General features: G+C 43.9%; 4 protein-coding genes across 6 annotated transcripts in view; all 4 read right to left on the bottom strand.

Moving 5' to 3' along the window:
- Positions 1 to 7,589: 7,589 nt before the first annotated feature.
- LOC129825913 (oligodendrocyte-myelin glycoprotein) lies at positions 7,590 to 9,026 on the bottom strand. Its single transcript, XM_055886022.1, has one exon. It carries the CDS (start codon positions 9,024 to 9,026, stop codon positions 7,590 to 7,592), a length of 1,437 nt encoding a protein of 478 aa, XP_055741997.1.
- A 4,715-nt stretch (positions 9,027 to 13,741) lies between these two features.
- tmem119a (transmembrane protein 119a) lies at positions 13,742 to 14,723 on the bottom strand. The gene has a single exon (XM_055887101.1). The coding sequence runs from the start codon at positions 14,713 to 14,715 to the stop codon at positions 13,942 to 13,944; it is 774 nt and encodes a 257-aa protein (XP_055743076.1). The 5' UTR covers positions 14,716 to 14,723; the 3' UTR covers positions 13,742 to 13,941.
- A 23,394-nt stretch (positions 14,724 to 38,117) lies between these two features.
- Positions 38,118 to 97,069, bottom strand: LOC129826405 (coronin-1C-A-like). Its single transcript, XM_055887102.1, has 11 exons — positions 96,909 to 97,069; positions 71,005 to 71,204; positions 48,101 to 48,223; positions 46,529 to 46,658; positions 44,517 to 44,698; positions 44,239 to 44,358; positions 44,014 to 44,118; positions 43,666 to 43,811; positions 43,124 to 43,181; positions 42,680 to 42,922; positions 38,118 to 41,342 (listed from the first exon to the last, which is right to left on the bottom strand). The coding sequence occupies exons 2-11, from the start codon at positions 71,200 to 71,202 to the stop codon at positions 41,223 to 41,225; spliced, it is 1,425 nt and encodes a 474-aa protein (XP_055743077.1). The 5' UTR covers positions 71,203 to 71,204; positions 96,909 to 97,069; the 3' UTR covers positions 38,118 to 41,222.
- A 21,469-nt stretch (positions 97,070 to 118,538) lies between these two features.
- The window catches only part of ssh1a (slingshot protein phosphatase 1a), a 62,063-nt gene continuing 36,422 nt past the window's right edge, over positions 118,539 to 144,179 (bottom strand). Inside the window, exons 1-14 of one of the 3 annotated variants that reach the window (XM_055887105.1) lie at positions 140,552 to 141,345; positions 132,339 to 132,439; positions 129,887 to 129,951; positions 129,274 to 129,395; positions 129,034 to 129,102; positions 128,674 to 128,739; positions 128,084 to 128,278; positions 126,672 to 126,765; positions 126,275 to 126,403; positions 125,852 to 125,898; positions 125,491 to 125,637; positions 124,856 to 125,056; positions 123,970 to 124,681; positions 118,539 to 123,813 (exon numbers count right to left, since the gene is read on the bottom strand). In XM_055887105.1, the coding sequence (XP_055743080.1) occupies positions 122,716 to 123,813; positions 123,970 to 124,681; positions 124,856 to 125,056; positions 125,491 to 125,637; positions 125,852 to 125,898; positions 126,275 to 126,403; positions 126,672 to 126,765; positions 128,084 to 128,278; positions 128,674 to 128,739; positions 129,034 to 129,102; positions 129,274 to 129,395; positions 129,887 to 129,951; positions 132,339 to 132,439; positions 140,552 to 140,649 (3,144 nt within the window). In that variant the 5' untranslated portion in view covers positions 140,650 to 141,345 and the 3' untranslated portion in view covers positions 118,539 to 122,715. Of the gene's footprint in view, positions 123,814 to 123,969; positions 124,682 to 124,855; positions 125,057 to 125,490; positions 125,638 to 125,851; positions 125,899 to 126,274; positions 126,404 to 126,671; positions 126,766 to 128,083; positions 128,279 to 128,673; positions 128,740 to 129,033; positions 129,103 to 129,273; positions 129,396 to 129,886; positions 129,952 to 132,338; positions 132,440 to 140,551; positions 141,346 to 144,179 lie in introns of those variants that run through there. The other 2 variants (XM_055887104.1, XM_055887103.1) reach the window with 2 other exon arrangements.

Here is a 144,179-nt window from a genome sequence, read left to right on the forward strand (position 1 = left end):
AGTGAAATATCTACTTATTTACTACTTTAAATAATACTTTTAAGATCAATTGGATAAAACAAATCCTAAGAAGACCCACTTCTATCTGGAATTTTATTCCTCATCGTGTCTTCTCTACCGTTGGTGGCCTTAACTTCATGTTGTTGTGCAATTATAATATTGACAAAATTCCAGTGAAACGTTCTGCTTTTCATCGGCAGGTTTTCTGTCATGGTCCTTAATTTATAAACACAATTTTTCTCCACACAGATATTATATATGGAATAATCGGGATATATTGTATAAAAATACTTCTTTGTTTTTAGAATATTGGTTCTGAAAAAATATCCTATTGGTGAGCCAACTGGTAAACTGGTAACTGGTCTTTTACTCAGTTATAAGGAATTCTTATCACTTTACAAGATCCCTGTAACACCTAAAGATTTTGCAATTGTTTTAGACACCATTCCCTCAGGTGTTGCTCTGTTATTCAGGAACCTGACCCTCAGAGCCTACCTTCTATTGACCCTGTTGACTCATCAGTAGGAAAGATTTGTTTCTCTTTTGGTCCATTCAACAACAGAGCGATACGAACCTTGTTTCAGCAGGATGTTGTATCTATCTATACCTTATGTCTGTCACGCCCTGGCCTTAGTATTCTTTGTTTTCTGTAATATTTTGGTTAGGTCAGGGTGTGACAGGGGGGATGTTTGTGTGTATTTGTCTCGTCTTGGGTGGTTGTATTGTATAGGGGGTTTTGTAGAGGTTATGGGGTTGTGTTTAGTGTAGGTGTCTAGGTAAGTCTATGGTTGCCTGAATGGTTCTCATTCAGAGACAGCTGTCTTTCATTGTCTCTGATTGGGAGCCATATTTAAGGCAGCCATAGGCATTAGGCTATGGTGGGTAATTTCTATGTGTAGTGTTTAGTGTCAGCACTATTTGTTTGAATAGCTTCACGGTCGTCTGTTTGCTGCTTTATATAAGTATTTCGTGTTCGTCTTCTTAATAATAAAGAAGGATGTATTGTTATCACGCTGCGCCTTGGTCCACTCTTCCTCAAAGTTACGACGATCGTGACAATGTCATGCCTTATTGGAATGGATTTATTGATAATATCTATTGGGAAAAAGTTTGGATGTTGCCACACACATACCTACTTGTTAACAAAATTAAGGAAGTTTCCTTTAAAATTATTCATAAATATTATCCTGCCAACCACTATATGAAGAAGTTTAAGGAAAACATCAACTCAAATTGTTCCTTTTGTAATGACCACCCAGAAACAGTGTTGCATCTTTTTTGGCATTGTATACATGTAAGAAAAATGTGGCAAGACATAAGTAGATTTATAATTTAACACATTTATGAAGATTTTACACTATTGTGGTGAGATGTACTGCTTGGACTCTTTACATATGATAAAAATAAGCTGAAACATTATTATGTAATTCATTTCATTATTCTTTTGGCCAAATTTCATATACACAAATGTAAATTTACTAACAAAAAAAACAAATTTTCTTACCCTACAAAAAGAAATTGAACTGTATTTTAAGACTGTTAAATACTCTACTAACAAAAAAGCTGTTAGAATTGTAAGTGTATGTATGTCCCTTAAAAACGTATTGTCAATAGGGGGGGCGCTATTTTCACTTTGGAAAAAATCGTGCCCAATTTAAACGGCCTCGTACTCTTTTCTAGATCATACAATATGCATATTATTATTACTATTGGATAGAAAACACTCAAGTTTCTAAAACTGTTTGAATTATATCTGAGTAAAACAGAACTCATTTTGCAGCAAACTTCCAGACAGGAAGTGAAAAATCTGAAAACGAAGCTCTGTTTCAGGGCCTGCCTATTCAATTGCCTTATATTTATCGATATGCATGCACTTCATACGCCTTCCACTAGATGTCAACAGGCAGTGGAAGGTGGAATGGGGTGTCGAACTTGATCTGAGGTTGAACAAGAGCTTTTGGAGTGGCAGGTCAGGAATTTCCTTTCTCTACCTAGGCGCGCAAAGCACCTCCATATTGTCTTCTGATAAGCGTTCGGTATACACGGCTAATATCTCCGGCTCTGATTTTATTTGATACATGTGATAATAACATTGTAAAGTATGTTTTTTCAACCGAGTTTTATCAGATTATTCAACGTTTATTGGGACTTCTGGAGTTTTCCGTTCTTTGCATCGAGAGAAGATGGGAACGTCATCAACATTGGCTAGCATTGTGGCGCGAATTCGACAGGAGAAAAGGACGTTCTAAAACCAAACAACAATTTATTCTGGACCAAGGACTCCTTGTACAAGATTCTGATGGAAGCGCAGCAAAAGTAAGAACAATTTATGATGTTATTTCTATTCTCCGCCGTTTTGGTGGGCGCTGTCTCGCAATAACGCAAGCTGTTGCTTGCGTTATTTTTAAAAATCTAACACGGCGGTTGCATTAAGAACCAGTGTATCTTTCATTTGCTGTACAACATGTATTTTTTAGTAAAGTTTATGATGAGTTCTTTAGTCAGATTAGGTGAGTGTCCAAAATAGCTCCTGACATTCTGGGGAAATGTTGCTACATTTTCACAATGTATAACCATGGTTTGCAGCTCTAAATATGCAAATTTTCGAACAAAACATAAGTGTATTGTATAACCTGATGTTATAAGACTGTCATCTGATGAAGTTGTTCAAGGTTAGTGATTAATTTTATATCTTTTGCTGGTTTTTGCGAATGCTATCTATGCGGTGAATAAATGCGTTTGTGTGTTTGGCTATTGTGGTAAGCTAATATAATGCTATATTGTGTTTTCGCTGTAAAACACTTAAAAAATCTGAAATATTGGCTGGATTCACAAGATGTTTATCTTTCATTTGCTGTAAACCATGTATTTTCGTAAATGTTTTATGATGAGTATTTAGGTATTTCACGTTGCTCTCTGTAATTATTCTGGCTGCTTTGGTGATATTTTTGATGGTAGCTGCAATGTAAAACTATGATTTATACCTCAAATATGCACATTTTTGAACAAAACATACATTTATTGTATAACATGTTATAAGACTGTCATCTGATGAAGTTGTTTCTTGGTTAGTGACAAATTATATCTCTATTTGGTCAGTTTTGTGATAGCTACCTATGCGGTAGAAACATCGTGAAAATATACGGTTGAGTCTTTGGCTATTGTGGTTAGCTAATAGAAATACATAGTGTTATTGCTGTAAAACATTTAAAAAATCGGAAATGATGGCTGGATTCACAAGATGTTTATCTTTCATTTGTTGTATTGGACTTGTGATTTCATGAAAATTATATTATATGATATCCCTGTCCCGTTAGGCTAGGCTATGCTAGTCAGCTTTTTTGATGAGGAGGATCCCGGATCCGGGAGAGAGAAGTGGTATTAAGGTCCTTGTGTAATTGTAATGGGATATTGTACCCCCTAGCTCGATTGTCCATTATATATAATCTATATATACTTGTGTTCCCTTATGTACTTTCTGTATTGATTTGTTGTTAATTTAAAAAAAAAAAAAAAAATTTAAATACAATTGTTCTATCTGTGCTTAAAACATGGCGCAGGTTATGAAAAGGTGTGCGTCCCTTTTTCTCAGAAGAACGTCGTTGACACTGGAGATTAAAACGTTATGCCCTTATCACAAAAGGGTAATGTACTTCACTACCTATAATTCACAGGTCTAATTTACCCGAAATGTACTGTAAATGTAGTATGAATGCTAAACCTAGCTAGCAAAAGTAGCTAGGGCACAGTTGTAGCTAAAGTTGTCCAGTGCTAGCTAACTATAGTACTGTTGACTAACACCATTCCGTACACATTTGCGCAACCGCAGCATTCAAACGAGGCTTCAGTGAAAACTAATGGAACTGTGTTGGCATCAAAATCCTGAGGTGTGGACTACGTTTCTATTCAAGCGTTGATTTATTTACATGGTAATGGCCGGATAGTATTGGAGAAAAGTTGAAACCGGACTCCTCTGTTTTACGTTAAATTGTGACGTGCCATGACGTAACGTACGGCACGCATATTGCAACTCGTTCTGTGTCGTACAGCCTCTCTCCACCAGGTGCAGCGCTTCTCTCGCAGATTAAAAACAATAAAGGGACATGGTAAGGGGGATACCTAGTCAATTGTACAACTGAATGCGTTAATCTTTTTTGCGTCATCACTGAAACCATCAGGATTCTCAAAAGCCACTGTTTACTTCTGAAGATAACTAGCGACGCCCTAAAAACCCGATTCAACTTTGACCCAAACCTTCGAATAGGTATGTACTGACACGTAAATAAAACTATTTTTAAAGAGATAAAATAATATTTTAGAGGTGATAAATTGGACAGATCGGGGGGGGGGGGGGGGAAGCCATTTCCCCACACGGCATATCTCCCCCGTTCCCTATCACGCAGTAGGTTTCGCTTCCCAATCCGCCATTTTTAAAAAGACCCGACAGAGCGTTAGTCATGCAGAGACGGTCAGCATGAAGGTCTCGTCAATGATTTTGCTGGAAAGGGGAGAAAATGTGCTTTAGAATGGTATTCATATTACAGTTGACCTGGAAGTATTACGTTTTTTGGGCGCTAAAATAAGGTAACTTGTACGTTACAGCGCGATGTACAAAAAGTGAGTTAGCTAACAAGAAGTTGCTTCATCTTCACTGGCTGCTATATATTTGATCCTTATGCCATACTGCTACGAATAGCTTTTGTACCAATATGTATGTTTTTTTCCCGTCTTGAATGTCCCTTTCCTTATATTGTGTATTTTCTGTGCCATTCGCAGGTAGTGGACCACTATGAGAACCCAAGATATGTGGGTTCCTAACATGCTGACCAGACCGGACACGTCGTGTGCGCGAGTGTCGCAAAATAAATTTTGAAATCCATGTTATTCAATTATTACACCCACACTGCTCGCGAGTGCCAAGGGCTAAAATAGAAGTCATTCGCTGAAAGTCCTGCCTCTCCCATCTCCTCATTGGTTTAAAGAAGCAGGTACCCACGTGCCATCTCCTCATTGGTTAAACCCACGTGGGTGATTGAAAGACGAACTTTGTTGCCGGTTGTCGTGGTAATACAATGAAAGTTTAGATGCGATCACCATATAAGCCTGGAAAGAGGAGAGATGACTAGAAACGATTCGGTTGGCCGTTTTATGTGTGGATTAATTGTCGGAGTAGAGGTCCTTGTGCATTTCAGGTAAAATAACAACTCAATGTTTATATTCCAGGACAAATTAGCTAGCAACAGCAAGCTAGCTAAATAGGACAAATTAAAGTTAGCTAGCAAGTGCAAGCTTGCAAGCAGAGTCTTTCTGGGTAAGTCTAAGAGCTTTGCACACCTGGATTGTACAATATTGGCACATTTTAAGAACTTTCAAGTTGGTTGATCATTGCTGGAGAGCCATTTTCAAGCCAATTTGAAGTGAAAACTACCTATGCAACTCGGGAATATTCAATGTCATCTTGGTAAGCCACTCCAGTGTACATTTGGCCTTGTGTTTTAGGTTGTCCTGCTGAAAGATGCATTTGACTCCCAATGTCTGTTGGAAAGGAAACTGAACCATATTTTGCCTGTGCTTAGCTCTATTCTTTTTGTCCTTGCTGATAACCATACCCATAACATGATGCAGGCACCACCATGCTTGAAATTATGAAGTGGTACTCCGTGATGTTGTATTCAGCACATAGTTAATTTCTTTGCAAACATGATGCATGTTTGGAATATTTTTTTATTTTGTACAGGCCTCCTTTTCACGCTGTCATTTAGGTTAGTGTTGCTGATCCATCCTCAGTGTTTCTCCTATCATAGCCTTTAAAGTCTCCATTGGTCTCATGGTGAAATCCCTGAGTGGTTTCCTTCCTCTCTGGCAACAGAGTTAGGAAGGACGCCTGTATCTTTGTACTGACTGGGTGTATTTTATACACCATCCAAAGTGTAATTGAATAACTAAACCATGCTCAAAGGGATATTCCATGTCTGTTTTATTTTGACCCATCTACCAATATGTACCCTTTAAGGCTCCCTGAAAAACCTCCCTGGTCTTTGTTGTTGAATCTGTGTTTGAAATTCACTGCTCAACTGAGGGACCTTACAATTCTGTGTGTGGGGTACAGAGATAAGGTAGTCATTCAAAAATCATGTTGCACACAGTGAGTCCATGCAACTTAACATTTTTACTTCTGAACCTTAGGCTTGAATACTTAGACTCAAGACATTTCAGCTTTTTATTTATTCATAAATGTTTAAAAACAATTCCACTTTGACCGTATGGGGTGACACCTCAATTTAATCCATTTGAAATACAGGCTGTAACAATGTGTAAATACTTTGTTTCTGAAGCCACTGTATTTCCCAGATGTTGGCAAATTATTTTAATTAAAAGTAAATATGTGCAGGATTTTATTTTACCTGGGGTGACTTTTTTTTATTTTTTATCCCCCTTTCTCCCCAATTTTTCGTGGTATCCAATCGCTAGTAATTACTATCTTGTCTCATCGCTACAACTCCCGTACGGGCTCGGGAGAGACGAAGGTCGAAAGCCACGCGTCCTCCGAAGCACAACCCAACCAAGCCGCACTGCTTCTTAACACAGCGCGCCTCCAACCCGGAAGCCAGCCGCACCAATGTGTCGGAGGAAACACCGTGCACCTGGCCCCCTTGGTTAGCGTGCACTGCGCCCGGCCCGCCACAGGAGTCGCTGGAGCGCGATGAGACAAGGATATCCCTACCGGCCAAACCCTCCCTAACCCGGACGACACTAGCCCAATTGTGCGTCGCCCCACGGACCTCACGGACCTCCCGGTCGCGGCCGGCTGCGACAGAGCCTGGGCTCGAACCCAGAGACTCTGGTGGCACAGCTAGCACTGCGATGCAGTGCACTAGACCACTGCGCCCTGGGGTGACATTTTATTGCTCCCTCTGTTATTCATCTCCATTTAGTGCTTGCAGAGGATGCTATAAAGGCAGCCTTGGCAGACTACAGGGTCAAACGGAAGGAAAACGAGGCGGCAGCAAAACTCATCCCTGTTCTTCCCAATCGCCTTGCGCTGACATCCTAACCACCTTTGAGGCCTGCATCACACAGGTGAACAGTCATGGCCAAGTTCGCCAATGTGTAATTGATTCTTTCAGTTAAAACCATATCAGAACTGCTGGAGAGTGAGTACTGTTAAGTTATGGCAGATGTTTAAGAATTGTTTGTTTGCCGTTATGTATGGCAATTCTCAAATGATAATCCTAAATGTTGAAATGGAATAAAACAATCCTATTTTGTATTTACAACTCCCAAGAAAGGCATTTTAAACTTAATTAAAGACTACAGTTTTGATGTACATTACCAAAAATCTCATCATGTTTTGTTTAGTTGGCTCTAAAGACAGCATCATGGTTCCTGGGGGAAGTTACAACTAGACAATTGAGGTAGTTTCATTTCAGTAATTGAACTGATAGTACCATTGCACAAAAATATAAATACTGATCTTTGTCACTTTGGGGTACACATTGTCCCTACTGTTGATCTCAAATCACAGCAAGTGTGATTCATCCATCTGTGTTGCAGTTAACATTTTAATACGATTATTTAATACATTTTACTCATGATTGCTGAAATGGAGCCACCCTCTGGTTATGCACAAGGATCTTTTTCAGGATCAGCAGCACTGCTAGCATGAGAAGACCCACCAGCACACACAACACAGCCAACAGGCCTATAACTGCTGATAAGCCCTGTTGAGTGAGGGTTCTTGGAGTGGGCGCAGGTAAGGAGCTAGCCTTGTTTGTGGAACTTGTTGCCTCTACAGCGCTTGAATTACCAGGAGGGTATCGGCCTGTAGAATTGTCTAAACACCTGGGCTCCTCAATTGGTAAAGAAGTGGTGGAAGGATCCTTGGGTGGGGCTACAGATGGTGTTGAATTCAGAAACAAGCAGTCTTCATAGCTTAGATCCTGTAAGGTGTAGTGGTCAGAAAGAAGCCGAGACAGAGCAGTATCTTGGTGATGATAAGGCGCTTGAGTGGGGCTCTCTGCATTGTGAAATGTTCCCTTCAACGCTTGCTTTGATGAACCAGAGATACTTCCAAAATCTCTGGTTTTGATGGGTGAGTATAGAAAACCAGGCACAAGGGTTTTCACTGTGAAGGTACCCAGCTGTCTCTCTGGCTTGGTGGTGAAACTAAGGTGAGAGACTTTCTCATTAGGCTTTAGGACCCGTGGACAGATAGCCATGACAGATAGTGTTAGGAGCATGTGATGTGCAAGGTGTGTTGGTTCGGCACACACCAGGTCAGTGGCCATCTTCAGCCTTCCACTCAGTAGCCACTGGTACAGGTACAGGATGTCACACTCACACACCCACAGGTTGTTGGCCAGCTCCACAGAACGGAGACTTGGCAGCCTGTCAAAGGCGCTCTCTGGCACTGAGCGCAGGCAGTTGCTGTTGATCTTAAGGACCTGCAAGTTGACCAGTGCATTCAGCGAGGGGAGGTCCAGGGCAGAAATGCAGTTAGCTGACAGGTCTAAGTGGGTGAGGGAGGCTGGCAGGTTCAGAGGCAGGCTGGTTAGTCGGTTCCCTTTCAGAGTCAGAACCTGCAGCCTCCCCAGGCCCAGCAGAGCCCCTGGCTGGATGGCACGGATGCGGTTGTCCTCCAGGTCTAAGCGGGTGAGGTTGCCCAACTGGCGCAGGGCCCCGGTGGTGATGTAGGTGATGCGGTTCTTCTGCAGCTGCAGGGTCTCCAGGCTGGGGGGCAGGCCCCGGGGGAAGTGAGCCAGTTGGTTGTGGCTGAGGCTGAGTTCCTGCAAGTTAGAGAAGGGCCGGAGTAGGTGGTCCACATTACAGAGCTGGTTCCGGGCCACAGAGAGGACAGATGTGTTGAGAGGGACGGAGACCGGCAAGGACCTCAGGCCCAGGGACTCACAGAGGACCAGCAGCCCAGGGTGAGGACAGCAGCAGCCTTCTGGACAGGGGGATGTCACAAGGCAGGCCAGTGGAGACACACAGAGAAACAGTAGGAGACCATAGAGGCACCACAGCATGGCTCACTTGGAGGAAGAGGAAGGAGAAAGGACAAGGCAACATTAGACATGGAGATAGGTAGATTGCAGCTTGTGCCTAGCTACTAATGACTAACTAATCAGGATAAAAACTACAGCAGCATGCAAGGCATTTAGTATCAGACAACTGTGTGTTTCTGATACCGAAGGCAGTTTGAGGCTGATGTCCATTTGGATGGATATAATAAGGAAGGGGAGTCACTCAGACTATTCAGAGCTGTTATTCCATTGATTGCATATGAAGCTTGGATGTTTTAAAAGATAAGACCGTGCTGATATAGTGAATCCAATGTGTTCATGAAAAAACAGCCATCATTATAAATCACAAAGTAATTGGCATACATTTTTATACACAACCTGCAACTACTACTGTACCATTCTGCCAAGGCTCTGTTTCATCCGCTTATCCCAAGAAGTTGACTATGATGCACTGTGTGACTGACTCTCCAGAAACCTGTCTGAGAATTCCAAGCAGCTGCCCATCAAAGTATAATGAACCCTTAAGGTGCTCTGTTACCTGTTTTGTATCCTCTTCATCTTCCAAATGAATTCAATGTTCCCATTCCTTTAAGGGCAGATAGACAACACTGAAGTCTCAAAATAGAAACACAGCAATAGTCTCTTTCAGGAGCAGACCTCCCTCTGGTAGCGTCTTCTCTACGGTTATCTTCCAGGTCATATGGCATCCTGTCACTGCGAAGTACGACTAAATGAAGCCAAGCCAGTGTTAATGACAGCCCGAGACACTTTGGGTGGTCCTGTCCTGTGGCTGTGTGCCTTCTGTTCTCCAGGTGGGAAGAGTTAGAGTGCAGGGGTAGTATTATTCCAGAATTATTTAGCACATTGTTGACAAAAGAGCAGGGAATCAGATCCTGGTGCGACGCTCCTTCAGGGCTCACCTTTCAGGCACGACAAGGCTTCACTTGCTTTTGGGCTGTTCTGCCTTCATCTTTGATGTTTGTTCTTAACGTGACTCTGAATAACTGGCCTTCTGCCATGGGATCAAACTTCGTTTTCACTTTGAAAATAAATTGGTATTTATGATATACATTCCTCCCCTTTCTGTGAAAAAGAGCAATATGATATTTTATAATTAATCAAACAAGATGGCAATCAATACTTAATTTTTTCTGTATCGGATATTGCAATTATTTCCGCACCGTTATTTATAGGCATTTTTTAGTAAGGCACCAACAGTTTTTTTAGGGTCTGGTTTTAATTGTTTCTGGCAACAAACATGCTGCATCCTCTCACAATACTTACAATGTTTGCAGGAGGGCAGCAGTTGCATGCCATTTAATCAATAGCTTACATTTTCTTTTCAGGAAATAGGCCAATCTTTACATATCCCTGATACAAAATCAGATAAGTGATTTATCTTCAAGTAACCTGACTTGATATGGGCATGTGGACAAATCAGTGTGTCTTGTTTTCAAATACACTCATGTCCAGTTTCAGAGCAAAGTACTTCATGTAGTTGGATTGACAGCTGTTGAAATATTGATCGCATCTTGTAAGGAAGCCAGGGGGCAAGACAAAGGAGCTCTCTCGTCATCTCAAGGCTCTGGTGCCTTTCACTGGCTTTGTGTTTGGGCATGACATTACATAGTGGTGCCAGCCTCCTGTCCCTGGCCAATCAGGTGACATTACAGCCATATTTCCCCCTGTAATGTGTGAGTGGGCAGAGTATTTCAAAGTTTGTCACAAAAAGATTTATTATAGCTTATATAATATGAACCTAAAAATACAACTGTAGCCACGTCTGTCAATGCAGACAAAGTACATGCAGTAGTATGCATGTCACTATAATTGTCCTTAGGCCTGTTCTCAAATGTAAAAAAAGAAAGAGAAAAAAAGAAAAAGAAGCCTAACAAACCAGACATCTTTTCTTCAAACATAGGCTACTGAAGTTATTCTTGGGTAGAAATAGATGAAAATGAGGGGCCTCAAAGTAGTATCAAAAGTTTTTACACACCCTGTGGCCCAATTGGCAGCACTACCATTCAGGCATGGTCAAACTCCACATTGAAATTTGTTGTGAAGTCTCTTCCTCATACTCAGACTTATGCACTTACAATTTCAATAAAAACAAATATATCAACAAAACCTCTTTATTGAAGCTGGACAAAAATAAAATAAGAAAACTACCACAATCTACAGCAGAACTGTAAAACAATCCATAAAGGGATTCAGGAGAATCTTTGGATTTTACTTGACTTTAGAATTAAATAAGTACCAGTATTAATAACAAGTTAGTATGCACTGATCTTAAACCACACTCAAACCTGCAAATCACCCACGTTTTGTTGTTTAAAAGAAATTGATTACAAAAAAGCTGCTCTACCCATATAGCATTTGCAAATTCTCTAAAATAATAATCCATAAATCACCCACTGTGACATGTATGAAAATGCATGTAATTTCAAAATATCTAAGTCCACTCAAAAAATTCTCATCAATTAATTGAGTAGAGTTAGAGAATTATGCTTGGCTTTCTCTTCACAGATGCCAACTTTCTTTTCTCTGTGTGATCTAAATGTAACACCATAAAATAAAGGAAACACAAACACAAGGCGTCTTAATAGTGCCACCAGAACAGCTTCAATGCACCTTGGCATAGATTCTACATGTGTCTGGAATGCGACACCATTTATCCACGAGACATTCCATAATTTGCTGTTTTGTTGATGGTGGTGGAAAACGCTGTCTCAGGCGACGCTCCAGAATCTCCCATAAGTGTAAAACTGGGTTGCGATCTGGTGACTGAGACGGCCATAGCACATGGTCTACAACGTTTTCATGCTCATCAAATCATTTAGTGACCACCTGTGGATGGGAGCATGGTCATCCTGGAAGAGACCACTCCCATCAGGATAGAACTGATTCACCATTGGTTGAAGGTGATCACTCAGAATGGCTGTGTATTTATTGCCCTTTACCTTGCCCTCTAAGGGGTTGAGTGGACCTAAACCATGCCAGGAAAATGCACCCCACACCATAACAGAGCCTTCATTTACTCAAGTGTTTCCTTTATTTTGGCATTTACCTCTACATCTCTTTAGTAAAGCTAAACTGAGCAGTACAATTTCACAACAGTAATAACATGCAAACATCCTATAAATACTGTCTTTGTATAATGTCTTTTTTTTTTTTTTACTATCAACAACTGATTAACCAATCTCATTTCACAATGACCCTTTTATACATCAAGAGAAGTATAGGAAGAATCATTTATACAGTACCAGTCAAAAGTTGACACCTACTCATTCCATTTTTTTTGTCATTTTTTTTTACTATTTTCTACAAAGATGAATAATAGTTTATACACAAACTATGAAATAACATATTAAATCATGTAGTAACCAAAAAAGTTTTTAAAAAATCAAAATATATTTTACATTTGAGATTCTTAAAAGTAGCCACTATTTGCCTTGATGACAGCTTTGCACACTCTTGGCATTCTCTCAACCAGCTTCATGAGGTAGACACCTGGAATGCATTTCAATTAAAAGGTGTGCCTTGTTAAAAGTTAATTTGTTGAATTTCATTCCTTCTTAATGTATTTGAGCCAATCAGTTGTGTTGTGACAAGGTAGGGCGGTATACAGAAGATAGCCCTATTTGGTAAAAGACCAAGTCCATATTATGGCAAGAACAGAGAAACGACAGTCCATCATTACTTTAAGACAAAGGTCAGTCAATCCTGGAAAATTTCAAGAACGTTGAAAGTTTCTTCAAGTGCAGTTGCAAAAACCAAGCGCTATGATGAAACTGGCTTTCATGAGGACCGCCACAGGAAAGTAAGACCCAGAGTTAACTCTAATGAACATATCCACTGCCTCAGAGTTACCATTCTCAGAAGTTGCAGCCCAAATAAATGCTTCACAGAGTTCAAGTAACAGACACATCTCAACATCAACTGTTCAGAGGAGACTGCGTGAAATCAGGCCTTCATGGTTGAATTGCTGTAAAGAAACCACTACTAAAGGACACCAATAAGAAAGAGAGACTTGCTTGGGCAAAGAAACACGAGCAATGGACATTAGATCTGTCCATTGGTCTGATGAGTACAAATTTGAGATTTTTGGTTCCAACCGTCGTGTCTTTGTGAGACGCAGAGTAGGTGAACGGATTATCTCCACATGTGTGGTTCCCACCGTGAAGCACGGGGGAGGTGTGATGGTGCTTTGCTGGTGATTCTGTCAGTGATTTATTTAGAATTCAAATATTGGTTTGCGCGTGGGACTATCATTTGTTTTTAAACATGACAATGACCCAACACACAGGCTGTGTAAGGGCTATTTGACCAAGAAGGAGAGTGATGGAGTGCTGCATCAGATGACATGGCCTCCACAATCACCCGACCTCCTCCCAATTGAGATGGTTTGGGATGAGAGTGAAGGAAAAGCAGCCAACAAGTGCTCAGCATGTGGGAACTCCTTCAAGACTGTTGGAAAAGTCATCCAGGTGAAACTGAAGAGAGAATGCCAAGCTGTCGTCAAATCATAAGGTGGCAACTTTGAAGAATCTAAAATATGTCTTAACTATAATTCTACAATGTAAAAAAAAGAGTAAAAATATAGAACAACCCTTGAATAAGTAGTTATGTCCAAACTTTTGACTGGTACTGTATATACATATGACATGATATGGCATATACTGTATATATATATATATATATATATATTGGCAGTCAGAGCTGAAATTCCTTCTGTTTTAAGGCCTTTGTATGCTAACTAGACCCATTTATATCTGTATGCTAAAGGTACCGACAGAGTCAAATTCCACAGACAAGTTTGGCGCACTGCAGCTGACGTACCCATGGAGTTCCCTCTGCACAAGAAAAGGCCTTAATCTCCTTTTTTGCTAGTTTGCATGGTTGGAGCCCCAACCTATACTTAGTGGTTGGCCTTCCGCAGGTGGCAGGTGCAGACCATGGGCTGGCTGGTGCTGGAGCTCTGCACCTCCTCAGCCTTCTGGCCTTTGTGCTTAGGCTCCACTCTGCGTGTTACCTCCTCTACCTCCCTCACTTTCTGGACCTCCTTCGGTTTGGGCTCCTTACCCACCTTTTCCCCCACCAGTGCGGTGGAAGGGGTGCGCAGATTCTTGGGGGTTCCCTGGATCTGGACCCTCCTGGCAGAATCAGGCCCGTCATAGACCCTACTCTGGACCTCACTGGAGGGTTCGACTCCACCAACTGTGTCTCCCATATATTTCCTGGGTGGATTGGCAGGGGGTTTGTAGGCCTCCATCTTGCGCTTTTGGCTCATGGTAGCGGCACAGCAGATGATGAAGATCATGACGATGAGGAGGGAGGTGACCACAATTATGATCAACATATTATCCTGGAGGAAGTCCACCACCCGGGTGAGCATAAAGTCCTTGAGGCGGATCATGGTGATGGTGATGGTGTTGGTGATGGTGCTGACCAGGGTGGGGGCTAGGGTAGTGGTGGGGGAAACATCGACGGGGGCGACATCGACAGGTGAGACATCGACGGGGGAGAGAGTGTGGTGGGGGCCATCGACGGGGATAATGAGATCTGGCTCCCCTCCGTCACCACTGCCATCCATGGAAATTCTATAGACCAGGGGCACATGCACTGCATACCCATGGCCCCAGAGCAGAACCATGCTCACACATGCCAAGTGAAGAATCAAGTGGTTACTCATCTTTCCTTCAGAATCCTGTAAAGACAAGAGCGAGACATTCAATACAACATTTCTCAAAATTGCAGATGGTTTAGAAAATGTTTTTATGTCAAATTCATGGCTATTTGGGCTGATTTCAAGAATATAGGCTTTCATTTTCTGCATTGTTATAACAGCAACAACAAAAAATAGCCTGGGCAGCACCTCCTACTAGAGAGTTGATACATCTACAGCTATCCCTTCTGTCTCCCATCCAGGACTACAACCTGGTCTCAGAGCATTTTGTATTATTTTGTATGTAAATGTGACACTCCATTTTGTATATGTTAGGTTTTGTATTGAGTTTCCCCCCCTTTTGCCCTCAGAACAGCCTCAATTCCTCGGGGCATGGACTCTACAAGTTGTCGAAAGCGTTCCACAGGGATGCTGGCCCATGTTGACTCCAATGCTTTCCACAGATGGGTGTCCTTTGGGTGGTGGTCCATTCTTGATACACAAAGGAAAATGTTGACCGTGAAAAACCCAGCAGCGTTGCAATTCTTGACAAATCGGTCGGCCTGGCACCTACTACCATACCATACTTCTCCAAGATGGCGTAGCAGCAAGACGTGTTTGTTTTTGTCCTGTGTTTTGTCCCGTGTAAATATTCAGCTTCGTTTTTCTGTATACATTTCAATCTCTTTTTCCATTTTCAAATTAAATATACCTTCCTGCAACCTGCCTCACCCAACGTGGTATGAATCTGCTATTTTTTTAGACCTTATAACTGGAACCTCCATCAGAAGCTAGCCTTCAGACGCTAGCCTTCAGACGCTAGCCTTCAGACGCTAGCCTTCAGACGCTAGCCTTCAGACGCTAGCCTTCAGACGCTAGCCTTCAGACGCTAGCCTTCAGACGCTAGCCTTCAGAAGCTAGCCTTCAGAAGCTAGCCAGCTAATTAGCTACTTGCTATTTAGTCATTGTTAGCCACTGCTAGCAGTCTTTACCTTTAGCACAGACACCAGCCGCTTTAGCCCGGATAGCCCAGATAATAACTACCAGTCTACACAGCGCGACATCAGCCCTGAGCATATCGGACTGCTTTTTTTTCTCCACTACATCACCAGATTCCTGCTGCAAGCTCTGGACCATTACACCGGATCATCGCAGCAAGCTAGCTGCTACCGAGTGGCTATCGTGGCTAACGCCCTTGTCCAGAAGCAAGCACGAGTTAGCCTGGAGCTAGGCCCATTCCCCCAGCTAGCAAACTAAGTACACCAACTACAATACCTCTCTTGCCAATTGGCATGGACACTTTGTCAACATGGAGCCCCGCCAATCCATCACGACTGGTCTGCTGACGTATTTCGGCCAATGTGCTCTCAACCAGCATCTGAGTTGTTGATGTCGGTGAGGACCCAGCTACTAGCCCCGGCCCGTTAACTCTCTGAGCGCCGTGTCTCCCGAGCAGCTCCCTGTTTCGTCCATTGCTGCTTATTGGACCCTATGATCACTCGGCTACACAGCTGAGGCCTACGGTACTTCATTTTGTTTATCTGTCGGCCCCAGCCTCGAACTAAGGCCCTGTGTGTAGCTAACTGACCCTCTCTGCCCATTCATCGCCATTTACCCGTTGTTGTCATCTTAGCCCTCCCAATCAACACCTGTGATTGCTTTATGCCTCCCTCCCCCCAAAAATGTGATCATATTACTCCAGTGCTAGCCTCCCTACACTGGCTTCCTGTTAAGGCAAGGGCTGATTTCAAGGTTTTAATGCTAACCTACAAAGCATTACATGGGCTTGCTCCTATCTTTCCGATTTGGTCCTGCCGTACATACCTACACTACGGTCACAAGACGCAGGCCTCCTAATTGTCCCTAGAATTTCTAAGCAAACAGCTGGAGGCAGGGCTTTCTCCTATAGAGCTCCATTTTTATGGAATGGTCTGCCTACCCATGTGAGAGACGCAGACTCGGTCTCAACTTTTAAATCTTTACTGAAGACTCATCTCTTCAGTGGGTCATTGATTGAGTGTAGTCTGGCCCAGGAGTGTGAAGGTGAACGGAAAGGCTCTGGAGCAACGAACCGCCCTTGCTGTCTCTGCCTGGCCGGTTCCCCTCTCTCCACTGGGATTCTCTGCCTCTAACCCTATTACAGGGGCTGAGTCACTGGCTTACTGGTGCTCTTTCATGCCTTCCCTAGGAGGGGTGCGTCACTTGAGTGGGTTGAGTCACTGACGTGGTCTTCCTGTCTGGGTTGGCGACCCCCCCTTGGGTTGTGCCGTGGCTGAGATCTTTGTGGGCTATACTCGGCCTTGTCTCAGGATGGTAAGTTGGTAGCTGAAGATATCCCTCTAGTGGTGTGGGGGCTGTGCTTTGGAAAAGTGGGTGGGGTTATATCCTTCCTGTTTGGCCCTGTCCGGGGGTATCATTGGATGGGGCCACAGTGTCTCTTGACCCCTCCTGTCTCAGCCTCCAGTATTTATGCTGCATTAGTCTATGTGTCAGGGGGCTAGGGTCAGTTTGTTATATCTGGAGTACTTCTCCTGTCTTATCCGGTGTCCTGTGTGAATTTAAGTATGTTCTCTCTAATACTCTCTTTCTCTCTCTCGGAGGACCTGAGCCCTAGGACCATGCCTCAGGACTACCTGGCATGATGACTCCTTGCTGTCCCCAGTCCACCTGGCCGTGCTGCTGCTCCAGTTTCAACTGTTTTGCCTGCGGCTATGGAACCCTGACCTGTTCACCGGACGTGCTACCTGTCCCAGACCTGCTGTTTTCAACTCTCTAGAGAGCAGGAGCGGTAGAGACACTCTTAATGATCGGCTATGAAAAGCCAACTGACATTTACTCCTGAGGTGCTGACTTGCTGCACCCTCGACAACTACTGTGATTATTATTATTTGACCATGCTGGTCATTTATGAACATTTGAACATCTTGGCCATGTTCTGTTATAATCTCCACCCGGCACAGCCAGAAGAGGACTGGACACCCCTCAGCCTGGTTCCTCTCTAGGTTTCTTCCTAGGTTCTGGCCTTTCTATGGAGTTTTTCCTAGCCACCGTGCTTCTACACCTGCATTGCTTGCTGTTTGGGGTTTTAGGCTGGGTTTCTGTACAGCACTTTGAGATATCAGCTGATGTAAGAAGGGCTATATAAATACATTTGATTTGAATATGCCTTGTATACTGTTGTTTAGGATAGCTCTCATTGTTTTGTTTTACTGTGGAGGCCTTAGTCCCGCTCTGCATGCCTTGGTTAGCTCCCTTGCCCACCCCCCACACATGCAGAGACCGCACCTAACTTAACTGGCGCCTCCAGAGATGCAGTCTCTCTCATCGTCACTCAATGCCTAGGTTTACCTCCACTGTACTCGCACCCTACCATACCCATGTCTGTGCATTATGCCCTGAATCTATCTTACCACGCCCAGAAGTCTGCTCCTTTTACTCTCTGTTCCGAACGCACTAGACGACCAGTTCTTATAGCCTTTAGTCGTACCCTTATCCTACTCCCCCTCTGGTGATGTAGAGGTTAACCCAGGCCCTATGTGTCACCAGGCACTCATTTGTTGACTGCTGTAACCAGAAAAGCCTTGGGTTCATGCATGTTGACATCAGAAGCCTCCTCCCTAAGTTTGCTTAATTCACTGCTTTAGCACACTCCGCCAACCCTGATGTCCTAGCCGTGTCTGAATCCTGGCTTAGGAAAGCCACCAAAAATTCTGAAATTTCCATCCCAATTACAACATTCTCCGTTGAGATCGAACTGCTAAAGGGGACGGAGCTGCAATCTACTGTAGAGACCCCTAAACCTGCAGAGTTCTGTCCTACTATCCAGGTATATGCCCAAACATAAAGAGCTACTACTTTTAAAAATCACTCTCTCCAGAAATAAGTCTCACTGTTGCCGCTTGTTATAGAGCCCCCTCAGCTCCCAGCTGGACACCATATGTGAATTGATTGCCCCTCATCTATCGTCAGAGTTCGTATTGTTAGGTTACCGAAACTGGGATATGCTTAACACCCCGGTCGTTTTACAATCTAAGCTAGATGCCCTCAATCTCACACAAATTATTAAGGAACCTACCAGGTACAACCCCAAATCCGTAAACATGGGCACACATAGATAACATCCTGACCAACTTGCCCTCCAAATACACCTCTGCTGTTTTCAACCAGGACCTCAGCGATCACTGCCTCATTGCCTGCATCCGTAATGGGTCTGCGGTCAAATGACCACCCCTCATCACTGTCAAACACTCTAAAACACCTGTAAGGATATTGACCTCATTCCGTCAGTAGAGGATGCCTGGTTATTCTTTAAAAGTGCCTTCCTCACCATCTTAAATAAGCATGCCCCTTTCAAGAAATGTAGAACTAAGAAGAGATATAGCCCTTGGTTCACTCCAGACTTGACTGCCCTTGACCAGCACAAAACATCCTGTGGCGCACTAGCTTTGAATAGTCCCCGCGATATTCAACTTTTCAGGCAAGTCAGGAACCAATATTAAGTCAGTTTGGAAAGCAAAGCCTAGCTTTTTCAAACAGACATTTTTATCCTGCAGTACTAATTCCAAAATGTTTTGGGACACTGTAAAGTCCATGGAGAATAAGAGCACCTCTCAGGTGCCCACTGCACGGAGGCTAGGAAACATTGTCACCACTGATAAACCCACGATAATCGAGAATTTCAATAAGCATTTCTCTACGGCTGGCCACGCTTTCCACCTGGCTACCCCAACCCCGGCCAAACGTTCTGCACCCCCCGCAGCAACCGACCCAATCCCCCCCCACTTCTCCTTCACCCAAATCCAGACAGTTAATATCCTGAAAGAGTTGCAGAATCTGGATCCCTACAAATCAGCTGGGCTAGACAATCTGGACCCTCTCTTCCTAAAATTATCTGCTGCCATTGTCGCAACCCCTATTACTAGTCTGTTCAACCTCTCGTATCGTCTGAGATACCTAAAGATTGGAAAGCAGCCGCGGTCATCCCCCTCTTCAAAGGGGGTGACACTCTAGACCCAAACTGTTAGACCTATATCCATCCTGCCCTGCCTTTTCTAAAGTCTTCGAAAGCCAAGTGAACAAACACATCACCGACCATTTTGAATGCAACCGTGCAATCTGGTTTCAGAGCTGGTCATGGATGCACCTCAAACACACTCAAGGTCCTAATCAATATCATAACCGCCATCGATAAGAGACAATACTGTGCAGCCGTATTCATCGACCTGGCCAAGGCTTTTCGACTGTCAATCATCATATTCTATTGGCAGACTAAACAGCCTTGGTTTCTCAAATGACTGCCTCGCCTTGTTCACCAACTACTTCTCAGACAGAGTTCAGTGTGTCAAATCTGAGGGCCTGTTGTCCAGACCTCTGGCAGTCTATGGGGGTTCCATAGGGTTCATTTCTCGGGCCGACTCTTTTCTCTGTATATATCAATGATGTCGCTCTTGCTGCTGGTGATTCTCTGATCCACCTCTATGCAGATGACACCATTCTGTACACATCTGACCCTTCTTTGGACACTGTTAACAAACCTCCAGACGAGCTTCAATGCCATACAACACTCCTTCCATGGCCTCCAACTGCTCTTAAACGCTAGTGAAACTAAATGCATGCTCTTCAACCGATCGCTGCCCGCAAGGGCCCGCCCACCTAGCATCAAAACTCTGGACGGTTCTGACTTAGAATATGTCGACAACTATAAATACCTAGGTGTCTGGCAAGACTGTAAACTATCCTTACAGACTCATATTAAGCATCTCCAATCCAAAATTAAATCTAGAATTAGCATCCTATTACTATCCTCATGCTGCCAAACATACCCTCGTAAAACTGACTATCCTACCGATCCTTGACTTCGGCGATGTAATTTACAAAATAGCCTCCAACACTCTACTCAGTAAATTGGATACAGTCTATCACAGTGCAATCCATTCTGTCACCAAAGCCCCATATACTAACCACCATTGCGACCTGTATGCTCGTTGGCTGGTCCTCGCTACATATTCGTCACCAAACCCACTGGCTCCAGGTCATCTATAAGTCTTTGCTAGGTTAAGCTCCGCCTTATCTCAGCTCACTGGTCACCATAGCAACACCCACCCGTAGCATGCACTCCAGCAGTTATATTTCACTGGTCATCCCCAAAGCCAACACCTACTTTGGCCACCTTTCCTTCCAGTTCTCTGCTGCCAATGACTGTAACGAATTGCAAAAATCACTGAAGTTATATCTCCCTCACTAACTTTCAAGCATCGGCTGCCAGAGCAGCTTACCGATCGCTGCAGCTGTACACAGCCCATCTATAACTAGCCCATCCAACCATCTACCTACCTCGTCCCCATATTTGTTTTTTGTTTTTCTCTGCTCTTGTGCACCAGTATTTCTACTTGCACATCCTCATCTGCACATCTATCACTCCAGTGTTAATTGCTAAATTGTAATTACTTCACCACTATGGCCTATTTATTGCCTTACCTCCTTACTTCATTTGCGCACACTGTATACAGATTTTCTATTGTGTTATTGACTGTACGTTTGTTTATCCCATGTTTAACTCTGTTGTTTTTGTCGCAATGCTTTGCTTTATCTTGGCCAGGTTGCAGTTGTAAATGACAACTTGTTCTCAACTGGCCTAGCTGTTTAAATATAGGTGGGGGAAAAAACTGTTCAAATGCACTTAACTTGCCCATTCACCCTCTGAATGGCACACATACACAATCCATGTCTCAATTGTCTCAAGGCTTAAAAATCCTTCTTTAACCTGTCTCCTCACAATTTACACTGATTTAAGTGGATTTAAAAAGTGACATCAATAAGGGATCATAGCTATCACCTGGATTCACCAGGTCAGTTTATATCATGGAAAGAGCAGGTGTTCTTATTGTTTTGTGCCAGTCAGTGTACTTAGCATGTTAGCTAACCCATCCCCTAACCTTAACCATTTAATCTAACTCCTAAACTCCTAGCCTAGCTAGAATTCGTAACATATATACGTTTTTGCAAATTTGTAGCATATTGTAGATTTTGCTCATTCGGAACATTTAATGCGAATTGTAATTCATAACATATCATACAAAATAAGTGATAGATATCCACAAATTAATACATACCATACAGTATCATACCAAAAGTAGTGTACTGGATTTATGTACAGAATAACAAAATGCTCTGAGACCAGAGTGAGGGTTTAAACCAACCCCAGCACTGCTTAGCTTTGATATTTGTCACTGACCATTATCAAAATTCTGTAGTGAGAATGATTAAGTAATTCCAACGACTAGGTTCAACAGAGCAAATTATTTAAATCATATATTATCAATGATGCTATTTAGACATAGTTGGCATGTGAGTTTCAAGTTTGGGGAAGCAAATTTTCACCATAAAAGCGCACCTTTAAAATAAAGCTAAATATGTTTTCAAGTGATTGTATTTTGAAATATTGCATTGTGACTGGCTGGGCCTCCACTTTTCACTGACAGTCGCATCTCAACAATCATGTATTTGGTATTTGCCATGTGCTTAGCCCAAATTGCACACGCTGCCTTTCCCTCCTGAATATAAGCAATGCGAATTAAAACAATCCATAACTGATTTTAAAAACCCAAAATTTAAATCATGCTTTCAGTGGTAGATTTGGTCATCTGGCAATTCTATCAAATTCCAGATGGGCTGGACCATTTTCTGTTGGGTGGGCTTGTCGAAATTGACAAAACCCCAAAATATTTTTTATATATATATATACACACACAAATAAAAAAATGTGACATGGCCGGTGGCACATAGCCTGCTAACATTTTTGTTTTAAATAATCTAGCGGGTGTCACGCATACTCAGATTCAAAGTCAATATGGCACTATGAATTACTTTATAAGAGGAAAGGAGGGTACTTGAGAGAGAGCGGTCATGAGCAGATGAGCTCCTACATTTTTCAGCATGTTTTTAAAAATAGATTTAGAGATTTTTTGGGATGTACAACTTCAACTAGCACTGACGTGTGAAGCGAGAGGTGTCGAAGCCACCCAGATCCAGAGGCCTTGAAGCCCCATCCTGCTGTTCAAAGACCATCCACTGGCATTTTCTACAAGAAATCTGCCTACAGAAATAAAAGCTTCTCTGAAGTGAGTGACACCTACTCCCATTGCCTGCTGCTTGGATTCCACCTGACGATCTGTCCCCATCTCTCCCAAGCTTTCACTCGTCTCCACAACACATGCACTGTTGGGGCGAGTAACTCTGAACTTACAACGGCTAGCCCCAAGTCATTATATATATTATTTTTTTCTTGTGTATTTTGCTATTTGTCTCATGACTCCTGCATGCTTTGTTGACTACTCGACAACTTCCTTTACCCAACCGTGGGACAGACTGTTTGTTCACACACTCGGTCCTCTCGCCGGCTTTGTATTCATGTTACCTGATGAAATTGCTGTACAATATGATCTTGTTGCCATCTGATGCACATTCAGATGTCATAAACCAGAGCTCTTCCTGTACTATGCCGTGCCTTGATTGTATTACTGTTGATGATATCTGGAAATGTGCATGTACACCCTTGGCCCATCTGTTACGAGCCCCAATTCTGGCCTGTGCTCTGATATCTGCTTCACTGATTTCTACTTCTGTAAAAACCTGGGTTTTCTGCACGTTAACACTAGAAGCTTATTACCTAAAATTGATCAATTGAAAGTGTGGGTTCAGAGCTCCAATCCAAATGTGTTGGTCATTACTGAGACGTGGTTAAATAAGAGTGTTTTGAATTCCGATGTTAACCCTTCTGGTTATAACCTTTTTCAGTAAGACAGATCTTCCAAAGGTGGGGGAGTGGCAATCTTTACCAAGGATCACCTTCAGTGCCTGGTTGTCTCCACCAAGTCTGTCCCAAAACAATTTGATTTGCTGGTTTTAAGCATTAAACTTTCAAATAGCTCTTTGTTGACTGTTGCTGGGTGCTATCGTCCTCCATCAGCACCGACCTGTACCCTACCTGCCCAAAGCTCTCTCCTGGCCCCTTACACCAAGTCTGAATTTTTCCTGCTAGGTGACCTAAACTGGGACATGCTTAAACCACCTGACCAAGTCCTAAAACAATGGGACTCCCTAAATCTTTCCCAGATTATTACTAATCCCACAAGGTATGACTCCAAACACCCAGAAAAGGCTACTCTTCTTGATGTTTTCCTCACAAATAATCCTGATAGGTATCAGTCTGATGTTTTCTGTAATGACCTTAGTGATCACTGTTTTACAGCCTGTGTTCGTAACGGCTGCTCAGTGAAACGACCTGTCCTGATTTGTCACAGGCGCTTGCTAAAAAACTTTAATGAGCAAGCCTTCCTTCATGAACTGGCCTCTGTAAAATGGTATAGAATCAGCTTGATCCCCTCTTTCGAAGATGCTTGAACCTTATTTTTTAAATATTTTCAGTGGTATTGTTAACAAACCCTTCCCCATAAAGAAAATGAGAATTAAAAACAGGTTCAGCCCCTGGTTCGACCGTGATCTTGCAGAGTTACTCCACCTCAAGAATTGCATTTGGCGAAAGGCTCGGCACACGCATACTCAGGCTGACTGGCTATCGTTCAGGCAAATGAGAAATAAGTGCACTCAGGCTATCCAGAAGGCCAAAGTTAGTTACTTTAATGAGCAGTTCTCTCTCTGTGGGTCTAACCCCAAGAAGTTCTGGAAAACAGTTAAAGACCTGGAGAATAAACCCTCCTCACAGCTACCCATGTCCCTTAATGTTGATGATGTGGATGTTACTGACAGAAGCACATGGCTGAGCTCTTTAATCACCACATCGTTAAGTCAGGATTCCTATTTGACTCAGCCACGCCTCCCTGCCCGTCCAACATTTCCTCATCTCCCACCCCTTCTAATGTGACTATCCCCGATGCTTTTCCCTCTCTTTCCACTGCCCCACTACAACGTTTCTCCCTGCAGGCAGTCACTGAGTACGAGGTGCTAGAAGAGCTCCTGAAACCTGACCTCAAAAAAACATCTGGGTCAGATGGTATAGACCCTTTCTTCTTTAAGGTTGCTGCCCCTATCATCGCCTAGCCTATCTCCAACCATTTTAACCCGTCTCTCCTTTCTGGGGAGGTTCCCATTGCTTGGAAGGCAGCCACGGTTCGTCCTATATTTAAAAAGGGGGAGATCAAGCTGATCCTGTTATAGGCCTATTTCTATTTTGCCCCGTTTACCAAAAGTGTTGGAAAAACTTGTCAATAATCAACTGTCTATAGTATTCTCTCTGGTATGCAATCTGGTTTCCGCTCAGGTTATGGATGTGTCACTGCAGCCTTAAAGGTCCTCAATGATGTCACCATTGCCATTGATTCTAAGCAATGTTGCGCTGCTATTTTTAATGACTTGACTTACCTCTCTCAAAGAGTGCAGTGTACAAAGTCAGAAAAGCTGCTGTCTCAGCCACTGCCTGTCACCAAGGGGGTACCCCAAGGCTCGATCCTAGGCCCCACGTTCTTCTCAATTTACATCAACATACCTCAGGCAGTAGGAAGCTCTCTCATCCATTAATATGCAGATGATACTGAGTCTTATACTCAGCTAGCCCCTCCCCGGATCTGGTGTTACATTCTCTACAACAAAGCTTTCTTAGTGTTCAACAAGCTTTCTCTACACTTAACCTTGTTCTGAACACCACAAAAACAAAGGTAATGTGGTTTGGTAAGAACGCCCCTCTCCCCACAGGTGTGATTACTACCTCTGAGGGTTTAGAGCTTGAGATAGTCACCCTATACAAGGCTAGACAGTAGACAGTACACTGGCTAGACAGTACACTGTCCTTCTCACAGCACATATCAAAGCTGCATGCTAAAGTTACATCTAGACTTGGTTTCCTCTATTGTAATCGCTCCTCTTTCACCCCAGCTGCCAAACTAACCCCGATTCAGATGACCATCCTACCCATGCTAGATTACGGAGACATAATTTATAGATCAGCAGGTAAGGGTGCTCTCGAGCGGCTAGATGTTCTTTAATATTCGGCCATCAGATTTGCCACCAATGCTCCTTATAGGGAACTTCACGGCACTCCATTCTCCTCTGTAAACTGGTCATCTCTGTATACCCGTCGCAAGACACACTGGTTGATGCTTATTTATAAAACCCTTTTAGGCCTCACTCCCCCCTATCTGAGATATCTCCAGCAGCCCTCATCCTCCATATACAGCACCCCTTCTGCCAGTCACATTCTGTTAAAGGTCCCCAAAGCACACACATCCCTGGGTCACTCATCTTCTCAGTTCGGTGCAGCTAGCGACTGGAACGAGCTGCAACAAACACTCAAACTGGACAGTTTTATCTCTTCATTCAAAGACTCAATCATGGAAACTCTTCCTGACAGTTGTGGCTGCTTTGTGTGATGCATTGTTCTCTCTACCTTATTGCCCTTTGTGCTGTTGTCTGTGCCCATTAATGTTTGTACCATGTTTTGTGTTGCCACCATGCTGTGTCGTCATGTGTTGCTGCCTTGCTATGTTGTTGTCTTAGGTCTCTTTATGTAGTGTTGTGTTCTCTCTTGTCGTGATGTGTGTTTTGTCCTATATTTATGTTTAAAAATGTTTTTATATTTATTTTTAATCCCAGCCCCCGTCCCCGCAGGTCTTTTGCCTTTTGGTAGGCCGTCATTGTAAATAAGATTTTGTTCTTAACTGACTTTAATAGTTAAATAAAGGTTAAATAAAATAAAAAAGATGATTACTCGTGATTTTGGTCCGACCAAATCATGGCCTCGTGCCACCAACTGCAAAAGTTAGAGGCACCAGTGACACCATTGGAAAATGTTAGTCTGGAATCCTGTAGTAATTAACACTTACAATAGGTGTTGATTCAGGAGAACACATATGACAGGAAAATTTTTGCTATGTTGGCTAAAGGCTGGTTTACAATCCGTCTATTGACATGTCTGTAGACAATGGTCATAGCGATATGCAACTTTTCAGGGAAGTTAGGAACCAATATACACGGGCAGTTAGGAAAGCAAAGGCTAGCTTTTTCAAAAAGAAATTTGCATCCTGTAGCACAAACTCCAAAAGGTTCTGGGACACTGTAAAGTTCATGGAGAATAAGAGCACCTCCTCTCAGCTGCCCACTGCACTGAGGCTAGGAAACATTGTCACCACTGATAAATCCATGATAGAGAATTTCAATAAGCATGTTTTTTACAGCTGGCCTTGCTTTCCACCTGGCTACACCTAACCCAGTCAACAGCCCTGCACCCCCCACAGCAACTTGCCCAAGCCTCCCCCATTTCTCCTTCACCCAAATCCAGATAGCTGATGTTCTGAAAGAGCTGCAAAATCTGGACCCCTACAAATCAGCCGGGCTAGACAATCTGGACCCTCTCGTTCTAAAATTACCGGCAAAAATTGTTGCAACCCCTATTACTAGCCTGTTCAACCTCTTTCGTATCGTCTGAGATCCCCAAAGATTGGAAAGCTGCCGCATCCATCCAGTGATAGGGGTTGCAACAATTTCGGCAGATCATTTTAGAAAGAGGGGGTCCAGATTGTCTAGCCCGGCTGATTTGTAGGGATGCAAAATGTGAAGGAGAAATGAGGGAGGATGGGCGAGTTGCTGTGGGGAGTGCATGGCTGTTGACCGGGGTAGGGGTAGCCAGGTGGAAAGCATTGCCAGCCGTAGAAAAATGCTGATTGAAATTCTCAATTATTGTGGATTTGTCGGTGGTGAGTGTTTCCTAGCCTCCTTTATATATGCTATTTGTTTTAAACACGAGCTGGTTAAAAAAATATGAGTGTGTTTGTCTTTTGTTTATGTATGGTTGATATTGCTTATGAAAAAATAAAATGTAAAAAAATAAAAAGGAAGATAATGTCTTGCCAGTCACTGGTACAGAAATGGCTGAGAAACAGTGTACTGTACTGCCAATGTTGTGTCAGCATTACTGCCTGCGTCCAGTGCTTGATTTGAGCTGGACACTGCCGGAACAGGATCCAGCACCTCTCAGTTATGAACTGTTTCATTCCGATACCATTTGCCAGGATCGGGTACCTCCCGTGGCATGAAAAATAATGTTCGCTAATTGTAATGTAAACATTTTAAAAAGCAAATCAGAGTTAATTCAAGTTGCCTCCTCTGTAATTCTCATGTCCCCTGTGAAAATGTGCCTGATATAAGAATAGATTTTTGTTGGGCCGGCCCAGGTTTATGGTTTGCTCAACATTGTAGACTATACTGTATAGACCAACACGTGGCCATTGCTGTGGTGAGAGAGAAGTGTGCACCTGTATCTCCCACAGAACTGGACTGAGATTTCCCTTTCTATGATCTCTCTCCCTCCTCTGATAGCGTTACACTTAATTTATGGATTGTCTGTAGCCCAATCACAACGCATGCCTAGTCGGGAACGCGCAGAAAATCGGTCAGTGAACAGAATGCAGCCAAAACAGGCCATTATCAATATTTCAAATACAATGGTGGGAAAACAGGTTGGAAAGCAAATGGCTCCTGCTGAAAACAGAAGATTAATCTGTCTGTAGGCTACCAAATATGTTACAACTTCCAAATAGGCCTATTGAGCGAAGAGCATTGTTTCAGAAAGTAAAACAAGCGAGAGACAGGATTTTGGCATGAGTGCATCGGCCATCGCCAGTTAGTGAGCTGCGCATCAATTTATGAGTCAGTGAAACTGGAAAGCTTTTTTAGGACTAATATTGAACAATGTGTGTATTCACACACCTAGCTCTAGGCTATTGACGGATTCAAGACAAGGTCGTTTTCATCGATCTCAGATTCTTAGTTTGTCAGTGTCAAAGTAGCTTGTCATTTCGATAATTTGTGAGGTATTAAAAAAATTATGCTGAAGTCTCCAGTTAGTCATTTAGAATTGCATGAAATGTGTTTATAAAAAGGCAACAAAAAAATACCCATGTGTACAACTTCTGCAAGCGCCTCTACCGCTCTATGCCAGCAAACAAGAGCAATGATATTGCATGCATTATTATTTAAAAAAATATTCCATGCGTTCCGGTACCCCCCCAGGCTCACTTTGTTCCGGCACCTCTCTATTGATGTGGGTTTGTGAGGATTAAATGCCAGGGCCAAATTCTTGTACCATTCCGCCCTGCTTGCTTTAGTAGCCTATTTTGAATTATTGTATATATTTCTGTATAGACAGGACTAGGCTAATTAGGCTATATCATTTTGGCAATTTAATAGAATGCACTTCAAGGAAATCTTAGCTTCCCCTCACCTTATGGATGTGGCACCTATGTATTTAGTCTAGATAGCATTTGAGAAGTAATCAACAGCTATTGTTTAAATTCAGCCCTAATTATAATCAATACATATAGGCCTAGGGTTTCAAGCTTCGTTTGATTTCAAATGGGATATACAAGTTTTTAATAAATATGTTGGAGTCGCCCTCTTAACCAAAAATAAAAGTTCAAGAATAGAATTAAGCCAAATCAAACTGTTTTTAAAGTGCATTTAAAGTTTGATTTGATTCTTTAAGATGTTTGATTGAAATGGAGATGATGAATCCAACATATCAATTTGTAGCCAAACAGGAATTAAACCAGACTCAGTGGCACAGCTGGAGCTATCGAAGCAGAAGATGCATCTCCTTCAAATGTGTATATTTGGTTGTGTTGACAAACAAACAATTCAATATCACTTTTGTAATACGGTAAATAGACTAATTTGTCGACACGTTAAGAAATTATGTTGGATTCACGTTTCCATCTCAACCAAAAATGAGTTAAAGAATAGGAGTACGCCAGTGGCTCAGATTAAACTATCCAAGAAGTAGATACATATCCTTTAAATGTTAATATTTTGGTTGCATTGTCAACCAAACACAATATCACTTTTGTACATTAGGCTATATACTATCTTACAAACTAATGTAACAGTATTTATTCAACCTTAAAAAGGGCAACTCCACCATTTTATTTTTTATTTTTTTATTTTAAATTTATCCCCTTTTCTCCCCAATTTTTCGTGGTATCCAATCGCTAGTAATTACTATCTTGTCTCATCGCTACAACTCCCGTACGGGCTCGGGAGAGACGAAGGTCGAAAGCCATGCGTCCTCCGAGGCACAACCCAACCAAGCCGCACTGCTTCTTTAACACAGCGCGCCTCCAACCCGGAAGCCAGCCGCACCAATGTGTCGGAGGAAACACCGTGCACCTGGCCCCCTTGGTTAGCATGCACTGCGCCAGGCCCGCCACAGGAGTCACTGGAGCGCGATGAGACAAGGAAATCCCTACCGGCCAAACCCTCCCTAACCCGGACAACGTTAGCCCAATTGTGCGTCACCCCACGGACCTCCCGGTCGCGGCCGGCTGCGATAGAGCCTGGGGGCGAACCCAGACACTCTGGTGGCGCAGTTAGCACTGCGATGCAGTGCCCTAGACCACTGCGCCACCCGGGAGGCCCAGCTCCACCATTTTCAACCTCATTTTCATTATCTCCAGCACAATACCAGTGTCAACATGTGAAAATGGTGCATTTCTATGTTTTGTAGAACAAAATATAAAGTTTAAAAAATGATACCCAATGACATCAAAAGTTTAAAAAATAAGAAAAAAAAGGTTAAGTGATTTTCAAACACACATTGGCTGTGACTTTGGGAGCAAGAAAATACGCTCCCTTGGGCTAGAAACTCGTTGCAAGTTTTGAAAATCTCCTTTTCATTTAATCCTTCCCTGTGACGTCACAGAAGCATTTTTATAGACCTTTTCAACCGCAGATCATAGAAACGCACTGTATTCACTTATGTACAGGAGATGAATATGGAGGTTAAAAATCAGGGTCGCAGGTCTGTGGAAATCTTCACATATGTTAAAAGAATCTGCACAGAATCTCAAAAAGGCATTGATTACTTGCACCATTTACTTTAATGTAATCTCAACTAACCGCAAGCCAGGTCATTTGGTTGTGCTTTTAGATCAAGCTCAGTGACAACACATTAAGTTATAAATAAGACAGATTGTTCATTCCAATTGGGTTGTGCAGTTAGCTGGTTGAAAACACAGTGATAACACATTGGGGGGAATTCAACAAACTTTTGGTTGTCTTTTTGAGTGGGTGAAAATAGGTTGGAAGCTCAATGTATCTACCAAATACTACCCAATTGTCCACGTTGAAATGAGGGTGTGCCGAGTGGGTCCCTTTCTCTCTACTAAGGATGGACGGGCAGTTGGGTTTCTAGTATTAGAATGAAGAAACATTCAATGGTTTGACAGTACAGAGGATGGATTTTGTGTTATTATAACTCAGAACAAAGTAAAAACCTCTCAGGTGTTGCTCATGTTCCCAATTACCAGATCCATCTAGTTATACAATCACTACAGAAAAGTACATCCACAATAGTTCTCCCATTTCGCATATTGTATTAAATCTATTTTAACTGTCTGTAGCTATTACTTATTTGGGGTGGAGGCCGGCAGTTTGGTCATGGTTTAAATGTGTATAGTGGAGGGAGGCCACCCATCCACCACACCAAAGAGAGGAGAAAGCTATATATGCCACAGGGAGCAGAGAGGCGTGGGAGACTTGTGGCTGTGGTCTCCATTTACACTGGGCTGCAGCAGGCTAACAGGCTACGGCAGGGATCGGATGGGTAATTTCTGCTCATAGGGAAAGCCTGCATTCAGCCTGCCTTAGGAACAGGTGCACTTACAGTATGCTCTACAGAGAAAGAGTCAGTCTCAAGAAGCAACTAATGCAGTTCAAACCGTCTCTCCTAACATAATATTACACACCAGTATCTCACAGCCCAAACCCTCTAAATCTGTAGCTTCACTCCATCTGGAAATACATGTAATTACACAGTGCTGCTTACTACTCTGGTGAGAATGGCTGGCTTCTAATCAGCCTTGTTACATTCAACCTCTTACTCCTTACTGTAAATGTGTCCATCATGTCTCTCTTGTGTGGTTATGCATACAGTATGTATGTACTTTATTCATACTAAAATGGATGGTTAGCTTGATCTCCCCACCCATGTATGTTCAGTCAGGAAAGCTACAGAGCCATGTGCGCTGTGACTGGACCTTGGTATTTACCAGACATAATTACATCTTCAGGAATAGTCTCCTGGTTGGTCATCATCTCTACAGTCCATCCACTGAAAAACACTAAAAGAATCATCCTGAATTCTTCCAGCCATCTTCACCTACAAGCTCCAATGACCACCATGTTAGTGACTTTTACCCTCTTAATATTAAGACTAATTTTCTAATATGACATTCACCATAATCATCTTTAAACATTCTATTAGCTGGAGGACTCACCCTCTCGAACTTTGGACACGTACTTCGATCATTCAAAACCAAAGATTGATGGATATGTTAATCTACACTTTGGAAACCTTTTCTTATGTCTTCACCAAAAATGTAAGACCACAACTGATCTTGTATGACAAATGAAACGTGACAGTAGTCATGTAACTTTAATTTCCTAAAAACAAAAACATTCCCCATTGTCCCCATTTCTTGTCCTTAAATTGACAGGTTTGTCATACCGTACAAAGTCTACAGCAATCAAAACTACCATTTATTCTTGTTACCCATACAGTACCAGTCAAAAGTTGGGAACACATCTACTCATTCAAGATTATTCTTTTTTTTCTTTTTTTACTATTTTGTACATTGTAGAATAATAGTCAAGACAACAAAACTATGAAATAACATGGAATAAATAGTAACCAAAAAAAGTGTTAAACAAATCAAAATATTTAGATTATTCTTCAAAGTAGCCACCCTTTGCCTTGATGACAGCTTTGCACACTCGTGGCATTCTCTCAACCAGCTTCATGAGATAGTCACCTGGAATGCATTTTAATTAAATGGTGTGCCTTGTTAAAAGTTAATTTATGGAATTTCTTTCCTCCTTAATGCGTTTGAGCCAATCAGTTGTGTTGTGACAAGGTAGGGGTGGTATACAGAAGACAGCCCTATTTGTTAAAAGACCAAGTCCATATTATGGCAAGAACAGCTCAAATAAGCAAACAGAAATGACAGTCCAACATTACTTTGAGACATGAAGGTCAGTCAATCAGGAAAATGTCAAGAACTTTGAAAGTTTCTTCAAGTACAGTCGCAAAAACCATCAAGCGCTATGACGAAACTGTCTTTTATGAGGACCGCCACAGGAAAGGAAGACCCAGAGTTACCTGCTGCAGAGGATAAGTTCATTAGAGTTACCAAACTCAGAAATCGCAGCCCAAACAAATTCTTCAGAGTTCAAGTAACATACATCAACTGCTCAGAGGAGACTGCGTGAATCAGCCCTTCATGGTCAAATTGCTGCAAAGAAACCACTACTAAAGGACACCAATAATAAGAAGAAACTTGTTTGGCCCAAGAAACACGAGCAATGGACATTAGACCGCTGGAAATCTGTCCTTTGGTCTGATGAGTCCATGTGAGATGTTTGGTTCCAACCGCTGTGTCTGTGAGACGCCGAGTAGGTGAACGGATGATGTGTGGTTCCCACCGTGAAGCATGGAGGTGGTGTGATAGTGCTTTGCTGGTGACACTGATTTATTTAGAATTCAAGGCACACTTAACCAGCATGACTACCACAGCATTGTGCAGCGATACGCCATCCCATCTGGTTTGCTCTTAGTGGGACTATGATTTTTTTTCAACAGGACAATGACCCAGCACACCTCCAGGCTGTGTAAGGGCTATTTGACCAAGGCAGCGAGTGATGGAGTGCCGCGTCAGATGACCTGGCCTCCACAATCACCCGACAACTCAATTGAGATGGTTTGAGATGAGTTGGACCGCAGTATGAAGGAAAAGCAGCCAACAAGTGCTCAGCATGTGGGAACTCCTTCAAGACTGTTGGAAAAGCCACCTACGTGAAGATGGTTGAGAGAATGCCACGGGTGTGCAAAGCTGTCTTCAATGCAAAGTGTGGCTATTTTAGAAGAAACTAAAATATATTTTGATTTGTTTAAACACTTTTTTGGTTAATACATTATTCCATGTGTGTTATATCATAGTTTTGATATCTTCACTATTACTCTACAATGTAGAAAATAGTTAAAATAAAGAAAAACCCTTGAATGAGGGTCCAAACTTTTGACTAGTACTGTGTCCTAACCGGGAACTAAACTGAAAAAGAAAAAGAAAAGTTTTGTACTTACAGATGGTGGCTGGCTGAAGTGTCTCCTCTGGACTGAATGATAGAGGGATTCTAACAGCATGGAGAGAGAGCAGAAGGAAATTGAGGGGGGAAAAAGAGGGAGCGTCCAAGTTGCCACCCTGTCCTGTAACTTCCAGTATACTGAAAGTTGTTTCTCCAGTTCTAAAAAAAGCCAGCTGATTGCAGAAAGACGTCCATCCCCTCCCCATACCGCTTCACATAACTCCCCCCCAAATCCTCCTCTCCCAGAAGTGGGATCATGGTGGATGCTTTGGCCAGTCTAGAAAGGAGGGACAGTTAGGGGCTGCCGTACTGCATGTATTTTCCTTCCTTTGCCTTGTTTGGTCCTAAACCTTAAATATGATGGAGATATTTATGAGGGGAACATCTTTGTCCACTACATATTTGTGGCAATTCTTTAAGTTGAGCGATTAGGTCAAATACAAAATTCAGCCAAAATGTGGTCAATGTTAGTGCAGGCTTAAAGCACTGGAGTAGCACAACATTCGCAGTACTTTCTTCAATATCAAAGACAAAGACCTCACTTCACCCTTGCCATTACACACAGTTGAATCAGTATTCTCTAAAATGGACAAGACCACTTTTTGTACAGTTAGTGGGTATTTATGTTCTCCACAGGGCGAGTCCCTATTTTCCCCCTGCTTCTCTCAGAGATCTCTAATTATGTGGTCCAGATTACAGCCCGTCTCCACACAGCCTACAAGACCAGGTCACAGAGAGGACCCGTCTTTCATAATATCACACATGTACAAACCTAACATATCATATTTACAGTCAGCTACAAACATGTGCCTCAGAACTTACATCCCTGCTGGCGCTGCAGGGCTTCTGTTTTGCCCATGGCTGTTTGGAGCACCTCTTGCTTCAGCATTGTTGTAATAAGGTTCGATAGAGGTTGAAGAATTCAGTAGGACAGAAACATTTTAAATGTTTTTATTCAGTATGTACAGGGAAGGTCAGGTATGCACATGCTTAGCAAAAGTGATAGATTTGTATTTCTCATTAGAATAACAGTGAGTTAAGCAATGCACTTATTTTTCTGTGTAAGTACAAAACCTTTGCTATGTAAGCGCAAGTGTGTTATTGTGAATTGCAAGTTTGACTGTGAAGTGTTACAAGCCTCTGTCAAGGTCTGGGATGAAGCTGTTGAGTGAGATTGTCCCCCTCGCTGTCCTCTGTGCTTGGCATTAGGGTGATGTTGCTTATAGGGCATCTGTATCTCCCCTGGCCTCCATAATTGGTTCTGATGGGGACCATTGCTGAGATGCGCACCATCTCTGTGCCCTGTCCCTGCAGCTGCTGGACCCGGTGTCTGTATCTGCTCCCCCTCAGCTTGGTCAGGAGGATGACGGTGCTGACAATGAACATTGTCATCACAGCAGCCAGCACAGCGATGATGATCAGGCACTGACCTACCAGCCCTCTCCCCTTAGGGGTCATGGTCGGGCATGTCACTCTGTTCGAGACACTGATGCTTCCTGGAATGGAAGATTTTGCTGTCCCTTCTGTGAAGGAGTTGATGGCAGTGGTAGGGTTGGATGGATGCAGGGCGGATGGGACAGGTGTTTGTTTAGCTCTCACAGTGGTGTGGGAGAGCTCAGTCTCATGGTCTGTCTCTGAGGTTTCAGTTCTCATTGTTTGCTGGGTAACGGAGACTTTTGTTGCGTTTTCGGTCAGGTCTTTGGTGAGGGCTACAGGGGGCGTTGTTTGAGGTGGTAGCTCAGACATGTTTGACTCCTGGGGTCCATGGGTTGCTACCTCCCTGTGGCTAGGTAGACATCTTGAGACCGCCTTGCTTGACAGAACCAGAAGTAACACAAGAGCTGGAAATCTCCCAGGCTTTGGGGTAAACATGGTGGCAAATCTGCAAAGGGAAATGATAACAGCAAAAATGTATTGACTATGTTCAAGGAAACAGTGGTAGAACTCAGACGTTCATCACAAAACTATGATGCATAGCTATGCCCAATTCAAGCCTCCCTGTTTTACACTACCTTAGCATGCGCTAAGGAAGAACCAATGTGATAAGTGCTATAAGACAAAAAAGTGTGAAAAGTAACTTTACCTTCTGTAACCTAGTGTGATACATTACAGGACACTGTACCGAAATACCAGCACTGTCATGCACAAATACCCAATGCTTGTAATACAGTATACATTTGCTTAATATTTAAGATGGTGTGGCTCATCAACATCACTTTGAGCCTGGGTAAAGGGATCAATTTCCTTTACAAAAAATGTTAGTGACAGTGACTGACTGATAATCATCTGCAATACAACCACATCTAAATCCACCCCATCAGTGATGTTGCAACATTTCCTCAGCATTTCAGAAAAAAAAACGAATCAATCTAATTACAGGTTGTTATTTTAAAAAGTGGAGACTTTGTTATAACTGTATACTAGCTTATGCAGCCCAACACTACTGATCATCCCACTGCTATGACACTTACCCAAATGCTGGGGGAGAAGTCTTGTTTTGTGGTATATTGGCCCCTCAACCAGCAGATTGTTCACCGTCAAGCAAGAAGCAAGACATTGGCTGATCTGTGAGGAATACAGGAAGCATGCTGCCTTTCACAGAAGTGAAGCTGTTTTTTTGGTCCATATGTTTTTTTTTTATATATGATTTGTATATGGGTTTTTTTGTCCATTTTTTGGACCATATGGGGTATGGTCGCATACATGGGTTTCAGACAAGGAAAGCTAGAATCTCTTGATAAAGAATAGCAAGTATGTGAGAGCAAAAGTATATGAGCGTACACTTAATACCTTGACATACAATGCATTAGTAAAGTATTCAGACACCTTCCCATTTATTACGTTACAGCCTTATTCTAAAATGAATTACATCAAAATTGTTTCTAAACACAATACCCCATAATTGACAAAGCGAAAAACAGGTTTAGAAATGTGTAAATGTAAAGAAAATTTTAAAAAGAAATACCTTACATAAGTATTCAGACCCTTTGCGATTAGATTCAAAATTAAGGTACATCATTTCCATTGATCATCCTTGAGATGTTTCTACAACTTGATTGGAGTCCACCTGTGGTAAATTCAATTGATTGGACCGGATTTGGAAAGGCACACCTGTCTATATAAAGGTCCCCCAGTTGACAGTATATGTCAGAGCAAAAACCAAGCCATGAGGTCGAAATAATTCCTCGTAAAGCTCAGAGACGGGATTGTGTCAAGGCCCAGATCTGGGGAAGGGTACCAAAACATTTCTGTAGCATTGAAGGTCCCCAAGAACACTGTGGCCTCCATCATTCTTAAATGGGAGAAGTTTGGAACCACCAAGACTCTTCCTAGAGCCTGTCACCCGGCCAACTGAGCTGGCCGCCCTGCCACTCCTCAGTAAAAGGCAAGACCGCCCGCTTGGAGTTTGCCGAAATGCACCTAAAGGACTCTGACCATGAGAAACATGATTCTCTGGTCTGATGAAATCAAGATTGAACTCTTTGGCCTGAATGCAAGCGTCACGTCTGGAGGAAACCTGCACCATCCCTAAGGTGAAGCATGGTGGTGGCAGCATCATGCTATGGGGATGTTTTTCAGCAGCAGGGACTGGGAGACTAGTCAGGATCGAGGGAAAGATGAACGGAGCAAAGTAGAGAGAGATCCTTGATGAAAACCTGCTCTAGAGCCCTCAGGACCTCAGACTGGGGCGAAGGTTCACCTTCCAAAACAGGACAAAGACCTTAAGCACACAGCCAAGAAAACGCAGAAGTGGCTTCAGGACAAGTCTCTGAATGTCATTGAGTTGCTCGGCCAGAGCCCAGACTTGAACCCGATCGAACATCTGGAGAGATTTGAAAATAGCTGTGCAGCATTGCTCCCCATCCAACCAGACAGGCCTTGAGGATTTGCAGAGAATGAGAGAAACTATAAATACAGGTTTGCTAAGCTTGGCGTCATATCCAAGACTCGAGGCTGTAATCGCCGTCATAGGTGCTTCAAAGTGCTGAGTAAAAGGTTTGAATACTTATGTAAATGTCATATTTTAGCAAATGTATTCAAAAAATAAAACTTTCTACAAACCTGTTTGGTGCATTTTCATAGGGTATTGTGTGTAGATTGAGGGGGGAAAAACGACTCAATCCATTTTAGAGTAAGGCTGTAATGTAACCAAATGTGGAAAAACTTGAGGGATCTGAATACTTTCCAAATGCACTGCATCTCATATATTGCTTGTTTGAAGATGGTCAAGTCATGTTTGCCCAGTCCTCTGCATCACTCATTAACTTGACAACAGAATACACTTTCATTTTTTTATTTCTTTATTAATTTCTGATAATCGATAAGTTTGATACTTGAAGCAGAAAAAAAAAAAAGAAAAATGCTCTACAGACCTCCACAAGAGGCTGAATTCTTGTTTTTTTTCTTCTGTTATTCATTTCTCTTTTGTATTTATAACACCTGTGATAGAATGGAGATTCTGTTCAGTCATGACGCATTATGGCAAGGAACGCAGACAAGAGGTAACGTTCAAAACCCACCAGAACCCAACTCCCAAACACACTGCAGCCCAAAACAATAAACAAAACAAATAAATGAAAACAAATATTTACAAAGCTTTAAATCATTTTCTATGCCTTTATTTCAAACATCACATACATCTCTCTACAGCATATTTCTCCAACCTACAGTGTCCCTTTGAATAGCTATTCACCAATAATCCAAACATCACAGCTCTCGCTGCCTTGAGTGGACCAAGGAGGCTGAGGAGAAGCACTTACAGGGCAGTACAGGACAAGGCCCAAGACACCCTCCCCTGACTGATTCATATCTCTACAGCACAGTAGAACACATTGAAGTAATTCTCAACCCCATTAAAATATTACAGAACACCAGACAATGCATATTTCGTGTAAAATTGCATCCTCGGATGTAATCTTAGATCCTGTGAGGCCAAGATGGAGTGATTGATAAGCATACATCTCAGTGCTTTCTATGCCCAACACACACTGTCAAAGTTCCTCTCAGGGTGCCCATCCACTCTCCTGCTAAATAACTCACACCATTCTCAAACCAGTCATCATTAAGCACTTCCTGTGCACAACTATGGCACTTTCTGATCTCTTCAATGGCAACAAACTTTAAAGGCTAACAAACTCAACCTTACACCTAACCCACCCTCCCGCTGAAAAAATATGCATAACAAAAATAGCATGACAACAGAACTATTATCGCAGTTGGCAACACCATCAAATATTCGGACGATCCAAACGACTCCGTGTTCCTCTGATTCTCTAGTGATGTGAGCGAGTATTTAAGGGGAAACTATTTAAAATCCTGATAAGTACATAGTGGGATATCTGCAACGGGAGAGCCGGAGAAGGAAGCACAGGATAAAAACACAGTATATTAACATCACCACACAATTCTGTTATCATTGGCCAGAACCTTGGTCACACCCTATGGTGAATCCATATAATAATCTAAAAATCCTCACATTCTCTATCTGAAAAAAATAAAACTACAACCAGGCCAAAGACATTCGAGACAAATTCACACATCCTGAAAGCCTTCCCTCTCCACGTTACATCTTGTCAAAATTGTTGTTTCAGATACACCCCTGTTACTCACCCTCTGGTTGGCTGTATGGATATGGGCCAATGAAGTGGTGAATAGTGAGCATCCTGACACACCCTGAACACAAGGGCATGGTTCAACATTGGGGTTTACACCTCAAATCAAATCAAAGGCAGAACAAGGCTGATCCACTACTAAACGTCTGGAAATGTTCACCAGCTACATAGACCACAATTCCATTGGTCCTTCTCTGGGCAGCACACAGGACATTGCCACAAGAACCCGTACAAGCCACCCAGGTGACTCCATGTCACGAGTCAGCAGAACTGTAACTTACAGTGCAGAACTTATTACAGTACATACCATCTGTGTCACAGGGCCAGAGGGGGACAATGACAAAAAAGGAACATAGTGGCAAACTATGGCACATTTGTTTCATAAGACTGGAATGCTAACAATGCTGATGGCAGAGGTCACCTAAATGACAGGAACGCTAACAATGCTGATGGCAGAGGTCACCTAAATGACAGGAACGCTAACAATGCTGATGGCAGAGGTCACCTAAATGACAGGAACGCTAACAATGCTGATGGCAGAGGTCACCTAAATGACAGGAACGCTAACAATGCTGATGGCAGAGGTCACCTAAATGACAGGAACGCTAACAATGCTGATGGCAGAGACAACCTAAATGATTGAAAAGGATTTTTGGATTGGGGCATGTGCATTGTAAACAACTCCAAAAAAGGAAAACAGTTCAAGTGAACATCTAAGGCTACGGGAAGTACAAGGTGCAGGGTGACATCTCACCTGTCGTTTTCATCTACAAAGCTAAGGGGAGTCCACTGATACCCCTTCTGTTCCACAAACTTGATGGAGATGATCAAAACGTTGTTCAAGTTGCAAACATAAGTTATACCTGGTATCAAATGATATGTAAGGACTGCATGTTTGCTGCTTGCTTAGTAAAACAAGCTAGAGTAAGAGAGATAAAATATGGAGAATAAACAGTGGAGATTCAAATCTCTTGAGTAGAATATATATGAATGTATTATCTCTGGTCAGAATCAGGAGATGTTAATTGTACAGACAGTGGTCCTGTTAAGATGGGAGGAGAGGGAAGAATTTAGAGGTTCAGAAAAGCCAGGCGGGAGAGCGAGAACACTTACAGCAAGAATCACACCACCACCTCAGAGCTTTTCAGCAAAGACAACAGAACTACTATGATACATCAGGATTGAGTGTTTGATAGTTTCTCATAATGAGTTGGTTCTCCTCCATTGTCTTTTACAGTAATTGTTTGATTATTGAAATCTGCCATCCCCCCTCGCATTACCAGCCTATTGCATTGTCCCTTATAGTTTGTATTTTTAATCTTCCTGGAAAACAAAGAAAATTGTTTTTGAAGAAAAATACTGTCAAGGAGGTGTGTAAACATAACTCCTTTAAAATTTGGCAAAATAAGTAGTTGGGGTAGACAAAATACTGATATCTACATATAAAACATTTGGGTTTACCCAAATAAAAATGGTTCACATTGGAATTTTTTTGGTCACAATCTTAAAAGCAAAAGGAATATGCAAGACTTTTTCATACAACAAACAAGACTAAACTGCCACGTATTAAAAGGAATGGAATAGTTTCCCATATTTCTCTTATTCCATCATGTTAACTGAGGGTTAGGGGCTGGCTAAGAAAAGTTCATCTCGGGAATGTTGCTTGGGATCGTTGCTAGGCAGGTTTCAGGCGGAACGCTGTCATTGAGATTGGCAGTGACGGGTCCTGCCCACCTCCTAGCCAATGGATCGTCCTGAATTTTGGTGGGAGGGTCCTTAAATGGCGATCTTGGACATCTGCTCCTCGAGTTGGATGATTCGCTTCTCCTGACTGCTGACCAGGTCCTTGAGGGATTTGATTTCTTTCAAGACCTCATCCAGCTTGGCTTCGTTTTTCTGAGGAATACAGAGACAGGAGCAAGACATGAGGCCCTTTCTGGAGGTGTTGGTACCAGTCCTAGTATAATTAAAGCTTTTGCACCAAGACAAAATGACAGTAAATGCAACAGATTTGGTATATTGTTATCTAAAACCAAATTTAGGGTCGACAGCAGGGTTCCATAACTAGTGATTTTATTTGGACCCCAAATTAGCAATTGAATATGTATTTTTTTTAAATTATAATAAAATATTTTTATTGTTGGACAAACTAAAAACACCAGCAAATCAGCTCCAAATTATTATTTTGGAATTCTGTTCCAAATGTTGTTTTCTTCAAATATTATATCAGTTTTGGGCTTCTTGTGGTCATTTTGCAGTCTACAAAATATTTGTAATTATGTACCAGCCCCTTGACCATCCGTTCAAGAAAAAGAAAAACATTGGCCCGTGACTGAATCTAGTTGATGATCCCTGGTCTACACACTGTATTTATCTAGTGAATTTCTCCAGATGCCTTTTTAATCCTGATATCCATTCTATCCCTGCAGGCATGCAGGGTTCCAGTATCCCGTAGCACCCTGAGGGTTAACATGGTGCGCCTGCAGAGCAGCAGCCCAGTCTGCCATGATTACAGGCCAGAGCTGCAGATCGAAGCGGAGGCCAGGGCTGGGCCCTGCGCGGGCAGCGGTGTTGTGGGCGAGGTGGGGCAGGAGCAGCAACCACCCCTCATTGAGTCAGAGAGTGAGGGGAGTGGAGACTTCTAGTAACCACCTTATGAAGTCAGGCAGCCACCCCCTTCTAAAACACACCCAGCCAACAAACTCTTCATGTTCCAAGGCCCAGCTGCAACATGTCAAGGCCAGGGCTGAACTAAAGGCCATTTGATGACTGTTTCAGTGGTGAAGGGTGTAGCAATCAGACTAGTCCTGTGAAAGCACTGTACATACCCAAGGAGATACACACTGAAATGTTGATATACTGATCCAGCCTGGTGTCAACTTTCACTCAAAACACTAGTGGTACATTTTACATACAGAATAATATCCTGGTGTCTGGTGAGTAGTACTTGTTTACATAAAATAGAGCAGTGTTACCCAACTCCTGTCCTCTAGTACCCCGAACAGTACATATTTTTATTGTAGTCCCGAACAAGCACACCTGATTCAACTTGTCAACTAATCAGCAGGCCCTCAGTTTACTCAGGTATGTTAGTCAGGACTACAACACAAATGTGTGCCGTTGAGGATACTCTAGAACTGGAGTAAGGACCACTGAAATAGAGTGGAGAGAGACTATGTCTCTCCCATACAACCCAGTCAGAGTCCTCCCCAGACAGAGACAGAAGTCCTCACTCTAGATGGAGTGGGCGAGGCAGACTTGTTGGCTGGGCCCCTTTTCTCCGTGTTCTTGCTCAGCTTGTTGTCCAGGATGTTTTTCTTGACCACCTTGAGGTCGCGGTTCTTGCCAGGGACGTAGCCATTCTTCAAGGATATGAGGATGGGCTCGCCATTCTTCCCCTCGAACCAATCCTCCGCCTCGATGGCACAGTCTGGTCCTGCCGTGTCTGGGTACAGGTCGTCCTGGAACAGGTCAGACTGCAGAGCGGCACAGAGACTGCTGTTAGAGAACGCTGTACCAAACACATAGGGCCCGTTACCTGGACACAGATTAAATGTGTCCAGTAAAACACCCTATAATAATCTATCCCTCAAAACAGACAGTTTCAGTTAAAATGTGGCATTGATTGTTGAAATCATTCATATATCGACCGTCTAGATCAGAATGAAGAAGCTCACCTTTCTGGGCACAGTCATGATGATAGGTTCACACTTCCTTTCGTGCAGTTTATAAAACCTGCCAACATAGAAGCAAAAAATAAGTATATTATTCAAAACATCACATAACATGCCCACTGTCTAACATCCTTTTAAGAACACTGCAGCCCAGCCCAATGCACTTCTACTTCCAGGACATTGGCAATACTCTCAGGCAGCCTCAGTAAACATGGAGTTGTATAACTGCATGGTACACAATTCTGGTTGACAGGGCCGGAGTTAATCTGTTTATATGGAGAGAGCTCTCCTCCAACATGTGGTTATGTGCTGCCTCCTGGTGGACATGGACAGGTAATAGCGCCACATTACAAGTCGTCTTCCGTTTAGGGCCACCTCATAGACCCTCATCATAGACCCAGCCAAGCACCATCCCACTTGGTTCTAGACCTTCCCACTAGACCTTGCTGAAATGAATCAGGGGTGTGCCCAACAAAACATGATATTCCGATATGATAGAGCAGTCCTAAAATGGCTGATCCATTTCCCTATTCAGCGAGCCCTACCTGGCGATCTCACACTTGTTGACATCCAGACCTCTCTTGGGCATGTATCCCATCCCCCTCTGGGGCTCCTTGGTGGTGAAGGTGCTGAGGTAGTGGACAAATGGGGCCTCGTCCGTGATCTCAAAGTAGCGGATGCTGCTGTCACCCTACAAACCACAGATGACGGCCTTTTAGTGTTTGTCTGAATTCCTTTTTTTTTATGACTCAATGAGCAGCAATAGAATCAAGTTTAAGATACAGTATAATGTTTTAGTAATGACTTCATGGATCAAAGTACGACTTGTATAAGTCACCTGCACAGCAGATCAAATGGATGTGTATGTAATCTTCCGGAAAAACTCCACTCACCTTACCACACAGGTAAACCACATTGGTGTCTGGGTCATAGAAGGGCAAGAGAACTCCATTGCTGGTGTCCATCTCATGCACTGAGATGGCCTCGTCCATGGCTTGCTGTAAATGAAACATTGACATAGTCAGTTACTGAACAGTCCAGTAACATCTTTAATATAGGGAATATAGGGTTCCGTTTGGGACTCGAGTTGTGATGGTGAGGAGGACTGGGTGACCCACCGGGTTCCACAGGGCTAGCTGTCTCTCACTCATACGGCTGAAGCCCGTGGTGAACACGTTTCCGTCCGACAGGAAGATGGCCCTCATGGGCCGTGCCCCCTCATGGGCCTTCTCTTTCTCCTGTGACAAAGAGGGTCAACATCAACATAATGTACGTACATCCTAAATCCTCACCTCAGAGATCCCTTCAAATTAGATTTTGCTTAGGGTAAGTTACCGGAATTTGACAACCCTATACAGCAGGTTTGTTAGTGAAAATTATTGTCAGTGGTGCTCACCCCTACGATCTCCTCCTTGCGGGGGTCGATGACACGGATGGTCTTGTCCTTGCAGGCAGTGCAGATGAGGCTGCCGTTGCGGTTCCAGCAGGCGCTGAAGATGACGTCAGGGTGCATATCCTCCAGCTGAATCATGGCTTCGCCCGTCCCCACATTCCAGATGATGATCAGGTTGTCACAGCCTGAGGATTAAACACATTTAACAAACACACAAGAGAAGCATGGACACAATCACTGATGTGGCAAGATAATATCTACAACTCTTAGCTCATTCTGGTTTGGTTCCGACATGGAGGGGGAAAACACGGTGAACATGGTCATTCTCAAAGGGATACTGCAAGATTCTGGCAATTAAGCAATGACGAAGTCTACAGGTAAAGTAGCATACGCTAGTGTACCTGTAGACCTTGTCATTTCTCTAACGCTAGTCAGCATTGGCTTGTGAAACTACCTCTTACTTCTGCATGTAAAGATAACAAATGACATCCACAAGTTCATTGGAGTCTTGGTAAGTAGAAAAACAGCACAATTGCCAAAATCTTGCAGTATCCCTTTAAGGCAATTGTCAGTGTGTCAATGAGGACAGATGTACGTTGATCAGACATCTGTGTTTGGGGAAAATTATGCCACAAGCTCACAGCAGGTTACCATTGTTCTCAGAGCGAGGAGGGGATGAGAGCGAGAGAGCTGATGGCGACTGAGAATACAACCACAAAAGCAGAGGCACACAGGCTGAACCAGAACTATAATGATAACAAGGACAGGAGGACACTAGTGTTGTCACGATACCAGAATTTTTACTTTTGATACCATCACAATACCACAGCAAAAAAAGGCATGGAGACAGAAACTTCACTACTGCTCTGTTCAATCGTTAGGCATCTTCTGAGTTCATCATTACATTGGAAATGTTTGACATCAGAGACAGACATGTACGCATTAATGAATCAATTATACAATCAATTGGACTTTATTGGTTAAAACAAGTACATAACAATGGTAATCATTTATTAGTACGAAAATGTATACACTCAGCAGTGAGTCACTTCGGATAAGAGTCTGCTAAATAACGAAAATGTAAATGTTTTAATTGGAATGGTAAATCTCTATTGATAAACCAAGATGTAATCTAGGCCTATTCGCAATACAGATGAACGCATATTCAATAGGAGTGTGTGCATGCATTGAGTAATTGAGCTTGTTTTGGCTAATTTCATCTGTTTCCCTTCCATTTGGGACTTATAAGCATTTCACTGTAAGGTTGATACCTGTTGTATTTGGCGCACGTGACAAATAAAATGATTTAATATTGTACCGTACTGATCAACAACATTTGCATAGAAGTAACTTGGTTTATAAAAGAGTGCGCCGTCTCTTTAACCTCTAATGACATCATTCACAAGAGGGGGGCGGTCCGTCAGCCTTATTCACACACAGTCAGTTCGCTAAGGCAATAGATCATCTTTGGGAGAGACATGAGAGAGACCGATTAAGTGAATGAATAAAGTTTGTGGCAATCAGCTTTGAAATCAGCATATTTTGCATTATGGTTCGCATATTATCACAAACAAAGTACTCGGGTAGTGAATTGATGTTAGCTTCAGCTGTAAGCTAGCACGGAAAGTTGGCCTACAAAGCAGGAAGCTGACGGAATCTTATTGCATTGTAAAGCGTTCTAGCCTGTATAGACATTGTTTTGCGAACAGTAATTAACAGGTTTAACATTTCTACATGCCGTGTCGCATTATTCAAGTGTGCAAACTTCTGTGCAGCATTAGTGGGGAGCAAACGTGATGCAGCCCAGACTCCCAGTGCAGACTAAGTGGAGCAGGCACAGTGCGCTCGCACTAAGGGGGACCTTCAGCAGCGCTGATACAGACTTGATCCGTGAGAAATTTGACAGAAGTAGCGAAATTAACAAAAATGATTGTACCGAACCATTTTTTATGTTCTAGTATCGAAAAAGTACAGACGTTTTGGTATACCATGCAACACTAGAGGATACCACTCACCAGCACTGAGCAGGACGTTGCGTGCCGTGGGGTGCCATGTGATGATGCCAACCCTTTTGGAGTGTCCCTCCAGGACCACCACAGGCTCAGACAGGCCAGTAACCAGTCCGTTCTCAGGGATCTGCCACACCTGCAGACAGAGACAAGGGTCAGAGGTCAGGGCATAGCTAGGGTCAATATAGCATACGGAATTTAAATCAAATTTGTCACGTGCGCCAAATACAACATTTCACCTTACAGTGAAATGCTTACTTAACTGCATTGTTGTTTTAAGGGCTTGTAAGAAAAATGTTAAGTAAAAAATTGAAAATAAAAGTAACAAATAATTAAACAGCAGCAGTAAAATAACAATAGCGAGGCTATATACAGGGGGTACCGGTACAGAGTCAATGTGCGTGGGCACCGGTTAGTCGAGGTAATATATACATGTAGGTAGAGTTAAAGCGTCAGAGAGTATGGCTGCAGTTCCCCTGCTGTTACGTGTCGTAAAGCACTAAACTAAAATCGACCGCAGAAAGCTGTACATTCACATGAACAAACTTGTCAAAAACTCTTCTACATTGACATTACTGTGACAGGAAGTTAGTAGATCACACAACCATGAGACTCAAGGGGGCAGCAGAGATCTAAAGTCACTCACCATACTGACGTACATCCTGAGTAGCTTAGTTCCCACTGACAATACAGCCAGTAGACTACACAAATACGGTAAACATTGCAGAATCAGAACATTGATCTATGGAAATAAAGACTAAAGTTGAAAGTCATTATCTCTATGATCTCCGACAGCAGAAGACTGACATTATGAAAGGCATGTGTTTCAGTAGTCAAACCACAGCATTACTACTGAACCTCTAGTCTAATCAGAGCTCCTACTCCAGCTGCAATAGGTCACTACGGATACAGCAGTCTCAACAGCAACAGCAGCTCATCAGGAAACGTCATCTAAAGTCAACATTACTTTTAGGGAACCAATTCAGTGTGTATTTCTAGCAGCAATATTAAATGTTCTAAAGAGAGAGGAACCTTTGGCCGTTCAACTTCTGTAAATGCACTCAGAACACTGCGTCCATTTCACAGACAGGTCTTCTGGTGTTGAGAGTTGCATGGGGAAGTCAACGCCTACAGGTGGGGAAGTGGTAGAAGCATACCGAAGTACACTGAGCACACTGATCACTGCCGTTCACAGCCCAAATAAGGACATATGGAGAAAAGTACAGTACCAGCCTCAAACAAGTTAGTGACCTCAGCCATATAAAAAAGGCTAAATCATTCCCCAGAGCTGATTCCTATATGACTTGTCTCTCTCTGTGTCTAATCTAATCCAGACTAGAGGGCGAGCCCTGCCTGCACCCATGCTTAGCTACCATATCACTATCTGAATCAGCACCCTTCCCTACGCTATCAGTGTCTGGCCTTTCACAACCAAAACTTGTCATCTCCTGTCGGTTGGCATTGGTGAGAGGGTGTGTGTAGATGGGACAGGTTAAGTATGAACAAACATTGCTGTGCGGCTCCACTGAGAGGCAGTCTCTGCTGAGGCGTGTGTCAGAGGGGTGATTGGAACCTTACCATAACTGTGCAGTCCTCCGAGCCGCTGGCGATGACCTGGTCATTGTGGGGGCACCAGTCGATGTCCAGCACAGGGCCTGTGTGACCACACACTGTGGGGTAGGCCTTGTCAATGCGGCCCGCCTGTGGAGAAACAAGCAGATACAGACATGAGATAAAGTCACGGATGTCTATGACGCCTGGTGATCTGAGGGAACAACTTGACCTGAGTTTAACTTAAACCATGAAATCACAGGGTTAGGCCGACCAACCAGAGACTATGTACAAAACAAGGAGTATGCAATTGAGATGTTCCCTGTGAGCCGAGGGCAACAGGCCGAGGAGCTCAGTCAAACATTAACCAGACACATTGACTACCTGTATTTAAATCTGTGTTTTCAACCAAATTACACAGTCCATTAATGCATTAAGAGCATAGAGGGGAACAGAGACACAGAGAGAGAGACTCACCAGCCTAGCACGGTCATAGCCTCTAAACACGATTTCTGTTTGCAATTCTGCTGCAGAGCTATATCCTAGGACTCATTTAGATTACAGCTTACCCTTGTTGAATATGTAAATGACGGCGTGTTGGTGGTGATGACGTCACACACACACCAGCAGAAGCTTATTTTTTGCTCTTTAAAGTGAAACCCTGAGCTAACCTCCAATCTGAGCCTCTTATATAATTCCCCTAAACAACACACAGGCCAGATGGCCAGGAATCACTTCCCCAGCCATCACACACACAAAACAAAGGAGCCAGACAAAGGGAAGGCTTTTCCACCCTATCAGCTGACTTCCTGATGACATCAGTCTGGTCTGAAGGCGGTTACTATCTTGACCTCTGGCCCTATCGTGACTGGAGGATCAGGTGCTCTCCACGGTGTGAAGAATGGGTAATGTGAGGTCTGAAGATGCTGAGTGGGATTAGGGTTGGATTCGGGAGACTGACGCACCCTTTTCCATGAACCCGTCAGTTGATTGCCCAACCAGACCACCACAGTGCCCGACAGTCAGATGATGTCACCGAGACAGAGAGCCCTGCTGGCTGCAGCCATATTTAAAGCATGATGGTCTGCCTCATGAAAATCACTCAATGCCCACAGCCATTCTAGCAGTAGACTGGGCACCATAACAACAATGGTTTCAGAGGGGCTAAATTTAAGTGCTGCATATTCAGTCACAGGGAGAGAAGAGCTTTTCCAGGTCTCTACTGTAGACATTAGAAAACATAATAACAGGGCCTGTAAGCATTAGGCACACCAGCCTTTAATGTTGACTTCGAAACTCAAGAGAAATGCTTAGAATGACCATTCTGATAACCTAAGAGCGTGAAGTCCAAGAGAACGAACATATTCAGGTATGAAGAAACTCTGTCCTCATGGACATGTAATCGAGGCGTATGTGGACAGAGGGAGGTAACAAACGATGTACCTGAGTGGGCGGTTTAGGCCCTATGTCTAAATGCTTGTGTAACAGCAGGCAGTGGACTGGCCACTAGGACCCAGACAGCCATTTCAGACCAGGATATGAGTCAGTATGTTGTCTGAAGTCTCCTCCATATTGCTCTATTACTTCCCTGCCTGCTGTGGCACTGGGCCAAAAAAGGACTGGCCAGTTCAACTCTGCTGCTCACATGTCACAATACACCACAGTGTTAGGTTAAAACCTGATTACAATAGTGGTCAGTGAGTCACAGTAGTTCAACACAAACTAAAATGAATCTTTCATGTTGGGAGTGCCAGACATGGCCATGGGGATAGTGGTCATAGAAGACTGTCAATTGGTTCACACCACAACACACTGCCCAGGACCCAATCACAGCCCTCCCTACAGCAGCGCTGGGCCGTGACACAAACTCCAATATCAGTGATCAAAGTCTGAGTGTACTATACCTGTGTGTATATGAATCTAAAAAAAATCACATGACCATGCTTCGCCCTGTCCAGAGAACACTCCCGGAAATCTAACAGAATAATCAGCAGCTGTTCTGGGCCTGGGAGGGAAGGATAGGCTTCTCTGAATACATAGCCAGAGAGGGAGGTGAGCAGTTTCTGGAATGAGAGAAAGGTTTACGTGGTTACAAACAGCGGCCCATATTGCAGCAGTGGCCTGAAAGTGATTCTCAATCTCCCGCTGTTGGGGGGGTGGCCTGTTAGCAGCAGGATGTGCAGCAGGAAAGACAAATCAGTGTAGAGGGGGTGTAGGCTAGCTAGGCTATATCAGCAGAGGACCAGGTGTGACAGAGGGATGTAGGCTAGGCCTATAATAGCACAGGATACTGCTCAGTACTAGCATTTCCTCGTAGCTGCTTCGGCCTTGCTCAGATCAACAACATACAGCTAGCTAGCAGCTGTGTTCGAGAGCATCAAACTGATGTATCATGGGGGAATTGACTGACTGATATTATTGAGTAGTTATTTATGATGCATGGTGATTTGTACAGTCAGTTTCGACTCGCCTTTAAAGTCGGCTGCAATGTGGAACACGCCCAATGTTTTTCATCAGGCTGGGTGGTTGGTTGTATAATGTCGTTAATGTCAGCAGAGGTGTGGTTTCCCTGGCTTCATGTGATTGTGACATGTTGAGCTGCAGGTTTTCAGCAGACTTTATTTTCTTCACAGGGACAACAAAAGGTGTGAAGATGGCAGACTAGGATCTGGGTATGTGTAGTACATAGGCAAATACACTGAGCACACAAAACTTGAGGTTCTTTCTATGACAGACTGACCAGTTGAAAGCTATGATCCCTTATTGATGTCATCTGTTAAATCCACAGACAGGTTAAAAGAAGGCCTGGAGACAATTGAGACATGGATTGTGTATGTGTGCCATTCAGAGGGTGACAAAAGATTTAAGTGCCTTTGAACGGGGTTTGGTAGTAGTTGCCAGGCACAACAGGTTGAGTGTGTGAAGAACTGCAACACTGCTGGGTTTTTCACACTCAAGTTTCATGTTTAACAAACAATGATCTTTCAACCAAAAGGACATCCAGCCAACTTGACAACTGTGGAAAGCATTGGAGTCAACATGAGCCAATATCCCTGTGGAAAGCCTTCGACACCTTGTAGAGTCCATGCCCCAACGTATTGAGGCTGTTCTGAGGGCAAAGGTGGGTGCAACTCAATATTAGAAAGGCGTTCCTAATGTTTTGTACACTCTGTGGTATTTGCCGCCGGCCCGTCTCTGTGGTATTTGCCGCCGGCCCGTCTCTGTGGTATTTGCCGCCGGCCCGTCTCTGTGGTATTTGCCGCCGGCCCGTCTCTGTGGTATTTGCCGCCGGCCCGTCTCTGTGGTATTTGCCGCCGGCCCGTCTCTGTGGTATTTGCCGCCGGCCCGTCTCTGTGGTATTTGCCGCTCCGCTGACATCAGCAGTGTCATGTTCTCTAACTGCTGCCTGGTTCACAGACCCCCAGAGAGATTAGAGACAGTGCCCCAAATGGCATCCTAATCCCTATATAGTGTACTTCTTTTTGCCAGAGCCCTATGGGTTCTGGTCAATAGGAGGGCGTTATATAGGGGACAGGGTTACATTTGGTACGCACTTGCAGACTAGGAACATGTGCACAGAGTCTAGGGAGGACCTCAGCACTCTACAGGAGACTCACATTTCACATGGAAACTAATACACACATCTCACACACCAGTTCAATTGATAAGCTTTGTTGTTCTTCAACAAAAAAAACTAGGAGTACAGTACAGACTGTCCCCCAACCAACAATCTACATGGTTGACTTGTGAAGAGGGGACAGAGACCAACAGCAGTGAGGGGCTACTGTAGGCCTGGCTGTTAACACACAGTTCACATGGCTGCTGTAGGCTTGTTTACACACAGCTCATAGGGCTGCTGACATGCCGTCCAGTGGGACAGAGCCTGTCATTCCAGTCATCCCACACCCCAGGCAGCTCTGATAGGGCTGTGACTAATTGAGGGAGCGGGGGTGTTGAACGCACCACTGAGGTGTTAATCGTGTTTGTCTTTGCTATACACAATATGGAATTCCACGGTACGAGAGAAGTACCTATCTCGCGTCAAGCCTGAATAAATATTATTTGATAGCGTTGTGATCAACTACAAAAGGCTGGAATGTTGTGTATGGTGAGGTCACTGATGGTTAGGAAAGGACTGCCAATAAACAGATCCTAGCCAAACTGTTAAAACATTTCCAAGGCAGGCACGGCACCACCATGCTGCTGTTGTTTATGAGGAGAACAGACAGTGTACACATCTCACTCTATTACACCACAACTTCTCAATGCATAACCATTTTAGTCATTTAGCAGACATTCTTATATAGAGACCAACTTCCTTGATTCAGGTGAACACAGGTAACTAAGCTAGATTCTCAGAGATAGTGAAGAGCAGTAGGATGACTGGCCTGTGGCAACCTGCCTCTGCTCTGACTGAATTGCTCCTCCCTGAGACGCAGCCTGAGGCAGGTATGTATAGCTGTGTTTACACAGGCAGCCTAATTCTGATAAAACATTGTGTTCTTTCCCCTCTTCACTAATTGGACTTTTGACCATTAAGATCAGCTCGGTAAAATGTGATTGGTCAAAAAAACTATTAGTAGGAAAAATATTGGAATTGGGCTGCCTGTGTAAATGTAGCCAAAAGATACGGCAAGCCTTGATTCTTATTACAGTGTCATAATATTTACCCCCATGTAATTCGGTAACCACAGAACTGTATTGAACTGGAACCATTCCGGAGGAGAAGGTGCCAGGTGAGTAATTGCTAAAGCTATAGATAAGAGGATAGGCGCTGATAAATGATGATTGTAAGTACAGAGAATAGTGCTCTAAGCTAAAGATCAGGCAGAGTACAACGGCCGGCGACAAGTATAAACACAGTGAAAAGACTGTTAGCTATTTGGCACAGCCCCTTTACATGCCTGCCTTGAGTGACATCACAGAACACTTTCACTGACAACAAAAAAAGAGCTGCTCCTGAAACAAATCAAACCAGCAAAGCACGGCATGGCAGACCAGACCAGAGGTCATAATCTCCACGGCAAACAGTCCAGTGGGAGAGACCGGAGACTGGGTAGGAGTGTGTTTCATGTAGACAAGGAGGTGGGAGTTGAGACGTGACAGCCTGTTGAGCAAACCACTGACTTGAGTAGAAAGGATGAATAGCACGGTCAAAATAAAACGCAACCCATCAAATAAATAGGCTAAAGCCTGAATTGAATAAAGCAATCCAAATGTAAGCAGACTCCGTCCCCAACATACATTTTTCATTGGATTGTTAAATATGATACTGTATTCTGTAAATGACCAGAACACCTAAGGACCTTGACAAGGCTATGTGCTGCATGATATCCTATGAGAGAATGCGTCAAGCAAGCAGACCTTCTGGATAGCAATAAGTGAAGCTACACAAAATTGTGTCTGAACCTCATAAGATAACAAAACAAAATGGACAATGGCAAAGTTAACACTTTGAATCCGTAAAACCCAAGAGAGGAGTCACGCACAAACACATCCTTACAGCAAAACATGTGATACACTATGGGAGGGCTCGTACACGCATGCTTCCCCTCTGCGCACCATGGAAATGTCCACCTTTCCGCTTCCCTTTGAGTGTACGGCCTTGAGAGCACAGCTGAGGCTGCAGACCGGTCAGACCCTGGGCTGGTCTCCATGAGAAATGCAGCACAATGAGAGGAGAGGTACAGTACAGGCAAACTGGACACCACTGTGAGGCGCTCTACTCTGACTGTACATGGCTGGAGATATGCTCCAGCTTTAACACGTGAATGGAGGGGTAGATCAGAGATTAGTGATGACAGGGCAGGAGCCAAGACCATCATGTGGCTGCCCAGGCCCACATCAGGAGATGTGGAAGAGGCCGTAGGAGGGCAACTACCCAGCAGCAGGACCGCTACCTCCGCCTTTGTGCAAGGAGGAGCACTGCCAGAGCCCTGCAAAATGACCTCCAGCAGGCCACAAATGTGCATGTGTCTGCTCAAACGGTCAGAAACAGACTCCATGAGGGTGGTATGAGGGCCCGACGTCCACAGGTGGGGTTTGTGCTTACAGCCCAACACCGTGCAGGACGTTTGGCATTTGCCAGAGAACACCAAGATTGGCAAATTCGCCACTGGCGCCCTGTGCTTTTCACGGATGGAAGCAGGTTCACACTGAGCACGTGACAGACGTGAGTCTGGAGACGCCGTGGAGAACGTTCTGCTGCCTGCAACATCCTCCAGCATGACCGGTTTGGTGGTGGGTCAGTCATGGTGTGGGGTGGCATTTGTGGGGCCGCGCAGCCCTCCACGTGCTCGCCAGAGGTAGCCTGACTGCCATTAGGTACCGAGATGAGATCCTCAGACCCCTTGTGAGACCATATGCTGGTGACGTTGGCACTGGGTTCCTCCCAATGCAAGACAATGCTAGACCTCATGTGGCTGGAGTGTGTCAGCAGTTCCTGCAAGAGGAAGGCATTGATGCTATGGACTGGCCCGCCCGTTCCCCAGACCTGAATCCAATTGAGCACATCATGTCTCGCTCCATCCACCAACGCCACGTTGCACCACAGACTGTCCAGGAGTTGGCGGATGCTTTAGTCCAGGTCTAGGAGGAGATGCCTCAGGAGACCATCCACCACCTCATCAGGAGCATGCACAGGCGTTGTAGGGAAGGCATACAGGCACGTGGAGGCCACACACACTACTGAGCCTCATTTTGACTTGTTTTAAGGACATTACATCAAAGTTGGATCAGCCTGTAGTGTGGTTTTCCACTTTAATTTTGATTGTGACTCCAAATCCAGACCTCCATGGGTTGATAAATTTGATTTCCATTGATAATTTGTGTGATTTTGTTGTCAGCACATTCAACTATGTAAAGAAAAAAGTATTTAATAAGAATATTTCATTCATTCAGATCTAGGATGTGTTATTTTAGTGTTCCCTTTATTTTTTTGAGCAGTGTACAATGAAAACCTGCACCAAGCAAGCATAGTAGAGGTCGACCGATTAATCGGAATGGCCGATTAATTAGGGCCGATTTCAAGTTTTCATAACAATCGGAAATCGGTATTTTTGGGCGCCGATTTGCATTTAAAAACTAAAAAATGAACACCTTTATTTAATCTTTATTTAACTATGCAAGTCAGTTAAGAACACATTCTTATTTTCAATGACGGCCTAGGAACGTTCTGCCTCGGGGGGGGGCAGAACGACAGATTTTTTTACCTTGTCAGCTCGGGGGATCCAATCTTGCACCCTTACAGTTAACTAGTCCAATGCTCTAACACCTGATTACATTGCACTCCACGAGGAGCCTGCCTGTTACGCAAATGCAGTAAGCCAAGGTAAGTTGCTAGCTAGCATTAAACTTATAAAAAACAATCAATGACTGTCATTGCTCCATGTGTACTTAACCATAAACATCAATGCCTTTCTTAAAATCAATACACAAGTATATATTTTTTAAACCTGCATATTTAGCTAAAAGAAATCCAGGTTAGCAGGCAATATTAACCAGGTGAAATTGTGTCATTTCTCTTGCGTTCATTGCACGCAGAGTCAGGGTATATGCAACAGTTTGGGCCGCCTGGCTCTTTGCGAACTAATTTGCCAGAATTGTACGTAATTATGACAACATTGAAGGTTGTGCAAAGTAACAGGAATATTTAGACTCATGGATGCCACATGTTAGATAAAATACGGAACGGAATAAACGTTTTGTTTTCGAGGTGATAGTTTCCGGATTAGTCAAAGGTATGTGGTTAGAGAGAAATAGTCGAGACGTTATAATTCCTGTAATAACTTGCGGCTGAATTTGAAAGGGGTTCCTTCGTTATTTTACCGTTCATGTCTTCCATAGAGAATGTCTTGATCTACTTCAAATAAGGTCTGTGTTTCGCGGAAGAGCAGACTAACAGGGGACCATGCAGACGAGCTCTGCTTTCTGCACTACAACCTAAGACCCATGAAAGCTGGTGGTTCGTTTTAACATATGTTCATGTTATTTGAGACTAAATTGATTTTATTTATGTATTATAATAAGTTAAAATAAGTGTTCATTCAGTATTGTTGCAATTGTCATAAAAATGTGTGTATGATATATATAAATACATGTTGTTTTTTTTAAGCGTTCGATTAATCGGTATCGGCTTTTTTTTGTCCTCCAATAATCGGTATCGGCATTGAAAAATCATAGTTGGTCGACCTCTAAAGCATAGTCCTAATCTTTAAATTAGAAAATCAATGGCACTAATAACAAACAGAACATGGCAATGAGATCCACAGAGAATCTGGCTGACAAACACTAGACATAAAAAAAATCTCTCCTCCAGGCCTCTCATCTCCAGCCTATCCCTGAAATCACCGGGAACTGGCAGTGCTGGCAGCCAATGACGAGGAAGGGAGGAAATGGTCCTGTAAGGCTGTCAGGCGGGGTGCAGTGAATGGCCATATATGGTAAAATCTGCAGTCAGCAGGACTCAGTGGCAGCAGTGGAGAAAGCAGTAGCAGAGGCAGTATAGGGCTCCTGGAATACAGATTGAGCAGAGTGGGTAAAGACCATTATAATACCCCCCTCTTGCATGTTTAAGAGTTAAGTAGGGAGTGTGTGTGTGTGTGTGTGTGTGTGTGTGTGTGTGTGTGTGTGTGTGTGTGTGTGTGAGGGATTCAGTCAGCCAGAAAGAGCCGGCTTTGGGCAAAATAAATTTAAAAAGCAGATAAATTCAAATTTGGCGCAGGCAACGTGTCAGTGAGAATAAATACAAATCCATTGAAAAAGACTGCTTTTTAGCCCTTTAATTGATATAAATACATTTGACCGGTCATGCTTATCGGTGTATAGGTCATTTTTCATAATTTAGTGGAATTAATTGCAGCGTGTGTATTTGTGTTGGTCATTATGTATTTCATTTAACATATACAGCGTACAGATACAGAGCCTAGTTTTAGTGGAAAATGTGTCAGACAGCGTGAGAGCTGCTGCTACAGTGCCTCAAAAAGCTTGTTCGTTACTGCTGGAGTGAAACATGCTTTTTTACTAGTCCAATCATTGTGCAATAATTCTAAATGCAATCGTGTGATAAAAAAAGTTGATGGCCACAACTAAAAATAGCCAGTATTTTTATTTCTCAGCTGGTAATTGAAGTACGCTTCCAATCCACCATCCAAGTGCACAGGCAACGGTAGGGAGGTTTAAGCGCCTCACACCGCTGGAGGGAGTATGTATTTTGAAAACATACTTAATGGTGTTGAAACCAGAACGTTTAACTTCATATTATAAACTCAGCAAAAAAAGAAAATGTCCTCTCAATGTCAACTGCGTTTATTTTCAGCAAACTTAACATGTGTAAATATTTGTATTAAACGTAACAAGATTCCACAACTGAGACAAACTGAACAAGTTCCACAGACCTGACTAACAGAAATGGAATAATATGTCCCTGAACAAAGGGGGGGGGGGGGGTGAAAATCCAAAGTAACAGTCAGTATCTGGTGTGGCCACCAGCTGCATTAAGTACTGCGCATCTCCTCCTCATGGACTGCACCAGATTTGCCAGTTCTTGCTGTGAGATGTTACCCCACTCTTTCACCAAGTTCCCAGACATTTCTGGGGTGGACGGCCCTTGCCCTCACCCTCCGATCCAACAGGTCCCAGACACGCTCAATGGGATTGAGATCCGGGGCTCTTAACTGGCCATGGTAGAACACGGACATTCCTGTCTTGCAGAAAATTACGCACAGAACGAGCAGTATGGCAGGTGGCATTGTCATGGAGGGTCGGCATTGTCATGCTGGAGGGTCATGTCAGGATGAGCCTGCAAGAAGGGTACCACATGAGGGAGGATGATGTCTTCCCTGTAACGCACAGCGTTGATTGCCTACAATGACAAAAAGCTCAGTCCGATGATGCTATTACACACCGCCCCAGACCATGACGGATCCTCCACCTCGATCCCGCTCCAGAGTACAGGCCTCGGTGTAACGCTCATTCCTTCGGCGATAAACGCGAATCCGACCATCACCCCTGGTGAGATAAAACCGCCCCTCGTCAGTGAAGAGCATTTCTTGCCAGTCCTGTCTGATCCAGCGACAGTGGGTTTGTGCCCATAGGCAACGTTGTTGCCGGTGATGTCTGTTGAGGACCTGCCTTACATCAGGCCTACAAGCCCTCAGTCCAGCCTCTCTCAGCCGATTGCGGACAGTCTGAGCACTGGAGGGATTGTGCATTTCTGGTGTAACTCGGGCAGTTGTTGCCATCCTGTACCTGCAGGTGTGATGTTCGGATGTAGCGATCCTGTGCAGGTGTTGTTACACATGGTCTGCCACTGCGAGGACGATCAGCTGTCCGTCCTGTCTCCCTGTAGCGCTGTGTTAGGCATCTCACAGTATGGACATTGCAATTTGTTGCCCTGGCCACATCTGCAGTCCTCATGCCTCCTTGCAGCATGCCTAAGACACGTTCACGCAGATGAGCAGGGACCCTAGACATCTTTCTTTTGGTGTTTTTCCAGAGTCAGTAGAAAGGCCTCTTTAGTGTCTTAAGTTTTCATAACTGTGACCTTAATTGCCTACCATCTGTAAGCGTCTTAACAACCGTTCCATAGGTGCATGTTCATTCATTGTTTATGGGTCATTGAACAAACATGGGAAACTGTGTTTAAACCCTTTACAATGAAGACCTGTGAAGTGATTTGGATTTTTACGAATTACCTATGAAAGACAGGGTCCTGAAAAAGGGAAGTTTTTTTTGTTACCGAGTTTATTATGAGGCATGTCTTTCCTTGCTTCGAAGTAGCCTAGTCAAAACCAGACCATAGAAACGTGGCGACAACGGCATCTCCAAGTGCCGGGTACTTTTTTCTCCTGCTAATTGCATTATGGAACGAACATTTGAGTATAACTTACTGCCATGTGCACATTACTGCGCTTATAGTTTATCAACATTTTAAGCTAAACGTTCTGATCGGTTGCATCAGCCTCGCTACTTATAACAATGTAGCCTAATGGTTCTATGAATTTGGGATCCATCGTTCCGCAACCCTCCCAGAGTCTGTTTGGAATTGGCCATTTCTTTCTTGCAGAGAACGACAAGCTGACCAATAGAATATGTAAACCTTCCTACTATAGGGGATAGTAGACTGACATAGTCTAGTGATTTTGCTGTTTGCTACTTGTCTTGTTGGCTGAGGAAAAGTAAAGGAACAGCTTAAATATCTTCAACGTGCACATCTAAATAAATAAGTATACCGGACAATTTTTTTCTTTTTTTTTCTTGGGTCACTATATCTATTTTACCAATTGGATCGATCCCCTCTACCACACGGAACCCCACTAATCTACCGACGGAAACGAACGAGGTGACAAAAAAATAAATAAATCCATCCTATGTTATCTTGCTACCGATAGCCAGCCACCCGGCCAGCTGTCTGGATCGCCGTGACCCCAACCAACCTCTACTCACTGGACCCTTATGATCACTCGATTAAGCATGCCTCTCCTTAATGTAAATATGCCTTGTCCATTGCTGTTCTGGTTTGTGTTTATTGGCTTATTTCACTGTAGAGCCTCTAGCCCTGCTCACTATACATCCAACCTTTCAGTTCCACCACCCACATATGCGATGACATCACCTGGTTTCAATGATGTTTCTAGAGACAATCTCTCTCATCATCACTCATTACCTAGGTTTACCTCCACTGTATTCACATCCTACCATACCTTTGTCTGTACATTATTCCTTGAAGCTATTTTATCGCCCCCAGAAACTTCCTTTTACTCTCTGTTCTAGACGACCAATTCTCATAGCTTTTAGCCGTACCCTTATCCTACTCCTCCTCTGTTCCTCTGGTGATGTAGAGGTGAATCCAGGCCCTGCAGTACCTAGCTCCACTCCTATTCCCCAGGCGCTCTCTTTTGATGACTTCTGTAACCGTAATAGCCTTGGTTTCATGCATGTTAACATTAGAAGCCTCCTCCCTAAGTTTGTTTTGTTCACTGCTTTAGCACACTCTGCCAACCCAGATGTTTTAGCCGTGTCTGAATCCTGGCTTAGGAAGACCACCAAAAATTCTGACATTTTCATCCCTAACTACAAGATTTTCAGACAAGATAGAACGGCCAAAGGGGGCGGTGTTGCAATCTACTGCAAGGATTGCCTGCAGAGTTCTGTTTTACTATCCAGGTCTGTTCCCAAACAATTTGAACTTCTACTTTTAAAAATCCACCTCTCTAAAAACAAGTCTATTTTTCGCCTGCCGCGCTGCCGTCCTCCTACCTAGCCAACACTGCTAGCTAGCCAACTTCTACCGAATAGCAGCACTGTAGAAACTTACATTACAACGGGACGACTTGATTAGCGTAGTGTTAGCTAGTTGTCTTTGCTGTCCTTGTATCCATGATAATTGTGTAGTTTAGAGAAATTTAGTGAAATTGTCGAGGTTACCTAGCCAGCTTCACTTTCAACAACGTAGCCACTGCTAGCCAGGCTACTTCACCAGCCAGCAGTACTATATCATTTTAGTCAATAAGATCTTGTATTTTATTTTTATTTTTTTGCAACGTAAGCTTAACTTTCTGAACATTCGAGACGTGTAGCCCACTTGTCATTCTAATCTCCATTGCATTAGCGTAGCCTCTTCTGTAGCCTATCAACCATGTGTCTGTCTATCCCTGTTCTCTCCTCTCTGCACAGACCATACAAACGCTTCACACCGCGTGGCCGCGCCCACCCTAACCTGGTGGTCCCAGCCCGCACGACCCACGTGGAGTTCCAGGTCTCCGGTGGCCTCTGGAACTGCCGATCTGCGGCCAACAAGGCAGAGCTCATCTCAGCCTATGCGTCCCTCCAGTCCCTCGACTTCCTGGCACTGACGGAAACATGGCTCACCACAGATAACACTGCTACTCCTACTGCTCTCTCTTCGTCTGCCCACGTGTTCTCGCACACCCCGAGACCTTCTGGTCAGCGGGGTGGTGGCACCGGGATCCTCATCTCTCCCAAGTGGTCATTCTCTCTTTCTCCCCTTACCCATCTGTCTATCGCCTCCTTTGAATTCCATGCTGTCACAGTTACCAGCCCTTTCAAGCTTAACATCCTTATCATTTATCGCCCTCCAGGTTCCCTTGGAGAGTTCATCAATGAGCTTGATGCCTTGATAAGCTCCTTTCCTGAGGACGGCTCACCTCTCACAGTTCTGGGTGACTTTAACCTCCCCATGTCTACCTTTGACTCATTCCTCTCTGCCTCCTTCTTCCCACTCCTCTCCTCTTTTGACCTCACCCTCTCACCTTCCCCCCCTACTCACAAGGCTGGCAATACGCTTGACCTCATCTTTACTAGATGCTGTTCTTCCACTAACCTCATTGCAACTCCCCTCCAAGTCTCCGACCACTACCTTGTATCCTTTTCCCTCTCGCTCTCATCCAACACTTCCCACACTGCCCCTACTCGGATGGTATCGCGCCGTCCCAACCTCCGCTCTCTCTCCCCCGCTACTCTCTCCTCTTCCATCCTATCATCTCTTCCCTCTGCCCAAACCTTCTCCAACCTATCTCCTGATTCTGCCTCCTCAACCCTCCTCTCCTCCCTTTCTGCATCCTTTGACTCTCTATGTCCCCTATCCTCCAGGCCGGCTCGGTCCTCCCCTCCCGCTCCGTGGCTCGACGACTCATTGCGAGCTCACAGAACAGGGCTCCGGGCAGCCGAGCGGAAATGGAGGAAAACTCGCCTCCCTGCGGACCTGGCATCCTTTCACTCCCTCCTCTCTACATTTTCCTCTTCTGTCTCTGCTGCTAAAGCCACTTTCTACCACTCTAAATTCCAAGCATCTGCCTCTAACCCTAGGAAGCTCTTTGCCACCTTCTCCTCCCTCCTGAATCCTCCGCCCCCTCCCCCCCCCCCCCCTCCTCCCTCTCTGCAGACGACTTCGTCAACCATTTTGAAAAGAAGGTCGACGACATCCGATCCTCGTTTGCTAAGTCAAACGACACCGCTGGTTCTGCTCACACTGCCCAACCCTGTGCTTTGACCTCTTTCTCCCCTCTCTCTCCAGATGAAATCTCGCGTCTTGTGACGGCCGGCCGCCCAACAACCTGCCCGCTTGACCCTATCCCCTCCTCTCTCCTCCAGACCATTTCCGGAGACCTTCTACCTTACCTCACCTCGCTCATCAACTCATCCTTGACCGCTGGCTACGTCCCTTCCGTCTTCAAGAGAGCGAGAGTTGCACCCCTTCTGAAAAAACCTACACTCGATCCCTCCGATGTCAACAACTACAGACCAGTATCCCTTCTTTCTTTTCTCTCCAAAACTCTTGAACGTGCCGTCCTTGGCCAGCTCTCCTGCTATCTCTCTCAGAATGACCTTCTTGATCCAAATCAGTCAGGTTTCAAGACTAGTCACTCAACTGAGACTGCTCTTCTCTGTATCACGGAGGCGCTCCGCACTGCTAAAGCTAACTCTCTCTCCTCTGCTCTCATCCTTCTAGACCTATCGGCTGCCTTCGATACTGTGAACCATCAGATCCTCCTCTCCACCCTCTCCGAGTTGGGCATCTCCGGCGCGGCCCACGCTTGGATTGCGTCCTACCTGACAGGTCGCTCCTACCAGGTGGCGTGGCGAGAATCTGTCTCCTCACCACGCGCTCTCACCACTGGTGTCCCCCAGGGCTCTGTTCTAGGCCCTCTCCTATTCTCGCTATACACCAAGTCACTTGGCTCTGTCATAACCTCACATGGTCTCTCCTATCATTGCTATGCAGACGACACACAATTAATCTTCTCCTTTCCCCCTTCTGATGACCAGGTGGCGAATCGCATCTCTGCATGTCTGGCAGACATATCAGTGTGGATGACGGATCACCACCTCAAGCTGAACCTCGGCAAGACGGAGCTGCTCTTCCTCCCGGGGAAGGACTGTCCGTTCCATGATCTCGCCATCACGGTTGACAACTCCATTGTGTCCTCCTCCCAGAGCGCTAAGAACCTTGGCGTGATCCTGGACAACACCCTGTCGTTCTCCACCAACATCAAGGCGGTGGCCCGTTCCTGTAGGTTCATGCTCTACAACATCCGCAGAGTACGACCCTGCCTCACACAGGAAGCGGCGCAGGTCCTAATCCAGGCACTTGTCATCTCCCGTCTGGATTACTGCAACTCGCTGCTGGCTGGGCTCCCTGCCTGTGCCATTAAACCCCTACAACTCATCCAGAACGCCGCAGCCCGTCTGGTGTTCAACCTTCCCAAGTTCTCTCACGTCACCCCGCTCCTCCGCTCTCTCCACTGGCTTCCAGTTGAAGCTCGCATCCGCTACAAGACCATGGTGCTTGCCTACGGAGCTGTGAGGGGAACGGCACCTCAGTACCTTCAGGCTCTGATCAGGCCCTACACCCAAACAAGGGCACTGCGTTCATCCACCTCTGGCCTGCTCGCCTCCCTACCACTGAGGAAGTACAGTTCCCGCTCAGCCCAGTCAAAACTGTTCGCTGCTCTGGCACCCCAATGGTGGAACAAACTCCCTCACGATGCCAGGACAGCGGAGTCAATCACCACCTTCCGGAGACACCTGAAACCCCACCTCTTCAAGGAATACCTAGGATAAAGCAATCCTTCTGCCCCCCCCCCCCCCCCTTAAAAGATCTAGATGCACTATTGTAAAGTGGCTGTTCCACTGGATGTCATAAGGTGAATGCACCAATTTGTAAGTCGCTCTGGATAAGAGCGTCTGCTAAATGACTTAAATGTAAATGTAAAATGTAAATGATGCCCCCTCGGACGGTTACGTCGGCACACCAGTCGTGATGGATCGGCAGGGAACTGTGTAGGCAGTAAAAAGGTCCAGGCCATTTGGCAAAATAGGTATTGTAGCCCAAGAAATTGGCTGACAGACCTCTTCAGCTAGCCAGGAGGTGGGCCTAGCTCGGGGCTAGCTCCAGGAGTAGCCACTCGGATAGCAGCTAGCTGCGGTGATCATGTGTAAAGGTTCACAGCTTGCGGTAGGAATCCGGAGATGAGGAGATGTGGTAGAGAAAAAGCAGTCCGATATGCTCTGGGTTGAATCGCGCTGTGCAGACTGGCAGGAGTTGACCGGGCTGAGGTTAGCTGATGACCGCTAGCAGTGGCTGACTACTAGCTAGTAGATAGTTAGCTGGCTAGCTTCTGTTGGGGATTCCAGTTCTAAAGTATTGAAAATAGCAGATCCATACCACATTGGGGAGGTGGGTTGCAGGAGAGTATGTTGAAATTGAGGTTAAAAATATATACGAATGTCTTGTCGTGTCCCGTGTATGTCTGACTGCTACGCCATCTTGGATAGACCACACCGGGAGTGCCTGTTTTGTTGAGGAAGAAATACTCAGCTAAGCCATGATCAGAATACCTAGAGCTCCATAGCCTCATTCAAATCAGAAAGGTCATCTGTAAAAATCAGGAAGTTGTCTCCAAATCTATGGCGCAAAGTCATTTTAAAAGGCTGCAGTTGCAGAAGACAACCCTGAAACCCTGATACTGCAGTGTTAATAAATGCAGTGTAACATTCCTGTTTGTAGAGTAGTATTCTCCACGCTGCCATAGAGATAGATGTGTGTTCTCTAAAGTTATATGGAGACAGCAGCCTGAACCTACCCTTTCTCTGAAATATTAAATTTTTGGTAACCTAAGCCACAAGCCAAATAATTCAAAACACTTAATGGCCATTTGAAACGATATTAACTTTTCTTAGTGTTTTAGAGCATAGCCTGTTGATGGAACATTAAAAAGGAGATTAGTCCATGCTGCCAGCCAGTATGTAATCAGATCTGAAAACATGGGAGCCTTTTTTAATCCTCAGCTTGCGGAAATTGCCCTTCGCTCTGCGCGTAAAAGCAATCACTCTGTCCACTTTTAATTCACCAGTCAAAGCAGACTTTGTCCTACGAACACACCCTGAAGCTCAAATTTAAATAAAGTATTTTTTTTACGCGCATGAACGAGCACGTACACGCTGGAATTAGAATGCACAGGAGTAAATGAGAGAACAGCGAGGGTCAATGGCGTCAAATTATAAAGCAAGTCTATTTTATCCTTGCTTCTACGCGGTTCAATGCTGGTAAAATAAGCAGATAAATTGCATGGTTCGTTTATAGAAAAGGGATTATGATCTTCCCTATGCTAAGTAGACTATAGTAGTTTAAATGTATTGGGCTGTAAGAAGGTTTATCAGTCAAATAGGCTACATATTTGAAAACAATTGCATCCTACCAGTGTGGGTTGGCGCTTCCCCTTGGTTTGTGCTGTGGTGGAGATCTTTGTGGGCTATACTCGGCCGTCTCAGGATTGTAAGTTGGTGGTTGAAGATATCCTTCTAGTGGTGCGGGGGCTGTGCTTTGGCAAAGTGGGTGGGGTTATATCCTTCCTGTTTGGCCCTGTCCGGGGGTATCATCGGATGGGGCCACAGTGTCTCCTGACCCCTCCTGTCTCAGCCTCCAGTATTTATGCTGCAGTAGTTTATGTGTCGGGGGGCTAGGGTCAGTTGGTTATACCTGGAGTACTTCTCCTGTCTTATCCAGTGTCCTGTGTGAATTTAATTATGTTCTCTCTTTCTTTCTATCTCTCTCTGAAAACCTGAGCCTAGGACCATACGTCACGGCAAACCGGGCATGATGACTCCTTGCTGTCCCCAGTCCGCCTGGCCTTGCTGCTATTCCAGTTTCAACTGTTCTGCCTGCGGTTACGGAACCCCTACCTGTCCCAGACCTGCTGTTTTCAACTCTTAATGATTGGCTATGAAAAGCCAACTGAAAATTATTCATGATTATTATTTGACCATGCTTGTCACTTATGAACATTTTGAACATCTTGGCATAGTTCTGTTATAATCTCCACCCGGCACAGCCAGAAGAGGACTGGCCACCCCTCATAGCCTGGTTCCTCTCTAGGTTTCTTCCTAGGTTTTGGCCTTTCTAGGGAGTTTTTCCTAGCCATCGTGCTTCTACACCTGCATTGCTTGCTGTTTGGGGTTTTAGGCTGGGTTTCTGTACAGCACTTCGAGATATTAGCTGATGTACGAAGGGCTATATAAAATAAACTTGATTTCGATCATAGTAGGCATATAGCCTAGGCAGGCTACAGCTGGGAAACTCAAGGAACTCTGATTAAGAGAGCATACTGTTATGTAGACGAACGAGACTAGGTGAATTCTATAAACTGCTCGGGTGTACTAGCTACAACTCTCCTCACGTTCGTGAGCTAACAACTGTTTAGCGCAGGCAGGTACAGTTGATCCCGTGGACATAAGGTGAGTCAAAAGAAACAAATCACAAGAGCTACATAGCAAACACAAATACAACTTAGTTGACATTCGCTACATAGTGTTTGAATTGACCCTCTACTCACGTGCAGATTTTGATGCCATTGACGGCTTTACTGTACAGAGTCAGGGTCAAACCCGCAGTAGAATGATCCCTCAGAAATCAGAGTATCAAAAGCCAGTCTAGACCAATTATGTATATAAACTATGAATTGCTGATGCTATGCATTGGCCAACAATAGCCTTTGAAGTCACTGGTCGGCCATATTGGCACTCCCCAGAAGAAGCAGTCATCCATAGGAATGACTGGAATTCTACAGCATTTCAATGACATGTTAAGGACAAAATTACATGCATTTAAGTTTGTGTTGTAGTGGGCACAGTAACAACTTTTAAATTATACTTTAAGGGAAAACAAATATTTTATGATGTTTAGCTCACATAATATAATTTAAACATATGCATTAATGTGTTTAATAGAAAGCAAAAACAAAATGTAGACGTTAAATACATTTTATAGCTTCCAAAATAATTTTTACAAAGGTGGTCGGAGTGCCAAATGGAGGCGCGGTGGCTTCAAAATCGCACCCCGTCAGTGTGTATAAATCATTGGTCTATCCCTGAGACACAGCCAGGGTCTGGGAGCGGGACAGGCAGACGGAGGCTGTATTGAGTAAGGTGCATGGCTGTGTGATGACAGGCCAGAGGATCGGCTTCCCAAGACCATAGCAGAGTCAAATAACACGGTCCACCAATGGCCTGCTCTGGTTACAGGCTGTCAAAACCACACAGACAGAACTTACTGTATATCAGGCCATGGCTGGCTGGCCCCACTGGACCAGACATACAGGAACACCACCAGGCTCTGTGTGTGCACGTGTCTGCTGCAGCCAGACATCTACTACTGACCACTAATGACACTAATAACAACTAATGCATTTACTGAGGGACATTACAGACCAGAGACCCCGTTGGCTTCAACGACTGTCTGACCTACACTTTAATTAAACTAATTATGAGGGGGGGGGGGGGGGGGGGGGGGGTTGGTCCGACATTAGCGATGTCCCGCTGGCCTAGGGCCAGTAAAAACATGTCATGCCAGTGGATCTCGTTAGTCACTGGACCGACATGTTTTTACTGGCTTTAACCATTGTAGACTAAAGACAGAAAAGTCATGCTATTTGTATGAGCAATATGATCAGCCGTTCATTCATGCTGCCGCAAGTCATAACTTCAAGAACTAGGCCTACATGAGTTGATGCCTTCACACAGCACATGTGAGCCGTCCAAAGCAAAAAACCCACTCAGTTTATTTTAGGGAAAGTGATTCACAAAAGTAAACTATCAATTTTCAACATATTAGCAATATGCTGGCTACTGTCGATAGTCTGCAAAAAGAAACTTAGCATTGGGGCTAGCCAGTCAATGTCTCGTTTGGAACGTTTGCCCCTTTAAGACAGTCGTATTTTGATGTAAAAAAACCTCAATGACATAATTAAATTTAAAAAATGAAATTCAATGCAAGAATAGGCTAATGACTTGCATTTAATTACATTACACCATTTTTTCATACATCATAACCTAATGTAGCCAATGAATTGGTGAACATAGAGAAAGCATGCCAACCTGCATGACCCCAGGAGTGGGTGTTCAGGCAACTGTTTACAACCAAACACTGTCCAAATGCTGTTCATCTCCAAGCTGAGGGTAGAGCAAAGTGGTCTGAGCGTTTTAAGGCCCTTATATGGAGCTGAGCAGCACAGAGAGGTCCTGTCCCCAGAGGCCTTTGGTTTAGTTTGTGTTGTACACAATGCAATAACTGAGAGCCAGCCAGCCTATAGAGAGGGTTGGGAAACCTCACTCAGGGAGAGCTGACACAATCATCCCAGTTGCTCAGACACTTAAACTGTTTGTCCTCCCTGTAGTGAAATCTGAAATGCATGTTTATTTACTGTATGCAAAACAGACATTAACTGGAAAAGAACCTTGCTGTTAAAAAGGGCAAAGCTGAAGAAAAAAAAAGGCTTGCCTGGCTGGCCTTTGCCATCCATCAGGAACAGCCTAGCTTCCAAGGGTATTGTAACACTCCTCACCCTATTCGGTCCTCCTAGGTCCCATGTCCTGCTTGTATCAAATATCTGAAACCAGTTTAGATGCTTTCCTCTAAAAATACACTTTAATACTCCAAAAGGGATACTTCGGGACTTTGGCAATGAAGCCCTTTTTCTACTTCCCACTAGTCAGATTAACTCGTGGAGACCATTTGTGTGTGTCTCAGTAACTTCCTTCAAACTGCATGCGAACTACACAAAGTTTGTGGCCACCTGCTCGTCAAACATCTCATTCCAAAATCATGGGCATTAATATGGAGTTGGTCCCCAGTTCGCTGCTATAAAAGCCTCCACTCTTCTGGGAAGGCTTTCCACTAGAAGTTAGAATATTGCTGCAGCCACAAGAGCATTAGAGGTCGAAGACTGATGTTGGGGGATTAGGCCTGGCTCACAGTCGGCGTTCCAATTCATCCCAAAGGCGTTCGATGGAGTTGAGGTCAGGGCTCTGTGCAGACCAGTCAAGTTCTTCCACACCAATCGACAAACCATTTCTGCATGGACTTCGCTTTGTGCATGGGGGCATTGTTATGATGAAACAGGAAAGGGCCTTCTGCAAACTGTTACCACAAATCTGGAAGCACAGAATCTAGAATGTCATTGTATGCTGTAGCGCTAAGATTTCCCTTCACTGGAACTAAGGGGCTTAGCCAGAAAGCCAGAAACATGAATAACAGCCCCAGACCATTGTTCCTCATCCACCAAACTTTACAGTTGGCACTATGCATTGGGGCAGGTAGCATTCTCCTGGCCAAACCCAGATTTGTCCTTCGTACTGCCAGATGGTCAAGCGTGATTCAGCACTCCAGAGAAGGCATTTCCACTGCTCCAGAGTCCAACAGCGGCAAGCTTTACAGCTGACACTTAGCATTGCACATGGTGAGCTTAGGCTTGTGTGCGGCTCCTCGGCCATGGAAACCCATTTCATGAAGCTCCCGACGAACAGTTCTTGTGCTGACGCTGCGTCCAGAGTCAGTTTGGAAATCAGTAGTGAGTGTTGCAACAGAGGACAGACAATTTATACGTGCTGCAGCACTCAGCTGTTGCATTCTGTGAGCTTGTGTGGCATACCACTTGTTGCTCCTAGACGTTGTCACTTCACAATAACAGCACTTACAGTTGACCGGGGAAGCTCTATCAGGACAGAAATTTGACAAACTGACTTCTTAGAAAGGTGGCATCCTATGACGATGCCATGTCACTAAGATCTTCAGAAGAAGTAAGGCCATTCTAGTGCAATGTTTGTCTATGGAGATTGCATGGGTGTCTGCTCAACTTCATACACCTGTCAGCAACGTTGTGGCTGAAATAGCCGAATCCACTAATTTGAAGGGGTGTCCACAGCCCAGTGGCTAACTAGCAAAACTAGAGCTATTATGATAGCTATTACCATAGATGTCCAGTCAATGCGCCAACACTAGTTAGTTTCGCGAGCCATTGCTACCTCTAACTTTCATACTGAATGCAGATGCATAAAAATGGTATCCACAAGTTCATCGTACTCTGAGTAAGTAGATAAATGGCTTCACTAGCAAAATCCCATAGTATCCCTTAAAGTAATATTATCCTCCTACATCAACCACGGTGAGTACACAATCACACACGTCACCCAGCTACTGAGGATATCGGAAAGAGCCAACAGGCACAAATAACAAAAAGGTGGATTTTAGCTGCTACAGTATTCTATGGTACTGTATTGTCCCTCACTAAAAGAAGATGAATGACAATAATGAACTGTAAATATTTGACAGCTGGTTAATTTAAGGTCATTAAAACAACTGCTCCTAAGCTGACGGGGCTTTTGCTTTCTTTCTGTTCAAAATATAGGAGAGGTGAACACAGACTTGAGTTACTAACAAACCCTTGAATTGATTAAAAAATGGCACTTATTATGATCTTCAGAATAGTGAATCTGTAGTATCGGTCACCCACATCTAGGCCAGTCAGACTGCAGTCTCTCACCACCACCAGTATGTACTGCTGCCTGCACTGCAACCCAGCTTGTCAGAATCCATCCAATCTCACACAGCAAAATATCCCCGTCTGTTCACAACCTGAAACATGTTTATGTGATGCTGCTACACAATATGCTGCTGCTTTCTCCTCATGAATGACTAAGGGAAATATGTAGGCTCTCAAACACACACAAAAATAAAAAAGAAATAACTGCAGGGTTGGGATTTGTAGGTGGCCAATGTGTGATTTCCCCTGGATGTGTGTGGGTCTGAGCAGTACATTTCGCTGTGTGTGACGTGCGTGGTTGTTCCCTGCAAACAGGGCGTGTTGAAACTGACTCTGGGAAGGAGGGGGGCTGGCCCAGGCCAAAGCCACGCAGACACACTCCGTCATGTCCCCAGGGGGAGGTGTGTGTGTGGGAAGTTTGTGTTAAAGCCACAGATATAAGGACAGGTCAAACTAGGCCAAAGCCCAAATCTGCTCAGGCAGCAATAGCACATGCCCATATTAATGTATAAACCTCTGCTTGACATAAGTTTCCTTGCGAAACCCTTTGAAAGATCTATGCAATGCAGTTTAATAGTCAATAATCTGACTCACCTTGTTAAGAGGGAGGACCAGGAAGGCCCCGCCCCCGCTGGCCTCTATGATGATGGCGACAAACTTGGGGTTGACGGCGCAGAACGAGCTGTCCCATGTGACCCGTGACACTCTGATGTCATCGTAGCACTGGTCATTCTTCAACGCCTGGCCAAAGACATGGCGGAATTTGCTCGCTCGCACAACTCGCCTGAACATATCTGGATAGAGGACGGGGGAGGGGAGAAAAGTTGGGGTTTAAGTTTGGAAACTGTCACACTCACAATCAAAGGGAAAAGAAAAAACCAAGCAGTCAGGGATTTTAGGCCTATAACATCTCAAATGACAATTCTTTAAAGAAAAGGTGCTACATGGCTGAGAAGTAGAAAGGCTGCAGCTCTCACATGTATACGTGTTTACTGCTTGTGAGACATGGGTGCCTTGAACGTCCTGTCCCCTAGCTGTGACTGCTACTCTGCAAGACAGATTGATTGCATGTGTGACTGAGCCCTTTACACATTCCCCTCCCAGATGTGAGGCTCAGCCTCAGTCAGACTAAGCATGCATCCCAAATGGCACCCTATTCCCTATGGGCCCTGGTCAAAAGTAGTGCACTATATAGGGAATATGGTGCCATTTGGGACGTCACTTAAGGTAATGTTCGACAGCAGCATAGTGCAGCCAGAGAGAGGAGGCATATGACAGATCAGACTAACCCTCCTTCCCCATCCCTCTGACACACAACCAGGCTGACATTCAGCATGGGTGCCAATTATCTAGAGTTGAGCAATGAGCATAGCTCTGCTGTATCATTCCTTTGTTCCACCACCAGAATTAGGCCTACACTGGCTATTGTGTACTTCCTCATACACAGGCAACGAGGAGCTAAATAATAAGAGTAGGCAGAAATTAGGCCGAGGGAGCAAGACAGAAAGAGATGATAGCAAAGCTGGGCAAGCAAAGCCTCCCTGAGTGAATTCCTGGACTGGAAAATAATGTTAGCGTAGGCTTTGCCATGAAGGTTAAAGTGTAATCACAGTCTAATAAAACCAAGAGATAAAATGCTTGGCAGGGAGAAATGGTAATCCTCAAATAACCTCAGATATCTAGGCATATACATGGATATTTCTTTAAGCCCCACCCTAGCACATGAACATGTTTGACATAACAAGGCTCACACCTCATCACATTTCATTTGTTTTTCTTTCATCTTGCATTATGCTAACTATCAAACAACTTAGAAATACAAGAACCATCTTTCATCCATTGAATAGCCCACCTACTTAAGTGCCATTTCCCAACAAAAATAAGACATTTCCAATTCAAATATAGTACAGTCAGGGACTTGGTAGGTTGTTCAGATTAAATACTCACCCAGGAATAAAATCTGAGGGCACTTTGGAAGACATGTATTTTTAACAGCTACAAGTGAAGTCACATCTGAGAGGCCAATAAGCAGTAACCTAGTTTTCAAAGATATCCTCCTGCTAAGGGCAATTCCTTGGTAACAGAATTACGCGGAGTCTCATCTCTCTTTGAAATGATTGTTTGGCATATATTTTAAAGTTAAAGCCATATAACTCCTGTAAATGCGTTTGCCAAATGTGGTGTAAATTCTTAAAAGTAGTCCTTCAGCATAATAGTTGTATGGTTGGTTAAACTATGGTTGTGCTACCAGGGCTGGTAAAACCTTGGATCATTGTTATACTAACTTCCGCGACGCATATAAGGCCCTCCCCCGCCCTCCTTTCGTAAAAGCTGACCACGACTCCATTTTGTTGCTTCCAGCCTACAAACAGAAACTAAAACAAGCTCCCTCGCTCAGGTCTGTTCAACGCTGGTCCGACCAATCTGATTCCACGCTTCAAGACTGCTTCGATCACGCGGATTGGAATATGTTCCGCATTGCGTCCAACAACAACAACATTGACGAATACGCTGATTCGGTGAGCGAGTTAATTAGAAAGTGCATTGACGATGTCGTACCAACAGCAATGATTAAAACATTCCCAAACCAGAAACCGTGGATTGACGGCAGCATTCGCGTGAAACTGAAAGCGCGAACCACTGCTTTTAACCAGAGCAAGGTGACCGGAAACATGACCGAATACAAACAGTGTAGCTATTCTCTCCGCAAGGCAATCAAACTAGCTAAGTCCCAATACAGAGACAAAATAGAGTCGCAATTCAACAGCTCAGACACAAGAGGTATGTGGAGGGTCTACAGTCAATCACGGATTACAAAAAGAAAACCAGCCCCGTCGCGGACCAGGATGTCTTGCTCCCAGACAGGCGTAATAACTTTTTTGCTCGCTTTGAGGACAAAACCAAAATTTGACACCAAAACCTGCGGGCTCTCCTTCACTGCAGCCGAGGTGAGTAAAACATTTAAACCTGTTAACCCTCGCAAGGCTGCAGGCCCAGACGGCATTCCCAGCCGCGTACTCAGAGCATGCGCAGACCAGCTGGCTGGTGTGTTTACGGACATATTCAATCAATCCTTATCCCAGTCTGCTGTTCCCACATGCTTCAAGAGGGCCACCATTGTTCCTGTTCCCAAGAAAGCTAAGGTAACTGAGCTAAACGACTACCGCCCCGTAGCACTCACTTCCGTCATCATGAAGTGCTTTGAGAGACTAGTCAAGGACCATATCACCTCCACCCTACCTGACACCCTAGACCCACTCCAATTTGCTTACGGACCCAATAGGTCCACAGACGACGCAATCGCAACCACACTGCACACTGCCCTAACCCATCTGGACAAGAGGAATACCTATGTGAGAATGCTGTTCATCGACCCACAGCTCAGCATTTAACACCATAGTACCCTCCAAACTCGTCATCAAGCTCGAGACCCTGGGTCTCGACCCCGCCCTGTGCAACTGGGTCCTGGACTTCCTGATGGGCCGCCCCCAGGTGGTGAGGGTAGGTAACAACATCTCCACCCCACTGATCCTCAACACTGGGGCCCCACAAGGGTGCGTTCTGAGCCCTCTCCTGTACTCCCTGTTCACCCACGACTGCGTGGCCATGCACACCTCCAACTCAATCATCAAGTTTGCGGACGACACTACAGTGGTAGGCTTGATTATCAACAACGACGAGACGGCCTACAGGGAGGAGGTGAGGGCCCTCGGAGTGTGGTGTCAGGAAAAGAACCTCACACTCAACGTCAACAAAATAAAGAAGATGATTGTGGACTTCAGGAAACAGCAGAGGGAGCACCCCCCTATCCACATCGACGGGTCAGTAGTGGAGAAGGTGGAAAGTTAAGTTCCTCGGTGTACACAGACAAACTGAATTGGTCCACCCACACAGACAGCGTTGTGAAGGGGCAGCAGCGCCTCTTCAACCTCAGGAGGCTGAAGAAATTCGTCGTCACCAAAAGCACTCAAACTTCTACAGATGCACAATCGAGAGCATCCTGTCGGGCTGTATCACCGCCTGGTACGGCAACTGCTCTGCCCACAACCGTAAGGCTCTCCAGAGGGTAGTGAGGTCTGCACAACGCATCACCGGGGGCAAACTACCTGCCCTCCAGGACACCTACACCACCCGATGTCACAGGAAGGCCATAAAGATCATCAAGGACAACAACCACCCGAGCCACTGCCTGTTTACCCCGCTATCATCCAGAAGGCGAGTTCAGTACAGGTGCATCAAAGCAGGGACCGAGAGACTGAAAAACAGCTTCTATCTCAAGGCCATCAGACTGTTAAACAGCCACCACTAACATTTAGTGGCTGCTGCCAACATACTGACTCAACTCCAGCCACTTTAATAATGGAAATTGATGGAAATTATGTAAAAATGTATCACTAGCCACTTTAAACAATGCCACTTAATATAATGTTTACATACCCTACATTACTCATCTCATATGTATATGTATATACTGTTCTCTATACCATCTACTGCATCTTGCCTATGCCGTTCTGTACCATCACTCATTCATATATCTTTATGTACATATTCTTTATCCCTTTATACACACAAGTGTAAGGTAGTAGTTGTGGAATTGTTAGGTTAGATTACTCGTTGGTTATTACTGCATTGTCAGAACTAGAAGCAGAAGCATTTCGCTACACTCGCATTAACATCTGCTAACCATGTGTATGTGACAAATAAAATTTGATTTTACTTTGGTTTTTCAATCGTTTTTGTTTGGTATACATTTTAAAGTGAACAATCCGAGTCTCAGGTGTATTTCTGTTACCATGGAATTGTTCATAACTTAATCACAAAACTGGGCCACTGTCTTAGTTTATTAACTAAGCCTATAGTACCTCTTACAACAGAAAAGTGAATGCTGCCATCATTATGTCATTGAATGCAAAGACAAAACAACCACATTGTGTGCAGACAGGTGGGAAATTGTCGTGTGGGCTCAAATTCATGTTTTTGCGCGATATTCCAAATGCCTGTATCGCAGAATCAAGGTTCTTCTTATTTTTCGTTTTGTTATGAATGTTTATGGCCGCTTGTTCTCATGTCTTTTTGGTCTGGTCTCGTTCACTCCGTCTGTGCACCTTCCCATTCACACCAGAGATCTGTATAATGACAATATGCTCCTGTCTCCGCCCAAACAATGGGAGTCGTTGTCCCAAACGCGGGAAGGCTTATGTTCAAAATAAGCAAAAAGCTCATAGAAATGCATTAAGCTTAATTTGGACAGATTTTAGCGAGAGTGAAACTTCCCGCTTCGCCTGTCTCCCAAGCCCCTCCCCACAACAAAGATGAGGGATCACATGTTCCGCTCTGACAAACGGTTTCAACACGCTCTTTGCATTTGAGGTTTGGTTAAACAGAAATCTGTCATATGGACAAACACATGGAGATATTATTTTACTGTAATATAGAAGTTAACATTTTGAACCATATCCTGTTTAAACTCAAATTTCGAGCAGACTAAAACGGATGTACCAATGAACATTCATTCTGGAAAATGAAATGCTCAATGTCACGTGCGCATTGCGGTACCACATATCGCTAGCACAAATCGTTGTCATTCTGAGAAGGTAGGCCACTTGATTTCAACATGTGAACAAAGTGGACAGGCTAGCATGCTGTTCAGACAGTTGGAGACGGACAGAAGGGAACAAAGTGGACAGGCTAGCACGCTGTTCAGACAGTTGGAGACGGACAGAAGGGAACAAAGTGGACAGGCTAGCACGCTGTTCAGACAGTTGGAGACGGACAGAAGGGAACAAAGTGGACAGGCTAGCACGCTGTTCAGACAGTTGGAGACGGACAGAAGGGAACAAAGTGGACAGGCTAGCACGCTGTTCAGACAGTTGGAGACGGACAGAAGGGAACAAAGTGGACAGGCTAGCACGCTGTTCAGACAGTTGGAGACGGACAGAAGGGAACAAAGTGGACAGGCTAGCACGCTGTTCAGACAGTTGGAGACGGACAGAAGGGAACAAAGTGGACAGGCTAGCACGCTGTTCAGACAGATGGAGACGGACAGAAGGGAACAAAGTGGACAGGCTAGCACGCTGTTCAGACAGTTGGAGACGGACAGAAGGGAACAAAGTGGACAGGCTAGCACGCTGTTCAGACAGTTGGAGACGGACAGAAGGGAACAAAGTGGACAGGCTAGCACGCTGTTCAGACAGTTGGAGACGGACAGAAGGGAACAAAGTGGACAGGCTAGCACGCTGTTCAGACAGTTGGAGACGGACAGAAGGGAACAAAGTGGACAGGCTAGCACGCTGTTCAGACAGTTGGAGACGGACAGAAGGGAACAAAGTGGACAGGCTAGCACGCTGTTCAGACAGTTGGAGACGGACAGAAGGGAACAAAGTGGACAGGCTAGCACGCTGTTCAGACAGTTGGAGACGGACAGAAGGGAACAAAGTGGACAGGCTAGCACGCTGTTCAGACAGTTGGAGACGGACAGAAGGGAACAAAGTGGACAGGCTAGCACGCTGTTCAGACAGTTGGAGACGGACAGAAGGGAACAAAGTGGACAGGCTAGCACGCTGTTCAGACAGTTGGAGACGGACAGAAGGGAACAAAGTGGACAGGCTAGCACGCTGTTCAGACAGTTGGAGACGGACAGAAGGGAACAAAGTGGACAGGCTAGCACGCTGTTCAGACAGTTGGAGACGGACAGAAGGGAACAAAGTGGACAGGCTAGCACGCTGTTCAGACAGTTGGAGACGGACAGAAGGGAACAAAGTGGACAGGCTAGCACGCTGTTCAGACAGTTGGAGACGGACAGAAGGGAACAAAGTGGACAGGCTAGCACGCTGTTCAGACAGTTGGAGACGAACAGAAGGGAACAAAGTGGACAGGCTAGCACGCTGTTCAGACAGTTGGAGACGAACAGAAGGGAACAAAGTGGACAGGCTAGCATGCTGTTCAGACAGATGGAGACAGACAGAAGGGAACAAAGTGGACAGGCTAGCATGCTGTTCAGACAGTTGGAGACGGACAGAAGGGAACAAAGTGGACAGGCTAGCATGCTGTTCAGACAGTTGGAGACGGACAGAAGGGAACAAAGTGGACAGGCTAGCATGCTGTTCAGACAGTTGGAGACGGACAGAAGGGAACAAAGTGGACAGGCTAGCATGCTGTTCAGACAGTTGGAGACGGACAGAAGGGAACAAAGTGGACAGGCTAGCATGCTGTTCAGACAGTTGGAGACGGACAGAAGGGAACAAAGTGGACAGGCTAGCATGCTGTTCAGACAGTTGGAGACGGACAGAAGGGAACAAAGTGGACAGGCTAGCATGCTGTTCAGACAGTTGGAGACGGACAGAAGGGAACAAAGTGGACAGGCTAGCATGCTGTTCAGACAGTTGGAGACGGACAGAAGGGAACAAAGTGGACAGGCTAGCATGCTGTTCAGACAGATGGAGACGGACAGAAGGGAACAAAGTGGACAGGCTAGCATGCTGTTCAGACAGATGGAGACGGACAGAAGGGAACAAAGTGGACAGGCTAGCATGCTGTTCAGACAGTTGGAGACAGACAGAAGGGAACAAAGTGGACAGGCTAGCATGCTGTTCAGACAGTTGGAGACAGACAGAAGGGAACAAAGTGGACAGGCTAGCATGCTGTTCAGACAGTTGGAGACAGACAGAAGGGAACAAAGTGGACAGGCTAGCATGCTGTTCAGACAGTTGGAGACGGACAGAAGGGAACAAAGTGGACAGGCTAGCATGCTGTTCAGACAGTTGGAGACGAACAGAAGGGAACAAAGTGGACAGGCTAGCATGCTGTTCAGACAGTTGGAGACGGACAGAAGGGAACAAAGTGGACAGGCTAGCATGCTGTTTAAACAGTTGGAGACAGAAGGGTGTATTCATAACTATTCAACTGTTCTACCCTGTTAGCTGAATTCACAGCTTGTGAAATTATTCCTAGATCCAAGTTGGATAAACATGAAATATAAATATTAGCTGGCTACTCACTAGCTTGTGCTTGAGAGATCGTTTATGAGACCGGTACTAATGCCTGCTACATTATTCGTGAATGTGCATTATTCATGGTTCTGTTTAAATTTGTTAGAAAAATTGCATTTTTATAGATGGATCTGAAAGCAAGATCAGTGATCAGGTACAACTAGATCAGGATCAGGTACAACTAGATCAGGATCAGGTACAACTAGATCAGGATCAGGTACAACTAGATCAGGATCAGGTACAACTAGATCAGGATCAGGTACAACTAGATCAGGATCAGGTACAACTAGATCAGGATCAGGTACAACTAGATCAGGTACAACTATTTTGATAAAATATTAAATTCGAAGTGGGTCTTATGGTTGTGGAAGGCTTATATTCCACCAATGTATAATTACACAAGCTCTGAATTCATTAGTTTATCGCTTACCGTTTTAAATGCAGTGTATTTGACCTTTAAATTGTACAACAAAGCTTAGAGAAAACATTTATCTAGATATATTTGAGAATCACCCATAAGTTTGAAAAACATTGAGATATGAGTTTTACGCCATATCACCCAGCCCTAACTCTCGGTTGACGAGATTAATACATCGTTATTCAACATCTCAAATCACCTCTCCTTTTACACCTGATTTGGCAACTAAACAGATTAACTTCAACAGATGAAATAGTGTTGCTGAGGCAACCAGACAAGGGAGAATGAACTAGGTCCTACATCATATAGCCACATCCCTTCTCTGGGACATAGTAGAGCATCTAGCCTACAACTGTTGAGTTTAGCCTGAGAAAGAAGTCTCTCCGGAGATCCTCAGAAGGTTCTACAGCTGCACCATCGAGAGCATCCTGACTGGTTGCATCACTGCCTGGTACAGCAATTGCTCGGCCTCTGACAGCAAGGCACTACAGAGGGTAGTGCGTACGGCCCAGTACATCACTGGGGCTAAACTGCCTGCCATCCAGGACCTCTATACCAGGCAGTGTCAGAGGAAGGCCCTAAACATTGTCAAAGACCCCAGCCACCCCAGTCATAGACTGTTCTCTCTGCTACCGCACGGCAAGTGGTACCAGAGTGCCAAGTCTAGGACAAAAAGGCATCTAAATAGTTTTTACCCCAAAGCCATAAGACTCCTGAACAGGTAACCAAAAGGTTACCCGGACTATTTGCATTGTTTCCCCCCCCCAACCCCTCTTTTTTACATTGCTGCTACTCTCTTTTACACTGCTGCTACTCTATTCATGAACATTCTACCTCAATTGGGCCGACCAACCAGTGCTCCCGCACATTGGCTAACTGGGCTATCTGCATTGTGTCCCACCCACCACCCCCTCTTTTACGCTACTGCTACTCTCTGTTCATCATATATGCATAGTCACTTTAACCATATCTACATGTACACACTACCTCATTCAGCCTGACTAACCGGTGTATGTAGCCTCGCTACTTTTATAGCCTCGCTACTGTATATAGCCTGTCTTACTGTTGTTTTATTTCTTTACTTACCTATTGTTCACCTAATACCTTTTTTGCACTATTGGTTAGAGCCTGTAAGTAAGCGCTTGACTAAGGTCTACACCTGTTGTATTGGGCACATGTGACAAATAAACTTTGATTTGATCTGACCTTCAGATCTGTGTAGTCTAGCCATGATCCACTGATATGATGCACGACCACCTACCAGAACAAGGCTATCTACTATTCACATCCTAATTCACTGACGAAGCAGGGCATGTGGTGGTGCCGGTGTGTCAGAGGCGAAGCGAGAGGATTTACCCAGGCCAAAATCTGTCCATGTGAGATTATCCCATTTTTGTATGGAGTTCTAAGAGTGTGTTGAATTACATGAGGCTTAGTTGATCAACTTACTGATACAAGTTGATGCATGTGGCTTTCTGGCCACTTTTAAAAAAAAAAAACTATTTAGGTATGCCTGTTCACATGCATATCTGCCATCTCATTGGCTAGAGGGCAGATACGCATGATCTCGCATTCATTCAATCATTGAGAACATATATTTCCATTGTTAGAGCGGTCACTCTTGTCAATATAGTAGATCATCTTTGGTGTCAGTCAGGCAGGAAGTCCTTCCTGTGGAGGGGTGTGGCACTGACACAGGCAGATAATATGCAACACTACTTCCACTGATAACCCTTGTGGAATAGAAGCCCAGATCCTCCCATCACCACCCTCCTCACCATGCTACAGGCAGTCGGGCACACAGCCCATATATCCCCCCATGCTGGAGCTAAAAGGAGGGAAGGACCTTGGCAGTAAAAGTTAAATGGGTAGGCTATACATTCAATGAATTGTTCTGGTATGCATTTGTCCTTATTTGTTACATCTATGTTAGCAAGGGGAATTAGCCACACTGTTGGAGCTAAAAACACAAGCATTTCGCTACACCCGCAATAACATCTGCTAAACACGCGTATGTGACAAATTTTTTTGATGATGACCCTCACCTAACTTATGATCTTCATTCTCCAATCTGCTTGTTTCTCAAACCAACACAAACAGAAGAAAACGGGAAATTGTTCTTCCTCAGTGTGAGGGCCTTTTCGTCAAAAATACTCAACAAGGATGACTTTGTTTTAGGAAATGAAAGCCCCCAAGACCTGGTCTGCCCCCCCTCCCACTGGGGATCTACCACAGTGCTTCTCTGTAATGGCAGGCAGCTCTGTAGTCACTTATAAATCAACCACCATTTCCTCTGGGAGGCCCAAAGCCTAGTACACTGGGTCCAAACCAACCCAAACAGACACCTTCTCCTGTTGACCTCATCATTACCTCTGTTGTCATGCTTCAGGCTCAGCCAAGGCCACCCTACTATGGAACAGGGGGTTAACAGAAAACAAACCCCTATTAGAAAATGTGTTCTGAGAGACTGAGCTAAGACATACATGCGATAAGAAAAAAGGTTTATCCTATATGAATAACATGAACCAGATTTTTCCACACAAAGCCCTGAAAATGTATGTCATAACAGCTGTATGGGCCAATATGGCCACTTAACAACACTTAAAGCTTCACAGGATGTCTTCCATGGTCCTCTATGGCTTTTCCGCATAATAGGATTGGGTGCTGCTGGTACATAAACTGATGTAGAGGGAGAGAGAAAAACCCACGTCATTTGAACAATCTAGCGTATTGTCCTGCCAAAAGTATAAACCCACTACAGTGAGTGACACAGGACAGACTAGGCCTTCAACCAGCTGGGAGCTGTGGGGAATTGCCATGGCATTTGGACATTTGTAAATAGAAAAATTGCATAAAATGTCCTTAATCATTTGATGTTTTGGCATGTCAGCCTGTGCAGTTTGAGCCCTCTTGGTCTAGATCTGTTTGTGTGGTCTGAAGGTTGGCTAATGCCAATCAGCTTTAGGGGCACAGTGGGCAGTGTTTCGCACCATCATGCCGACCTAAACCGCACTGTGCTAGCACAGTAGGCCTACCGCTCGTTTCACCTCAGCTGTGTGAAAAGGGCTAAATGTGACCCCAGTCTTGTATGTTTTCATTATGCCAAGGCTGAGGGAACATAGTGTAAACAGCTGGCTTTAGAGCAGCACAGTACAGAATATTGCTATAACCTGTATGAGTTTCCATCAAGCTGCCTGAACCTGCATATTCCATACTGAGAGCTTGTGATCCAACAGAGAACACGTGCCAACTCCAGAAATAACTTAAAAAGGCATGATACAGGAAGACATGTAGACGCCAGACATTTTAGTTCTCTATGGTGCCAAGATGTCAGTGGTAGCAAAGATGCATTAAACAGCTTACATCAGGAACAAAATCGTGTGCCCATGTTAAATGGGAAGGAACTGGTGTGTGTGTATTTAGACACTGGCTATCTGACAGTCCTCAAGTGGATGACAAGCTAATTGAGGACCACTCCAAATGTTCAATTAAAGCCAGTCTCTCCCTACTGGGTGTTTAATGGCACCATATGGTCTCTTGTCTGGAGGGAGCCAACTCTACAGAATGGGGGAGGCAATCATTGACTTGTGGTCTATTGTGAACAGCAGAGCTCACCAGGGTCCTAGCTCAGTCAGATCAATGGAGCCTGATTGGTCCCCTGAGTGTGTGCAGGACCATGGCTAATTATCACAGTAAACCAATCAGTCTCATTAATGCATAGATGCTGGGGGGGGGGGGGGGGGGGGGGGTACATGTGATACCTGTTCCATGTCGGCTGATGTACGGTTTAATAAATAACAAGGTCAACAGGGTTCCCCTCTGTCCGAGTGATCCATCTGCTGCAAACAGAAAACTTCCCAGGTCTACTACACATCGTACACAGATGGAGTAGAATGAAACTATGCATGGATAATGAGCCGTTTGTTCCTGTAGTGACAGGACCTTTGCCAGCAGAGCAGAGCCGCCCCAGCCAGACACTCATGGCTTGGCCTGCTCATCACAGGCCCTGCCTGTGTCTGTCCCACCCATTGGACCCTGGGCTTCCCTCAGTCAGACAAATATCCTGCTGCTCCAGTTTGGTCACCACGCCGGTCTGCCTGACCAGAATGCATAATGAGCATTCTCCATCCCTGGCGGCGAGCAATGCATGCTGGGACATTCTGCTACGGTCCTGCATCAGGGGTCAACGCAGGGTCACGGCTGCAGATCCTAGCAAATATGCTGCGAGTTAGGTGAGGCTGGGACATCTGACAGACAGCTGGACAGAGAGATGGTGGAAAAGCTGTGTTGCCAGATGCACCAGTGGTCTGCTGTTGCCTAATCCGTCAGTCAGCCATGCCTGAAGTTGAGACTTGGTTGAGACTGGATGGCTCTGCCAAGTCACAGTAAGGTCTCCAGGCCATGTTTGCAAACACAGACGCTGCTTAGCAACATCAGTAAAATACCAGCCATGGAATGTTTAAAAACGTCAAGCATTTATGAGAGGTGTTTGTCTATGACCACAGCACAGTTAATTAAGCCTCATGTCCATGAGCAGTATTTGAAGACAAGCTGCTCTCAGATCAATTGAACCGGTAGAGTGGAATGCCCAATTTCATGCCATGAATCACATACAGATATCACATTTCTATAAACAATAAGAGGTTACATGCCATTATCCAAAAAGTCTCCACACGTACAAAAAAATAAACATTGAAGGGGCTATATCAGGCTACTGCTCGAAGGACAGAGAACAGGACTGGCAGTCCAGTAGTGTGACATAGGGTAGCAGTCACTGTACCGTAGCTCTACAATGACTAATATGAAGAGATTAGTGGTGTGAAAAATGGCTCATAATGTGTGCTACATGTGACTGAAGAATTTGTAAGCATTACAGCGTCAGAGAGGGGCCATGCAGTGTTCAGAACTAAGCTAGTCTTTTGCTGCCAATCAAGAAGCAAAGCTCTGTGAGAACAGAAAAGATGTTAGGCTAGGCCAAATTAGGATACTCCGGTAAGTGTAAGAAGATCATGCAGTTCTGCTCGTTGTATCTGGTCCATACAACTTCAAACGTTTTTAAATGTTCAGCTAGTGCATAGAAAACCCACATACGAAACATACTGTACGATTCAAAGGCAATGAATATGAAAAAGTTGACAGGAAGCCAGACAGGTGGGGTTTGACAACTTTGGTATACAACAGTGATAGCTGGGTGAGGGAGTTGTGTAACAGAGCTCGGTCAGAGAGTCTTGCATGGCGGAGCACTGTAGCCTGGCTTTCCTATCCTCTACTTAAGCAATAATACGCCATTTTAAGCGCTTGCTGGTCATTAGTTCTATTCGTATTGACTGCAATGTAAAGCAAAACCACTACCCAAACACTGGTTGACAGTTCTAGAACAAGGCAGGTTGTTATGGCAAAGCATGAGACCTACTTATAAAAAAATGTAAACATCAAAACATGTTGTAACTCGTGAAATACTTCCACCTGATATGCCTACTTTGCAGTTAACATTTGAGAAAGTTTTGGGTAGCGTATTTCTGTCAACCCACAAGTTGATCACATCAAGTGGCTAGACACAGAGTGATAGACAAACACGTGCACCACACAGACAGACAGGGCCAAAATTGTGGGAGCTTACTTGCGAGATGTGTATGACAATTTGCAATGGAACACGTGGAAATTGCATGTACTTTCAGAATTGTTTGGCAAGCGACTCGCGACCGATCTCCTATTGAGGCTCTTCCCACCTTGCTAACTAGCCAACTACACAGCTAGCTTAATCACTTCAGACTGAAGTTGGAAAGACCAAAAACTAGCTGTATTTCGTTTCACATGTTTTCTATTGATATTTCTTTGTGTGTATCCATAAAAATGATGCCCCCTTTTGTATTTGTTATGGAGCAACTCTTACTGTGGTCCAGCAAAATTAAGGCAGTTATACAAAAAAACATTTTTTTTATACATTCAGATTTCACAACACATTATGACCAAGACCCTACTCCACCACATAGCTACAATACAAAATCCCTGTGTAAGTGTGACCTCAGAGCATGTGCAGACCAGCCGGCTAGAGTGTTTACGGACATATTTAATCTCTCCCTAACCCAGTCTACTGTCACCACATGCTTCAAGATGTAAGAATGCTGTTCATTGACTATAGCTCAGCATTCAAAACCATAGTACCCTCCAAACTCATCATTAAGCTTGAGAACCTGGGTCTTAACATTGTCCTGTGCAACACCGTCCTGTGCAACTGGATCCTGGACTTCCTGACGGGCCGCCCCAAGGCAGTGAAGGTAGGAAACACCACCTCGCAGATCCTCAACTGGGGCCCCACAAGTGTGTGCTCAGCCCCCTCCTGTACTCCCTGTTGACCCATGACTGCGTGGCCACGCACGCCCAAACTCAATCACCAAGTTTGCAGAAGACACAACAGTAGTAGGCTTGATTACCAACAATGACAAAACAGCCTACAGGGAGGAGGTGAGGGCTATGGGAGTATGGTGCCAGGAAAATAACCTCATATCCAACGTCAAGAAGACACAGTGGACTTACGGAAACGGCAGAGGGAGAATCCCCCTATCTACGGGACCGTATTGGAGAAGGTGTAAAGCTTCAAGTTCCTCAATGTACACATCAATGACAAACTAAAATGGTCCACCCACACAGTGTGGTGAAGGCGCAACAGCACCTCTTCAACCTCAGGAGGCTGAAGAAATTTGGCTTGTAACCCAAAACTTTTACAGATGCACAATTGAGAGCATCCTGTCGGTCTGCATCCCCGCCTGGTACGGCAACTGCACTGCCCAGAATCGCAGGGCTCTGCAGAGGGTGGTGCTGTCTGCACAACACATCACCGGGGGCAAACTACCTGCCCTCTAGGAGACCTACACCACCCGATGTCACAGGAAGACCAAAAAGATCATGAAGGACAACAACCACCAGAGCCACTGCCTGTTCACCCCGCTATCATCCAGAAGGCGAGGTCAGTAAATGTGCATCAAAGCTGGGACAGAGACTGAAAAACAGCTTCTCTCTCAAGGCAATCAGACTATTAAATAGCCATCACTAGCACACTAGAGCCTGCTGCCCTATATGCATAGACTTGGAATCACTGGCCACTTAAATAAAATGGAACAGTAGTCACTTTAATGTTTAAATATTTTTTATTACTCATTTCATATGTATATACCGTGTTCTATCCTATTCTACTATAATATACATTAGTCTATGCCTGACACTGCTCGTCCAAATATTTAGATATTCTTGATTCCATTCCTTTAGGTGTGTATCGTTGTAAAATTGTTAGATATTACTGTTAGAGCTAGAAACACTAGCATTTCGCGACACCCACAATAACACGTGTATGTGACAAAAACAATTTTATTTGTATAGTGCATATGTTATCATGTGTGTATGCATGTGTCTGTGCGCTGCTTCACAGTCCTTGCTGTTCCATAAAGTGTAGTTACAGTTGAAGTCGGAAGTTCACATACGTGTTTTAATGACTCCAACCTAAGTGTTTCTCAACCACTCCACAAATGTCTTGTTAACAAACTATAGTTTTGGCAAGTCGGTTAGGACATGTACTTTATGCATGACAAGTAATTTTTCCAACAATTGTTTACAGACAGATTATTTCACTGTATCACAATTCCAGTGGGTCAGAAGTTTACATACACTAAGTTCACTGTGCCTTTAAACAGCTTGGAAAATTCCAGAAAATGTCATGGCCTTAGAAGCTTCTGATAAATGATGTCAATTAGCCTGAGTCAATTGAAGGTGTACCTGTGGATGTATTTCAAAGCCTACCTTCAAACTCAGTGCCTTTTTGCTTGACATCATGGGAAAAATACTTCAGAAAAAAAAATTTGACCTCCACAAGTTTGGTTCATCCTTGGGAGCCATTTCCAAATGCCTGAAGGTACCACGTTCATCTGTACAAATAATAGTACGAAAGTATAAACACCATGGGACCACGCAGCCGTCATAGCGCTCAGGAAGGAGACGTGTTCTGTCTCCTAGAGATGAAGGTACATTGCTGCAAAAAGTGCAAATCAATACCAGAACAACAGCAAAGGACCTTGTGAAGATGCTGGAGGAAACAGGTACAAAAGTATCTATATCCAAAACGAGTCCTATATCGACAACCTGAAAGCCCGCTCAGCAAGGAAGAAGCCACTGCTCTAAAAAAAAAAAAAACGCCATAAAAAAGCCATACGGTTTTCAACTGCACATGGGGACAAAGATCGTACTTTTTGGCTTAATGTCCTCTGGTCTGATGAAACAAAAAAATAGAACTGTTTGGCCATAATGAGGAAAAAGGGGGAGGCTTACAAGCCTAAGAACACCATCCCAACCGTGAAGCACGGGGGTGGCAGCATCATGTTGTGGGGTTGCCCTGCTGCAGGAGGGACTGGTGCACTTCACAAAATAGATGGCATCAGGAGGAAGGGAAATTATGTGGCTATATTGAAGCAACATCTCAAGACATCAGTCAGGAAGTTAAAGCTTGGTCGCAAATGGGTCTTCCAAATGGACAATGACCCCAAACATACTTCCAAAGTTGTGGCAAAATGGATTAAGGACAACAAAGTCAAGGAATTGGAGTGGCCATCACGAAGCCCTGACCTCAATTCTATAGAAAGTTTGTGGGCAGAACTGAAAAAGGGTGTGCGAGCAAGGAGGCCTACAAACCTGACTCAGTTACACCAGCTTTGTCAGGAGGAATAGGCCAAAATCCACCCAACTTATTGTGGGAAGCTTGTGGAAGGCTACCTGAAACATTTGACCCAAGTTAAAGAATTTCAAGGCAATGCTACCAAATACTAATTGAGTGTATGTAAACTTCTGACCCACTGGGAATGTGATGAAATAAATAAATCATTCTCTCTACTATTATTCTGACATTTCACATTCTTAAAATAAAGTGGTGATCCCAACTGACCTAAGACAGGGAATTTTTTACTAGGATTAAATGTCAGGAATTGTGAAAAACTGAGTTTAAACGTATTTGGTTAAGGTGTATGTTAACTTCCGACTTACACTATCTTTAAAAAAAAAAATCTAATTTGAACTGCTTGCATCAGTTACTTGATGTGGAATAGAGTTCCATGAGATCATGGCTCTACGTAGTACTGTGCACCTCCCAGTCTGGACTTGGACTGTGAAGAGACCACAATGGCATGTCTTGTGGCGTATGCATGGGTGTCCAACCTGTGCGCCAGTAGTTCAAACAGATAGCTTGTGCATTCAATATGTCAATACCTCCCATAAATACAAGTAGTGATTTAGTAAATCTCTCCTCCACTTTGAGCCAGGAGAGATTGACATGGGGTCCTAAGCGAGATTTGGTTGGTGCCCCCCCCCCCCACCTTGTGGGCTAAACTTTTACATTTCCTACAATGACACATTTTGCCAGGGGAGAGAAAATGCTGCAGTTTTAAATTTCATGCAATTCTACGAATTTTGCCATTGAGCTGAGTTAAGAAAATTGCAGATTTAAAACAATTTCCAGCTATTCTACCCATTTTGCTATGGGGTGGAGAGAAATCTTTTCAGTTTTAAGCAAATTTCCTGCCATTCTACACATTTAGCCATGACCTACATCATGTTAATGTCTCTCGTTTCAGGAAACTACGCATCTGTCACATGTCCCTACTTGACAAGAGGCATTTAAAACATAAATGTTGGCCAAAAACGCCTTTAGGAACATGTGAACTTACATGTGCCTTAATAACAAACTAGTAAGCCATCTGTAAATACGAATAATTAAAAACAGAGCTCAGTTGGTTTAGTCACTGAAAAAGACAAGAACCTCCCCGCTAGCCATGATTAGCTGAGATAATGGATGGGCTGGACATGCTGAGAGGGGTTTGAATTGGTCTGCCATGTAGCGTGCTTCTGTCTAACACACGCTGCTCAGTATGTGTAGATAATCCTTTCTACCGCAGTTTTTTTTAAAGATATCTTAAAGAACTGCAAAAGTGTTGCTACTGCTCTCCACTTTATGGAGGACGATCGTGCCATGCTGCCTCTCAGACTCTGAAAATTAATCAGATGAGGAAATCCCTGATTTAGGTCAAATCACTTTCATTGAACAAGACATTGTAAAGTCTTCTGATGACAGTGGTGTGGAAGAAACGGCGATCAACAGTGTTGTTGTCAAGGAAGAAGTAGGCCAAGTTTTTAAAATCAATGGAATGCCCGGTGGAAGCAGAGTATGATAGCTAAGGAGACTGAGAAAATTCTGGCGTTTGTTTGCAAACATGCAGAGGGAGTTGAAAAGAGAACACAGAAGGCTGTTGTATAAAACACCTGTCTACAGAACACCTGTCTCCAGATTACATCTTCAAATTAAGGGCAACCATGACATCTGTGACAGAAGCGTTCATCCATGTATATGGGTAAGAGTCTAGCTTGCTACATTTTCAATGTTAAGTTTCAAATTTTTTCAGAAAGTCTTTCATTGCAGGTTAAAGCACAGTTAGCTAGCTAACGTTAGTTGGCTGATCTGTTTAGTAACAGTTTGTATCTAAGAAAACCATTTGCATTGCTAGTTATAGCCTAATGTTAGCTAGCTAGCTAATATTGAACCTAGTTGTTTAGCTAACTGCAGATTTATGCATGGTGGCTAGTTATGAAAATCTGTTTGAATTGCTAGTCGTAATGGTTGGGATTTTTGCCGCGCTCAACTGGGAAATATCGGACATCAGTACGTTCAAGACAACTGGGAACTCATAAAAAAAAAGGACTAGCTCTGACTGGGGGGGAAAAAAAATAATTTGAACTATCATCCAAATCGGAATTTCAAATCGGAAGCTCAGGCCTCTTTCTAGAGCAGGCCTGGGCAACTCCAGTTCTCGGGGGCCTGATTGGTGTCACACTTTTTCCCCAGCCCCAGCTAACACACCTTTCTCCAATAATCAACTAATGATGAGCTTCAGTTAAAATTTCAAATAGTTTACATTAGGGATGGGGTTAAAGTGAGACACCAATCAGGCCCCTGAGGACTGGAATTGTCCAGGCCTGTTCTAGAGCCTCGACTTTCTGACCTGAAGAACACCGACATGTTTTGACCTCGCATTTTTCCAAGTTCCCATTAGGTTCATTGTTTAGCTAGCTACAAGTCTAAACAAAAACACTCCACTTCGCCAGATGATTGCACGACCCATCAAGTTATCCAGGTGTGTCTGGGGGTGACTACGATCATCTATTGTATTTCATGAACATGTGTACATGTCTAGACAATAGTGACACATCCACTTAGCAAGATGTTGCTGTGGCGTGTTTATAGCATTTCACATGACACAATTTAGACAAGCGTGCCTGGGTAAGAATCATCTCATTCTAAAATATGTATGCAATTTTTATCTGAACAATTTCTATTTTTGAAATAGCTACTATGAAAATACGCAGGTAACCATTTCACTGTACCTTTTACACCTTCTGTATCCTGTCGTGTGACAAATAAAACTTTGATTTTATTATTTGATAGTGTGTGTTTAACAAGACGGTAATGTGAAGAACATGACCTGCACCAAAGTCAGATTAGAATATAGGTTTACTAGACTATACTTCCTCCTACTTTCAGCACTTTTAGTCTAGAAATCGTTGGTTGTTTACTATGCTACCTTACTCTGTTTATCACATGGCCTCACATGTAAATCCTATTTGTAAATACAATAATAATTCATGTAAATCTTAGTTGGGTTGTGTTTCGGAGGATGCACGGCTCTCAACCTTCGCCTCTCCAGAGTTCGTACGGAAGTTGTAGCAGTGAGACAAGACTAACCACCAATTGGATACCACGAAATTGTGGAGAAAAATATGTTTGATTAATTGCACGAGTATTTTACTAACATCCGTGATTGAATATTCTAATAACCGTGTATATCTCTAACTGTAAAGAGCTTAACACTTATCTATAAGCTGGCCCTGCAGGCCTCCTGTCCTGTGTCCGTGACGCACAAAGTGCATTATAGCACAACAGTGAAGAGAATGACGAGACAGAAAGAGAGCGCCAGACTGAGCACAGCATGTGAAGTAATCAGTGATAACAGAAGAATTCAGTCCATTCCCACTTTCCTTGAGAGCACAGAAGGTTAGAGGTCTCCTCTCCACCAAACAGTCAAAGCGGAGTGCTGGGGAGTAGGGACTGCTGCCTTTTCTTAAACCAAGGCACATTGTTATGCTCTGACATAAGGCTGGGAAGCAGTTAGTGAAAAGAGAGGGGAAGAGTGGAGAAAAAAAATCATAATGCCTTCTTTTATTTCCCTTTCAGCTGAAGACAATCTAACACTATACATGGTTATGTTCATGCATCACAATTAGGCCTACTACAGCATGGCCATCCAATACTGTCTACAACTATCAGTGCCAAAACTGGTTTGTCAATGAGAAGGCTGCCACACTATAATACTGCCCCGCCCTGACAATGCACCACAAGGATCACTGCAAAACAGTACACACAAGGAAATAGACAGTGTCATTCAGGGGGAAAGGTTAGTTCACTGATCAATCTGAAATCATCCTGAGTAAAAGGGAAATTGTACACAGACAGAGCCAGGAAAACGATGAGGAAGGGCTGTATCCTGTCTGATTCTATTCCCCCCACCCACCGACAGATCAGCATCTCCTCTGCTTTAAAGCACCATTGTGTATCTCCCTCCCCTGTCCCTGTGAAAGCCACTAATACTTTTTTAAGGATGGAGGGGCTAATCCTTGTACATGAAGAATGGGCAGGTGGTCAACCAAAACAAAGAATAACAATGTCAATCCAAATTGAATTGATTTATTTTTTTAACCATCCGCTCACTACAGAGTGGTTACTAGGGAACCAGACAGATGCGGATGTTATCAAGCACTGAAATTCATAGCTCACTGCAGGGAGCTCAATGACCAGGAAATCCCCAAAACACACGGTTTCCACTAGTCACCACAGCCACAAAGTCAAAATTGGCTATATTTGAACAATTCCTGAAAACAAATTTGCTTTTTGGTTTTAGGATTAAACATAATATTAGTAGTGTGGTTAAGGTTAGTTTTAAAAACTGATTTTAAGATAAAATGTAGAAATAAGCAGGGTTTATGACTGTGGCTGCGGTAACAACCAATACACTATGTGGAGAAGGGGAGGGGTAAAGTCAGCCAAGGAAAGAGAATTAGGAAATCTACTAAACTATATGGAATTGTTTTAAGAGAAAGTAATACCAAGGATTATTTACCTATTGGATTTTTAATATCCCTTGACGTTATTTTATTTTTAAGAATATGCTATTAGCCCATACAAACACATTGAATAACAGATTCTCTGCATGGAACAGATAGTGCCCCCCCCCGAAAAAAGACATCTAAAATAAGTTCTCTGAAGTGTCTGTACTATATCTGAGAAATACTGTACAAGATAGGAAAACATGTAATTCTTATAGTTTCATTTCACACCTTATTTTTGGCAATAAACAGTATAAGCCAGGGGGTTCTTCTACGCTATATGTAATTGTTTAAAGGTCATACTAACGATCATTTAACTATTTGATTTAATTTTAAGAAACCTTAATTAAGGTATTAAAAAAGTATAATAGAATAACAGATTCCCTACATGGAACAACAGTCCCCAAAAAATATCAAAAAGGAAGTTTGTTCTGAAGTGTCTGTTCTATATCGGAGAGATAAAAGATCAGGAACCCTTTTTTTTTTTTTTTTTTTTTTTTACATTTCATTATCCGCCTTAGTTTAGGCACTAAACTATCTCCATATATACACTTCCATAATTCTTTAAAACCAGTACCATGGACTTTCAGACAAGTCTTGAGGCTTGTGGGCGTCCTAGAGCATGGTTAAACCCCCCCCTGGGTATGCGTTTTGGTTTTTGTCCTAGCACTACACAGCTGATTCAAATAACCAACTCATCATCAAGCTTTTATTATTTTTTAAATCAGCCGTGTAGTGATAGGGCAAAAAACCAAAACGTGCACCCAGGGGGGGGGGGGGGGGGGGGGGGCAGGACAGAGTTTGAGATGCTCTGCCACCACGTAGAATACAGAAGAGGCTGTACCAACTTCAGACGAGTCTTGTGAGCATCCTAGATCCAAAACAGAACACCATCGTGTTCGTGAGTCATTTTTCATTGCAGTGGTCATACTATTTTTATTAGGCCAAACTGGTCGGTCGCTACACAATTGTTTTTGTGAGAAGACCGATTTTCAGGATGTCTCATGGTCTGACATACACCGTTCTAGCTCTGCCACCTTCCATCGCAGATGCAGAAGGGCGATATTGGCTATTGAGACACTGCTCATGCAAAAAAACAGATCTCTAGTTTAGTGAATGTCATCAGGCTCAGGTAGCATCAGCTTGAATTTCCATGCTGATCAAAGCGAGACATTTATATGCTTTATAATGACACTTGTTTTGGGAGGGAAATACCGGGTTGCTTAGGAGAAAAGTGATTTATTCTCAGGATGGACATTTGTAAAATATTCAACCCTAGTCGGTGTGTGCACATGAAGTAGCCCTACATAACTTGGCACTGATTAAACCAAATAGCCCATCAACACAAATGACCACTCTGGAGTGGAGCGGAGCCGCCCCCACCCCAGTGTCTGGCATTATGTTGTCCCAAGGCTTTTCTTTCTGTACTGTCGCCTCAATGCTCTGGCAGACTTTGCCTTTTGTCACTCAGAACGCATAGAGAGACGCCACCTAAATCCTCTTCCCGTAACCAAATCCACAGTGTACCATTGTAATCAAATTCCAGCTACATTCCAGGTGCTGTTTTTTCACCATTCTCCGTTCCTGGGTGACCATGTGGTCTGTGCTCTGCTCTTTGTAAAATACCACGAGGGTACAATGTCAGCAGCACAGTTCAATGGAATGTTGTATTGTTTTACAAACTTGGGACTATGCACTCAAGGGCCAAAAAGACTGTATCCTGCAAAATACAGACAGAGCCAGTGCAACAAGACAATCCACTGGAACTGATCCACTTATTTCCCCATCTAGAACATTCGGAAAGTATTCAGACACCTCAACTTTTTCCACATTTTGTTACGTTACAGCCTTATTCTAAAATGGATTAAGTTGTTTTCTCCCCTCGTCAATCTACACACAATACCCCATAATGACAAATCAAAAACGTTTTTTTTTTTGCACATTTCTTAAAAACACTGAAATATCACATTAACCTAAGTATTCAGACCCTTTACTCAGTACTTTGAAGCACCTTTGGCAGCGATTACAGCATCGAGTCCTCTTGAGGATGACGCTACAAGTTTGGCACACCTGTATTTGGGGAGTTTCTCCCATTCAACCTGTTTTCTCTCTGTCATTATTTGGGGATTGTGTGTAGATCGCTGAGGATTTTTTGTAATTTGATCAATTTTAGAATAAGGCTGTAACGTAACCTAAATGAGGAAAAAGTCAAGTAGTCTGAAAACTCTCCTAAGGCACCGTATCCATCTATGCTCAGACGAACAAGACCAGACATTTCAACTACGTGCAAACAGCACATTAAATGTCAAATGAGGATGAGGTACAGCAGCATTCACTATTTCACCTTGTTCTGGAAGGTCAGGATCTGGTACAGAACCTTACCAGGGACTAGCCTAAACTAGAAGAATAAAATGTCAACTGTTTCAAAGGAGGACAAAGGAAGACAGGCTTTAGGCAGACAACCTAGGCCACACAGCACAGGAGTTTAAGGTGAGAGGTTCTGTTGTTTTACATCCACCAAGACAATAAAATCCACTAAATGAGAAAGTCAAAACAAAAAGTGTGGGCAATAGTTGTGATGAAACAACCAGTTTTGACCAGATGGATCCACTGCCACATAAATCATGCTGAATGGTGTGCTCATCAGATCAGTGCATGCTCCTGGCCATTTCCCAAATGAGTCACATCTACAGACAGACAAACACACATCACATGACATCTTGCTCTCAAACCTCAACTAGACCTGTGCAGTCCTGTCTGTCACAAACAATCTCACCCTGGTTCAGACATGGTCAGTCAAGTCCTCCTCTCAAGCTGAGCCGTCATCCAGCCAGCCATGGCCCATTTCACCAGATGAGCCATGGGAGGGGAACAATGACAGGAAGAAATCACGATGTTTGTAACTGCTGGAACTTGAGCAGGTTTGGGAGCACACACACAGAACTGGGCAAAGGAAATGCGGCTGGCCAAAATACCATTACACTTGGCTTCCCAAAAATGAGGAGAGGTGGATACTGTTGGCAAGACATGAACACCTTTCCATGATGGGTCATGTTTACAGCACCAAAGGTACTTGTGCCTACTAGCCCTAATCAAACAGAGACTAATGGTGTTGGTGTAATAATACCAGCAAGAACTGGGTGTGATGCAAGAACTCAGAGCACATGTGCAGCTTTGTGTGATGGTTTCTTGATACCTCCACAGGGCAGAAAATAATTGGTTGAATAAACATTGCTTGTGTAGGCCTACTCCAAATCGTTATGAAAATCCTATTTAAAAAGTAGCAGAATTTTATTTCCCTGTAGAGGAGGAGTCTCAGAAGACGTAAACCCTTCACCTTGGTGATGTGGCCTCGGAGAGCACCACCTTGCACAGACAGGACCTGACACAAACTCAAGAATGTGAACCGAGGTATGCAATCAGAGTTACCACCAGGCAGAAATGCTACCTGAAAATGTGCATGTTCTTGTTGTGTTCTCCCAAATTTCTGAAGGACCTTCATCTTGGAATTCATTTATACAAACGTGGCTGGAGGGGGGGTGTTCGAGGACTTATTCGCCAACCCCCACTCCCTGCATCCTCTGTAGCCTAACACTTCGGTGCATCTCACGCTTAATTTCCCTCTGTATTCTGACCCACTTCCTCTCCCAGCCAAGCCATGGGAGGTGAGGGGTAACTTCAGAGTTAACAGTGGTCTGAGTGGCCAGCCAACCTGCCAGCCAGAGGTTGATGTGGCCTGACATCCAGACCAAACATGACCATGGTGTTAACATGTGCCCCTCAGGTCAGACTGACAGCTAGCTATGGCCAGTCCTGCACCCACAATGACTCACTCATTCTCCAATGGAAGGGAACTCCCAAGCTGCTTACGCAAACACACGTCTTTGCAAATAGTTCTGAGGGGGGAATCGAGGCTAATAATAGGCAAATCCTTCTGGTCTGAAAACCAAAATCCCTCAAGTAAAATCAATGTCAAAAATCAAAATGCTAATTTTTTTACAGCCTGAAAAGTCAAAGGCTGATCAAAGCTATGGCTGTTCAATCACAGTAACAGATATAAGTAGGTTGGCATTATGCAGGGCCATTCACGGTGACCCATCACCTCGGTTAGAGCAAAGCCATTGCTTAATGTTTATGGGCGATGTCAGATACAAAGAGGGACGCATAACGTCTTTATGGTCAGACTAAAATGTTTGTATACAATTAATTTTATCCAATCGATCCTCGAAACATACCTGTGCCAGTAGGAGCGCAGCTGTGCTGTGGTAACAATGTGCTTTAGTCTGGGAATTGAGTCATTCCTACATTAATTATAAATTCCTTTTTGCAAATGAGGTTATATCTGTGGACACAACTAATTTGATTGTGCTAAAAATTGTTGCAAACCTGCACTCATCAGCAACACCCAGCTACCATTGTAAAACTGAATGAAGCTCAGCTGTCTGAATCAATACTTTCCAGTTAACTAACGTTACTTCCTTAATATTATATAGTTTTGTTCAGTCTGAGGCTAAATTACATCACCCCATCCTCGTTTTAACTGGAACCACAAGTTAGTTCGGTTCATCAGAAACGATTACATTGTCGTGGAATAATACCCTGCCACAACTGGCTGCAAGACTGGTCATTCATTCCACATGGTGGATAGCTAAGTTAGTCAGTTAATGTCTATCATAAGTACTAAAAGCAAAACAATGTAGCTAGTTAGCTACCTAATTTAGCTAGGTAACTAACTCATTGGCGTTGAAAATGTGTCAATCCCAATTAGCTGTAGCTTTCCTCACTGAATTCAATTAAGTGATGCCTCGCTAACTAAAGCACAGACCGCACAGATTAATACAATAACCAAGTTGGAACTGTGTGTACAACATTATTAAAGATAAAGCAAAAGGACTTACCTTCCAGATCAAAGTACAAATATCCCTGACTGCTGAATTATCTAAAATAGGACTGTCGACGTCTACCCAATTGAATCCACCGGTAATGCCGCTGACAACTCGCTTGTGCTCTCTTTCTCTCTGTCACTGCTGCACCGGACGCAACGCCCTCTCCTATCTCCATTCCCTGCCTCAGTTATGGCTTGGCCAGGCATGTTTGGAAAAGATGAGCAGCAGCCAAGGCCACCAATCACAATCCCCGTTAGAGCTGTTCAGGAAGCAAGACACATGCCTCCAATATGTAATTGTTAATGTGATAAAGAGTGTGTTATAATTGAATAACATAAAAAGGAAACCCAATTGTTTTTTTCTACATAATAACACATCTACTGTATATTGTTACAATGTGATAAATATGAACGCCTTGAAAATCTGACACTTGAGCAATAAGCATTGATATAATCCCCCTCTCTTTCTTTTAATGACAGATGTGTACAACTTGAAGGCATGGGAGGGGTTGGTGCACTGTCCCTTATAAAAAGTAATGTCCCAGGGCCAGTAGAAGTAGGCTGAAAATCTATTCTGACTGTACCTATGCAAATGTCACCCAGACTCAGTAAAAGGGCAAGAGGGCAGTGTACTGTAGTGTGTTGCTTTAACAGGCTCCTCTAAAGCTGATGACAAATGTTGTTTAGAGGTATTTTAGCTCATAGATTAAATAGAACATGAATTGAGAACAAAATCTACCTCAGGAATTTGTTTATTCTGCTTGCCACAAGATGGCATCATTTTACAAATCCACATAAATAGCGGCTGTATCCGTCCTATCAGCCACCAAATGTTTCCCTGGGCCTTTTCGCGTAGCCCCACGAGAAGGTAGATTTGGAGGGGATTGGGATAAATCATATAACTAAATGAAAAACAATGTTTTGGACCTATGGATCAGAAAAGCCTGTGATTACCAAATACTTCAGCATACAAATTATTCAAATATACAAGTTTCTGATTCATGCACATGCTGCCCTGTATTATTTCATTCATCTTTTACAGTAGGCTATGTCACATAATGCACAATTCAGATGAAAACTTGTAAAGCTCCTACCTTTTCTCACAGATGGTTTCCTCTCCAGTGTCTTCTCTGGGGATTTCTTGGGGGTGTCAAAAGCCGCCAACATTTGAGCCACATTCACAGACTGGGGTTGCTCTGAAACTCCATCAGGTTTTGCTTCCAATGGCTTTGTCATATCCGGATGCTTCAGCTTTTCTTGTAGTAGAATGTTCTCCTTTAAGAGTTCAGAGACAGGCCTTGATTTAGGAGTATCCTGGTGTTTGCCACTCTCTGAGACAGTGTGGTCCTTGTCCTGGGTAGACTTTTCATCAGAGTGGACTGCAGTGGTGCTCTCTGTGACTTGCTCTGACACAAGCTCTGTTTTTAAAGTCACATCTTGAGACTGAAGCTTCTCATCTTTGTTCTGATTATCCATACTCTCTATCACTACAACTGGGATGTGTGTTATTTGAGGAGGGTCCTTCATTGTCTTAGCCTCCTCCATAGACTCAGCAAGCAAGGCCTCTGGGGTGCATAGCCTGGGTGTTGGTGGAGGAATCTCAGTGACAGTGATAGTGCTTGGTGATTCATCTATGTTGTGCAAAGGCAGGGGCTCTGTGGTTTGATCATCTTCTTTATTGCAGAATGGAGACTCAGTAGACTCAATGATGACCTTATCAGACACTGAGGAAGAGGCAGGTTTTTCTGTGATGACCTCACTCCTAGTGGAGGGCCTGCCTTTAACAGGCAGACTTGTCTGTGAAGTCTCTGGTGATGGGGTCTCAGCTGGGGGAGTATTTTTCATCGTCTTCCCCTCATTTTGGGGCGAGGCAGCTGCTGTTGCAGAGTCCTGCTCTGAAGCCTTACAGTCAGCCTTATCAATCAGTGAGGAAATTCCCGCTTCTCTATCAGTGACAGATCTAGTCTCCAGAGGTGGAGCTGGTGGACAGATGATATCTGTAGAGTCGTGAGCAGTTTTCCCTGCCTGGTCACTTTTTGTCAGGCTTTGTGGATGAATCTCCTCATGGCAGAGCTTAGTGTTAGCTTCTGCTCCAGGGGGTATCTCTGTTGTATATACAGAGGATGGTGACATTATGGTTTCCTCCTCAATATGGCATTGTAATCCAGGGTTATTTTGATCTGATGGAGCTGTCTTTGCAATATCAGCGGATGGCTTTGATGTTGTTTTCTTGGCAGCAGGTTTTGGTGTTGTTTCCTTGGCAGCAGGTTTTGGTGTTGTTTCCTTGGCAGCATGTTTTGGTGTTGTTTCCTTGGCAACACGTTTTGGTGTTGTTTCCTTGGCAGCAGGTTTTGGTGTTGTTTCCTTGGCAGCAGGTTTTGGTGTTGTTTCCTTGGCAGCAGGTTTTGGTGTTGTTTCCTTGGCAGCACGTTTTGGTGTTGCTTCCTTGGCAGCAGGTTTTGGTGTTGTTTCCTTGGCAGCACGTTTTGGTATTGTTTCCTTGGCAGCAGGTTTTGGTGTTGTTTCCTTGGCAGCACGTTTTGGTGTTGTTTCCTTTACTGCAGGTTTTGGTGTTGGCACAGCCCCTATCTCCACAGCCACTGGATGAAGCTTTGTCTCAGGTTGCAGCTGGTCATGGTCATCAGACTGGTCCCTTGACACAGAGACCACCTTTTTAACATTGGAGAGATCTGGAGACGGCTCATTTTTGTTTATTTTCAGAAGCTTCTCCAAAATGGAGCTGGGCTCCTCTGTATGCCCCATGGGTAAGGCTTCTTTGTCCCTTTGAGTGGGAGGGTCAGTTGTAGGGGATCCTGCCCCTTCCAGCTCACTTTGTTTGTGATTATCATTCAGGTCACGCTTAATGTCACACCTTGCTGCCTCTGACACGTTATTTTCTTTCTCAATGTCACCCTTGTTTTCATCTCCATGTGTTTTCATCTCCTGTCCAACTGTTGGAGGGTCATGATTCAAGGTACCACCCACGGCTAACAGAGACTTTTCCCCTTTTGTCTTTTTCAATGGTGATTGAAGTTCAGCCTTGTAGGGGTCTTTCAGCTCTCTCAAATGGCCTACAGCTCCATCAATGCACTTGGTGTCTCCATCCTCAACTGCCTTTGAGGGTTCATTTTTCATTTTCATTTTCATTTCCTGGTCTTTCTGAACAGGCAACTTCTTTCTTCCTCCCTCTTGAATGACGTCATCAGTAGTTTCCATATTAGTCCCACCCTTGCCGACTTTCACAGAACCTTCCTTCTTGTATTCCATGGTGCTCTCACCCATTGAAACAGTGCCATCAGTTTTCTCCACAGCTGGATTATACATCTCACCAGTAACTCCCTCTGAAGCAGAACAGCAATTTCCTTCCTGGTTTTTCTGGTGTGGAGCTGTTCTCTCATCTCGATGGTCCATCTTGGCAGTTTTACCCTCCTTCTTCTTCTTCTCGCTCACGTTTTGGGTGGATTGTCTGGGTGTTCTGGCCTTCTCCTCACACTGTGTGTTACTCTCTGGGCTATGGCTATTGTACTGATCCTGTTGAGTCAGTGGAGCAGTCCTGCCTCCCTCCTCTCTTCCCTCCTCTCCTCCAGCCCCTCCCTCTCTAACCTCCCCCTCCCTGGAAGGACTCACCCCATTCTGAGTGCTATGGTTTTTCTCTGCCGAAGGTGTTGTTGGCTCCATGCCTGGACCTTCATTCAGACTTTTAGCATCAGCTATCCCTGGGTCCTCCCCGGCGTTACCGGCCTCCTCACAGGGGCTTCCTCCCTCCATGGCACCACCTGTATCCCTGCCTGCTTCCCCTAGGTCGGGGCAGGGCCCCCTCTCCTCCGCTCCTCCACTGCTGGCATGTTCATCACCATCCACTTTGTCTTGATTCGGCCCAATGCTAGTCTGTGGAGAGAGACAAGCTGTTACCCTCCTCACTCTGAAGTAGCAGTCTACAATAATGACATAGCTTTGGCATGCCAGTCCAGCAGCATTTATTTAACCATAGACCCTGTGCTCTGCTCTCCCACATCCACTCTCTCTCTCCATCCATCTCCTTATTTTCTTTCATAGCAGGGTGTATGATTATACCTGTCCCACTGAGAACTGGCAGAGATAGAAATATGAGCTGGAAACATGAGAAGTAGAGACAGGAAAAGGAGCAATGTAATCAGATAACAGGAACAGAGCCAGGTTCATTTACTGAGAAATAGCACACATCTGATGTGTAGACACAGTGGATACATTATATACCACTAGTCCGTTATGGCACACAAAACAGGAGCCATGTACATGGTCTGGTCTGGCTAAGCATCTTATGACCACAACCGCTCTAAACCCCATTGATTGTTCATGCTTTTGCAGTCAACCCTTATAGGGTCAACTTAAGAAAAACACATTGGTGTCACAAGATTTCTCCTTCTGAGGATGATCATGTCAGCTTGTAGGACCTTAGCCAGGCATGACAATTTCTGATGTATGTAAAAGTAGAGGTATGACATTAGTGAAGGAAATTACGCTAATAAAAAGGGATAGGATAAATCATCCCAAATTAACATATTTAATAGTAAGTGGGTGACAGACATGGTCCTTTGATTCTAGTATTTGAGATGGTCAGAGTGAAGCCTGACTCCACAGCAGATGAAGCAGAGGCACATACAGTTGAAGTCGGAAGTTTACATACACCTTAGCCAAATACATTTAAACTCAGTTTTCCACAATTACTGACATTTAATCCTAGTAAAAATTCCCTGTCTTAGGTCAGTTAGGATCACCACTTTATTTTAAGAATGTGAAATGTCAGAATAATAGTAGAGAATTATTTATTTCAGCTTTTATTTCTTTCATCACATTCCCAGTGGGTCAGAAGTTTACATACACTCAATTAGTATTTGGTAGCATTGCCTTTAAATTGCTTAACTTGGGTCAAACTTTTCGGGGAGCCTTCCACAAGCTTCACACAATAAGTTGGGGGAATTTTGGCCCATTCCTCCTGACAGAGCTTGTGTAACTGAGTCAGGTTTGCAGGCCTCCTGGCTCGCACACGCTTTTTCAGTTCTGCCCACACATTTTCTATAGGATTGAGGTCAGGGCTGTGAGGGCCACTCCAATTCCTTGACTTTGTTGTCCTTAAGTGTAATGGCTGTCGTCCTCCTCGGACGAGGAGAGGAGGATCGGTGGACCAATACGCAGCAAGGTATGATGACATAAAGTAATTTATTGAAAGACAAAGACGAATACAAAAACACTTGGAAAATTACAAAATAAGAAAACGACGTAGACGAAACCTGAACATGAACTTACATAACTACACGTAGAACTCACGGACAGGAACAGACTACATCAAACGAATGACCAGCCAAACAGTCCCGTATGGTACGGACACGGACAACACAGGAGACAATCACCCACAAACAAACAGTGAGAACAACCTACCTTAATATGACTCTCAATTAGAGGAAAACGCAAAACACCTGCCTCTAATTAAGAGCCATACCAGGCAACCCAAAACCAACATAGAAACAGAAAACATAGACTGCCCACCCAACTCACGCCCTGACCAATAAACACATGCAAAACAAGAGAAAACAGGTCAGGAACGTGACATTAAGCCATTTTGCCACAACTTTGGAAGTATGCTTGGGGTCATTGTCCATTTGGAAGACCCATTTGCGACCAAGCTTTAACTTCCTGACAAGGTCCTTTGCTGTTGTTCTGGGATTGATTTGCACTTTTCACACCAAAGTACGTTCATCTCTAAGAGACAGAACACGTCTCCTTCCTGAGCGGTATGACGGTTGCGTGGTCCCATGGTGTTTATACTTGGGTACTGTTGTTTGTACAGATAAACGTGGTACCGTCAGGCATTTGGAAATTGCTCCCAAGGATGAACCAGACTTGTGGAGGTCTATAATTTTTCCTGAAGTCTTGGCTGATTTCCCCATGATGTCAAGCAAAGAGGCACTGAGTTTGAAGGTAGGCCTTGAAATACATCCACAGGTACACCTCCAATTGACTCAAATGATGTCAATTAGCCTATCAGAAGCTTCTGAAGCCTAACCGACTTGCCAAAACTATAGTTTGTTAAACAAGAAATTTGTGGAGTGGTTGAAAAACTAGTTTTAATGACTTCAACCTAAGTGTATGTAAACTACTGACTTCAACTGTAGACGATTTAAACTCTCTAGACTTCAACTACACTGATAATAATCTCTTTCTCACTCTTTTGGAGTTTATGAGGTTTTAAATTACATTTCTGGAGATTTCTTTGTCCATCTTTAGGTAACAAAATATATTTCCCATCGTTTGGATTGAGAGGACATTGGATGGGCGAGTTATTTTTGTTTGGAGTAAACTCAATTTATCACCAGATATTTGTTCTCAATAATAGTAATTGATTGACCTACTCAAAATGAATTCCTATGCAGGAAATATTACGAGATTACTCCCTGAGATGTTGACTCTGTCCAATACTATATATTTAATTTCTGAAAGCAGGATTTTCATCCAGTAAATCTACTGGTTATATTGGACATTTAGCTTTTTCCTTCATTATTTTAGTATTTTATCCATTGTTATTTAGGAGGCTGTTGTAGGGGCACTAGCAATCCTGGATCTGGTGTTTGTCTGTCTATGGTTTTAGTGACTTCAGTTGCCTTGTCAGTTGTACAACCGAATGCATTCAACTGAAATGTGTCTTCTGCATTTAACCCAACCCCTCTGAATCAGAGAGGTGCGGGGGACTGTCTTAATTGACATCCACGTCATCGACACCAGGGGAGCAGTTGTTGTTAGGGGTTAACCAGTGACCGTTTGGCGCTCTTAACCGCTAGGCTACCTGTCGCCCCAATCATCGCATCACTTCGCAAGCGATCTTAGCTTTCGCTCGTGTTGCTGCTGAGTGTATCAGTTGGTCCTCAAAGTTACAGAGCTAATTTTTTCACACTGAACTGCAGTGGTCATCAGAGAGAATGATGAAGCACAATGGAAAGAGGTCTGGAACAAGAGTCTGTTTCCTGTCAGTGCCCCTATACTTTCCCCGTCTATTAAAAGCAGTGGCTGCTGCTTCCTTATCATATGGCTGCTCTGAACATTTACCAGACAGACAGAGACAAGACTGGGTGAGAACATGTTATCTAACAGCCGGTCACTGTGTAGAAATACAAACAAGTTGAAAACATGTTGAAATCTGTGCGTGTGTGTGTGTGTGTGTGTGTGTGTGTTTGCATGCAATTTGGAATGAAAATGTGAGAATTGACAGAACAATATGTATCAAAGTGTTACAATACGTTTACATTACATGGTATATACATGATATATCACTCAACCCTGAGTCCATTGTTTGAGTAGTGTAGCTGAAATGAAGATAAAAAGTGTAGCCTACCATTATTTTTCCTCTGGAGAGAGAGAAACAGGTGAAGTTCCAAACTTAGGTTTCTACAGCATTGGTACATCAAGCTCACGGTGCAGTCACAGCTATGCTGAACTCTCTGGTAGACTGTATGAAATAACTCCTGTAGGAGAAAACTTTCCTTTCCATCACACACCAGTCATGTGAAAACTGACTTCTACAAAGGCTCACCCTAAAATCACCCTCAGCTCAGACTCCTGAGAGTCCTGCAGGCCCCATCAGCACCATGCTCACCGAGGAGGACCCCCTGCCTCAAGGCAGCTCATCCCTGGCTACAACTACACCATTGTCCTGCACCCTTCTGCCGTAATGCCCAAGGCAGATCACTTGATCGCCTTGTGCTCTGCTGCCCCAACTCAAACCAACAACAACAAGCCAGGAAGCACAAGCAAAAAAGTTATTCCAGTCTTACAGTAGCATCCTGAATGAAGGCAGCATACAGTAGGCTACACATTCTCAGCACTCTGGTAAGCTGACTGGAGAGGCAGCCAGGGTTAGGCCTGGCTAGTTACAGTTACTACAGTGATGGATATAGTTTTGATTTGTCCTGTGTTTGTGTAAAACCGCGACGGACACTGACTGATCAGTTATGTCTCCCAGCTGAATGCTCACCCAGGACTGACAGAGCACTCTTTGTTAGTTGGTTGGTTGGTTATGTCGAGTCCTCCCTCAACTGCACTAGCAATGGGAGGCTTATATTCCAGCCTTGTGATGTCAGACCCCATTTGCCTAATACAATAAGTGTCTCATCAAGGTTTATCAATTAAGGCCAAGCTCCCAGTTTCTCATTTCCATGCTGTGGTGAGATACACAGCACAGTGACCTGTAAACGCTATAAATCCACAAATCCACCATGAAAAGCCTTACTCCTCATCAACTCATTCGAGATGGGTTTATGTTGAGTTCTAGAGCAACTTTCCACTCAATTCTTTACATTTGGAGCTGTTCATTACTAGACAAGGTCTGATATCCCCTCATCATGGTCAGGTACAGTACATCCAGAATGAATAAGGGATAAGTTGGAACAAAACATAGGCATACACAGCAGGCTCAGATTGTTAGAGCATTGGGCCAGTAACCGAAAGGTTGCTGGATCGAATCCCCGAGCTGACAAGGTAAAAATCTGTCGTTCTGCCCCTGAGCAAGGCAGTTAAACCACTGTTCCCCAGGTGCGGAAGACGTGGATGTTGATTATGGCAGCCCCCCACACCTCTCTGATTAAATGCGGAAGACACATTTCAGTTGAATGCATTCAGCTGTACAACTGACTAGGTATCCCCCTTTCCTTTTGACAGATCTTGTCAGAGTGCACAAGTCATTTTCACAGAGTAGGCTTTGATTGTGAACTCAAGCTGCGATTTTTTTTGCAGAGCAGAATTTCTAGTCTCCTAGGAAACAGCATGAGAGGTCTGGCTCAGCAGACAGTGAGGACGCACTGGGCATGTGGAAATGTGGGTAATATTTGGTTGAAACATTGATCAATGAGATTTCTGTAACTTGTCCTCCTCCCCTTCGTCCGAAGAGGAGGAGTAGGGATTGGACCAAAGCGCAGCGTTGTATTATGACATAAGGAATTTATTAAAGTAATGACGAAACAGGAAAATACTTCAACAAACTACAAAAACAAATAAACGATGTAGACAGACCTGAACGGGAGAACTTACATAAACACGAAGAACGCATGAACAGGTACAGACTACACAAACGAACGAACAAACAAACAAAACAGTCCCGTGTGGTGCACAGACACAATCACGGAAGACAACCACCCACAAACAAACAGTGTGAACAACCTACCTTAATATGGTTCTCAATCAGAGGAAATGTAAAACACCTGTCCCTGATTGAGAACCATATCAGGCTAAATGACAATGAACCTAAACATAGAAACACATAACATAGAATGCCCACCCCAACTCAAGCCCTGACCAACTAAACACATACAAAAACAAGAGAAAACAGGTCAGGAACGTGACATAACAACCCCCCCCCCCCCCCCCCCCCCCCCCCCTCAAGGTGCGAACTCCGGACGCACCACCAAAAGTCTAGGGGAGGGTCTGGGTGGGCATCTGTCCACGTTGGCGGCTCAGGCTCTGGGCGTGGTCCCCATCCCACCATAATCAATCCCCGCTTTTTTAGCCTCCTCCCAATGACCACCCTCCAAATTAACCCCACTGGATTAAGGGGCAGCACCGGACGAAGGGGCAATGCCTGAATGAGGGGCAGCACCGGACTGAGGGGCAATACCTGAATGAGGGGCAACACCGGAATGAGGGGCAACACCGGATTGAGGGGCAACACCGGATTGAGGGGCAACACTGGATTGAGGGGCAACTCCGAAGTGAAGGGCAGCTCCGGACTGGCTGACGGCTCTGGCTGGTCATGGCTGGCTGACGGCTCTGGCTGGTCATGGCTGGCTGACGGATCTGGCCGGTCATGGCTGGCTGACGGCTCTGGCCGGTCATGGCTGGCGGACGGCTCTGGCCGATCCTGGCTGGCGGACGTCTCTGGCCGATCCTGGCTGGCGGACGGCTCTGGCCAATCCTGGCTGGCGGACGGCTCTGGCCGATCCTGTCTGGCGGAAGGCTCTGGCCGATCCTGTCTGGCGGAAGGCTCTGGCTGCTCCTGTCTGGCGGAAGGCTCTAACGACTCCTGTCTGGCGGACGACTCTAGCGGCTCCTGTCTGGCGGACGGCTCTAGCGGCTCCTGTCTGGCGGACGGCTCTAGCGGCTCCTGTCTGGCGGACGGCTCTGAAGGTTCATGGCAGACGGGCGGCTTTGCAGGCTCAGTACAGACGGGCGGCTTTGAAGGCTCAGTACAGACGGGCGGCTTTGAAGGCTCAGTACAGACAGGAAGTTCATGTGGCGCTTGGCAGACGGACAGTTCAGACGGCGTTGGGCAGACGGGCAGTTCAGGCGCCGTTGGGCAGACGGGCAGCTCAGGCGCCGTTGGGCAGACGGCAGACTCTGGCCGGCTGAGACGCACTGTAGGTCTGGTGCGTGGTACCGGAACTGGAGGTACCGGGCTAAAGACACGCACCTTCAGGCTAGTGCGGGGAGCAGCAACAGGGCACACTGGACTCTCAAGGCGTACTATAGACCTGGTGCGTGGTACCGGCACTGGTGGTACCGGGCTGAGGGCACGCACATCAGGGCGAGTACGGGGAGAAGGAACAGTGCGTACAGAGCTCTGGAGACGCACAGGAGGCTTGATGTGTGGTGCCGGAACTGGAGGCACTGGGCTGGAGACACGCACCACAGGGAGAGTGCGTGGAGGAGGAACAGGGCTCTGGAGACGCACTGGAAGCCTGATGCGTGGTGTAGGCACTGGTGGTACTGGCCTGGAGCGGGGAGGTGGCGCCGGAAATACCGGACCGTGCAGGCGTACTGGCTCCCTTGAGCACTGAGCCTGCCCAACCTTACCTGGTTGTATGCTCCCCGTCGCCCGACCAGTGCGGGGAGGTGGAATAACCCGCACCGGGCTATGTAGGCGAACCGGGGACACCATGTGTAAGGCTGGGGCCATGTAAGCCGGCCCGAGGAGACGCACTGGTGGCCAGATATGTAGAGCCGGCTTCATGGCACTTGGCTCAATGCTCAATCTGGCCCGGCCGATACGAGGAGCTGGTATGTACCACACCGGGCTATGCACAGTACAGGAGACACCATGCGCTCTACTGCGTAACACGGTGTCTGCCCGTACTCTCGCTCTCCACGGTAAGTACAGGGAGTAGGCGCAGGTCTCCTACCTGACTTCGCCACTCTCCTACCTGACTCCCTTTTAGCCCCCCCCCCAATACATTTTTGGGGTTTACTCTCGGGTTTCCAGCCACGTCTCGTACCTGCCTCCTCATACCACCGATCCTGGGCTTTCGCTGACTCCATCGCCTCCCGAGAGCGGCGATTCTCTCCCACCTTAGCCCAGGGTCCTTCTCCATTCAATATTTCCTCCCAAGTCCACGAGTCCTGGTTTTTTGGCCGCTGTTGCTGGTTCCTCTCACGCTGCTTGATCCTTGTTTGGTGGGTGGTTCTGTAACGGTTGTCCTCCTCCTCTTCGTCTGAAGAAGAGGAGTAGGGATTGGACCAAAGCGCAGCGTTGTGATATGACATAATGAATTTATTAAAGTAATGACGAAACACGAAAATACTTCAACAAACTTTGAGTCACTAGCCTACACACAATACCCCATAATGTCAAAGTGGAATTTAGATTCGTTTTAAAATTATTGATAAAAAATGTAAAGCTGAAATGAGTCAATACGGTAAGTATTCAACTTCTTTATGGCAAGCCTAAAAATTTTCAGAAGTAAAAATGTGCTTAACAAGCCACATAATAAGATGCATGGACTCAATCTGTGTGCAATAATAGTGTTTAACATGATTTTTGAATGACTACCTCATCTCTGTACCCCACACATTCCCCATGAATTTCAAACATACTGTCACGATCGTCAACGGGACTGAGAGAGGACCAAGGCGCAGCGCGTGGAAAGTACATATTCTTTTATTTTAAAGAAGGAAAAAAACAAAACAACAAACAGAACAGACGACCGTGAAGCTATACAAACATCAGTGCTGACACAAAACACTTCGACATAGACAATTCCCCACAAACAGCTAAAGCCTATGGTTGCCTTAAATATGGCTCCCAATCAGAGCCAACAATAACCAGCTGTCTCTAATTGAGACCCAATTCAGGCAACCATAGACTTTCCTAGATACCTACACTCAACCATAGACACAGCTAGACTACTATACTAAACATAAACCCAAATACTCTAATAAACCCCCTAAACCTTACAACCACCCAAGACACTACAAAAAACACATACATTCCCCATGTCACACCCTGACCTAACTAAAATAATTACGAAAACAAAGAATACTAAGGCCAGGGCGTGACACATACTGTAATTTGAACCACAGAGACCAGGGAGGTTTTCCATTGCCTCACAAAGAAGGGCACCTATTGGTAGATGGGTAAATAATACAAAAAAGCAGACATTGAAAATCCCTTTGAGCACGGTGAAATTACTAGTTACATTTTGGATGGTGTATGAATACACCCAGTCACTACAAAGATACAGGCGTCCTTCCTAACTCAGTTGCAGGAGAGAAAGGAAACCGCTCAGGGATTTCACCATGAGGCCAATGGGGACTGTAAAACAGTTACAGAGTTTAATGGCTGCGATAGGAGAAAACTGAGGATGGATCAACAACATTGTGGTTACTCCACAATACTAACCTGAATGACAGAATAAAAATATTCAAAAAACATGCATCCTGTTTGCAATAAGGCATTAAAGTAAAAAAGTAAAAAATGTGGCAAAGAAATTAACTTTATGTGAGGAATACAAAGCGTTATGTTTGGTGCAAATCCAACACAACACATCACTGAGTACCATTATTCATATTTTCAAGCATGGTGGTGGCTGCATCATGTTATGGGTTTTCTTGTCATCGGCAAGGACTAGGGAGTTTTTGGGAATAAAATAAATGGAATAGAGCTTAGCACAGGCAAAAGTCTAGAAGGAAACCTTGTTTAGTCTGCTTTCCAACAGAAACTGGGAGACAAATGTACCTTTCAGCAGGACAATAACATAAAACACAAGACCAAATATCCACTGGAGTTGCTTACCAAGACGACATTGAATGTTCCTGAGTGGCCTAGTTACAGTTTGACTTAACTCGGCTTGAACATCTATGGCAAGACTTGAAAATGGCTGTCAAGCAATCAACAACCAACTTAATAATTTTTTTAAGAATAATGTGCAAAAATATTGTACAATCTAGGTGTGCAAAGCTCTTAGAGACTTACCCAGAAAGACTCACAACTGTAATTGCTGGCAAACGTAATTGCCGCCAAATGTACTGGACTCAGTAAATGAGATATTTCTGTATTTAATTGTCAATACATTTGTAGAAATGTCTAAAAACATGTCCTCACTTCGTCATTATTGGGTATTGTGTGTAGATGGCTGAGAATTGTATTTATTTCATCCATTTTGAATTCAGGCTGTAACTCAACAAAATGTTCTGGAAAACTGTCAAATCCCTGAAGGGCTCTACTTCTCCCTCTTTGCCACAACAAATTCATTCAGACAGGCCTCTTTACAGAAAAAATGCCATCATTGATGCATTTAATTAATCACCATTTTATTTCAACAGGCCCTCTCTTTTAAATAACTTCCAAGCCTATTCACAATGTTATTGGTCTGGATGATCATAGTGGAAACTTGCTGAATGATCAGAAAAATGATAGTCAAAGCTTTTCTTTTAGGCTATTTACAGATAAATAAGTATTCGATGCTTTGCTTGCAATAGATAACAAGAAATCCACAGGCGCTGACCAATTGGATCCCAGTCTGCTTAACTGTGCAGAGCCCATCCTTGTTGGCTCAATAACCCACATTTTTATTTCACATTATCAGGAAATATTCCAAAATCAGTTCTTGTGCTGCCACTTCATAAGGGTGGGATAGTAGTGGTCTTAATAATTATTGCCCCATTTCAAGGCTTCCTTGTTTTGCGAGGATACTTGAATCCTACAGCTTTGCTCTTTTTTTATCTGAGAAATGTATTTGAAATGTAAACCAATCAGGGTTTAGGCCTGGGCATATCACTATTACAGCAACCACTTTAGTTGTTAATGATCTTGTCAATGTGATTTGCAAGAGGTTGTAAGTAACAAGAACATTTCCCAGGACATAGACATATCTGATGTTGACGGAATGTTTAAATTCTTGTTTATCTACCTGCACTGTCCAATTTACAGTAGCTATTACAGTGAAAGAATACCATGCTATTGTTTGAGGAGAGTGCACAGTTTTGAACATGAAAATGTATGAATAAACCAATTTGGCACATTTGGGCAGGCTTGATACAAAATTATGTACAGAAATGCAATAGTTCATTCATCTAAAACTTTGCACATATACTGCTGCCATCTAGCGGCCAAAATGTAAATTGTGCCTGGGCTGGAATAATACAGTATGGCCTTTCTCTTGCATTTCAAAGATGAAAAAAAATACATTTTTTTTTTCCTTTTATTATCTTTTACCAGATCTAATGTGTTATATTCTCCGACATTCATTTCATATTTCCACAAACGTCAAAGTGTTTCCTTTCAAATGGTATCAAGAACATGCATATCCTTGCTTCAGCTCCTGAGCTACAGGCAGTTAGATTTGGGTATGTCATTTTAGGCGAAAATTTAAAATAAGGGGCAGATCCTTAAGAGGTAAAAGAAAAGTAAATTTCATCTATATGTGGATGATACTATTATGTATGCAATTGCCCTGACTGCTGACCTGGCTGTGACAAGGCTACAGTTCAATTTTGCAGTTGTGCAGGAAGCTCTGACTTATTTAAAACGCGTACTTAATATGGGCAAAACTAAATACATGCTGTTTTCAAGTTCTCATAAGATTGTCTCAAGTGGATTACATCTTTACTCATCGGATGGTTCTGTAATCGAACGAGTCCCAGCATTGGATTGACAATGATTTATCATTTTAAAAAAATGACTGATTTTCAAAAGAACCTAATATTTAAAATGGGCTTTTTTTTTTTACAGAAACAGATCTCGTCTCTCTCTAGTCAGCAGGAAGCAGATTGTGCAGTTAACCTTTCTACCTGTTCTTGATTATGGTGAAACTATTTATCAAAATGTAGCTGCCTCTACTCTTAAACTATTGGATGTTGTTTTTCATTGCGCCCTTCATTTGATCACAGGAGATAATTTTGTTACACATCACTGTATTCTTACCAAAAGGTTGGTTGGACCTCTTTGAAAGTCACATACAGTTGAAGTCGGAAGTTTACATACACCTTAGCCAAATACATTTAAACTCAGTTTTCCACAATTACTGACATTTAATCCTAGTAAAAATTCCCTGTCTTAGGTCAGTTAGGATCACCACTTTATTTTAAGAATGTGAAATGTCAGAATAATAGTAGAGAATTATTTATTTCAGCTTTTATTTCTTTCATCACATTCCCAGTGGGTCAGAAGTTTACATACACTCAATTAGTATTTGGTAGCATTGCCTTTAAAATGTTTAATTTGGGACAAACGTTTCGGGTAGCCTTCCATAAGCTTCCCACAATAAGTTGGGTGAATTTTGGTCCATTCCTCCTGACAGAGCTGGTGTAACTGAGTCGAGTTTGTAGGCCTCTTTGCTCGCACACGCTTTTTCAGTTCTGCCCACACATTTTCTATAGGATTGAGGTCAGGGCTTTGTGATGGCCACTCCAATACCTTGACTTTGTTGTCCTTAAGCCATTTTGCCACAACTTTGGAAGTATGCCATTTGGAAGACCAATTTGCATCCAAGCTTTAACTTCCTGACTGATGTCATAAATGTTGCTTCAATATATCCACATAATTTTCCTGCCTCATGATGCGATCTATTTTGTGAAGTGCACCAGTCCCTCCTGCAGCAAAGCACCCCCACAACATGATGCTGCCACCCCCGTGCTTCACGGTTGGGATGGTGTTCTTTGGCTTGCAAGCCTCCCCCTTTTTCCTCCTAACATAACGATGGTCATTATGGCCAAACAGTTCTATTTTTGTTTCATCAGACCAGAGAACATTTCTCCAAAAAGTACGATCTTTGTCCCCATGTGCAGTTGCAAACCGTAGTCTGGCTTTTTATGGCGTTTTTGGAGCAGTGGTTTCTTCCTTGCTGAGCGGCCTTTCAGGTTATGTCGATATAGGACTCGTTTTACTGTGGATATAGATACTTTTGTACCTGTTTCCTCCAGCATCTTCACAAGGTCCTTTGCTGTTGTTCTGGGATTGATTTGCACTTTTCGCACCAAAGTACGTTAATCTCTAGGAGACAGAACGCGTCTCCTTCCCTGAGCGGTATGACGGCTGCGTTGTCCCATGGTGTTTATACTTGTGTACTATTGTTTGTACAGATGAAAGTGGTACCTTCAGGCGTTTGGAAATTGCTCCCAAGGATGAATCAGACTTGTGGAGGTCAACAATTTTTTTCTGAAGTCTTGGCTAATTTCTTTTGATTTTCCCATGATGTCAAGCAAAGAGGCACTGAGTTTGAAGGTAGGCCTTGAAATACATCCACAGGTACACCTCCAATTGACTCAAATTATGTCAATTAGCCTATCAGAAGAATTTTCCAAGCTATTTAAAGGCACAGTCAACTTAATGTATGTAAACTTCTGACCCACTAGAATTGTGATACAGTGAATTATAAGTGAAATAATCAGTCTGTAAACAATTGTTGGAAAAATGACTTGTGTCATGCACAAAGTAGATGTCCTAACCGACTTGCCAAAACTATAGTTTGTTAACAAGAAATTTGTGGAGTGGTTGAAAAACAAATTTTAATGACTCCAACCTAAGTGTATGTAAACTTCTCACTTCAACTGTAGAGCACATCAGTACGCTCTTTTTGTTTACAAAGACCTACTCAACAAACTTCCGACTTACCTAACGATTTGGTGCCTCTAGGGCATTTCAGATGGATGTTAGGGGACTTTTTTACCCTAGAATGTGTCTATTTTAATGTGCATATGAATGTGTAGTTGAATTTGTTTATTGTATTTTGATGTGTATTGTGTTGCTATACAGGGCTCATCTGGAAAAGAGACCTTGGTCTCAGCATTGACTCCCTGTCAAAATAAAGAATAAATTAAAATATTGAGAATGATTACTGAAAGATCTCTTAACTAAATATATTTGATTTTTTTCAAATCCAATGTCAAACTTTATTTAATGTTGCATTTTTTAAAAAGCAATGTGTTTTCCACATAACAATTTGTTGACAAATTACATTGAAACAACACTGATTCAACCAGTTTATGCCCAGTGGGGAGGGATGAAGATCCTGACACCATGAGCTGTAGAACTCAACCTCTACCGACTGTTAAGATGAAGACTGTCCTCTTCCTTACCCAGCTATGTTTACATACTCCTGCCATGGCCTGCCGCATATGAACACATGCCAGAAAACTGTTTCAAAGAAGAAGGAGAGCGTGAAAGAATGTGAGAGTGTGTTTGTGTGTGTGAGTGTCAGAGGGTGAGTTCTGTGTAGACTATGGCTGCAGTAATGGCAAACCAAGGCCTCTGACTAACCAGGAGGGAGGAAAGAGAGCTGAACAATAGCTGAGAAAAAATTCTGTTTTCTCCCTGGTCTCCATAGTAACTTCCAAAACAGGATACTTACTCAGATAATAAAACAAAGGGGAGGTATGGCAGCCAAGAATTTACCAGCAATATAATCTACAGCAAGTAAATAGGGGCCAGCCGACAGCCAGCTAGCGTTGAGTCTAAGGGCCGCCGCTGTGCAGACAGTCAGCAGTTCCCCAAAACACGCCACTGACAATCAGTGCCTGTTTGCATTTGAAGAGTGTGATATGACACTTTAGGGAGGTTGCGTCATCGCAATATAACGCCAACGCCTCTGTGAGCATGGCAGTCGGCCCAACTACATCCCCGATTCTATTAAAAGCCAAAAATTTAAAAATTAAAAAGGGAGACTGCTAACCTGTTTGCTGACCAAGGATGATATTTGAAACCGTCTATCACTTTTAACTGCCTCCCATCAAAATCACCACAGAACAGTGTCATTCAGAATTTCATACAGGGAGTTTCTTGCAGGGTCTTTCTGACAACGGTATAGCCATTACACACTCAGACCACAGTTCAGTCATGGAGGTCAAATGAAATGAAACTGTTACAGTTATCTGAAAATCTGATCTCATTTATGTTTTAAGTTAGTGTAAATAACCAGAGTGATTAAAAAAACATTGCAAAATGTAACAGTTTTCATAACCTAGAAAGCTTTGATAGTCGTTTACCTCACCCTGTTATGACATTGTTAGTCCTACTGCAGTGTTAACTGTGCCACTTTTTCATTTTTATTTAGTCTAGTCTTAGTCACATTTTGCTCATTTGAATAAGGATTTAGTCCAGTGATTGTCAAAATGGCAAAAACAGTGGGCCATCTTAGTAATCTAAATGCCCTTTCATTTCAGTCAACATATTTGTATTGCCTCAATAACCTACAGTAAACATAAATCACTGACTTCTACAGTATGTTCAAACATACATAGCCTTGTCCTAACATATTGTTTCTGCTTTCCCAAAAGCAGAAATATAACAAACATATATAACAATTATCTGGTCATGTACATTCCTAATTCCCCCTACATAGATATTGCACATTACATACAGAATAACTAGACACACACAAGTACAGAGAGAGAGAGCGGAGCTTGAGTAGCACAATCACCAGATGGTGTCGCAAAGTATTGGCAAAGTAATATGTGACTGGTTAGCTATGGGGAAGCAAGAGTCGCCTGCACAAAGTGTATAATCAAGGCAGAGCAGGGCCTGTCTGCCCACACACATCGCTTGCTCCCCAGCAGCTCACCAGTTGATGTAGGCTGTGGCGTATCGTTCCCACTGCCGATCAGAACTGCGATGTGCATGCTAATATTAATTGTGCTTATCACGGAAAAGCTCTCCATCTCTCCAAAAACTCTAATCCATTCCATTTAATAGTCAGATTTTTGTCAACAGATAACCATCCAATTGGAGACAGATTTATGTGAATATTCAAAAATCTGCATAAAGAAAATACGCATTTTCCCACCAATGGTATTTTCAAACTGATTAAAAAAAAAAAAAAAAAATGACTACATTTCAAATTACAATACAATAACAAAAAAACATAGAGAAAATGTGTGTAGTGATGACCTAAAGAAACAAAATAACATTAAAGTAAAAAATAACTACACAATGATATAATTTTACTGATCAAAAAGATCCCACCATGTCAAAAGAAGGAATTATGTCAGAATTTATAAAATCGTAATTTAACTTCCTTTTTCCATCACAGCTGTCATGATTTTTTTTGTTTTATATATAGTATGACTTATCTTTCATAAAAACTGTGGATGGAAACGTGGTTAAAAGAGATACCTTTTGTCGTCTCGTTTTAGTCAACTGAAATGAAAAATAATTTTTGTTAAGTTCGTTTTTTCTTGGTGAATTTAGTCAGTTATAGTCTAGTGAATTGCCACTAAAAAATAGGTGTTTGACGAATATTTTTGGTACTATTTTTGTTGACGAAATTAACACTGTCCTACTGACATAGCCTCGGGAGAAGCATGTTTTAACTTAAAAGCTTTCACATAACAGTGCAACAATGGCTCCATCCCCCTCTTCGACACGTGTCATTTTTTGAAGAACAGTCCATCATTATTCACACACACTACCATACAGACCAGGAGGAACCAGAGCCTGCACCAGAGTGTGCTTTATTGATGTCATGCAAACTGGGTCCGCGGCCAAACGTTACATAACCTGGCTGTTATAACGCAACTCTACTGCCAAGGGATACAGATGGGAGCATTATGATGCAAGTCAATCGTGCAGTCTTGACCCATGCACTTAGCGATATTTAGCAACGTCAATCCCTCCCCTCTATGAAATATTTCATCACTCAGTGGGCCTGTAGCAATCAGAGGACCATTTTATGTGTCACCGCAGATTTATTACCACATCTCCCTTTGTCAATTCATGTTCAATGCTCAAAAAAATAAAGGGAACACTAAAATAACACATCCTAGATCTGAATGAATGAAATATTCTTATTAAATACTTTTTTCTTTTAATAGTTGAATGTGCTGACAACAAAATCACATTAAAGTGGAAAACCACACTACAGGCTGATCCAACTTTGATGTAATGTCCTTAAAACAAGTCAAAATGAGGCTCAGTAGTGTGTGTGGCCTCCACGTGCCTGTATGACCTCCCTACAACGTCTGGGCATGCTCCTGATGAGGTGGCGGATGGTCTCCTGAGGCATCTCCTCCCAGACCTGGACTAAAGCATCCGCCAACTCCTGGACAGTCTGTGGTGCAACGTGGCGTTGGTGGATGGAGCGAGACATGATGTCCCAGATGTGCTCAATTGGATTCAGGTCTGGGGAACGGGCGGGCCAGTCCATAGCATCAATGCCTTCCTCTTGCAGGAACTGCTGACACACTCCAGCCACATGAGGTCTAGCATTGTCTTGCATTAGGAGGAACCCAGGGCCAACCGCACCAGCATATGGTCTCACGAGGGGTCTGAGGATCTCATCTCGGTACCTAATGGCAGTCAGGCTACCTCTGGCGAGCACATGGAGGGCTGCGCGGCCCCCCGAAGAAATGCCACCCCACACCATGAATGACCCACCACCAAACCGGTCATGCTGGAGGATGTTGCAGGCAGCAGAACGTTCTCCACGGCGTCTCCAGACTCTGTCACGTCTGTCACGTGCTCAGTGTGAACCTGCTTTCATCTGTGAAGAGCACAGGGCCCCAGTGGCGAATTTGCCAATCTTGGTGTTCTCTGGCAAATGCCAAACATCCTGCACGGTGTTGGGCTGTAAGCACAACCCCCACCTGTGGACGTCGGGCCCTCATACCACCCTCATGGAGTCTGTTTCTGACCGTTTGAGCAGACACATGCACATTTGTGGCCTGCTGGAGGTTATTTTGCAGGGCTCTGGCAGTGCTCCTCCTGCTCAAAGGCGGAGGTAGCGGTCCTGCTGCTGGGTTGTTGCCCTCCTACGGCCTCCTCCACGTCTCCTGATGTACTGGCCTGTCTCCTGATAGCGCCTCCATGCTCTGGACACTACGCTGACAGACACAGCAAACCTTCTTGCCACAGCTCGCATTGATGTGCCATCCTGGATGAGCTGCACTACCTGAGCCACTTGTGTGGGTTGTAGACTCCGCCTCATGCTACCACTAGAGTGAAAGCACCGCCAGCATTCAAAAGTGACGAAAACATCAGCCAGGAAGCACAGGAACTGAGAAGTGGTCTGTGGTCACCACCTGCAGAACCACTCCTTTATTGGGGGTGTCTTGCTAATTTCCTATAATTTCCACCTGTTGTCTATTCCATTTGCACAACAGCATGTGAAATTTATTGTCAATCAGTGTTGCTTCCTAAGTGGACAGTTTGATTTCACAGAAGTGTGATTGACTTGGAGTTACATTGTGTTGTTTAAGTGTTCCCTTTATTTTTTGGAGCAGTGTATATTGTAAGACAGTGATTATGAAACCACATGCCTCCTCTCCCTGCTGAGTAACTGCGTGTCTGTTAATTAGCAGATAAAAGGCTATGGTGTGGTTCTTATTTTTCTCAAAATACCAACAGTAATAGTTTTGAGTTATGACATTGTATTCAAAAGCGACATGTTTTCAATTTGAGAATAAACAAACATACTTCTGTGATATGAAAAAACATTTATTTTCATAAACAGTACATTTTAACAAATGTAAAAAAGTGCATAATGCATTCAAACTACAGCAAATGCACAGTACCAAAAATCACTGCATACTTAATGGTAACAAAAAACAGTGGAGAAACCTATCGCTGTGATCTTTCTGAAATTGGTTTGACTTTATGCCTATAAGAAGCTTCATAAATCATTAGTGATATGAACACTCATCTATCGGTATGACACTATGCGAGTATGCGGATGATCCTACGGTCTCTCTTCTGTTTCTCCCAAAGGTGCAATACATAAGATGTAACAGATTACAGACGCAAATAAATGATTAATATACAAAATGAGAATCATGATTATGTCAAACAGCTTCAATGGTGTCTATTTAGTGACACCCATAGACACCCATAGATATAACCTTTGTGCTATCCCACATTTCAAAGAGCACTAACAATTTAGAATCAAAATCCCATTTTGGAAACCCTGATGGACATGTGAATGGGACAAGGAAGAGAATATTGATTTATTCTCTTCAAACCAAAGAATGTACTGGAAGGTTCAAAAAAGGAACCACAGGCTTCAGATTCCTGTTTCACACCTTGGTCTATCGTTAGAAAAAAGAAAAACAAATGAAAATGAAAAGAAATGCAGGGCCACTGTTCTACTAAAGAGGAAGGGAAGTCTCGTCAGTGTCCCACTCCCATCATGTATCAACCCTACCATCCAAATCCTCTGCAATACTGGCAGCACCACACACACACACATACACAGCTCTATGACTCTGTTGTCACGGCTAAGGCACTAGTGTGTGTCCATAAATCAAACCTAAATGGAAGTGGACTAATAGCTCAAACACTCATATTGCACTAATGACCTCCAGTCGCACTGTGCAGCATCAGACGCCAAGTGTCAACCTAGATGGGGTTAACGGCACCACACTGGACAACACACCCCACAACACAGGTTGGCATCCATTGTGAAAAGAGTCTAGATTGCCGTGCATATTACATAATGCACACACACACCATAGGACAGCCCTGCTGTCCAGAGATGTTGGCCTGGCACCTGGGAAGCAGGTCCATCGCTCTGTTCTCTACATCTAGTGTGCAGCAAGAAAGAAAAACAGCAACTAAACCCTCATCCTGAAATGGAAGCAGCAAGGGTATAAACTGGGGAGAAACATTACAGAGCCATCTCTACAGTACAGAGGTCCTGTATACAGTATGTGCACAATCACATCAGTGTTTGCGTGGCACACCAAATACACACTTTTACACAGTATCATGGTAGACATGTCTTTTGACGTACAATGACAGAGGCAATGTTCAGCTAATTTAACACTTTCTTTGAGGTCAAGATTTTAGTGGTAAGTGGCAGTTTGGGTTATGCCCAATAGAACCAAAACCTTTTCAAAAAACAAAATAAAAAAAACAGGCAACTGACACATTTCAATAAAATAGCATATGTACATACATACATACAAACACACAGCATAAGTGATTCAAACTGGAAGGATACTGCTTGCAGTAAAACAGTGTCCGCACAGGAACTGGAGTCATTGGGAAGAACTAAGTCTGTGCTCTCCATATTAACAGACACGTACATACAGTACTATACAGCAGTATATTCTGTAACGTCATCGACTACTGTACATACATATTTACATACAGTAAATGCGTCATGTGCTCTCATGTGGGAGACATGCATGTGCAATATGAACCTATATTAAAAAAAAACATAAATAGTTCACAGTAACCATTCTCATGCACAAACATACACAAATACTGAACTTATACAATAATTTCAAAAGCAAATATTTGACTGCAACATTGTAAAAAAAAAAAATACGGTAAAAAAAACAAATCTATGGCAAAGTAGCTAGATGTTAAATTAACAATTTATATTATTTTCAATTATACACGAAGACAAGCTGAGTGGAATGAACGACATGGAACGTGAAATAGTGGTACACTTTTCAGGGGAGCAGTACTGAGACAGGGAGAGAAACAACAAGGATGGAAGTGGGTAGACATCATGGATCTCATGGCCTCATGCATAAGGAATGGTGTGACCCTCCAGAGTCCGGCAGAGGAAAGATGAGAGAAGCCGTCTCTGGAACCTAAAGAAGACTTTGTACGACTCCCAATGCAACTGCTCACAATTTTGATTCTGCAGCGCAACTCAGTTCAAAGACCAAGTCTCAGATGCAATAAAGGGCATGATTACAGACAAGCGTGGATCAACAAGCAGGTACAGAGGGAGAGAAGTTCTATTTTATCTTTATTTAACTAGGCAAGTCAGTTAAGAACAAATGTTTATTTTCAATGACGGCCTAGGAACAGTGGGTTAACTGCCTTGTTCAGGGGCGGAACAGATTTTTACCTTGTTAGCTCTGGGATTCGATGATGCAACCTTCCGGTTACTAGTCCAACGCTCTAACCACTAGGCTACCTGCCGCCCCTATGCTCAACTTACAAAACTGACCCAGAGCAGTTTGAATAAGATTAGCATTCAACGTAGCCAGCAGTTATCCAGAAGCAAAGCAAAATCGCAAGAGGGTTCTGATAGGGGACTCCGATCTCAGAAATGACCTCCACAAAACACTGGTAAACCCAGGCCTAGACACAGGCTAATTGGAAGGGAGGGTAGTAAAGGAGCTGCAAGATGGCTTTCTCAGCCCCATTGCTATGTCATATGTTTTGCACTGTACTGTTGCTGAATCTCAGGTGAGGTTTGGCTGTTGAGTGTCCAGACATTGGAGGCTCAGCAGATTTAAGATTATAAACCAGACAACTATGGACTACCCTGCACTCAACATACAGCCAGCAGAGATCCGATACGGCATGTGAGCCTCTCACCTGACAGGAACAGGTCTGTAGAACTGCTTGAACAAAATGAAAAGCACCACATCACCGTGGGGTCAGAGGTAGAATGGTCCCAGAAGACTCCTGGAATTATATGTAGACGTTCTGCCACAGGTAAAGGTTGGAAGCTTGGAGGATATTATAGCATGACGGAAGGAGGAATGACTTTTGTTACAGAAGTGGAATCATACAGCAGTACTTGCAGGGAGGGCTATGGTCTTTTTGTTTTTTATTATTTTGGGATCTGAATTGTTTGAAAATGATTTGTGACATCTATTTGGCTCATCCCAAAATTATTCAAATCCCCAAATACAAAGCAGGCTCAAAAGCAAAGTAAATGGATTCTATGCCTGTATAATTTACAATCACATTTCTAATATCACATCGTTAGTAAACAACAAACAACCTGGAATGGATCATCTGTAACACAGCGGTGAAAAGAGGAACAAAATGTTTCAGCATACCAACTCTCCAGGACCATTGTGATGTCACACATTTGACCTATCACATGACAGCCATTGTCCTCCAAACAACATACTGCACATCAAATCAATGGTGCTTTGTGTTATGCCATGTTTATGGTCTCTGTAAGTGTAATATTGCTTACTGTAATTTTTTTTACTGAAGCTAAAATAGATGAGCAGTGCTAAATAAAGCATGGACAACCAAACCCTCTTCCCCCCCTTTGTTTTCAGCACATGGTGAAACTTCAGCAGATGATGAGAGAGAGAGCAAAATCAATATCATCTGATTATCAACTCTAAGACAGCAACTAAGCCAATCAACACAATTTGTACCATTAACCAATGGTAAAGCAAACAGAACATTGAATAATAAAGTCTATGTAATCTCCACTGCTTGTGGAAGGCAGGGTATATATAGAATGGTGATGATAATGTGGAGTATGGTGGTGATGATGATGATGATGATAATGATGAAGCTGTAATTCTGATCCCTGGAAAGCTAGAAAGGCAGAGGACCAGGAATGAAAATAGCTTTTTTAAGTCCTGATGGAGACCAGGTCTTCTGTACGAGGTTCATCTTCGCACACACATTCATTGAGCTCCATGCAAAAACAGTATAACCAAAATACCATCTGGATTATGGTATAATATTTGGATTGTTTCTTTTTTCTTCAATATGATGTGGATTTATATTAATATATATTATTCAAATGTTTATTTATATATGTATAATTCTATATATACACACTTTTTTTTTTTTTTAAAGACTATCCCTCTCCAAAATCTGTTACCCTCTCCAGCTCAGAGTGGGGGATGGGTGGAGGAGTGTCCCTCCATCCTTCCTGTCAGCTCCTGGCCCCCCCGGGCAGTGCTCTCTCTGGGCTGGTCTGGTCCCTCTGTGCTCTGGCATGAGTGGAGGTGAAGGTGGAGGTAGAGGAAGAGGTGGAGGTGGTGGGGCACTCCCATTCTCGGCCTGGCTCTGGGGAAAGAGAGCGGAGCAGGAGGGTGCCAGCGTCCGAGGAGCAGACGGAGCACAGGTCTTCAGAGGAAAAGTTGAGGCTGCCCAGCTTGGCCAGTGAGTTAGAGCGTTTGAGGCTTGAGGGCACGGTGAGGCCGGCCAGCCGCATGCGAGTCTCGATCTCCTGAGCCCTCTGGCGCACCAGGCCGGGTTTGCCCCTCACACTGCGGATGCTGTCACTGCTAGAGCTACGTGTCAGTGTGGAGCCGTGGGGGGAGGAGGTGGGCGTCAGCACCCCAGATCCCACTGCCCCCAGCAGGGTCTCGTTAGGCAGAGGAACCACCAGCGGCTCTAGGCGTACTGGGCATGGTGTGGAGGACTTGGGGAAGTCTCCTGGGAAAGCTGAGAACTTCCCCTCCACAGGACTGGTGCCCTCTCTGGCCCCTGAGCTGGGGGTTTCTGGAAGCTCCAGGGGATGAAGCCCCTCTAGAGACAGACCTGACAGCCTCTCCAGCCTCTCTGCCCTCCGGCGGACCAGCCCTGACCTCTGTAGCTGCACTAGAGTCTCCTGCTGCTGGGCTACGCAGCAGGCCACCGCCGGCCTCTCCTTCTCCAGGCTCAGCAGCTCTGGGACAGCCTCAGAGACCCCTAAAAGCTTCCCTTCCTCACCTTCAGACTCACCCGGGTAAGTGGAGTTCTTGGCATCAGGTAGAAGTGTAGAGGGCGGGGCAACACAGTTGGCACAGTCACACAGCAGGCTACAGGGGTGTAGCAGGCTGGGGGAACAGGGTGTGTCGGGGGAGGTGAGTGGGAGCGTGGGACTGGGGACCTCCACAGAGACACTTAACCCCACACCGCTCCCCAGTGTGCTAAGGCAGAGATCGGCGTCCTGGGTCAGTATCTCCACTCCATGGCTGGGCTTGTCGTCTGATCGAGAGAGGCCTGAAGGCTTGACTGGGTGAGCAGGTTTGGAAGGAGCAGTGTCCTAAACAGAGGGGAAACAAGAAGTCAGAAACAAAGAATATCCATTACTCTTTATGAGTTCAGTTATCTATTTACCATGAGCTACTACATATACATATGAATTGGTTGTATATTACAGAGACAGAAGACACCATAATGAAAACCGCTCCAAACTTACATTGAGGCTGAACAGGGTATTAAAGTGGTTGTTATTGTTGGAGTTCTGGTTCAGGGTTACCAGGTCCAGCCCATTGCCTTCCTTCTCTCCCTCCTCTTCCTGAACCATCTCCACCTCTCCTTCACCATCCCCTCGTCCTGCACTCTCCCCTCTTCCTCCTGGCTGTGCTAGTGCCTCCATCTCTGCCTCCTCTTTCTGCGCCTCCTCCTCGTCCTCCTCCTCCACGGTGCTGAACTCCAGACGTAGGCGCAGCTCCTCCAGGGGCTCTGGTCCTCGGCAGCAAGTCTGGGCCGCTGTCCCCTCCCCAGCCTGACCAAAGTGGGTAAGGCCTTCTCGCCCCCCAAAGGCCTCGTCATCCAGCAGGGCGTCCCGCTCCACGTCCTCTATCTCTATGAAGACTCGCTCCATGTCCAGGAGGGGCGGAGCGCGCACCGGCGTGGAGGGGTCACTGTCCAGGGCCGAGTCAGACAGCCTGCGAAAGTAGTAGTTGTTGTAGGCGGGGTCCACTTCCAGACTGAACATCCTGCAGGGGGAGAGGGGACGTGCCGCCCCCTTCTCCCCCAGAGCCTCCTCACAGCAGGGGGACATCACCGGTTCAGGGGTTTGATTACCTGGGTCCTCCCTCCCACAGCACTGGGCCTGCTGGCCCTCAGGGAGGTCGCAGTCTGGGTCGGGACGGTCGGGACGCCACAGCTTGTTGTGACGTTGCTTACTGGAAGTGGACAAAAGGGAGGTAAGGAGGAGCATGGGAGATACTCTCGGATACTACACATAACATACAGAAAAATCTATAACCTAGGGCCGCATTTCAGTGCTTTGATCTCTTGCTGGGCTTCCCTAGTCGATCTGGGCTATGGCAATTACAGAGGGCGTAGTGTGACTGTACCTGGCGTCCAGGATGCCTTCGTACTCAGCCAGCTGTCTCATGAAGCCTGCGTTGGGCCGTGTGATGCTTCTCTTCTGCTTGACAAAGTTGTAGGCCTTCTCCAGCGACCAACCATACTCCTTCATGGCGTAGGCAATAACGGTGGAGGCCGAGCGGCTGACGCCCATCTTACAGTGGACCAGACACTTGGAGTGGTTCTTCCTGGTAGGGTTAACGCAACATGAATGCAGAGTAGTTAGGAAAATCAGAGTAGAATCCTCTGCTAGTTCTGTCACTCAGACGAAGATAATGACAGCCTTTGGGTTGCTAGTGGTAACCATCTTCAGCTCCCTTCTCTAAGACAACTTGATCACAGACAGTGGCACACAGCCTCGTGTCACTTTAATGACATTCCAGTCAAGTCACTCACAGTTCTCTGGAAGCTACTACTACTGTACCTCAATTGAAAGCAGCAGAAAGATATATTTACTATCATCGTGGTACTTACTAAGAGCCACCTATCTATATGTATGAATAAAAAGAGGATTACACAGGAGTGTGTAATGGTAAAAAATGTCTTGCTTTATCAGCTCTGTCTCTCGCTATCTCGCTGTCCTTCGGTCACTCTTACCTGTTTCAAGTCTAACAGGACTTACTTTGCTTTAACAATGAAGTTGTAAGTCTCGTTCCAGTGGGCCAGCAGGTCTGTAGTCTCCTCGTCATAGACCCGTATGTTGTGGTAGGAGAATGTCCCTGGGAAGAAGTTGTCTATCTCCCTGGTGACGTTGAGGATATAGCCCACCCTGGTAAGGAGACGGTTATTGGATGAAGACAGACAGACAGACACTATCCTCATAATATCCTGACATACCAATGACCAATGTTTTATAGATTAGGGTTTTATCATGACAACCTTTGAGCCCCCAAAAAATGTATACAAGTCCACATGAGCCAATAAATAACTAATTTTATCGAATAGAAATGTTTGGAAGCTAGCAAAAGGCTCAATTTATTTACCCAGTGTCCTGAAGCTCCTCCAGATTGGAGGCATTCCATTCAGATCCCTGCAAACAAATGTGGAAAAATGTTAGACTGAACATATAGTTATGACATTTATAGCGATGGGCTGTCCAAATGTTGCTCTTCCAGGGTACTTCTCTGCTAGCAGTATCAGCCAAATACCATGGCTTCAGTAGGCCAAATCTCATTGAGACAAATAGATCCTATCTCAACCAATGAGAAACTCTAAAATGTACTCGATCAATCAGATTAAGCAGAGTTTGAGTAGCTCGAATGCCAGTCTGCTTGTGCTTCTTGTCACTCGTTGTCATGCCAATGACAACAACAGTGTTTGCAAGAACACAAACAGATATGGGAACAGGCCAGAGTTTGAGCATTGCCAAGCAGTTCTGGATGGGAAAATGTTGCCAGGTGACTAACCAAGTAGAGGTGGTCAAAGATGAGTGTTGCCTTGTCCATCTGGCCCAGGATCAGCAGCATCTCATTGTCAATGAACTCCTTGTACTGCATCAGGTTACAGCTCATATGCTGCTCCAGCTTTGTTCGGATCTGACGGGACAGCACAGTCATTAACTCCCAACCATTTTATATTCTACCGTTTCTCCTTGTAATATTACTGATTACGGTTTCAAATATATAAATAATGTCAGACCGAAATTGCCTGAAGACTACACTACAAGTCATTAAGGCTGTATTAAAAATATGTTTGTTTTTAATACTTCATCCCAAATGACAGCCTATTCAGTGGACCCTGGTCAAAGTAGTACACTATAAAGAGATGGCACGCAGTTCATGTTCATGTCTCCCCTCTGTTCACCTGTTTAGAGGTGACATTCTCCAGATCCTGGAACATCATGATGCTTCGGAGTTTGGCTTTGATAAGGCACTCGGTCTGCTCCCTCTCTGTGGGCCTGCATCAGCGGACACAAACGCAGAGGTTATCAGCACACTACTCTACTCTCTGTCAAAGGGTCAGTCAGAACCAGCAGTCCTCCAGGACCAGCACACATTTCATATACACTATATATACAAAAGTATGTCGACTCCACTTCAAATGAGTGGATTCGGCTATTTCAACCACATCTGTTACTGACAGGTGTATATAATCGAGCACACAGCCATGCAATCTCAATAGACAAACATTGGCAGTAGAATGGCCTTACTGAAGAGCTCAGTGACTTTCAATATGGCACCGTCAAAGGATGTCACCTTTCCAACAAGTCAGTTCGTCAAATTCCTGCTAGAGCTGCCCCGGTCAACTGTAAGTGCTGTTATTGTGAAGTGGAAACGTTTAGGAGCAAAAACGGCTCAGCCGCGAAGTGGTAGGCCACACACGCTCACAGAACAGGACCACAGAGTGCTGAGGTGCGTAAAAATCGTCTGTCCTCAGATGCAAACACTCACTACCGAGTTCCAAACTGCCTCTGGAAGCAACATCAGCACAAGAACTGTTCGTCTGTATCTTCATGAAATGGGTTTCCATGGCTGAGCAGCCGCACACAAGCCTAAGATCACCATTTGCAATGCTAAGCATCGGCTGGAGTGGTGTAAAGCTCGCCGCCATTGGACTCTGGAGCAGTGGAATTAGTGGATTCGGCTATTCTCTCATGCTTCATCATCTGCAGTCCGACGGACGAATCTGGGTTTGGCGGTTGCCAGGAGAATGCTACCTGCCTCAATGCATTGTGCCAGCTGTAAAGTTTGGTGGAGGAATAATGGCCTAGGCTGTTTTCTTGGTTTGGGCTTGACCCCTTAGTTCCAGTGAAGGGAAATCTTAACGCTACAGCATACAATTACATTGTATAGTGTCTGTGCTTCCAACAGTTAGCGGAAGGCCCTTTCCTGTTTCAGCATGACAATGCCCCAGTGCACAAAGCGAGGTCCATACAGAAATGCTTTGTCGAGATCGGTGTGGAAGAACTTGACTGGCCTGCACAGAGCCCTGACCTCAACCCCATCGAACACCTTTGGGATGAATTGGAACGCCGACTGCAAGCCAAGCCTAATTGCTCAACATCAGTGCTTGACCTCAATAATGCCCGTGGCTGAATGGAAGCAAGTCCCTGCAGCAATGTTCCAACATCTAGTGGAAAGCCTTCCCAGAAGAGTGGAGGCAGTTATAGCAGCAAAGGGGGATCAACTCCATATTAATGCTAATGATTTTGGAATGAGATGTTCGACAAGCAGGTATAGTTATTTCATATTCATTGGCAATTTCTGTTGACTCACTTGTCAACAAAAATGGTGGGGGAGTCAGGCCTCAAGGTCTCCAGGTCTCTCATGGCATTCCACTCATTGATGCAGCTCTGCTCCGAGGCGATGCAGCTCTCATAAAAGCCCATCCAGGTGAGGGCCATGCCCCCAGGGAAGTAGTTGTACCTGCGGGACACCTCACACACCTTGTGGAGGATCTGCAAAGCCGACCTGGGACAAGGGTTAGAAAGAGACACTGGTCAATAGTGGGTCAATTAATCTTTAATCAACCATCTTTGTTAATCTGGGAGAAAAGAGGTGCAGTATTTGACCTATAAGCTTTTAAAGTGTATTGAGCTGATTCACATGAATGAATGGCATGCATTTTAAACTGTATATCTGTAAAGCACTTTGTGACAACTGCTGATGTAAAAAGAGCTTTATAAAATACATTTGATTGATTTATTGTTGCATGCACCTGCATCTCTACCCCACTAGACGGCAAAGTGAGTCAGTATGGAAATGCCTCAACAGTGTGTTCTCAAGTCAGCAGCCAATTCATTGATGTGGTATTGCTTCAATAACAACAATGTATTAAGCAGTCATTCCTACGGTTGTATACTCACCACATGGCCTGTACAGACACAGGTTTGAAGACATGATTCCGGCTCACTGTGTTCACACTGAAACCCCTGAGGGAGACAAGACAGGCGATGACCCTCCCTGATCACACACTGATTAACACCCAGTAACCACTACTTCAACATAACTGGCTCTATCAAAACACAAGTCATTTTAGGTCATTAGGCTGTGTGAAAGGAGAAGGTGATACCTGTATTAAGCTCAGTATCCTTTTCTGTACAGGTATTCAAGTTATTACAGTTTTAACCAAACAGAGCTGTTTCTCCCCTGAATGGACAGCAGGGGGCTGCCTGACTGATGGGACAGATATAGAATAGTTGTATCTCTATGGGGGACTCACTCACCCGTCTCCATCCAGATGGATCTTGGTGTCACTCCACAGAGGCAGCACCATGCCAACGGAGCAGCTTTTGCTGGGAACAACACACACACAGACACGTTCCCAGCAGATCAACACAACATCTGGTTTTACGTTCCAAAACAACTTCAAATAGAGATGCTGCTACAACAAGGGTCTAACATCTGCATCAAAGACGACCATAGCAAGTGAGCAGACACACGAGCCGGCCCAGACCCATACACACCTGTCCTTGTTGCTGAAGTCTATGCCCAGCAGGATGTTCTCCTCTGTGTCCTGTCGTCCGCTGGTGTACACCACCACCATGTAACGCACTCTGTCTGACCAGGCACTCTCCAACCTCACCGCCTGTAGCAGAGGACACGACAGCTTCATCAACTCTTTCACACAAACAACTAGGCATGCCGCTACATCCACCTCTACCAACATGTCAACCTGATTAAGTAATACAAATAGACTCTGAACATTGATGGTACACACAGCCTGACCCTGGGAAAATGAGCCTAGCACCCATACAGTCCAACCATAACACACACACGCACACATTCCAGTCCTCTAAAGTAATTTATCTCAGTCAAAAACAGTTTGTAAATACATGGGAGGCATAATTCCAATGGAGTGTGAGAACATAGTGGTTGGTAACAAACTAACAAACTCTTAATTTCACAGAAACCATGGAAACACTTGGTAATGCTCTCCTGTGCGCGTTCAAACATGTTCTCATGAGCTAATAATTACAGTGAGTAAACAAGTCTTAAGTACACAATAAAAAGCATTCAGGCAGTTTGCCTATGTCATGGTGCCAGGTGGTTAGTCACTGCACGTGGTGTGTCTCTTACCAGTTTGATTCGGTCCTCCAAGCGAAGAATGTTGATCATCACCTGCAGGTGCTGAGGTAAGTCTCCTGTTGAGAGAGAATAAAATAAAACATAAATACTAAAAGACAACCATGACAACACCTGGTCGGTCAGTGCCATTATCAGATAGCATGGTTTTATGTGATTAGTCCTAGAAAAAAGATCTTGACATTTGAAACTGAACACTCATCATACCACATGACATCTTAATGTCATTGTTGAGTGAGTGAGTAAGTGCAGGTACAATGGGCTAGTGTCATGCAACAGGCTAAAGACACTTTCCTGCTTGTCATCTACAAATTGATCACCCACAACTCAGTCTCAGCTAACCATAAAACCACACCTAAACACAGCTTCTTCTCTGTCATGTTGGAATGTTTTGAGCCAATCATGCCAGGCTTGACGTAAGTTCCCCTGAGGAAGTGGGGTGAGAGAAAGGTTACGTACCAAATAGCACCGCATTCCATATGTAGTGCACTACATTTAACCAGAGCCTCATGGTCCCTCGTCGAAAGAAGTAGTGCACTAAATAGGGCTTAGGGAGACATTTGGGACGCTGACACCCAAAGAGGGTGCTACTGGATAACGAGGGGTTAAATGACAAGCCTAACCACTGCAGTGATGATGAGTAAAGAGGGGCAGCCAAGTATGTGTCAGTCAAGGTGTTCTGACGACTGGCAAACAAACTATGTCCTCTCCTTCTGGGCAGCTTTAATTACAGCTGTCAGCGGCACGCTGGCTCTGGACATGTTCCCCTGCTCCTCTGCTTCATGGTACGTTCAAACATATATTACAGACACGTTCAGACATATATTCATTTACATGTATTAGTAGGTGAGTACTTTACTCTGCAACTGTTCTGGATCATAACAGCTAGGGGCTATTGGAGTTTCTCAGCTCAGCCCAATTTAGACACTCAGTCTCACTGTCAGATCGAGAGAAATCTACTGAGACAAATGCTAATCTCTGCATTTGGTTTGGTTAAGGCCAAATTCAATTGACATGCAGGCATCTTTCTTTTTGTGCTGGCAGTTCTGCAAGTTTTTCCACTAGGCAGTGTTTTCATGAGATATCTCCCGCCACGGTTACAGCTTTGAGAAAATATTGTGGCCAGCCAAGATGTTGGCCAACAATGGTTGTTTCTCAGACCGAAGGAACTGCACAGTGTGGATCAGTAATCAGTCAGCTCACAACCTGAGGCCACCACTAAGTATTCTAACTACAATACGTCACAATGTTCACTGGCAGCGGGCTACAGGCCAATACGTTGCCTAAGTCCACGCATGGGAGATTATCCTACTTGAAAACATTCTGTTCCATAGCAAAGAACCCAGAAAAAACCTGGCCTATTAATTTTCCACAGGCAGTACTTCCTCTATAAGAAACACATGACTGCATCCTCCAGTAACTCCCTACCAACACAAACACTTAATGCGGGCTAGCAGCCAATCCTGAATGTCCTGAAGTTCAGTCAATTCACTTGGTGACGCAAACCATTCCAAATTCCTATTGAATTCACTTAAACAAGGAAAACAACAATGAGAAACAAGTCAAACTTGAACAACAGTAAGTAAAGGGGAGAAAAACAGTGATATTGAGAGTGCATGCTAAGCTCTCCCGAGCAGCTGCAGGTTCTTGTCTTTAACCAATTAAAACCTCTGCCTCAGAATCACACCTGAAATATCATCCTTTACATAATACTGGTGGCTAAACACAAGGCCCTATATATGGTATACCATATGGATTTCATGACGTTGAAGCTTTGAATAGACTCTCGGGTACATGACTACCACATTGATAACTGCCAGATGACAAACCCTCAGTGTCCTGTTTCGATTGATATGGAACACAAGTAGGCCTACTACTGAACACTACCAGCAGCCACATAACCTATTGTAGGTCTACTACTGAACACTACCAGCAGCCACATAACCTATTGTAGGTCTACTACTGAACACTACCAGCAGCCACAACCTATTGTAGGCCTACTACTGAACACTACCAGCATCCACATAGCCTATTGTAGGTCTACTACTGAACACTACCAGCATCCACATAACCTATTGTAGGTCTACTACTGAACACTACCAGCAGCCACATAGCCTATTGTAGGCCTACTACTGAACACTACCAGCATCCACATAGCGTATTGTAGACCTACTTCACCACTAATCTGCCTAAGCTACACATGTCTGGAACATGGTAATAAATCAGCCAGACACCTCAACTCAGGTGCACTCAAGTTTTCCAGGAGAACAGGTAGAAAGTAGAGACCATTCAGACTACACAAAAAAGTACCAGACAAAACAACCACACTGTCTGTAAGATGGATAGAGTAATGTCAAAAATTCAAAGTCTGAGTCTTGGGACCATTTAGCCACTTTGCATGGCAGCCCATGTGGTCCTGTCCTGTGGTTGTGTGGTAGGTACTCACCTGCATGTTTGTGGTGGGGATGTGCTTTCTGGCCCTGAGGACTGCTGCCCTGCTGCAGGAAGAGGGCAGCACCCTTCACCATGAAGAAGCTCTCGCTCAGGCTAGAAAAACAACAGATGGAGAAAGCCGTTAGAAACTGGATCATGCAACAATGTGGGCAGACTGAGCCACATGGTCACTCAACAGTTCAACACTGATATGTGAGTCAAACTGTTCCAGTTCTATAACAGAATCCGTACACCTTCTAGAGCGCTATGTTACAGAGAAAGTGAAGATGGGGAGAGAAGATGGGACATACCTGGGACCAGACAGACAAGAAAAGTGTTTAATATAGGGCTTCAGGTCAGGAGGCCCAGACAGGCACCCAGTATTTCAGCCACTAAACCCAATTGTAAAAGTTCAGCAGTAAGCCATCCTGAATTCCAGATGACTGACGTGCCCAAAGTAAACTGCCTGTTACTCAGGCCCAGAAGCGATGTTATGCATATAATTAGTAGCATTGGATAGAAAACACTCTAAAGTTTCTAAAACTGTTAAAATAATGTCTGTGAGTATAACAGAACTAATATGCCAGGCGAAAACCCAAGGAGAATCCATCCGGAGGTTTTTTATTGAGGTCACAGGCCATTTCAACGCAAGCCTATGGGATATTCAAAATAATTCCTCCCAGATTGCAGTTCCTATGGCTTCCACTAGATGCCAGTCTTTAGAAAGGGTTTCAGGCTTGTTTTTTGAAAAAATTGTATTGTTTATTTAGATATTAGAGTACCTGAGGATTAATTAGAAACATCGTTTGACTTGTATGGACGAACGTTACCGGTAACTTTTTGGATTCGTTTGTATGCATGTTGAACGAGTTGATTAATGAAATCAATGGCGCCAACTAAAAGGACTTTTTTGGATATAAAGAGGGACTTTATCGAACAAAACAACCATTCATTGTGTAGCTGGGACCCTTGGGATTGCAAACAGAGGAAGATCTTCAAAAAGGTAAGTGATTTATTTTATCGCTATTTGTGATTTTGTGACGCCTGTGCTGGTTTGAAAAAGTATTTTGATGTGGGGTGCTGTCCTCAGATAATCGTATGGTATGCTTTCGCCGTAAAGCCTTTTTGTAAATCTGACAACGCAGTTGGATTAACAAGAAGTTAAGCTTTTAAACGATGTAAGACAATTGAATTTATGTTTAATATTACGGTTTTTGTATTTGAATTTTGTGCTCTGCAATTTCAACGGATATTGTCGTAGTGGAACGCTAGCGGGACACCGATCCCAAAGAGGTTTTAAGAGGAGGCCGGAGCCTCAACCTACAGCAGCTATGAATCAAGCTTTGATCCTGAATGCTTATCTGGCCTTTTCCCCTGGCCTGCATAAGCTGCTGAATCCTGATGGGATCTGTCAGGTCTCTTCCGGCCCGGCCAAATGCAAAACAGACTGAATAATTAGCTGCAGTAGTTTGTAATGCATTCCTCTGAGCTACACACGCCATTTACAAGTCTCACCTGTCTAGGATATTATGTTCACCCTCTCATTGAGTTCCTGTGCATTCTGCAGGTGACATAACTAATTTGGCAAGGTGGTGGTGAAAAACAAAGTGAGGGCTGAAGCTGTTTTCTATGCTTGCGCCAATTATTCTCTTTCACTGTGCTTACAGAATAAGTCTCTCTCCAGGCTCGTAAATCCACCTGACAGCAGGGTGGAACATATACCCAATGTACCCTGTATGTGCAGTCTAGCAAACAGGCACGTCATTGGAAAGTACAGGTGTGATGAGAGCGACAGGAACAAAAACAAACAGGAAAACTAGACAACACCAGAGCCTATGGAATAGGCGCATGTTAAATGTCTACCGATATCAGTATTTCAGGTAAGACAATAATGTCCTCCGAGCAACCAAAGGCAAAAGTCTGACTTAAAAGTAAACATTCAGAGATCACATATTTCAGCCCAGTAAGGGTCAAGAACCATCCCAGAGTCATTCCACCACCCACCTCCCCGATTGTCTGTCCCTGACTGGACTTCCTGTTTCCATGCTAGGAGGAGGAGGTCTTGCCCAAGCATATGATAACGCCGAAAACAGGCTCTGCTTTGTGCCACCCACAGAGACAGCGTTCCACAGTGACGGGCCCATAGGAGTGGCCGGCCGCTAATCACAAGCGCTTTTGTTTCACTTTGTCTTTTCTCCTCCCCATTGGGTCATTCCACCTCAAAATGCACAAGAAAGAGGGTTGACACCCACCATCGCAGATTGTTCTGAAATAGTTTCGGTTGTTAGAAAGATAGCATTCCTGTAACATTTTATTTAAATATATTAGATTTCTGAGGAATTAAATCTAATTGATTGCACCCATATAGGCCTTTTTAATTTATATGACTATTTGAACCAAACTTCTAATCGAACAAGGAGTTAGACATGACGAATCATGGTCACGAATCACCCACACCCCATGCCAATCCCACCCTAACAACGAGTATACAGTATCAGTTCTCTATGTCTGACAAGTAGTAGGGAGCAGCTGCAGCTCAGAGTATAATTTCTTCATCCTATGTAATGTAATCCCAGTGAATTTGGGGGTGTTTTTTTCACCGTTCAGAGAAATTAGTCAGACGTTGATAGGTTTAAGTCCCATCCTAACAGGGGGAAGAGAAAAAAAGAAAAAAGGAAGAAGAAAGAAATCACTGGGAATATATTACATAGGATGAAGAAACAAAACTCAGAGCTGCAGCTCCATACTACTTATTAGACAAGGAAAACTGAAACTATATACTTGTTCATGGGGTAGGATTAGCGTGGGGATAGGGGGGGGTCTGTGTGTGGATATTTTGGCCATTTCTTTGGATTCCTCATGTCTTACTCATTGTTCTAAAAAAAAAAATTGGTCCAAATAGGACCAATAAACTACATTTATTGAATATTATATTAATTTGATCAATTAAAATGGACAATTTGGATGCAATAAATTAAATCTCAGAGATCAAACTATATTTCAACAAAATAATGCTGCAGGAATTCTAATCTTATCCGTTTCTAACTACAGAAAATATATCTGAGATGGTGGGTGTCATGGCTTGCTGAAATGACCCTGTTTTGAGATTTATTAGGCTGTGGAGGCACTCCTGTCAGGGAATGATGAATATGAGGTAGAGCTGCAACTAGCTAAATCTATAAAAGATGGAGCACCTCCTTCAAACTTTAGGATTCTCTGTATGTGCTAGAGAATCCTCAAACACTTTTATACCTCAACCTTCTAGCCTATCACTTGGAGCCTTCTTCAGCATAACCTGGGATATCTTAGCAGGATATCATTCTATTAACCCTATAGCATTCTAAAACTACAGTATTTCGCTCTTACTAAAAAATGAAATTAAAGTAATTATCCTATTCTCTATTCGATAGTATATATACATTGCATTCGGAAAGTATCGAGACCCCTTGACTTTTTCCACATTTTGTTACGTTACATACAGCCTTATTCTAAAATGAAGAAAAAAATGACTCAATCTACACACAATACCCCATAATGACAAAGCAAAATCAGCTTTTTAAAAACTGAAATATTCATATTCTATCTTAAATCTATAAGGCAGGTGGAGCTGATAGTTTATGGTTGTGATCAGGGTGATTCCAATATTGTTTGTTTAAATCTATCAAAAGTAAATAACTTTACTGACCATAAGTGGTCTGGTTGCACTACATGTAATGAGGACATGAATAAGGGGTCCTTATGGTATAACTGACCCCGCTTAAAAGAAAAAGGTCAGGTTTTGAAATGACTATATGGCTGGTTTAAGTGAGACTAAGAAATTCTATTTAATCACTGATTCATTTTATTTTGGCAGGGGTCAGCCATCAGAGGACATAAGTAATAGTACAGTGCAGTCGGAAAGTATTCAGACCCCTTGACTTTTTCCACATTTTGTTACGTTATAGCCTTATTCTAAAATGGATTCAATAGTGTTTTCCCTCAATTTGCACACAATACCCCATAATGACAAAGCAAAAACAGGTTAAGAATTATTTGCAAATGTACTCAATATAAAAACTGAAATATACATTTACATAAGTATTCAGACCCTTTACTCAGTACTTTGTTGACGCACCTTTGGCAGCGAGTACAGCCTTGAGTCTTCTTGGGTATGACGCTACAAGCTTGGCACACCTGTATTTGGGGAATTTCTCCCATTGTTCTCTGCAGATCCTCTCAAGCTCTGTTAGGTTGGATGAGGAGCGTCACTGCACAGGTTTTTTCATGTCTCTCCAGAGATGTTCAATCTGGTTCAAGTCAGGGCTCTGGCTGGGGCAACTCAATGACATTCAGAGACTTGTCTTGTAGCCACTCTTGCATTGTCTTGGCTGTGTGCTGAGAGTTGTTGTCCAGTTGGAAGGTGAATCCAGTCTGAGATCCTGAGCGCTCTGGAGCAGGTTTTCATCAAGGATCTCTGTACTTTTCTCCGTTCATCTTTCCCTTGATCCTGACTAGTCTCCCCGTCCATGCCGCTGAAAAACATCCCCACAGCATGATACTGCCATCACCTTGCTTCACCGGAGGGATGGTGCCAGGTTTCATCCAGTCGTGACGCTTGGCATTCAGACTAAAGAGTTCAATCTTGGTTCCATCAGACCAGATAATCTTGTTTCTCATGGTCTGAGAGTCCTTTAGGTGCCTTTTGGCATACTCCAAGCGGGTTGTCATGTGCCTTTTACTGAGAAGTGGCTTCCGTCTGTCCACTCTACCATAAAGGCCTGACTGGTGGAGTGCTGGAGAGATTGTTATCCTTCTGGAAGTTTCTCCCATCTCCAAAGAGGAACTCTAGAGCTCCTCTGTTAGTGACCATCGGGTTCTTGGTCACCTCTCTGACCATCTTCCATTTAAGATTATGTTCCACTGGGTTCTTGGGGACTTTCAATGCTGCAGAAATCTTTTGGTACCCTTCCCCAGATCTGTGCCTCGACACAATCCTGTCTCGGAGCCCTACGGACAATTCCTTCAACCTCATGGCTTTGTTTGTGCTCTGACATGCACTGTCAACTGTGGGACCTTATATAGACAGGTGTGTTCCTTTCCAAATCATGTCCAATCAATTGAATTTACCACAGGTGGACTCCAATCAAGTTGTAGAAACTTCAAGGATGATCAATGGAAACAGGATGCACCTGAGCTCAATTTTTAGTCTTATAGCAAAGTGTATGTTGTTCTGTCCTTGAGCTGTTCTTGTCTATTGATGTTCTGTTTCATGTTTGGTGTGGACCCCAGGAAGAGTACCTGCTGCTTTTGCAACAGCTAATGGGGATCCTAATAAAATACAAAAAAGTCTGAATAGTTATGTAAATAATGTTTCGGTTTTTATTTTTTAATACATTTTCCAAAAAAAGTCTAAAAACCTGTTTTTGCTTTGTCATTATGGGGTATTGTGTGTAGATTGATGTTAATTTAAAACATGTTAATTTGATCCATTTTAGAATAAGGCTGTAACGTAACAAAATGTGTTAAAAGGGGTCTGAATACTTTCCAAATGAACTGTACACTGCTGTATGATCAATTTAAATAGGCTGCACGCATAAAACACAGTGAGAAACCACAGTGAGAAACTGGACGATGTGTTGAACGTGAATCTTTCTCTCCTGTCATGTAAATTACCAGCCCTATGTCCACCACCATGAACCACACTCAGACAGTCTAATTAACTAGCCTCTGCCCTGGTGTCTCCGAGCCTCCGGCACTTTGCTATCAGCTTCTCCACTAAAACCAGGGCTAAAAATATATCGGCTATCACAGCAAACAAAGACAGTGACAGAGACTTGCCAAATAGCCTCAATGATCACTTGGAGTACTTATTCTTCTAGGACAGGAAAGACCGGCTCTTGATTCTGAATGAGCAGAATTCATACAATAACAAATGTATGACTACTATTAGTATCAGGCTTGTAATGTGCATGAACTTGATCGGACCAGTGTTAATTTAGGCTACTCATTTTTTGTTGTTGAGTGCACTCACATTTAGTCACATTTTTGTCATTTGAATAATGATTGTCTAGTTATTGTCAAAATTACTAAAACAGTGGGACATTAGTCAACTAAATGCCCTTTCATTTTAGTCACATCACATTTGTATTGCCTCATTAACTTATAGTAAACATAAAATCTTCCATGTGCACAAAACATACATATCCTTGTCCTACCAACATTTTTCTGCATAACATCCTATTCTCTTCCCAACAGCAGAAATATGAAAGATAAAATAATAATATTACATTATATAAGAATTATCTGCCTAGTTAAATAAAACATGTAAATGAAAATTCCAAATTCAACATACATAGATAGATACTGCACATTACATACAAAACAGACAGACAAGTGCAGAGAGAGCGAGAGAGAGAGAACAATCACAAGATGGTGTCACAAAGTAGGCTATTGGCAAAGTAGTATGGGTTGCACACCATCACACAGTCAAGTCATTGCCACTTATGAACGTTCCACAGACGCCAGAGCCACATTGATGTCCAAAGTAGAATGGGGGCTTATGACTGTTTCGCACAATGATGTAGTCGAGTCAATAAACCTCGAGTCCCAAGTCTCCTGTGCTCAAGTCCGAGTCACCAATGGTCAAGTCACAAGTCCCTATGGCTGAAGTCTGAGTCCCAGTGCTCAAGTCCTGGTCCATGTGTTCAAGTCTAAGTCACTGGGTCCACATCAACTTAAAAAAAAAAGAAGTTATTTACCCAGTCAGCTAAAGCGTAGTGGCAAGAGGAATTTAGTCAATAAATTGTCTTCTATCCCTTTTCCCTTCTTTCTGTGCCACCAAATGTTTGCATATAGGCTACTGGTAATGTTACCATGGCCACGTTGAGATGAAAAATTCTCAAACATTGCAGATAGAAATTCCATGAATAGGGCAGACTTTATTCCTTATTCAACATGTAAGAGGCATGTTTGTTCTACATTGCATATTTCTATCTGAATGTTCCATACATTGCGTTGTGTTGAATGTGCCTCAAGTTGTAAAGCTATAGCTAGCAAATGATGCAACATGACTGAACAAGGTGTAGCCTAAACAAATGATTAACGGTCCAGTCCACAAGTAGCCTTGTTTTAGAACGGCCCGCGATATGCTTTATGAATGTAAAATGTATCACGCCATTGTACAATAGAAATAAATAACGTAGCACCGGTATGGGTCATGTCTTTTTAACGGTAGCCTACGGGCTAGAATCAAAACAGTTTTTTCTAAGGAAAAGATGGAAATGTATCTACAGGACCTGCATATGAAATGCAGTGGGAAAAGTAGGAGGGTTGATCGAGACTAGAAATTCAAAGAGACTACTTTTCTATAGCCTACTCAGGTGAGAGAAAAAAACAAGACTTTTACTATTAAACTTCATGGCGTTTTTTACTTCATAAAGCAGCTTGTGTAGGTACTAGAAGGTTGGTGGTGTCTGGTTAGTTAAAGTGACGCAGGAGTGTCATCTGCACGGTGTATATAATCGGAGCCGGAGCAGAGCCTGTCTACCTACACTCATCGCTTGCTCCCTGCAGCTCACCAGTTGATGTAGGCTGTGTTTGCCGGGTGTGACGCATCCTTCCCATTGCTGAACAGAACTGCGCTGCGCATCTGTGCTGCTAATATTAATTGTGCTCATCACTGAAAAGCCCTCAATCTCTCCAAAAATTATTGTCCAGTCCACTTAGTCAGATTTTAGCCACAGAGATCATATTGGCCCGTCTTAGTCAATTGAAATGAAAAATCACTTTGGGTTAGGTCGTTTTTTTCTAGGTATATCTAGTCACTTACAGTCTCGTCAATTGCCACTGAAAAATAGGTGTTTGATGAATATTTTACGAAATTTCTGTAGACGAAATTAACACTGGATCGGACACATGATTACTCTTCTTTTGAGCTATGGAAATTTCAAGCCAGTAGCTAGGCTATATGACATTTTACACAGAAAAGTTAGCAGGTATTGTTCCAAACAGGACATAGTACACAATAACATCCCAGTAGCCCTCCTATTGCATTTGTACACCACTGAGTATTATCTGTCATACACATCCTCCCATTCTACACAACTAAGAAGCACTGGGCGCACGACTGTCTAAGAACCACACATGCTAAATGAGGAAATCTAACAGCATTTCTATTCTTGTAGATCTCACACTACATTTATCTATGAGGTACCATTTCAGAACTTCACAGCACTCTACTAAACTCACATGCGGCATATCTCGTTCTGGGTCAGCACGGCGTTCTCCACAAAATAGGGCAGCATCTCCAGCACAGCCTCCTGAGAGGACTCCAACACCAGATGCATTCTGTTGACCAGCCGGAGAGAAATCTAGCCTCTTCCCCGACCTGTCTGCAGCCCTCTTCTTTGGATCCAAGAGTCGGAGTAAAGAAATGTAAAGAGAGATCTTCAGGTCCTGACCCAATCCCTGGGTGACAGACTGACAGTTACTTAGCCCGGTCTTATCTGTGTGATGTAGGTAGGCAGCTGCCTTCTGCTGCACTGTAGTGGCACACCTCCTTCCCTCTCCATTTATCTATAGCCTACTTTTCCCCCAGTCCCTCTGTTTGAGTAAAGCAGTGAAGAAAAGCAAAGTCCGAGTGCTCCTGCCTGAGAGGACTTGCTGCAGCGCAGTGTCCAACCGCAGCTTGAGGCAGAGGGATGTGTCCTACCTCCCCTCCCCCAGGGACTCACACACAACTCAACCTCCTCCTCCTCTCTCACACACAAACGCACAGACACTGTATAGCCGGAAGTGTTACGAATCCAGAGGAGTTCAGATGCTGGACTTCTTTTTCTCACCATGAGTTCTTCCCCAGCATGAAATCATTTCCCATCCTTAATCAATTGTAAGAAGTCAACCAAACAATGTGTCTGTCCTAGTTCTCAGCTGCAGAGCAACAACAGGTTTCCACTTCAGCAGGGGAAAATAAGGTCCTAATCCAGGATCTTATACTGCTGTCCAACAGAAACCTGCTCTCCAAGACATCAGAGAATGGCTTTCTTTCTTCCCTTCTCTGGGAACAGCAAAGCTACTTGTTCAATTGCAAAAGACAAAAGGAAACAGAGGGACTTCGGCCAACAATTCAGAATGGATGTCTTGATCTCCTTAGCTAGCAGGGGCCAGAGGCTGCATGCCACCCAACAAGTCAACTGACTCCCAGGCAGCGCTGCCAGGGAGCTCCTCACATGGGCCAAGCATGGACAGGGAGGGCAGTGAGCCTGGCACACATAGCTCTGCCCAAATCGCATTAACCTCAGGGGAGGGACCAGCCCATCTCTCTCCTTTAAGACTGGCCAATGCTGCCTGTCACTCACTTCCATCTGTCCCACACAGACCAGTGTTACTGTCAGTCACTCCACACTCGTGTCACATATGGTAATGTGTGTGTCTGGGGCGGGTTAGGAATGGAGAACATTAGAAAGAGTTGAGTAGGTATTAGGTCTATGTTATTGTGCGAGGTAGACTCAAGTCATGACTGTCCACGTGAATCAAAATAGATCAGGTTTGCAATGAATAACTTTCCTCAGACCCCCGCTCACCAACAGAGGGGAGGAGGAAGTGACTAGTGGGGATTAACAGCTCACGTCCTGTTGTAAATCAAGTGGAGAAGATTCTGGTCTCCCTCTCCAATATTCACTAAAGGAATGTCCTTTGCTTCAAGATACTTTTTCCCGCCGAAACTAACACATTCAAAAGCGAATACTGTCACAATATTCCTGACATAGAACGTGGGGAATGGTCAGAGGCGATCTATAGAACACAATGTTATATTGTTTGTTATTTTGTGATTAAAAATGCTATAAAAGGAAATACTGTAACTTGGAAAGTATACCCACTACATGTACAAAGTTTCCATCCTATGTGATGTGCATGTAATATGAAAAATTAGTGTTTTTGTTAAGAGAGGGATGTGATTCGAAGAACTAAGAAATGTTTTAGATAACTTTGTACAAGTGACAAGTCACGCCCCTGAGTGCAGTCAGAGAGCCTGTCAGCCTGACGGAACCACCCCTTTCGAATAAACTGTATAAAATGTTTGGTTAAGAAATGAACATACTAGACCAGCAACTGCACGTTTAAAGTGGTCTGAACGTTGAATCTCAACACGAGGTAGAGACGATAAACTCACCTCTAAGACAATCACTGGTACGGCTGATTAGCTGTCCCTGGTAAAGTATCTTGAAAAGCGAATTTAAGTGAGACCATTCTACTACTCTGATCAAACCATCGTATTACGGTTCTCTCATGACCCCACTGGGAACCATCGACACGGCTAACTAGCATATCTTCAAAGAACCCGTTTGGACAATCAGAGCCTTATAAGCATGCCACGAAAAGGCCCAACCCCCTTTCCAAGGCAGCCTCGTTCTGAGAGAGATACACTGCGACCCCAGGAATTTCACGTAAATACATTCATGATTTCTTACTCAGAGGGCAGCGGTTCGTGTGCAAAGTATATGATTACTGTAAGTGAGAGTAGTTTCTAAATGTACCAATGTTAAATGTCTCTGTCCCTCTCTACCCCCCCGCCATCTCTTTTGTAACAAGCAGCCATGTTGTGTCATTCCGCTTCCGCTAGGGACCTGTTTTAAACGTATTAAGTGTGTATGTTTATTCTGTGTTAGCATTTGATTAGCTAGTAAATAAATAATTAAACCAATGTGTCGTATTGAAGGCTCGAGTTTTTGCAGATGCAATGAGGTTATGACTGCTCAGAAAGATGATATGATACAAGTTTATGATTAATAAGTTAACTGTTTATAGATGTGAAAGGTAAAGACCTTTGAGTTTAACTCTTTAAAAGAACCGCTCTCGTGGTGCCCCAGATCCTAATGATTTAATTGTTACATGATTCATTTAAATTGGGTAACAATTAAACAGTTAGGTAATTAGATAAATAATAGTCTTCAGATTGATAATTAAGTCACGACACTCCTATTTTCTCTAACACACACGTCATTCAACTAATTTGAGAGGATTTGCTGACATAGACAAAGGCAGGAGTTCTAGGACACAGATAACACCATCTCCTTGTCAACAGGAAGAGCTCAAGTCAACTGATCTCTAGGTGGAAAACTCCTTCAAAACCCATGGAAAACTATATGTGATCAATTTTGCCAGGAACAGTGGATTAGCCGAAGGCGGTGCTGCCACAAGCCTAGTGAGGTCAGCTTTGGTAGCAGAGGGAGAACCCAGGGCTGGTCTATGTGACTGGGCATTAACAGAATTACTCTTGCAGCCAGATAGATAACTTGGACCGGTCTGAACCAAGCACAGCCTGCCAGTAATCTCATCCTCTGAATCACTAGGTGTTTGCACGGTGTAATGGATTACTCTGAAGAGGACTCTCCACACAGAGACTCTCCGGAGGAGGAGTCGCTACACGGGTTATTCATGGACCCAGGGCTTTCTGCACACACCAGCACAATAGAAGAAAAGCCTCTTCTCAGGGCTGGCTAGCTATTGCATAAGGTTGGCGTTTGAGGAAGTTCACAGACGCTTTTGGATGGACTCAAAAGAGACCTATAGTGCCTTGCAAAAGTATTCATCCCCCCTTGGCGTTTTTCCTAATTTGTTGCATTACAACCTGCAATTTATATGGATTTTTATTTGGATTTCATGTAAATGGACATACACAAAAGTCAAAATTGGTGATGTGAAAATTAAAATAAAATAAAATATGTATTCACCCCCTTTGCTATGAAGCCCCTAAATAAGATCTGGTGCAACCAATTACCTTTAGAAGTCACATAATTAGTTAAATAAAGTCCACCTTTGTGCAATCTAAGTGTCACATGATCTCAGTATATATACACACACCTATTCTGAAAGG

This window comes from Salvelinus fontinalis, chromosome 28 (assembly GCF_029448725.1).
Source record: "Salvelinus fontinalis isolate EN_2023a chromosome 28, ASM2944872v1, whole genome shotgun sequence".
NCBI classification, from domain to species: domain Eukaryota; kingdom Metazoa; phylum Chordata; class Actinopteri; order Salmoniformes; family Salmonidae; genus Salvelinus; species Salvelinus fontinalis.

Excerpts from the sequence above, each read along its gene's own strand:
- LOC129825913 (XM_055886022.1), bottom strand. The coding sequence starts at position 9,026 with ATGCTGTGGTGCCTCTATGGTCTCCTACTGTTTCTCTGTGTGTCTCCA.
- tmem119a (XM_055887101.1), bottom strand. The coding sequence starts at position 14,715 with ATGAGTAACCACTTGATTCTTCACTTGGCATGTGTGAGCATGGTTCTG.
- LOC129826405 (XM_055887102.1), bottom strand. The coding sequence starts at position 71,202 with ATGTTCAGGCGAGTTGTGCGAGCGAGCAAATTCCGCCATGTCTTTGGC. Across the intron at positions 46,659-48,100 it reads CGGAGGACTGCACAGTTATG|GTGTGGCAGATCCCTGAGAA; the intron begins GTAAGGTTCCAA and ends CTCTGTCTGCAG. Across the intron at positions 43,812-44,013 it reads TGGTTTACCTGTGTGGTAAG|GGTGACAGCAGCATCCGCTA; the intron begins GTGAGTGGAGTT and ends TGTGGTTTGTAG.